The sequence below is a fragment of the Haemaphysalis longicornis genome, unplaced genomic scaffold (assembly GCF_048455015.1).
Source record: "Haemaphysalis longicornis isolate Haplotype H1 unplaced genomic scaffold, Haemaphysalis longicornis Haplotype H1 scaffold_10, whole genome shotgun sequence".
Classification (NCBI taxonomy): Eukaryota; Metazoa; Arthropoda; class Arachnida; order Ixodida; family Ixodidae; genus Haemaphysalis; species Haemaphysalis longicornis.
In genome coordinates this window covers 58,098,258-58,242,436 of record NW_027526204.1, presented here as the reverse complement: position 1 = coordinate 58,242,436, position 144,179 = coordinate 58,098,258, and the positions used below count along the sequence as shown (strand labels likewise).

Below are 144,179 nucleotides of genomic sequence, written 5' to 3'. Positions count from 1 at the left end.
ACCGATTTCAGCTTTTGTTCATCTTGCGTTTTCGGAATTAAAACTGTGTGTCCTAAATAAAAGGTTGGCGGAAAAATATTATGGTCGCATGCTGCTGTGAATATGTCTAACAGAACGGGAGCAAGGAGAGCAGAGAACTTTTGATAAAACTCTCTGCTCAAACCATCTGGCCCAGGGTCTTGTTTGTCTTAAGGTCAGAGACGGCAGCCTTAACTTCGAGTGTAATAGGCCCAGAAACCAGAGCGCACTCATCGTCAGTCAGCTTTGGCAGTAAATCAATGAGGGAACTAAATTCTTGCCCCCGAGCTAATAGAGTTGACCCCGCAAATAGCGTGCTGTAATGGTCATGGAAAGCACTAGCAATTTCAGCTGCTTCAGTGTACTTAATACCGTTATGTTGAATTTCGATTACTTCCTTTGCAAGTACTGACTTTCGCTCATTATTTAGTGAACGACGAGTGGGGTAGCTATCAAAGAATTTTTCAGTTCTCGACCGAATTAGAGCGCCATGGTATTTTTCGGTAACATATTGCTGAAGTTGTGCCTTAACAATGCCAATTTCCTCTACACCCGATTCCGGACTGACCGCTTCGAGTTCATGAAGCCCTACCAAATGTACGAGTTAGTTCCCGCAAATAAAAACGTTTTCAAAACGAAAGGCGTGCGGACTCCTCTATTGCGCAATTCCTTACTCCTGTTTGAATCAATCCCATTTCTGATATAAAGAAAGACTGTGTGTTTCAAGACTACTAGTTAAGCAATCGGATATACGTTTACAAAATATTCCATCGGCCAATAAAGAGGTATTAAGCTTCCACAGATCCCATTGAGGCAGCACGCTAGGCGGGCTTGATCTTCCTCAGCAAACAAATACCATGCAGTGGTCTGTGAAGAAGATCGGGCGTACAATATAGTCAGAAATGCTAGGCATCTCTTCTGCTGAAATGTATATACGGTCAAGACGGGCCTTCGAATTGCTCTGAAGGCCAGTAATCAACTACTGAAGATGACGTCTCTGCTCATGTCATGGATGTGACGGAGGTCGTTGACGCATCACGTGAAGTTGGCCAGTCGGTGCTATCGGAAAATCCGGAGGCTTGGCCTCAAGATTCTTCAGCAGCTGACTCTTTGGCCGGTGCTAGCCTAGTGTTAAATATTCGAATGTCGTCGGACGACACTCTAGCCATGCCTGCAACAATCAGCTAGAGTGCCGTCGGGCGGCACTCTAGATACCGCGTTTGTAAAATCTGGTTCCGTTGGATCGAATTTTGGCTGTAGAACCTAATTCGCCTTGCGATTTGCAAGCACAGCTGAATTTTTAAGAAGGCCAAAGTAAAGGCTCCTGAATAATGTATTGGTAAGAAGCAATTAAAGTGTTTCGTATTTGTGTGCTATGCGGCGGAATAGGAGCGGTCAATGTGCTTATCTGCGCACATCCGCAGATAAATAGATTGAGTTAACTGCAACACGTCAGTTGTAAACTGGTCGTTATTACACGCTGAAATACGAGGCACAATGCGTTTTTTTCTTATCCCGAGGCTCTGTGCTTCGTAGAGACTGGCAGTCGAACACCAGCTGCTGTCAGTTAGTGCAAACTCCGTCATCCTCGTGCGTCAGGCGGTATACGGCGAGTCGAGAACACAGGTAACAGTTCACAGACATCCGGAAGCGTCCGCGCACGACATAAATCTCCAGGTGAATCAGAATCGCTTTTAACATAAATATAACCTGCACAGGGGCCTGCAACCGCCACGGCTCATCACAATGACTCGTGCTCGAGCTGGAGAAGCAGTAAGTAAAGCAAAAATTCGCATTTTCAGTCTACAATCTTGCTTAGCCTCTGGATGCCTTTTATAATAGAAAGACAATGAGAAAAGATCGCAGTTCTTTGCCACACGCGTGGTTTCGCTGCGGCAGGGGCAGCTACTAAAGGCAGCGGTACTGCCACCTGCCGGTGTACACGCAAACTGGCGTGTCCCGGCACCGCCGCTCGGGACACTCCCCTGCTCTACAGGTTTTCGCGCTCAGTTTAATCCAATCGCCATAAAATTTATTCCTGACCTTAATACATCTTCTTAAGCGCCATCTAATTTAATCTAGATTCCAGTGAATTTAATTCAAGGGCTAACCAATTTAATCCAGTCGCCAACCAAACTGATACAGCGGTCATGAGGCTGTTCAGGAGTGTTTTGTGCGAAATAAGGTGCAGCTTAGCGGACTTTGCTGGGCGTGTTGTGGAAACGTGGTGTTTCTTGATCCACGATGTGCAAAATATGTTATCCGGACAGCGGAATGGACATTCGCTAACACGCGCAAGCCAAGAGAGCGGTCTTGTTGGATCCGTTGGAGCCGTGTGCCCATCGTCAGCGACATTGTCAGAAATATCGTCTGCTCGCGTATTGTTACGCCAGCAGGCTTGACAGCGTATTTTTACGCGAGCAGACGATACTTGTGACGCGTGCAGGTGATATAACTGACCAGAACAGACAATATTAAAATTTAGAAATAATACTTAACCCTACCAAAAAGCATTCGGAAAATAATAATGCAAAGGGCAATTGAATAATGTGTACAATTTTATAATTTCTGTCTAGGTTTTGTATTTCTGTTTTTAATATTCCGTTAGACCAATTATCTCTATTCGCGGTATCATAAAAAAGTAGGTCTGTTAGCAGCGGCACTTATGCATTTCTGTGCCAGTGCGCTGCGTTACAAGGTTCGTGGTTTTGCGCTTTTGTCAAACTTTTCTTTGCTTCTTTATTTTTGTCCTTGTTTCGTGGAGGAGCTGTAGAAAATGTTTATTTGTCAATTTGTTTCTATCACTTGTATAGTGGTTAGTTTGCTAGTTCCTGTATTTTTGCTTTTTCTAAATTACTTTGGACAAATTATATTTGCCTACGCTTTGTAGCGATAAATTACATTAACACCGGCAATTTTCATTTCTGTGGAAATGCCGGTATGCACATATGGTTCCGTACGTGGGCTAATCGGCGGTGGTGTACGTTCGCTCTAGAATTAGCCAACAACGATAGGCTGCTGTTTTTTTTTTCGAAATGCGATTGTAGGCCTCATGGCATAAAACGTATGTTACAGATATCTGTTAGCTTCCACTTCGCGGAAGAGCGCGAGGGAGTGGTGGTGAGGTCCCTTTATGCACCAGTGGAGATTGGGGACCTGCAAGTGACCTGGAAGGGCGGAGTGCTGTGCCTCGAACGTGGCGAGTTGTGACCTGTTCCAATGAAGCACGCGTCTATTAAAGGTGTTCTGTCTCGACATCTCCGGCAGGAGCTCAGCCGAAATGCGGCAAATAAACTGGCATATACAGTCGTGCCATGACCAGAAAAACTGCCGCGTTGATACGTCGCGAAATGCCGCGAAAACAGCGGCCCAGCGGGCTGAACGATTCATTCGATGCATAGGGGTACACTGCCGCCTGGCGGAGCGTAGGAAACCAGCAGTCTTACAAAATTTGGCTGCAGGGCGTGAAGCGATTGGGGCGATTGGGACTGCCTGACCAAAATTCGCGCGGGGTGATCTCGGAGTTTACGCGCAAACGGTCTGTTGGAAACGTGCAACACCTAAAGAGGACGCGCTGCGCCGTCTTGGCAGCGCCACCACCGGCAGCGCCGGCGTCGCGCGGTGGAAAAGCTCCGACCCAGCCGTCTGCTGGATGGGCATTTTTGCTCAGGTGAGCAGTGTAACCCAACCGGCTGGATTTCGTCATGTAGACTTTTCGGGATTTTTTATTGGCTACAGCGATGAGAAGAGCGTCCAACATTACGACAGCAAGAACGTTTTTGACGTGTTCGGGGAACGCGATGGCGGGCACTGCACCGCTGTCGAGGTTCGCAGCATACGCCGAGCAAGCGTAATCACGGAGGATTACACCGCCAGAATGTTTGTGTGTAACCATTATTATTTCACTTCAGCGCTGGTTTCTTGTAAATTAGCAAACCTTAACACGACCACTCGACGAACGTAACCCAGCCCTACTCGCCTAGCGAGTACGAACAGTTCCTAACTACGCCTTTGTACGTGGGAACCAGCAGGCGCTTTCTTCATAAACGAAGAGCGTGCTTTTGTTCTTTTAAAGCAAGCCTAACGACTTGATCGTTCAGCTTAATGATATGCTCAACGAGAAAGATGTTTACTGCGCGCGGACGTCACGTTGAAAAGCAGGACTATAGCGTGTTCTTTGGGCTTTCTCGCTCGCTGTCAATACAAAAATGCTAAAGCAGCCTTCTTAAGCAATTGCTGTCCTCACCTTTTGCGTTGCTTATTTTTTCGTCATGCTTCACCAACGTACCTAATCTTCCAAGTTAGCATAGACAGTAGGTAGAAGCCTGTACGCAAAGCGGCTGCCAGCCAATTACAGAGTAGAAACAAAGTAAAGGTGTCCGAATATTCGAAACATGGAATACTTCGCGAATAGTGCTTGCTATTCATATCGCAGCGAAGATATCACAGCGAAGAAAAACCGCCAGTGTTCTCACGCCAACGTCGAATACTAGAGAGGTGCTCAGTGTTTGAGGCGCGTAAGAGATAATCACACAATTGGAGAGTATACCACTCGACACGCTGGATGTTGGTATTGAATTTCTGAGTTAATTCCGAGAAAAACGGATTTTAAATATGGCATTTGTAGCTCTTAACTTACTGTTATCGCCCTGAAAACTTTCGAATAACGAGCATGAGGATTATTTTACGGTTCTTGTGATCCATATTCAAACGTAACCTCGCAAGCGGTCTAAATCAAATTATATATTCGTTGAATGAGCCATGAAGACAAAACGCAAGTTCGTGTTATTCCAAAGATTTCGTGTTTTGTATTGCCCATAGCTCTTGTCCGCAGGCAAACGATGCTTTATTCATTGAGAAGTAATTATTCTAAGTTAAAATTTTGATTTTCCCGCTAAATTGGGCGTTTTCGTGATCTTCAATGACATCACAGGGTCTTGTTTACCGTTAGTGAACCTAGATGGCTCCACCATACGCGGCAAACCGTTTTCTTCCTTTGGCTTGTTTGTGAACGTATTTGTACCTGCCTTGTTTTCTTCATTGAGACAAGAGAGAGAGAGAAGGAACACTATTTGAGCCCAAACTGGTAGAAGGAAGGGGGTGACAGGGAGGAAGTCACCTAGCCTTCCCCATTAGATGGCGGTCATGAGCCCGTGGGCCCTAGCGGCATCTTCCGCCAGCTGGACGAGTAGTTGTTGTACGTCGGGGTGAAAGCTTAGCAAGGCGGCCTCCCATTGCTCCTGAGTCCTGATGTTTAATGCTCTATTAGGTGAACGAGGTTTCTGTGGGCATGCCCATATGATGTGTTGTAGGGTGGCTTTGTCTGCACACCACTTGCATCTGTCGGAATACGTGCCTGGGTAATATCGGTTGTAGAGAACAGGGTTGGGGAAGGTGTTCGACTGTATACGTCTCCACGCAACCGACTCCCATCTGTTGAAGGAAGAGTGGGTACAGCGCGCACTATGCTTGGTTTAGCTGCACAGGACTTCGGAGCTATGGGGTTGGTTCAGAGGACACTAGCCTATTGAAGCAAGCGACCTTGTCTTACGTGACCGTATTTGTCGAGCGAGTACCATCTTTAACTAAAGGATTGTCTCAATGAAGATGAAGGGCGACAGTACACACTTCATTGAGACAATCCTTTAGTGAAACATGGTGCTCGCTCGACAAATACGGCCACGTAAGACATGGTCGCTGGCGTCAATAGGCTAGTGTCCTCTGAACCAACCACATAGCTCCGAAGTCCTGTGCAGCTAAGCCAAGCATAGTGCGCGCTGTACGAACAGCATACGCATCGTTACTTCTATGTTTACGTGTGCTTTCGTAACTTACGCTGTTTGTCGCACCATTCTTAGAGCTTTGAAAAGAATGTGCCGTACATTTAAGCGAAAATAGCTCGTTCGGCAAGCTTATAAGCTCTGCCTAATTTCCGTTTGCTTTTGCCGCCATCCGCCAATCGCAGAACTGTCGGGCATGACACCATTAGTTCTGTTGCGGGAAATGAGCTGGTGGGTGGTAATTATGTAATTATGGTAATTATGTTATGAGCTGGTAATTATGTAGCTTATTTGAGTGAAGTTTACGTTAAAAGTGGTGTCAGTATGATTATAACGAGGTAATTTTTTGAATGAACCAAACTTGTGTTTTCTCTTCATGGCTCAATTAAGGTGAAATAGCGCTTAAAATTTGTAACGTACACGCCCATTCTCGCTTTACATCGAATGAAACAGGACCCGTCGCAGCATTCACCCATTTAAACAGATCGCCTCATTTGTTGCAGCGAGACACAGCTGAGGATATTATGATCGCTAATTTGTCATTCCCTCTAGAGCATCTTCTTGTCCCTTAACTTTACACTGATCGTCTTCAGTTCCCTTCTGGCTGAGTCGTCAGGCCAGGGAACAAACGCGTGGTAATACTTATTAGCAGAAATCAAGCACAAAATTGTGGCTGATTCCTCTGTCATAGCTATCGGTAAAACACTAAATCGAAATGTGCAGCGACTTCTGTAGGTAAGCATGATTTGCGGGTCGGCGGCTGTCTTGTGGGCGGGTTTAGCGAGCGACGCCCTGCTGGGGGGTCACTTCTGCAAAGATGTACTGGTGTCATTTTCCTGACGGATATGACACCAGTGAAATCGTAATGTATCCCGGCATAAAACACTGTGGTGTTAAAATATAAAACCCGAAGGTGAAGAACCTTAAGTATTACGGGCTCGTTGGTTCTAACGGTTGCTTCCAGCAAGAAGACCATGTGTGCGGTGCTACACCCTTTACAGGCCGCGTGCTACGTTGTACTGGTGTGACGGGAACGACGTCGCCGAAATGTTTTTGCATCCCCGAATTATTATTATAATTCTTTTTCATAAGGGGGGACTCAAGTTCTAGTTAGGGATGAGAAAGGCGGTAAAGGTGACAGTGTTTATATTGTCTTGTGTATCCCCGTGGCACAAGCGAAAGTCTACAGGGACATAACAGTCTTTTTTGGGTGAGCCCGGCCCAGAGAAGGCAACGCCCACTCCTGGAGGGTCTTGATGTACGGCGGAAGATGGGCTCTTCTCTCCACCGCGAGCCCTGAGCACTCCCACAGCAAATGCTGCATTGTAGGCCTTGTTGGCGCGTGATACGAGGCATAGGTCACGATGGTAGTCTACCTGGTGTTATCAGGGTGTTCTCTCAGGTGTCTTGAGCGTCGCGGAACATGTGTCCGCGACTTTGCGAGCCCGTCTTCTTTAACAGCAGCCCCTGCTCTCATTTTGTGTTCTAGGACTTGGGCCCCCCGGAAAGTCCTCCAGGCAGTGGTCATGGGACATCGGGCGTAGCGGCACGGAGCTTCGCCATGCTCTCTTGCTTCCCTCAATAAAACACTTTCGTGTTAAAAATAGGCGTGGGCAGGACATGTAGTGCAAAGGCAGGATAACCGTTGGCCATTAAGGGTAACAGAGTGGACCCCCAGAGAAGGCAAGCGTGGCAGGGGCGCCAGAACATAAGCGGACAGATGAGATTAAGAAGTTCACGGGGATGAATTGGTCACGGTTAGCAAAGGACTGGGATAATTGGAGATCTATGGGAGAGGCCTTCGCCCTGCAGTGAGCGTAGACATGCTGATGATGATTATTGCGATGAAGACGACGGCGATGCAGAGGAAGAAGAAAAAGAAGAAGGAAAGGAGGAAAAGGAAGAAGAAGAAGAAGAAGAAGAAGATCGTGATGATGATGATGAAGATGAAACACATCTGTGATGGCCATTTCAAAATGTACTTACAGACTCCGCGAGCACGATGGAGAAGAGTGCCCAGAATCTGCTTATGGCCCAGTGGCATAAGGGTCATCGCGTTGTGCACTAGGACATCAGGAGGTCAAGTGGCAACCCAAGACGTCCTCAACACATGACAAATTGGCCCCTCTAAACACCTTTATTATGCCCAAAATAATTAGGGGCCCGCGAGCTGCCTAAGGCGGCTATTTACAATGTATTAAAGCACTCCGCTTCACACAGAGATGCAGCCATGGGTGTTCAAGTTAACTAAGGTCAACTAACTTGCACATTGTAGGAAGGATGGATGAACGGCAACAAGTTGTCGTTGCAGCAGCTTGACGCGGCAGCTTCCGCAATGCAGACAGCGACGGAGTGCATCCTCAAAAATGCGCATGTAATAGCGCTCAATATTGAAAGGTAGTCTTCAAAAACCACCCACACGGCGGAAAGTGATGTGGAACATCGGGAGGACAGGGGTCGGATTTTAAAGCATGCAATGACCGCCGCCTCTTCAGAACCGGCTCTGAAAATAAAAATAGGAATGGGGTGAGGAGCAGCGTACTCAGTGGCTCGCCCTCTCCCAGATTGCTTTACGCGTGATACTGTTAAAATGGTGATAAAAGAAATGGAACAATGAGAGAGGCTTTTATTATTCAGGAAGGAGTGTGTGGTTATTATGTAGTTGTTTTCAAGACTGATTAAAATTTTATAAGTTACTAGGTATCGTTGAATCTATGTGTTTAGGACCTCGTGTCCAACAAGCGTGTTTTACAAATCGTTCTTTCCTGTTTCAATAGCGGCCAAAAATAAATAATTTTTAAGGCTGTACAAACAAATCTGCGAAAAGGCAGTCGTATAATTCGGATTCCTAATTTTATATTTCGCGGAAAAGCATGGTGTCCTAATAGAGTCAACGTGTTCAAACCACATGTTCCATACTTTGGTAGCTCCTTTATCGCATAGTAAAAACTAGCTGCCAGCCTGGCATATTTTTGTCACGAGATGGCTACAGACCCTCTGAAAGGAACATAGACACAGAGGGATTGGCCCCAGCGCGAACAGTTGGTGTGGTGGACGGTTGAGTGACGAGGAGGAAGACGAAGAACGATCTCGCTCGCTGACTGTATCCACTTGAGACTGTGGGCTACTGCGTCCCCAATACGTCCCCACTACGTCCCCAACAATATCCTTGCGGACGCCCCTCTAGTGGAACTGTAAATGTTGTTATTAAGTGTTCGAGAAAAACCTGGAGGAGACAATATTTTCGTCCTTAATATAGACGTAGGGGTTCGCACGCTTCAACATATGACGTCATACGTAGACGTGGATGACCAATTTCCGATAGAGATGTTTCCAGTTACAAAATTTTGATAAACAGTGGAATAGTATAGCCGCGTCTACGGCCCTGTATTGGTGAAATGGAGTAGCCGGGAGCAGATCCGCTTCCAACCTCTCCACTCAATAAACCAGTTAAACCACCATCAGACGGCTTTGCATGGTGACGTTCGTGGTGACTGGCCGGCACTTTCACGGAAGGTTAAGTGCGATTCAGCAAAGTACACTTACTAACTCACGTGTTAATTTGTGCAATTCTCAATCCGAAACACCCAAACAACTTTTACGTTTGCAATATTTTAATCGTGATGCCCTCACGCACTGAAAATCCCGCATATACAAATGTAAAGAAAACATTACGGTATAAGAATGCCAGCCGTCTAATTTGATGCGTCTGGGCCAAGTATTTGGCGATTGTTGATGGCGTAGTTGGGGTATGAGTTTCCTAAAATATCAAGATGCCACCGCCAAGAATATGGCAGTTCTCAGTAACGTGGCCGAAGCAACCATGAACGCGTTTCAAGGAAGTGCTTGCTGCGCGATCTCTCATCCTTGACACTTTCGCCAGGCCAATGTGCCCCATAAACGCTGGCATGGCGCCTATTGTTAAGTAAAAGCCACCTATGAACAATGGCTACGTGTCTTGTTTCTACGATGTAGAGAAATTGAAGCGCTCATTGTTTTGACAACGTCCACCCCATTCCAATTAGAAATTGATGAACGCTTTGTTTTGACAGTGACCGCCCTATATACAAAAGCTAAGCCTTGTCATTAGTGCGCCCGCCAAAGTGATCACGCCTGACAGCGTTCCCGGTAAACGTGCTGTTTTGACAGTGCACCAGCAGGCTATGGCTTGAAACTATTCTTTTCATATGCTTCCTTATACACAGGCTGCACATAATTGGCGCGGAAAACCGGTGGGCAACACGTCTTCGAAGTAATACAAAAACAACAGCGCACAGTATCGGCATCCAATAGTCTCTTTAGGCGGACCCAAGGCAATACACATCTGGCAATACGTACGTCAGCGCAACGGTGCTCTTCAAAGTATTTACGCTTAGGATAGCGTATACTGAGAAAGAAGCTTTATGGCGGCTGCCCATGCTTACTTTGCATCCAGCTGCGGATAGCTTGCAAACATTGTTTCATTCCTCCAACACTACCTACCGCAAAAGCTTTCGTCGGAAACGTGTACTGATTGTGATATACCAGCTGGATCTGCACCTGTCGCCTACTTAGCACGTTGATCTTAAAACATTCCAGTTGTGCAAAGCAGCATCAGCTCTGTATTGAGTAGGCTCATAGGTTTTAACCTTGAGTCACGTTGCCTTCTTGCGCATTGATATCATATGAATTATATTACGAACTTATGAAGGCAAACGTAGTGGGTCGAGGAAGAATTTACATCGCTCAAGCGCCTGACACAGCCATGGCCGGAGCAATGGCTTAAGATCTAAAAATATCGTAGGAACCTCCACGATCGCGGTGGACATTATCATTGCACAGTTTAATTATGAGCAAAGCTCTACAAAGGTCCTGCTTACGATAAATAAATATTCCCGAAGAAACTTACCGAAATCTGCCTCATACCTTCTACCGCAAACACTTCGTCGTAAGCTTTCCACAAATAGGCCTATTAACTACTCCATTGTCACATTAATCATTATACCGAAATGAACAAAATCAAAGAAACTGCATGTTAGTTACGCCGCAACACTTCAGCTGCACGTGCCTCGTTTACCGTAATCATGGAGAAAAAAATGTCTCATATCTGCTCCTTTCATTGCAGATGTCAACAAGAGACGATAGTCTTCGTCGACATTTGTTAAGTAAATGCCTCCCTTTGCGTTCCCGCGGGCCCCTCATGCTGTCTCTGTTCCATACCGCTCCTCCCAAGGTAAACACTCTAAAGGTTTGCTTATGTCAATTGAAATTTCCCACGTTCCACTGCTCCAAGTGTCAGGTGCCTCGATGCCTTAGCTGCCTCACGGCGGAGACACGCGTGAATCGAACCACATTACTTCGTTTAGAGAGCCACGTTTCGCTATTTCACGCACGTTCCAAGGAGAACGCGGAACCTATCTAGTGTAACATTTCGTTGCTGCTGCCCTGTGAGTTCTGAAATGCCACCAGGAGCGCGGCCAACAGCAGGCGACGGTTTTTTGCAGTAGATGTTGTATATCATTTGCTATCGTAAAAACTAAGCATTCATGAATTTTTAATAAAGCAACGCTGCAAGTATGACTTATGTATTGATGGTCTGCCCTAGGTTTTCGTATTGTCTTGTTGTTGTTCAATAATGTTGGAAAGTATGAGCATTGGCACCGTAATTAAACGTTTAGACTTGCTGTGAATATATAGGACTATTGCGTAGATTTAGTTTCCCTTTAGCCGGGTGGATGAATAGAGCCACTTACATACAGACAGACAGACAGACATACAGACAGACCTAAATTTCTGTGTTTAAGTAGCCCAAGAAAGACCATCGTTTTTATCCTTTTAATTTCTTTGAAGTCCTGCCAGCCGCAACAGTACAGGGTAACGTCTGAGCGTTTTCTCGTGAGCAGAGCGATGTGACACATGACATCATCTAGGGGGCGATTGAACATGTATCCATGGGATTCTGATGCTCACGTGGACCAAAGTAGACCGTCTAGACTTGAAGTGTGGTGGTTTGGCTTCTGAATAGCGAGCTTGTGAAACTAAGTTCAAATTTCTTCGAGCAGTCTTTGTTTGGAAAGCTTTCTTATATCTGAAGTAAAACGTAATTACAACGTTTAAAATGAATGTATGACATATTTGAGGTTTTCATTTATATTTGTCGTCGTTTTCTAGTTGATAGGGCAGTTTCAGCCACGACGTTTTGTAACTTTTTGTGGTTTTCCGTGTTGTATGTCGGTTTTGCCTGCTATCGTTCAATATCTTTTACGCATGGTTGCTTGTGTGTAAGGTGGATAGCTCGTCAAAATATAGTCCAGTTTGCGCGTCAGATCCTTTTTAATTTGATATAAGTCAGCAAATGCTGGCTTATCTATCTGCATTAACAATATTTAGATGTTTTTATATACAACTGGGGTCACTTTCTCGGCTGTAGGTTTCTTCGTAAGGTTATTTATTTTAGTTCTGGTTGTCTTGTAAACTTCAGGTATGTTTCTCCTGTACTATAACACTAACAGCTAGTTCAGATGGCGTCTGACTTTGCGCACTGCTGACTAGGGAAAGCTTATGCGCTACAGGGAATACGTTGGCCTCACTGGCCACACACGACGCTTCGCGTCGTGTGTGGCCAGTGATGTCAGATACACTTCCGGTCTCCGTTGTCTTCGATCTCTCTCCGGAACCACATAACCACGCGTTCTTTGGCCCCCTCCTTTGCTCGCACCTCTGTTTAACCCTCATCCCAGCTCAATCCCTCTACATGGTCCGGCACCAGCTAGGAATCGAAAGGAATAAACATTTAAAACAAACCAACAAAAAATGGCAGCATCTCCACTCCGTGGATGATGGCGAGGGTGCGGTGTAGAGGTACACGAAATGACATCCAAGTTGCGCCCCCAGTGACATCTGATTTCCGCCCGACCGTTATTCGGTTTGAGCCGTTAGAGTTGAGTTCTTGCATGGGGGCATGATTCGTATTCGGGGAAGCTCGTTGTCTTCGTATACGTTGAGCAGCAGCGTGATGCTTCTTACGTTCGTTTCCGTTTATGGCGGGAAGAGGGTGTGTGATTTCCGGAACCCGCTTATATACGCGGTGCACCACGGCGCCATCTCGTGTTTACGCGTTGCGCCATCTAGTGTAGTGCGATGCAGTCACTGTGTATTACAACTTGATGCAACCTGACTACACCGGTGTTTTTGCGCGTTTTCTCGTTGCTAGGTTATGTATGTGCCTGTTTTCGAGTATTTTGGAGTGTTCTTGTACCCTTTTAAGTAGTCTCCTCACAGATTTTTGCTCAATGGTAGTGTGGGCACGGACGGACGCGGACGGACATTGGGAGGTCGTAGTGTACTCCTGACCGCTGCAAGCGAGGGAGTAAGCCGTTTGACTCTAGAGTACAAGCTTGCTGTCGTAGCCCAGTGGGTAAGACGACTTACACTAACTCTGTCTGGTCAAGCAGACACAGGTTCGAATCCTGCCGATGCCTGTGTGATTTCTTGCGCTTGTAAGTGCTATGCGCACGGACGCGGACGGACCTTGTGAGGTCCTAAGGTGCTCCGCACCTAAAAATTGTATTGGCATTAGGTATGATTTTATTCGTGGAACGCAATAGCGACATGTTACCCCGTTCGCATTGAACAAAACCCCTAGCGTTTATAAGTTTCTGCTCCCTCTCGCATGGCACATCTTTGAAGCCATGCCTAACTACCGCGTGGTTTCCACTGGGTGTCGCAAGGTGGCGCTGCAGCGTTTTCCGCACACGTACCGGTAGGTTTTTCGCGCGCAGTCAAGGTCACCCATTGAGCCAGCTTTTCTGTTGCACAGGGCTCCTATTCCTACGCGTAAAAATTAGACCTGCAGAGGTAAAGTCCCGACAGTATGTTCTGTATCTTGTGGCGTTACTAAAACTAAAATATACAGAGGTCCTCTTCTTTTTACGACATTACTATTAAAACATAGCTAATATTATGTAGTTTTTGCGAGAAAATAGTATGTTTACAGTCGCTTTTTGCTGCAGTATTTTAGCAGTACAAGGCATTTCACGCAAAACATTTACAAGACTTGTACAAGACATTTTAGTAAAAGACATTTCATACTATCATCTGAAGTAATACCGTTCAAACAGCTGCTCAAAACCTTGAGAATGGAGCAGCAAATACTCGCCCATGACTGCTCGTTTTTTTGTGTTAGCTTTCACAAAACCTACCACAACCGCCAGCGAAAAGAGAGCAGGCTTTGGGGAAATGGTGGACTCCTAATCAACGCACCTACGTTTTGCGGAGAAAATGTGACGGGGGTAGATACATTTCGAAACAGCAAAAAAAGATGCTCTCTTTTGGACATACAAAAGAGCAAAAAAAAAAACGAGCACTAAGAAAGACGGGCACAGACGAGCGCTGGCAAACAATTGAGCGTACTTTATTGCAGCTGGTTATAAATACGCTTGTCACACACGAAAATAATACACCAAGAACAGAAGATTTACCCAAACATTAGATAGACGTAATCACGGCGTGTCTTTTCTACACTCCCACGTTTACCCTTTCAAGTAACCTGTCTCTTTTAGTGTTAATGCCACCGACGGCTTACTGGCGCATTTTGCTTCCTTCATAGCTATTCCGAACGCTTCGCATATCTCACTCGTGTCTGTATCTCTGTATCTCTTCAGAATGGCGCAGTCATCTAGACGGGGACATAACCTCGTTTTTTGCGCTGTTTTTTTATGTTCAGAATGAAGCAACTGGCCCCAATGCTCTCTTTTCGTGCAGCTGTAGCAACCGTTATGGCGAAGTTTTTAAAAAATATCAGAAAGCACATCTGTAGGGCTCAATTGACAGGAAAGCAGAACCTTCGTTGAATTACAGCAGGAAACCAGTATCTATGAGGCCGCTCGCACCCACACGGGCGGGTTTATTACTAAAGAAGCTAAACATACACGTTGAAAGCGCTACGGGTCTTTGTGGTTGTATTTAGGTCAGTACATCACCGAACGAAGTCAACCGAGGCCACGTGAGCAAAATGTATAGCTGATATCAAAAGTGCTGCGCAGCACAGCATTTGGATTACCTTTCGGACCCTAAACGTAAGTGAAACAGCTGTACCGACAACCACCTTATCTGCTTGGGAGAGTGCGCAATTTGTGGAAGAGGCCACGAAAAATCATTTGATCATTTGAGGCGTTCCCAAGGTAAAACTATCATTCCGGAACTCCCAGAAAATGTGGGGTTCTGTGGTTATTTTGTTAGCAATTATAATACAAGAAATTAGTTTTGCGAACTTCGCCTTAACTCACACGATAACCACTTAGATTTTCGTAGTCGAATATATTTACCTGGTGTTTATTACAGGCCATTTTTATAGAAACGATCCTGAAAACTGTTCCCGCCTGACCCAACGCTGGCATATTTAAATGGGATATAGAAGCTCTGAACATCGGAAACTTTTTAAGCTGTAGCGACAAAAAAACCATGAGAGTTCTTCAAGAGCACCAACCGGAGAAGGCCCGGAATCTACGCAATCTTGGCGATTGTTGAGCACGTAATTGAGGAAGCGCACAAACTCTGAACTTTAGAATACTGACCTAACTAGTGCAGTGACTGTATTGTGATTCATTGAACAGTAATTGATCGGTTATGCAAGTTTTTCTTAGAAAACGTATTGTCACAAAGCCAAACACGACGAACTTGTCTTCAAGGAAAAGCAGTTTATTGGAGCAAACTTGTGCTCCCCTAACAACTCAAATATTACCCTTACGGCGAGGCCGCACTCAACAAAGTCACATGCGCAGGCCAGTGTCGGTGAACCGAAGGCCGCGGCGTCTGCTCTACAGGCTTTTATCTTTCGGCAAGAGTGTTTTGAACCGACGATTTATATCGAGAACATTGTAGATCAAAGAAGAATATTCTGGGCGAGTGAGGTTAGTACGAAACGCTCGCCCTATCAGAATGAGAGAAGCCGTTCGACATAAAAATAAATAGAACACGCTCTTCGCGTGGGACACAGACAACACAGCCGGTCGTGGCCGGGCAGTAGAAAGAAAATACAAACGAACAAACCCAGTGAATAACTCGCGGCAGTATTCGCCGTTTATCCTTATCCCTGTGTTTTCCTAGTCAAGCTTTCTAAATACCCCCTCCAGACGTGCGGTGAATAGTGTTGGCGGGATGGTATCTCTATTACTACCTTTCTAATTCGAATTCTTCGCTTCGCTTGTGAAGAATTACGCTGCCCGTGCTTTGCCTGTATGTCTTCTAGAACTCTTATAAGGGTTTCCTCTATTTCGCGGTCTTTTAGTACTTGTGGAACGACTGCGGTGAGTGCGGAATCGAACGCTTTCTTATAGGCTATAAATGTCATGTAAAGGGGTTTAGTGCACTCTGCGGGTTTTTTTATCACTTGATTGACGACATGAATGTGACCCGTGGGTGAGTACCCTCTCATAAAGCTAGCCTGCTCTCTGGGTTCTTGGGAATACGGGGTTTGTTGTACGCGGCCATCTAAACTGCGGTAAACACCTTGTACCCAACCCAGCTTAGGCTGAGGGGTCTGTAATTCTTGAGATTCGGAGGATTGCTCTTATGAATCAGAATAATGTTGGCGTCTTTAAACCTGCGGGTACTTTTTGAGTCTTCAAGAATTCGAGAAATAGTGGAGCAAGCTTTTCTACTACAATAAGCCCTCTCTTCAGGAGATCGATGGTTATGCTTTTGGGATCTCTTCCAACTTCACGTATAGTTAGTAATACGATATCAATAGTTGCGCTTGTACTTTCAGTAGTTTCCCCTGGTCTGACGTCGCTGACATACAACCCGATTTGGAATAGCTCTACTAGCTTTATTATCTCGTTCAAGTTGTGCGTAATGTTACAGCGCCCGTCTCCGAGTGCATAGATCCAGTTTTCGCCGATGGCTAGCTTTCTCTTAGTTCCTTTCAAGCTTCCACTATTTGCAGCGTCTCCTTCACCACTGTCATGTTACATGCGCGAAGGTCGTTTGTTTTACTTCTGTTAGTAAGTTTCGAAAGCTCAACTATTTCAATTAGTTCCTTCGTTTGCATAGTTAGTTTTCTAGTTTGTGACTTCCATGTTGCTTCTGAGGGCGGATGTTCGGCTGTCATTTAGTCTGTCTACAGTGCTCTTCAGAAGGGAAAAGGTTTGGGCGCGGTGGTTCATAGTCACACAGAAAACCAGCTCGGTAAAAAACAACAAACATAGGATGACGCGTAGACAGGACAAGCGCTAACTTAAAACAGGTGCGTTGCACGTTCCAATACAAACCCCCTGCTTTTGCAGGTAAATGTTACTGTTAAATGACGCAAAGGTTGATGCAAAATAGACCGATAAAAGCTCCAAGAATCCACTCGCGCTCACACCACACGCGTTCTGAAATTCGACCGCACCGAAATCATGAATGTCCTTGTCCTGTCTACGCCTTGTCCTGCCTACGCCTCATCTTATGTTTGTTGTTTTTTACCGCGCTTGTTATCTGTGTGTCTACAGTGACCTTGTTCTGCTTGTTCAGGAGCCCGAATTTGTTCTGAAGAGTTATTTTAAACTTCTGTAACCTTGATCTGACTGCCTTCATGTAAGGTTTCTTAGTTTGTTCCAGTTTTGCTTCATTCGTTTTTGAGATTTCAGCCTTTGCTTGCATCGAACCATCCTATGATCGCTGCTTCGAATATTACTTAGCACTTCTACGTCATGCACGATGCTTGGGTTGTCACTTAAAATGAAGTCAATTTCAATTTTTATGTACCATCTGCACTTTTGCATGTCCATTTCTATTTCTTTTTTGCAGAATAATGGGTTTATATTCCGCAGGTTATTTCTCTTTGCAAATCTTACCATGTATCTCGTCGACTGTTGCGATTGTCTATTCCGAACTTTCACGCTGACCTTTCTCCGATTCGCTTCTTACCGGCCTTAGCATTAAACTCTCCCATAGCAATCGTGTAATGCGTTGTTGCCTCCTTTTCTGCTGATTGGACGTCCTCGTAGAAATTGTCTACGGCATCGTCATAGCTGGTTGTTGGTGCAGAGACCTGTACTATCTTTAACCTGCATCGCTTGTTTCGATTGAACAAAACAGCCGTGACTCTCTCGCGAATACTGAAAAACTCCTAGAAGTTTCCTGCTGTTTCTCTGCGTATTAAAAAACACACCCCGTGTTCTGTGTTTTCTTAGGGTGCACTGTAGCTCAAAATATGCCCGCTAGATAGCTTCATGAAGCCTTTTCCTGTCCTTCTAACTCCGCTTAACCCTATAATATCCCCCTTAGTATGCGAAAGCTCCTTAGTCGTGTTTCAAGGTGAGACCGCAGAAAGCTTGCCAAGAATGCTTGAGGAAATACAATCGGAAAGCACGGCCATGGGGTTAAAAATAAATATGAATAGACCTAAAGTAATGAGGAATAAGCACGCTAAAAGTGTCCCCTTCAGTTTAGGAAAGGAAGCGCTAGAAGAAGTAAAAGAATACAACTACCTCGGACAGAGTGGAAATCCTGATTCCAACCACGAGAGAGACATCTGACCCACATTATGTATGGATTTGGGAGCACTTGGCAAGCACTCCCAAATACTGAATGGTGAGCTGCCTGTGTCACTCAAAGGAAACTTCTACGACCAGGGTATACTGCCGGTGATGACATACGCAGCTCAAACGCGGCACCTTACTAAACAGCTAGAAATCAATCTTAGGCCGTCTCAACGGGTCATGGAACGAATTATGTTAGTAAGACCACTCACGGACAGAAAATGGGCTACCTCGATCAGAAAATCAAATACACTGGAAGATATCATAGTTGAAATACATAACACAAAATGGAATTGGGCTGGCCATGTAGTGAGAGGAAGCGACACCGGTGGAGTGAATATTAGGGTAACAGAACGAATACCAGGAGATGGGTTTAGAAGACGGTAAAGGCCACAAATCAGATGGAGGGAACAAATGAAGAAATTCGGAGGCAAACTGTGGACTTGAGCAGCCAAGGACCAAAGCTGGTAGAGGCGAATCGGAGAGGCCTTCGTCCTGCAGTGCACCGGAATAGGCTGATGATGACGACGATGACGACAATGATGATGATGATGATGATTAAACATACAAAAAAAGCGTGTGACGACTTCTGACGTAGTGATGGTGTTCCAAGTTCTGCAGTAACGAAAGGTTCTATTAGATCAGAGTTACTTGATATAGGAGTTGCGAAACTCCCCATAGGCCCCCTGTATCAAAAAGTGGCCCTACGATTGGTTCACTGTTTGGATCTTGTTTTACAGCGGCAAAACAAACTATACAACTTGCTTCATCGCTCGACGACCTGTGCGAAAAATGGTATTTGAGGGCTTACGTAAATTTTTATGCCAAAGGAGCCCAATGTGTTGAACTATGCAAGTGCTTTATATACATACGGAGCGAAAGTAGTAAAAACAAAACTGTTTCTTACGCACTGCCGTCGGCTGCGCGTCCTCTTCGGTCTTCTGCCGGCAAAAAATAGATAAGTCGTTTAGACGGCTTTATGCCAGCTGAAACTGATTATTTATAGCAGCTTCATCGGCTACTAGATTAGTTTTGCATTCAATGAGCTTTAGGCCAAACGATAACTCCAAATATACTTCAGTTCAGACCTATGTAGTGCTGGAGCATGGATGTGCCGGAGTGCCCCCACATGCGCTAATTTGTCGAGGCAGATGCGCGGACGCATAAAAAAATCGCCTTTTAAAAACTGGAGTTAAGGTAGCAATTAATAACTTATAAAAGCACAAAAAAGAAGAATTATGCTCTTTAAAACAAAATTTACCGTAAATTGTTAGTTTGAATAATTCGTTTGTTTTTTGGATAGTGCATGCGGCGGCCGCAGTGGCGCCACGGTAGGCACGATCCAAAGCAGCGGGGGTCCAGATACGGGCCGTTTTTTGAGGCGGAGTTTCGCAACTGCCTACATCGACGAGCTCTGTATTAGATGGCGTCCGAGCAGTGGGACGCGCGAAAATCGAATTGGTTTTAGCAAACCACCTCCGGGTTTATCATTTGAGCTGCGAAACGAGAGCCAGTAGAGCGTAATACATGGACAGAGAAGCGAAGGGAGGCAATTACGTGGCAGGGGAGGCAGAAAACAATGCTCTTTCGACAGCATTTGCAGCGAAGTGACCAGATACGCGGCCAATTATTTTCTTCTGTCCCTACTAACCCGCAAGTGTTACGCAAAGATGATTCTTCAGTAATAAGTTTCACATCAGTGTCCGGAACATCCAGTTTCTGACTTTTCTTGTAATGAAGATACAGGAATAACTTGCGGATTGTAGTTATATATCACCCCTTTTGAAACGTACAATACAAATTGTTATACGCACTTGAAGGGGTAACAAAGGCGGCCTATAAGTTCGTTTTTCTCCAGAAATTTTGCGTATTATGGAGATTGTCCAGAAGACACTCAACAAATTCAATAATACCTGTCAAAAAAGACGAAGTTTATATTTTTCCTGCATCGCAACTTACATTTGTTCAGCAATGATGATTAAAGGAAGGTGCCTAAAATGGGCAATCCATATTACGACAGCATATGCAACACCCGAACGCTTAAGTAACCTTGAAACCCGAACGTAGGCTTTGTGGAGACTATGCACGGTTACTTATAATCAGTTTTCTTAGAAGCAACCGCTATGCTAATCGGCGACAATCTTCTACTTGGCTTTTGTTTGTTTGGAGGACAACCCTTCAGCGTCCTACTCTTTGAAACACCGTCGTTTTTCTTGTTGTCTACCAGAAAAAAATACCGCCGCTGGAGGGAGTGCGCAGAAAAGACCTTTGAGTTCGTATGAGATAATAACCCGTGAACAGAGAAAAAGAGCCGAGTACGTTATCATTTCCTATATTTGTACACTGCCATGTGTTGTTGGGTGAAACAGTGCTAGCTCAGCGAAATCCGGAGACCCAACGCTCCCCCTCCCCAAGGACGGACAGCGCTTCACAGCCCGCCAAAAAAAACGCTTTCAGCTTGAGTACTGCTGCTCCCTATGTTGAACGCACTTTTGGGCAGCTGTACAAAATCTCTGTCGAACGAAACAGCCATGAAGTGCCAATTGGCCCCATTGCTCGGGATGACTACTACAACGGGATGATCCAGAACCCGGCACCGACTGCGCTCCGAAACATATCATGGGGGCATCGATGCCTTGTGGAATGAACTTTGTTATGAAGCACTTCCGCCCCCGTACATTTAAATGAAGAGGGCCCTTTTACATTCACGTTTGTCAGGACACAATCAGGTGTGCACATACAAGAACACAGACGAACACTGCACCACCTGCCACCGGAGGAGCCACGGGGGGGGAACGTCTTGCTCAACCCCCCAGGTTAGACCAAAATGCGCGTTCAGCGCCTTTACCCTCACACAGGACATCCAAAAGTGAAACCCTGGCTGCGGCCTCTGTCGAGGCGTGCTCCCTACAGTTCCCTAACAATTTATCAAGCGTTTCCTGCCAACGGAGTATCTTGCCACCCCTACTGTTCTGGTTGCCCGTCCACTCGTGGATGTTACCGAAACACGACTCCAGACTACTACGCAGAACACGCACCCGTCCACTCCATACGGAAGGTGAATCAGCGAAGCTGTGACATGCAGCTGGTGTTTTTCGTGCGATGCGTCGCCTACCCATCTCGACGTAACGTGCTGCCAGTGTGTGCTGTTGCCACGTTGCCGTTACCGGTTGAGCTGTGACTCGCGCAGTTGCTTTCTGTCTCTCTACCCTCACTTCAAGTACCTCTTCAATCCGGTTTGTGAATGCATGGCCATTGTGTCAGACATGAATAGTTTATGCCTACACAGGACCCCTGGCTTTTCCTTTCGCGTAGCCTTATAAAGCTTTTCTGAAATCGGTCCCAATCCAGAGTCACAGCCCTCTTGTCTTTTGCAGTACGCACGGTACGCTCATAAATACGCACAGAAGCTGAAACGTGTGCCCTGCATAAAACGTTTCCTAAATGAATGAACGCTGGTGACATTGCTTCTTCCAAACACGGTCAAAAGTGAAATGGCAGGGAAGGAGAGCGACGACGAAGAAAAGTAAATAAACAAGGTAGAGAAGGCACCGTGTGTGTCTAACTTTTTTTCTTGTCTTGTCTTTAATACCAACACACTAGCCTAAATTTGTGCTTAACCTGTTTTTAAAAGTATAGGAATCGAGAAAACACACTGCGTAATGATTACAAGGTTGTCTATTAAAAACAAAGCACAACTTTGGTGCCGTCCTCAAAGTACGCCACACCCCTTTAGACAGTATTATAGGCGGCATGACTGAGGAATCAGGGCCCAAGCGCGAAGGGAGTAAAAATAATACCAGGAAAGTAGAAAAAAGTGGGTGATTTCACGATTTTCATTTGATACCGGGACACGTAATCAGAGTCTACCACGCGCTGTTTACACCATGGCCAATTCTTCAGTAGAGCTAAGTAAACACAGCCCTAGCCAATTGGACGTGGTTTTGTCATTACAAACGTGTACTGGAGAGCTGTGCTGAGGCTAGCAAAAGTTATTTTATAATGCTAATTATAGAAATCGCCGTATAGGTGTAGGACGTCGGTGGTTTAGCCTTCCCGCACGTAAGAAGCTACTGTAGTCTCTGTTTGTTTTTTGTTTCGTCCGCCGATGTGTAGTTTCTGAAAAAAAATATTGCCATTTCATAACACGTCTACAAAGGAAACTGCAAGGCAGCAGCAAGCAATCGCCCATTGCTCAAAGAAGGATGATTGATGCGCTTAGATTTCTTTGATTGAATGGTTAAGTCCAGAATCCAGCCAGGAAAAGTCCACATCTACGACAAGCGTAGGCTAACCGAATGGGTCAATTTGGTTTTTTATCTATTATTTTGTGATTGCGTCATCTGAATGTGGTGATCTGGTTCGCCCAGCGCTGTCGTTATTTTGGGTTTTGGCTCATTCGATTATAGACTTTGTATATCAATCAAAGAAAGCTTCGCATAGCACCGTCATCGTCAACATCATCACCATCATCATCATGTGTTCTTTTTGGAAAGCCATTTTGTAGAGAGTACTTTACTACGTGCATTTTTCGTACATGGTAGAAAGCGTCTCGTTTTATTTTCATCATAATATGCTCTTTGTGGGAACCAATTGCGTAAATTGGGCTTTCGTCCAGTTCGTTTCTTTTGACACCGCCACAGTTGAAACGTGGAAAGCTCCGCCTTATAAACAATATAATTTATAACAGTACGATTCCCGAAAAGCCGTTTGCTCTATAATAAGATAGCATGTTAAATGCACTGAAACTAGATTTACATCTCTGTTGTTGCCACAGCCAATGCAAAAATCTGCCTGTCCTTGTCAGTGAAGGCGTTACCCTGTACTTTTCCGACTACGCTGTAATATGAGTACTGCAGCTTAACTGCGTTCTCATGACATCACTCAACGTAAAAGACGCTTTTTCCCCTTGTTATACACGTAAATAAGATATTACTGTCGCAGTGGCATAAAAAAACAAATCATTTTCAAATGCTTATTTCGAAAATACGGCACAGCGGTCCAAATCAGCAGCAGATGGTTCGAAGCATTACATGTTTTTCGAACAGGGTCGCGTAAAAATACCAGATGCTTTATTGGCGCCCTGGGGGACAGCGAAATGGTGAAAACGTTCGCTGGTATTGAGCACGCAGCTGCTGTTGCGTTGTATTTGTGCCCTCGGTCGACCCATCGAAAGAAAGAAAAACATACGGTACTTCAGCCTGCAGCTGTATCTAAGGCGCTGATTCAGCATGAAAATCCAAAAAGCAAAACTGGAGCGGTCATTTCAAACCCCGGCAATAAATCTGCTCAATCAGAGCGGCATCCCAGATTCTGTGAGGTTTCTCCGCCACACGTGTGCTCATTCCTGAGAGACGAGATTTGATATAAACGAGCACCTGGAGTGATCACGCGAAAAAAGTGGTTAACTTTATATTTTAGTGAATACTGTACTCGAAACAGCTAGAGGACGACAAAGATGTACGATTTGCCTACCTTTTCCGATTGCGCCATCAATTTGTGAAGCCTAGTTTGTTAAACCTGTTCTGTGAGCTTTCGCGAATGTTTGAGTACTTAAGTCGATTGCCCGATGGGTGACTTCTAGCAAGGCCAGGAATGCCGGCATTGAGACGGCATGGCGTTAGCCCTTACTCAGGCCTTCGGATTTGCGTAGTAAACTGGTGCCCTCGGAATGGAGTACGACGTTATTCGTCACATCCAATGGCTCAACTTGTCCTTTACATTGCGCCCTGTGTTAACATAAAATGACGGGATTGTAACATTGTGGTTTCAGGTATAACGTTGTCAAGCGGTATGTTTGGCAAAGCATTTATGGTACTTTAAGTTAAAGGTACAAATTACGTCGCAAGACCTCAAATGCAAATGTTACGCTTAAATGCTGCCTACCCGGCAGTTCCTCTTTCTAGTGTTTGCAAAGTTATACATGACCGGCCGCGGTTACTTCGTGGCTAAGGAGCTGTTGTGCTTAGTATAAGGATGCGGGTTCGGTCCTTGCCGCGGTGGATGCTTTTCAGGTGGAGGCGAGAAGCGAAAACGCAAATGTGTCGAATCGAGATTTTGGCGCATGTAAAAGATCCCTAGGTGGTTGCTCTTAAGCCGGAGCAGTCTACCACGGCGCCCGCATAGCCCTTGCTTTAGACCCGACAATCAATCCATAAATCATAAAATAAAAAAAAGTTGTACATACTGATTGAAAAGCACGTACCCGTGGTGGTGTGTGACGCCAACGACCCTTGATATACCATTATTCCACATATTAAACATAAGTGCGCGCGCATGCGTGTGTGTGTGTGCATGTGTGCGTGTGTGTGCGTGCGTGTGCGCGCGCGTGTGTGTCCGCGCGTGTGTGTGCGTGCGGGCGTGTGTGTGTGTGCGAGTGTGTGTGTGTGTCTGTTTGTGTGTGTGAGTGCCCGCGCACGCGTGGGTGTGCGTGTTTTGGTGTGCGCGTGTGCACTCGTGTGTGCGTGTGCGCGCGCGTGTGTGCGTGCATGCGTTTGTGCACGTTTGCGTTGTGTGTGTGTGCATGCGTGCGTGCGTGTGCGTGTGTGCATACGTGCTTGCGTGTGTGGGTGCATGCGTGCGTGCGTTTGTGTGTGAACGCGTGTGTGTGCGTGCGTGTGCGCATGTGCATGCGTACGCGCGTGCGTGTGTGCATACGTGCGTGCGCGTGCGGGTGTACATACATGCGTTCGTGCGTGTGTAGGTGCATACGTGCGGGCGTGTGCGTGTGTGCATTCGCGCGTGTGTGCATGCGTGCGTGTGTGTGCATGCGTGTGTGCGCGCGCGCGCGTTTGTGTGTGTGTGTGTGTGTGTGTGTGTGTGTGTGTGTGTGTGTGTGTGTGTGTGTGTGTGTGTGTGTGTGTGTGTGTGTGTGTGTGTGTGTGTGTGATTGTGTGTGTGTGTGTGTGTGTGTGTGTGTGTGTGTGTGTGTGTGTGTTGCATCATGTTGTATATTGTATTGTAAGCAAGCCTGGCATACAATAAAGAGCGCCGTATTGATATGCCAGGGTAAAACCTTCGGCTCCGTCTTATGCTCAGCGGCATAGAGTGCACGTTAAGCTCTATTTTCTTACTTCCGCCATTCATGCTATAAAACCAAATTGTTTTAGATGTTGGGCTACCAATGAAAACTCCAAACATTTTTCCATGTATTGGTGGATGTACCAACTTATTGCTGTAGGTAACAGGAGTAGTCGCGAAGAATTGGGCATAATAAGTTTTAGAGAAAAATTAGACTCATGCATTTATATTGTTTCTTGGCTGTAGGACTCATAATACGAGCCATCATTGAGGGCGAAATAATCTATTTCTAAAGAAAACTGCACAAATGGACGTAAGAGATTGGGCGAGGCTGCCCATTCTCTGTTTTCATCGTTGCTGGGTCAACATGTTGCTAGACGGCACTTAGAACATCGTTTCCTGCTCGTGGCCTAGCCCACGGCTGGAGGCGACCATCCCGTTCGAGCCCTCAACAGAGAGCGATGGGGTGGGACAATGCGAGGATAACAAACCGCGAATTCGTGCTTGCTCCTGAGAGGAAGGTGATGCCGTTGCTTATGCCTGTTCAAACGAAAGTGGCGTTTTCAGGGAAGCGATGAAACGCCGAAGGTAGTCGTAATGACGTCGGAGAAAAGGGGCTGGGGGCACGACATCTACTGACAACGCTTCGTCTCGCTTGGTCATGGTTGGTCTCGATAGGCTGGTTACGGCTGCTCTTGATGGGCTGGTCACGGTTTGGTGACATGGGCGGGGACCGGCGTAGTGTTGTGGTTGCGATGAGGCTGGGTCTGCCAAACACGGCCTACGTAACCTATTGGATTGCGCCTGGGCTGAGATGTAGCATAAGAGAAAAAAGGACGGAGATGCACCCCGTAACCTCCGCCAAATATGTTACGTGGCGGCCAGACAGATGGCACGAACCAATCTTTACGGCAGAGTAACCTATATACAAAGAGATGCGAGCTGTGTATAAATGGCCCCATCATTTCCAGCCAGATGCACGATTCCCACTCCGTCGCCGTCGGTAGTTGATCAACAGGGGGATTTGTGACACTTGCATTGCATTTCGCCATCGTGAAAATATCAACAATGTTTCCACTGTTGTTTTCCGGAACTATATTTTTTGGATTAAGGGACCCTGCCACACTCTTTCAACTTTTTAATACACCTGTACACTTTGAGACGTGGTAAACCAACACATCAAGTGCATAATAGGTGGTCACAAAGTGCTGAAGCTAAACATTAACGTTAGATGCCCACCAGATAGCTTAAGAACTTACCCAATATGTTTTCCTCTCTTTCCGGGTCTTGCGTTCCTCCGCCGCTCGAATTACGCCGTTACACCATTACAGCTAAACACGACATTAGAATACACAGCTGCATAGCTGTTTGGATAGGTTGTTTACAGTCTCGGTCTCTTACGTTCAATCAGGCAAACTCATCGTCAGTTTTGGTCACTTGCGGCCACCACAGGACTCGATTTTTAGCCCGCTGTTCATAATTTACGTTAATGACGTAACACAGGTCAGTCAGGATGCACCAATTGCAAGCGCAGGCTGACGATTTTGCGCTGTATACCAGTGTAACTAACAGACCTGATCAAAGGGTACTGAACAATGCAGTTGCGTCATTTTGTGGTTGCAGACCACTTGGCAAATGAGTATTAATTACGAAGAAAATTAGTGCCTTCCACTTTGTAGAGGACGACCTGTGCACGTGGATGCCATCGACGGAACGCACGACGCAAATCACGTTTCTTTGTATTTGCGATTTAGCACAGTTCGCAGCCAATTAGCTGACTAGAACTTGGAAGTACTCCTGCTGTATTATAGGACACATACACCTGGACAATTCGGTTTCCCGCCTGCGTCGTAGGAATGCTACTGTCAGTGTAAAACACCAGCCCAATCGCTAGAGCACTACTGACACCGGGCAGGTCGCATTTGGCCGTATTACTTGCACGTTTAAACGTCAGGCCACCACAACTGACACGACGCCATTTAGGGCATGAAACATTGAGGGCACGTGCAAGGGCCTTCTTCCCTCCACTCGCAATCTGTGCACACATAAACCGGCAACTGGTAATGCGCGCGTAATAGGAAGTGAGATACACCGCGGAAAATGTCACTCTGAAAGCCATTCTAGCCTAAGAAGAAATATTGGCTTAACTAGGCGTTCCAAGCATGCAAGTTTGTGTTCATCCAGGGGAATTCGCAGCTACCCGACACGCTCAAATTTGCGGCGGTAACTTTGAGGTAGCGGCTTTGGGTTCTTTTTCTACCACCATGCACTTCTGTTCCGGGCAACGCTCCTCTCAAATCCCGCTGTTCTTCCTCCTTGCGAACGACATGCGTTCGCCTTATAATAAAATTATTTCTTGTATGGAATCCGGCTGTATTATAGCCAAGAAACATGTGGTTGTCCGTTTTGTTCCCACGTCGTAGGCGGCTGATTTTCTGTTTAACGCACTAAACCAAACCCAAAACACTCCACCACAGAGGACAGCTGGCAGGTCATATTAAACCGTGAGATTTACATGTTTCGGCACAACGGGCCTGTCAACGCTTTTGGCATCGAGCCTAGCTGCGCATGGTAGCACTCGCCCTTTCATCCCCTACATGTGCAGGCAAAAACCCGCACCAATAATAAGCGCGTGCTTAGAAATAAATACACGATTCCGCGCGAAAATACCTTAAAGCTGAACTAGAATATATGGCACATGACTTCTTTCCAAGCGGCCGCGTTGCTTTTCATCAGGGACCGATTTGCAGCAACTCTGTGAGGGAAATTTGAAGGGCAGCGGCTTTCGTCTTTTTTACGCCCATTGGCGCTTCTGTTAATTCTCCGCAAGCATTTGATAATTTGCTACCGCACTTGTCAGGCGATATCGCTACTTGTGAAATAGGCATTGGTGGTGGCGAGGGGTATAACAGTTTGAAAAGAAAGGTAGGAGGTGGCGAAGAGGAGCGATACTGTGGTGCCGAATAAGGCGGCGTCTCTGGAATAAAATGTGCGGGTTAAACACACACTGCTTCGCAGTAATTTTGTGGACCTACCTACATTCATAACCTAACGTGGCACCTTTACATCGAAACAATTTGCCCTATGAGACTAAAACTAATTCGAATACCAAAGCAAACCCTCACGCGCTCTACCGAGGACTGAAAATTAGGTGCTTTTAAATCCCTCTTCTTACAATTACTAGCATACTCCTCAGTGGTAGTGTGCCCTACACTGTACTTGATACATCTAAGCTCGAGGACATGCAGAGAAAATCAATCCGGTTCATTTGCCGCAGACATAAGCGCAATTTCTTCCTCCACTTGGGCATGCGTATTAAAGTTAAAGTCCCTGGCTCATTCAGGCACGTGTAATTGTATCCCTTTGCCACATAACGTTGTACACGGCCGTATTTGCATTCAAGCACCTATTTCCTTCAGTCATACCACTGGGCATGCCACGGCCATTATCGTATTTATTTACAAATACTGCAAGTCAAAACGTTGACCCAAACAGGAGGGGCTATACAAACCATCGAAATGAGACGAGTACGAAAGGGAACATATGCAATAAATATATCAGAAACAATTCATGGTACCCTGCATCTCATACACATGTATTACAAGAGCAACATGACAGAACACATTAAATTGAAAAAAAAAAGATGACGCTGTAACGCTTCTGCAAAGTCTTTTGCTTTTAAAACATCAGGAAGTAAAAATTCCAGCCTGCAACAGTCCTGGGGAAAAGATTATTTTTGAAGGCATCTGTTCGAGCGAAAATAGGTGTTAATACGAATTCATGAGTGCGTCTCGTAGCCCTAGTTACACGTGGTTTAACGCAGCCGGGGAGAGGTATTTTTATTTTTCCTGAGAAGCAATCATGCAAAAATATCAGCCGACTGACCCGTGTGCGATCATCTAACGTTTGAATATTATTTTCTTTCATCAGAAGAGATGGTCAGTCTTATCTATAGTATTTTTCTTAAATAAAGTGGACAGCTTTTTTCTTCACCTTCTCTAAGAAATGTCTTTTTTATTAAATGGACCCCAAACCACTGAAGCATATTCTAATTTCGCTCGAACACATGCAGTGTCCGCCATTAGCTTAGTGTTTGCTGGAGCATTTTCGAGCTTCCGCCTCAGATACCAGAGCTTACGAAGAGACGATATCCAGATATCGGATACATGATATGACCAATTCAGTTTAGAAGATATGGTAACCTCAAGGTACTTGTATTTTAGAACTTCTGCGATGACATTGTTTTGAAGAGTATAAGAAAATGTACATTAATTCATCTTTCCGGTTGCACGCAAGGGTACTGTTTTTTCATTGTTGAGCAACATGCCCCATTGATCACACCAATCATTAATTGCCAAAAGATTATTTTGTAGTACGTTGTGATCTTCCTTGGACGATATTTCCTTAAAGACTACACAATCGTCAGCAAATAATTTGATTGAAACATCACTCACAACTTCTGCTAAATTATTGACATAAAGCAGAAACAGGAGCAGACTCAACACACTACCTTGTGGCACCCCCGAGGATACTGGAAGCATATCAGAAGCACAATTGTTAATTTCGACGAAGTGTTTTCTGTTTTCGAGGTATGAATTCACTCAACGAACAATACTGAACGGCAAGCCTAGTTGTTTTAACTTATACGACAAATTCCCATGAGGTAATTGATCGAAAGCCTTGCATAGGTCCAGAAAGAACAAATCCACCTGCCCTGACCGATCCAGACTTTCGCAAACCTCATGCGCTGCTAAAACCAACTGGGTGGTGGTGGACATGCCTCTCCGAAACCAATGCTGGCAGTGTGACAACAAATTTCTTTCCAATAAAAATCTTTCAATATAATTCGCGACGACACGCTCTAACATTTTACAACATGTGCTTGTAATATAAACTGGCGGCAGTTGCTGTAATCTAGTCTGTCTTCTTTTTTGAATACCGGGACTACCCATGCCATACGCCAGTCATCAGGTATATTACCTGTCCGTATTGATAAATTAAACAAATGTGTCAAAAACGCTGCGATTTGTTTCGTATATCGTCGCAAACAGGCGCTTGGAATGGCATCCGGTCTTGCAGATTTTTTTACATCCAGTTGGAGCAACACTTCAGCAACTCCCTCATAAGTTACCAGTGGACCCTCAAATGAGCCAGAGCAGCACTCGCACAGATCCCTATTAGAGAAGACCGCATAAAATACGCATTGAATTGTGTAGCTATCTCCTTGGGATGGGTGATAATTTTTTTGTTTACCTTTATCTTTCTAATTCCATGCTTAGCCAGACTCAGATACCTCCAAAACGTTTGGTGGTCGGTTTTATTAAATTCTGCTAGTGTGGTATTGAAATACCTGTTTCTAGAAAGCTTGACTTTACTCAGTAAACTATTTCCTAATTCGCCATACTGTGGAGATCCTGTTTTCCTTTTCTTTCGGAGGCGGTTGATTTGGCGCCTTAAGTGTATTATTAATCTTCTAATCCAGGGATTCTGACGATGCTTTTGTCGCGTTTTAGAAGGCACAAATTTTTCAATACAGAATTTTGCAGCAGCATGAAATTGTCACCACAACAGCTCAGGGTCATCTTCGGTTTGTTCTAGATGCGTGTCTAAATAGTCTATTACAGCAATGTCGTTTGCCCTAAAAAAATCTTTAATTAAGGCCTGCGTCACAACTTTCGGTTTAAGACTGCTCTTTCTACAAGAAAAAGAAATTAATTTATGGTCAGATATACCTGAATCTACGTGAACAGCTCCCCTAGTAAACATTTCGGAAACTAGCAATAGGTCTAGGATTGAATTTTCCCGAGTGTTGTTTTTACAATTTGTTCAAGGTTAAGGGTAAACAATATGTCCAGTAATGAATCAGAAGAAGTAGATAAACCGTATTGCTTACGCTCCAAGTCAATAGCAGGCAGGCTGAAATCACCAGTAACTATGCAATTTTTACTCTTTAATTTAATTATTCGGTCATAAAATTTAAGCACAAAAGAATCGTCAGCGTGCAGTGGGCGATACACTGCACAGAGAAAAGACGTGTGCCCGGAAAATTAAACCATTAAAATTAAACTTTTGTGGTTATCGATTTCATCCCCTGCCGTTATATCAATTCCATTTTTTACTACAACCGCTACTCCGCCGCCTCGAGATACTTAATCTCGTCGGAATAATTGGTACCCAGGCGGCACGATTTCGTCATCATGATTCAAAGTATGTAACCAAGTTTCTGTTTTATGCCAACGCGGGGTCATATGGCAACAAGGTGTTCTCTAACTGCTCTATTTTATGAACAATGCTTCTGGCATTGAAGCTAAGTAGCCGAAGTTCGCGGTTCTTTAATCGCTAGCTGTGAAGCGGGGCGCTGGTAGGCTTCGAGGAGAGATCGTTTTTTTGCGTCAAGAACGAATTTGTTGAAGAGTCGATAGGGCTACTTTTTTGCTCATACAGGTTGCCTTGCGGCTGTTGGTAGCATCATCCCAAACAAAAAAGGTTGCCGTCAATACTGATCCAATCATGGACGGGCGTCACCTTTCTTCCCGCATCTTTATCCCTTTTTGAGCCTGTCATTAGTAGCTTTCTTCTCCGTAGCATGTCTTTGCAGTAGTCGTTCTGAAGGAAGATTTTCAACCCCTTTAACTTTTTAACGTTTTTGAAGAGCGCCTGGTTTTCATTGTAATCTTGAAAGTACAAAATTACTGGGCATTTGGGGGCTTTTGCGATGCTGTGAATCCTAGCGACAGAAGAACAGTTGACACCCATTTTTTCCTCGAAAATCTCTTTTATAAACTTGTCACGCAGTACCTCGTACGATTCATTGGGCACTTCATGAATGCCAAATACTACAAGGTTAGAACGCCTGCTACGATCCTCTAAATCAGCAAGTTTCCTTTGAGGATAACTCAGTGCCTTGTGCATGTTATTAATGGCTAAATTGAAACCCCCTCTGTCCACACCTCGGTTTTGCAGTTCTTCCACTTTTTCTTCTAACTGACCAAGACGCGAGTCAAAACTGTTTATAGCTTTTTCGGTTGCCTCGAGGTGATTTTTGATATCAGCGATATCGGTTTGTATTGCGCTTTGGCCTTTCAAGATTTCTTGAAACATTTCTTGTGCTGTGAGTCCTGGATTCGTTTTTATGCCCCCCAGACAAGAAGCTGGCATGCAGAGAAACAATCATAAGCAATGCAAAAACATGTACATTTCAAAAACATCTCGCAAGACAGTGTTCCCTTCCAGCAATTTATAAATTGCTTTAGGTATTCTTTCTTCCCAAGAATTGTTGACAATTGAGTAACCTAGATGGTTTACTTCGGGAAAGTCCAAATAAATGGTTGTGAAAGAATTGCCAAATCACATGTTGAAATGTGTTCCAACGCACTGTTTTTTTTATGGTTTGGTTTCTTTGCTGTTTGTGATCCGACGTACCCGTTATGGCTATCTCATGTACAGAAACAGCGGTGTCTGCGAATAAATAAATAAATAAATAAATAAATAAATAAATAAATAAATAAATAAATAAATAAATAAATAAAGGACCCCTGTTTTGCCAGTCACACAGGTACACCCAGTTTTCAAAAACTACCCCCTAGACTTGAGAGGACAACTCTAATTGTAGCGCAATCGCTCACAAAAGATTGATGCTAGTGGGATTCCCAATCATACTGTAAAACTAGACAGAACAGCAGAGACTTGGGTTGCCGAATAAAGAGAAAACGAAGCTAATGGCGATCGAAATAGAGTGATCGCTTCAAGGAATCTAAGTAGATAGTGTGCTAGTATATTGCACAAGAACTATTTTGGTGTCTGACTGAGTGAGTTCAACTGCAATAAAAGGAAAAATTCCGTGATTGGACCCCACAGTCCAAGGCCGCACTGCAGCAATCTAGCGACTTAACTCGTTCGATCAGCTGCAGCTGCCTTCTAGCGAAAGAGCTGGCGAGGTCTGGCACCCGCTTCTCCCTCGGTGGTTTGTTTAGGGACGATCTCTGCGTTTCTGGCAGAAGCCTACCGCAAATAGTATTAAGAAACATAGGCCAAGCAGATGCAGTCAGTGCGAACTTTTGCGGACGGCTCCGAAGGCAAGGCCTCAAAGTATGCTGTTGGGCCTCGCATCCAAGTGTTGGCTATTACTCCACTAGGGGAATGCACTGCTTAGTGGATATGTACCGCTGTACGATTTATCGGTCGCACATGAATGCCAATAAAATAACTTTATCATCCAGCAGGTAAGGGCTTCGCCGTAAATCGTGGACACTTGTCGGAAATGGGCGGCAAGCGAACATAGTAAAGAGAGCAGAGGGGCAGACGAATACCGCCTACGCTCGTCACACATTTGACGCAGAGCGACGCCACGTGTTACAGTGGGTAGGGATAAAACAAGATAAAAAATGAACAGCAGGATCTTCGCATACCTGACATCATTCCGGCTAGCTCAGTCAACAGGCGAGTGCAAATTGCGGACAGAAACACTGTTTATGTTTCTTTCCACCCCCGCTAGGGAGCAGCTGCACACGTCATTAGAGGCACAAGCTCCAAAAAGTTTTCGCCTCAATCTAGCGTCAAGCCCCAGGGCATTAAGCGTGGAGAAGCAATGGAGCGGGTAGGTAGCGTCATGCATAACTCTTTGCGATATGTGAATGTACTGGTCAGAGAAAAGTAAGTATAGCAAAGACACCGTATTCAAGTCCAGATATTATCCTTACAAATACGTCTGATTTGAATTCTCGATTGGTATTTAAACTTGTTACACCTGCTAAGCGTCTTCGTTACCCTACGGGAAAGCCTTTGCGATCTGTTATATGATATCATCTATAAAATGGTCTTCATACACGTGCCGTCTTATTTATTATGATATATTTTATACGTAATGTCCGCAAACGTAATGTAAAAAGCCATCCAATTTTAATTGCAGTTTGCAAATATATCAATAGTAGGTGTATTCAAAAGGACGTGTTTCAAAATATCGAGCCAGGTGAAATTAACGTTCATCAATTTTCACTGAACAGCTGCACGAAGAATGTGTGGGCTTTGACAAATGGTATACATTGAACTTCCGTTAAGGTTAACGCGAAAAGTCAAAGGAGAAACCGAAGATGATTGAAGGTACGTCGCAACGTATTTCAAAAGCTTTGAAAATTTTTGCCGCAGTTTTTATTTCACATTGACCTTATAGAGGACCGTTCTATATAATGTTCGGAGAAGGAGGAACAAACTTTATTTCAGAGGCGTTCGTTGCGAACTCCGCAATAGACGGAGGTGGTTCCCTCTTAATTCGCGGGAATCCATATGCTGCTCTCGCCACCTGGCATCTGGTGACCATCTGTAGCTGATCCTTCAGGGTGGGGCTGGTCAGCAAGATCCTCCGTCTCTCGTAAAAAAACGTAAAATAAATCATTGGAATTCCTTACTGACAAAAAACTTGCCCGAACTTGGCTGTCACGCTAGCGTTCATAACCAACGAAAGGAATGCCTGCATTGTAAACTTTTGGCACAGAGGTAGACAACTAATGACACTGTTCAACTAACTTGGATCTTTGCCATCCGAAGTTTTGGAATGAAGTTATACTAACAATACCAAAGAAAACGTGCTGTTTTGTCAGCTTTGCTTGAAATAAAACACGAGAACATCAAAAGGTACAATTGATGTTCAAAAGCGAAGCTTTAGTGCCGTCACTGATGCCGTTTCGAGCCAATACGCTCTACAGGAAAGCCACCTTTCTCTGAATATGAAGATAAATAATCGTTGGGGAGCAAAAAAAAAAAAACGCTTTCCATGCCCTGAATCGAACCTCGGTCCTTGGAAGCCAGCGTCTATCCGAATGCTTCATTTTCTCATTTATTTTACGACTGCTCCATTTTGACATGGTAGAAGCGGTTTGGAAAACTCAGACGACAACCAAAAAAGACCGTCACGAGGAGAATGGCGTTGTACTGCGGGCCGTATGGCTTTGAGCCACAAGACGTTTGGCCTAACTTCCTATGCTGACGTTTAGAACGTCAGGCCTAATTTCGCACCTGAAACCGGCACCAGGTAAAAAATTCCCCGCATTTCCCCGAGGGGAAGAATGTGAAAGTGCGAATGCACGAGTTGAATTTGCGTGGTTCGGTAATGTTCGCGAAAGAGAGATCACACACACACACACAACTACAAAGAAAGAAAGATGCATTTATTCACAGACACCTATTTGTGTTGTTGTTGTACTTCATTGCTAGAGCGGATCTCAGCTTTGAAATTTCGTGTCAGTAGTCCTTTAAGCAGGTGCATTAGCCCTTCTCACGCCCGATTCCTGGCCAATCCCCCACGTGGGTATGTGCCATGTCAGCGGCCAGGCAGCGCGCGCCCATCTCCCCCCGTTGCCAAGGAAGACGAGGAGATTCCTGGCCAATCCCCCACGTGGGTATGCTATGCGGACATCGCCGGTGGACGCAGGTTCAGGGTCGCTTAAGAAGTGCATTCGCAGTTAAAATGCTCCCTGAAAGCCAAGCAGCAGATACGCGCCGTACACCCCAAACGCAAACATTGGGCCTACAGAACGCACACCCCAGAGGTGCTGTGGATATTCCAGAAAAGTGGCGCATACCGCCAAAGTAGGACATGCTGGAAGTGTGGGATCGGCCATCCACAGAATCCATCCCTAGAAAACTAGTCTTTCTATTATCACCGTCGTTAGACGGAGGGGTGCGGGATTTTTTTTTAAGATTTCTACTTCATTGCATGGGGTAGCAAGAAATGAATGAGAGTCCAAAGTTTTACTGAAGACGGAATGTTCATTTTGAAGTTACAACTGTTTGCCAAATAATAAAGTGCAAAAAAATCACGTTTAAATAAACAGTACTATTTTTTAATCATTCTACAGAGAAGATAACCCCGCCCTGGGGCGATACCATCCCCCAGGTTCCTAGCGAGCGCCGTCGTTAGGTGCCACCAGGTCTCATTTGGCTTTTGCTGCTGCCCTCCGTTTCACGTGTGGAAGTTTCACCTGGGCTTTCTTCACATGGCACTGGTCCCTGGTAGAACATGCTGCGCGAGTGGATGGGCCAGGCTGGATGCCGGCTTCGATCAAAAATATTTGCTATAACTGTTGACGTTGATGAAGTGGCAAACCGCGTGATGTAAACCAGAGAATAGGATGTGCTGGCTCATCTAGATGTCTTTAGGAAGCCGGGTCACTTAGGCAATAACAGCTGATAGGAAATTCATATATGTCATCCTATTACATTGCAGTAAAGACTTGTGCACTGCCATTTCGCCGTTGTTCCTCGAGTTCCCAATATCTTGCAGCCCTCGCCGATGCCTTCACGTGCGCATGGTCTTTGGTAGGAGCATTAACCTTGTGGGAATTGCCACAAAGCGTTCGTTTCAATCGCCTTTTTACATATGACTCTGTCATGCAGTTTATAAAATCCTTCAGCCTATTTTCTTACTGCTACTACTCAAAAAACAATTCAGGGAAGCTTGCAGTCGCGCGCAAGACTTCAATGGCGAAGTTGTTGTGCGTGATTATTGAAAGACACAAACTTTAGTTTTCCTATCGTTCTGGTGTCGTGGTTGACGTGGGGGGCATGGCAATTCAATGGCCTTATTCTCAACAAGGACAGCGTGAGCTCGTAGTTTTGATCGGTGTCTTCGTACGCGACACTGCAAGCCCGAGCTATCGTGTCTAGCGGATGCTTTACACGCCGAGCCTCTCGAAGTGTGGGCTCTTCCTCAGCCGTGCGAAATCTCCGCGGTCGGGCCAATGTGGAGTCATGAACGAAATACACCACCTTCCACATTCAAGTCGCTGCTCTTCTACGATACAGAGCGCATGCGCATGACGACACACGGATGAACGATTTAGGGGCTTACGCAATGACGTGTATTTCTCGTTTCGAGCAAGTGTTGCCACGATACGGCAAACGCTGGAGTTTTTTTTTTTGCTGCCAATGTTGGCCAATCTTTCTAAATGGGTATGCGGGGCTTGACGAACGTGCGCTCAAGGCACGCCGGGAAAAGTGGAATTTTTCGGCCAATATTATCCACTCTTCCTAAGTCTGTATGCTTAGCTTGGCAGCTTGGCCACAATAATGCAGGATTCGCGAAAGTTTCTCCAATAGTCGTTATAATAGCGTAAATGGAGATAATTGCTCAAACAAAATTCTGAAAAAATAAAAAATAATAAAATATGTAGCATAATTACGAAAAAGGGCGAACCGTGTGACGCCCTGCATTTACACAATAATGCAGATAGAGAGAGAGAACAGACTTTATTGTCATCCCTTTTAAGACGAATGCAACTTGCAGATTTCGCGAAAGTTCCAATTGTAATCCCTATTATAACGTAAATATGCATAATCGCTTGGACGCAATTCTGAAAAAACTGAAAAATAACACAACTCTAAAAAAATACGGAACATGGCAAAATGTACATGGAATTTCCACAATAATGCATATTTCGCCAAAGTTGCACCTGTACTCGTTATAGTAGCGCAAATGAAGATAATTGGGCTAACAAATTTTTTTGAAACTGAAAAAAGTAGGAAAAATGTAAAACAATAACGGAAATGGCGAACCGTGTAGCGCCCTGCATTTCTACAATAATTCATATTTCGCGAAAGTTCCACTTCTAATTTTATATTAGCGTAAATGAAAATAATTGGTCGGAGAGGATTTAGAAAAACCAAGACATTTGGCTGGAAAAAGCTCACAGTTAAGACAAGTGGCGTAAGAATAATAAGCATTAGTAGAGAATTCTCTGAATTTTTGTTGAATTTTTTTTCATGACGCTCCTTATTATCACTGCTGAGCACCCTACGCACTGCTGATACCGCAAGTTTTTGCTTCGAGGATGCTGTACGTGGTTTACCGGTTGAAAGAAAAACTATAGGCATTCTTTCCATTCCATATTTTTCGTAAATTCTTCTTCGAGTTTGGTCAAACGTTCTACAATGGGCGATATTTCAATTTGCCTAACACATTTGTGCACTGGCATAAACTTTGCCCGAAAAGTGATCATCATGTTTCTACTGTGTGGTTTCTGACCCCGCTGCACCAGACTGTGTTTGTGTAGCTTTCATCGTAAAAGCAGAGTAATATGGGCCACTCCAAATACTTAGTTGACAACTTCATGTTTTTAAGTTTCCTGAACCATCGGAATGTTTGTTTGACTACGAATAATGTTGATTCCAGAGACCCAAAAATGGCCGCTTTTTCTTATCGGGTGGAGCTCTGCTTCTGCATCTTCTTTTGGGAAATAAAAAGGCACGAGCTAGTTGCTGAATATCCATCATTGAAAACTAAGCGCAAACCTAAACACGGACAAGAAACGGAGGCGACACCAGCCCTTTGCTCTCGTTCTCTTTCTTTTCCATGTATCAGTTTGCGTTTAGTTTTCAATGACAAATTAGGAAAAGACTCGACTTTAATAAGTAATGCGACGAAGCGGGCGGCGTGATTGTAGCATCATGGCCGTTATAGCATGTAATCAATGTTTCTAACCAAATGGTTTTGAAAATATTTTTAAAACTTTTAGGGGCGAATCTCCTTAAGTCATGGGTATGTCCATCCCTTGTGTCTCGTGGTACGTGACCGCCGCATGCTTTCGGAGATGTCGCAAAGTGGGCCGCGTTGCACGCGCAAGAACCGGCTGCAACCGGCAGCGCAAACCCGGCACCGGGAGCGCGAGCTTGTCTGTGTTCGCCAACGGAGGCGCGAGCGCACGTGCACTGCGAGGGGGAGATCACGCAAGAGACCACGCCACGAACGCAGGCAGTTGTTCTCGGAGATCGAACGAGACGCAAGGACCTTTGCTCGTTTCCTCTCGTCTTGTTCGGGCACAAGTTCGCCCTAAATAAAAGTTCTTTCTTTACCGTTGTGTCCCATCCTACGTGACAAATTGTGGTGAAGGTGCGGGGTAGTCCTCGATGGCGCGGGGTCTTTCACCAGGTCTGGGCCAGGGAGCATTGACTCCGAAAATAAAAGTTGGTTTGTACAATGTACGCACACAGTCTTACGTCTTTCTTAATGATGTAATGGGCGAACTTTCACGGGAGAGTTACGGTTACCGATGATCTCCCCCTTTCGAGCTTCGCCCCACATATCATCATTCATTCCATGGATATGGCGTGATTTTTTATTCCTTCTGATTAAGCACGAGCGCGAGCCCAAAAACCCCGCGCACTTCTTTCTCATCTTTTTCAAAGTAACCATGCACGCGCCCTTTCCCGCGATCGAGAATCAACGGAAACTGCGTTCAGAAATGTAAGTCCTGGCTACCCTGTGATTTACTTTACCGCTCGGAGAAACAAAACCTTTTGGCCTGAGCGGAAGGGCTACACCCCTCCCCCCCCCCCACCCACCACGAACACCATTTATCTAATCATGGAGTGCTATATACGTGCTAAAAACCCGTTTTGCACTGTATTTAACGGAGCGCTACGAAAACACTTCCAGCTTCACGAATCCCCAAAACAGCTTTCTTTATACCCATGGACGAAATCACAGTATGGTAAACATGTTTTCAGGAATGCCTAAAGTTTGAACTTCACAGCAGACACGCTATCGTTTGGACGAACACACGTGTGTAACAATCACGCTAGAGATATTCTGAGCGGTTCTCTGATGATAAATTCCAAGAAACGTATTCAATCTGTCGGAGAGTGAATTTGCGATCTTTTTGTCCAAGGACAAAGCGTGCCGCACCATCACCGGCATTTAAACTGCGTTATGATACGAGCGTACAGCTTTTTCTTATTGTTGGGCCAACTTTTCCAACTAAAATGTCTCAGTTTAGAGCTGTGAAAAATAATATTTTGAGAAGCAGAGGTACTTTCTTGAACGGTTATCGGAAAGGAGCATGATTGCGAAGACTTGGGTGTTTTGCTTCAAAACTTGTTTTATTGAGGAACACTGTGTCTATGATATCAAAATAGATTGCGGTATAATCCACCAGAACACCTGAACACTGCCTTCAATACCACAAATAACCTGCCAAGTATTGTGGTGTTGAAATTTTATTACTTTAACAATACGTACCTTGTTACATACGCGTTAGGAAATTTCTTATCATTGGATTGTGGCTGTGAATGAAGCTCAGGTAAATGAAACTCAGGTAAAGGAGGCAATGGAGGAATGCAATGGACCGGATGCTGTTATCGAAGATGGGATTTTAAAATCTGCGGTCATGGACCTGGAGATACCTGACGTCGACTTTGCCACGTTCTTCAGGGAGGCCTGTGAAAAGAACTCTGGAGACACGGCTCTTGTGAGTATTCCATGAGCAACAGCAATCCTATGGTGATGGGATTTTCACAGGTTTTTACGAAATACAGAAACTTGCGTTTTCAATGTAACCTTTCTCTCTCTGCACCTAAAATAACCTTCCAGAAACTTTTCGTTGTTACTTACGCTATACAACCTTTTATTTCCCATTTCCTGCAGATATGCCGCGAGCGACAAAAACTTATGTAAAAGCGCTTCGCTCAAAAGACCATCTTTTACAAATGTACCGCGTCCGCATTATGGCAAAAGTTGTTAGAGTTTTTGACGCGTTTTCTCCGTCGTTATAATCTTTGCGCACACTCGCAAGAATTTAGAAATCTATTTTGTAGGTATTTTACCATGTTCAAATTTCCATTTAGGCCTATTCGGTCTCAATCTACACCCCGCCAAGTGACCATGTGCGCTGGAAAGTGTACAGGACTTCTGAAAACCTGGCATTCTTTTATTCATTTGCTTAAATCTGTCATTGCGTGTATCAAGTGTTATGTAGCGAATGCCTGAATTTAAAATTACAGCCTCTAGCAATATGATCCTGTGAGTGGGTAGTATTTTGAGTCTATTTACATGCAATTGGTGGCAGTAATTTCTAAATGGCTACGTTTTTTGGCATGCTTACAATTGAAACGCGCCGGTCATTGATTTTGATTGATTATAGGGTTTAACGCGCCGACGCAACGCTGGCGATGAGGCGCGCCGTATTGGAGGGCTTCGAATTAATTTTACTACACGGGAATCTTTAAAGGGCGCCGGAATCTCGTACACACCACGTTCTTCCTTTTCGCATCAATCAACGCGCCCCTGAATCATGAACCCCTAAAGCATTCTGTGATTCAGGATTCCGAACTTTAGTAAGCCTGCAAATAAATTACTCATTTCACCATTTATTGTTAAATAAAGGCTTGCAAGTATTAGAAAACATTTCATTTAGTAGCTTAAAGCTTTTTGTATTGTGAAGCCATATTTTCATCGTGCACGATATTCTTACCTAAGCATTACACGTCTATTGTGAAGTGCGGAGGCCATGCAGTGGTGCTTATTTCTTTCCCATGTGGCTGTATTTGAAATTCGGTCGAGGAAAACATCGTATTAAGAATAATAAAGCTTGTAAAACGCCGGCTGGCACACCAGTTATCCCAGTGGGATACCGACTGCACTTGCAGGTACTGTATCTGATGATTAATATTCGGATTCTTATGGCACAAGGCCGACTGAGGGCAAAAAGCGCAAAACGATATTTATTTTTTCAAAGTTATATGCCTATACTTCAAACCCAACAGTAATAATAAACGTAAAGTGAAAGAAAAAGCGAAGAATATGACTAGCGTTTAGGGACAGCTAGTAAAGATGCATGATATGAAATGAGTTAAAATTTGTCGTCGGTGAGAAATTTAAAAACGCGTTTGATGGAAAACATTAGCTCATCTTACAAAAATTATATTGTGTGTTGGAGAATATGTTGTGTGTCTAGTTGTGTTGCGTGTGTCTAGTTGTGTTGAGAATATATTGTGTTACGCGTGGTGTCGAGTGCCTTGGATGTAATTAAGATGTGAACTACGGATAGGGCCTATTCGCACCAGCTACGCTGGGGTCTTGAAGATCGCGTGAGCCGATACGAGTGCATTGCATGTGTGCGCTCCCTTCGTAGCCTAGTAAAGGCGACTTAGGCGTATATGCTGCGTATAGCAGTGGTGTATGGCCCCAAGTGTATTTTTATTACGTTTAATTATTCGTCAGTCTGTTAACTCCATTTTGTTTGCCATGTTTTACGCAGGTGTTGTCCGATGTGTGGCTTGAGGTAAGGGAAGGGTAGCGTCATTATGTATACTGTGTTTCTGCGTGCAGCAGTAGCGGCCCTCTCTCAGGCCGATGGGTTGCCAGCAATCTAAGAGTGTCCCGGTACCCAGCATAGGACCAGATCATGTTGTTGTGCATACAAAGATATGATGGCGTTAAAAACTAGATGAACTACGTGGAATTTTGTGAGCTTGTGCGATGAAAGTGCACGAACCACACTTACAGAATCAATATAGATGATTGACTTGTTAATTTGGTATTGATGAACTTATTGTACAATGAGTAAAATGTCATATGCGTTTGCTGAGAAAATGGTGCTGTGTACGGTCATCGTTCCGCACGCGTTAGAGTTCCGGCCAAGGGCAACACAATTCACCATAGTGGAAGTTTTAGAAGCATCACTGTAAAATTCTGCACATGGGTATTCAAACTGCAGCAACAGAAAGTACAGCGATATTGCAGTTCTTGGTAGCCTAATTTTACCAAATTTTTTAAAAGATAGATCACAAGACACACAGCGAACTTGCAAAGGCGGTAAAATATCGGAGAAAGGTGATCTGTACACATCTAAAAAGGACAAATTGAAATCCGAAGCTTCTTCTCTCACTCTGCGAAAAAGGGCAGAGGAACGGACAGGGGACTTACAAATAGCGGGGATGTGGACATATAATTAAGCACAGGTTTAAAAGGATGGTCAATTATTGAACAAATTTTAAAAGCATAAAGCAAGTCCACGTACGTCTACTGGTCCTCAAGGCACCACCTGTTTCATTCAGCATATAGATTTTGGACTGGGCTAGTGTGGAAAGCACCATACGCTAGGCGAAGCCCTAAATGTAGCGCTGGATCGAGCATTCTTAATCCTGTTTTTCTCCCTTACCTATCCAAGGCACAACCGTAGATACAACCACAGGATCTAAGAATATTTATTGTTTCCAGACATGTCTGCTTAAGTTGCTTGATTTGAGGAATGAATGCGAGTTTGTCATCAAACGCAACACCTAGGAACTTGCGCTGCTATTTCACGGAAATTGAAACGCCTTTGAGAGTAATTTAAGGTACGAATGGATACCACGCTTCCTGGAGAACAGCAACGCAAGAGCTCTTTCGTATATTTAGTTCGAACCCATGCTTTTCTGCCGAACCGGTACCTTTTGACACCAAGCTGGACCTGTCATTCACATATTGACATATTACATGATTTACAAGATGTCTAAACATCGTCTACATACATTGAATAAGAAATTGTACGTGGCAATGCCTCTCTAGGAAAGTTTATCTTAACTTTGAAAAGAGTGCAGCTTAATGCTCCACCTTCTGGCGCGCCGTTTTCTTGCACCCTTAAGAGTGCAGTAATGACTCAAACGCGAAACCTTGTCTCGGACAAGTAAACTAGCATGGGTGTTTAACATCTTGCCAGAAACACTGATTGGCTTCAGGTCACTAAGTATGCCGTAACGCCAAGCGGTCTCGTAGGCTATCTCGACGTCGAAACACACCGTAAGGCAAAACTGGTTACGCACGAAGGCATCCTGTATACACGATTCCCGTGCTAGTTGGTTTTTCGTGGATTACCCCGCTCTGAATTCTTCCTGGCCGCTATGAAGAAGATTATTTTACCCAAGAAAGTACATGAGCCTTTGGTTTATAATCTTCTCGAGAAGCTTACACAGACAGCTGGTCAGGGCAATGAGTCGATAGGTGGCGGGAGAGGAAAGGGTCGTTTTCCTTTTTCAGGAACGCTACAGTGATAGCCTCCTCCCAAGACCTTGGAATGTACCCCGGAAGTCATATGTTATTGTATGACGTAGGAGTGTTTCAGGTGTATCTGCGTGTACGTGTTCTATCATAATATCTGTTATGTTGCCTGTACCTGGAGCTGAAGGCTTACAAGTGTTCAGACAAGACTTTAGCCCATGAAACGAAAACAGGGGGTCGGGAGAAGTGTTCGATTGTAAATTGCGATTGATCTCAAATTAGCATAAATTGCGATTATACGTTTAGAGAATGAACGATGTGCCCTCTGAATACAGGAGGTCACTTTGATATTGGTAGGAATGGTGCGGCAAATCACAGGAGTTCCAATGAAAATGCAGATGTTCACGTAGTTCCGCAGCATGCCAAAATACGGAATCACAACCACACGAGCTAGAAAACTGCGCCAACGTGCATACAAATTTCTGGCACTACACTAGCCTACTACTAAAGAGACCCTTCCTCTTGCGCCTGTTACGTCTGCTTATTGTTTTGTTCTTTTTCGCGCTATAAGAGGCCACAGATGAGACACACCAACTAGCGCTTATCCACACTGTTCTACTACTAACGGACGTATGTTCGTAGAGCCATAGCCCTTTTGACTCCTGCGTAAATGACTAAGAAACGAAGCAGAGTGCGACACTTGCACTCTAATGAGAAGTATATAGAGAAAAAAAGTTGTTGCCAAGAGGCACCCCTGTGCAACTTTGGAACGCCGATTGTCACCGACTTGCGTGTTATGGTGGATTTATATTGTCGCTCGCTCAGATGAGGGCAGCCCTCGTTGAGCTGGTGCGCCTGACTAGCCATAAAAGATTCCGAAGGGCAGCCAGCGGGAACATTGCTACACGCACATATCAGAACAGAGGAGACCAAGTCCACGCTGTTGACATCGACGAACCTGCAAGCGTGCTCAAACTTGACAGTCCGCGTTCGTTAGCACTGACAAGGCAGACGGGTCTCTGACAGCGGATGGGCGCTTCAGAAGTTTTGGGCTCGTTGTTTTCCGGTCCAGCCTTGTAGGCTGGTATTCCAACACGAGTCATTCGTGCTTGGAGCCTAATAAACGCTGTATCAGAATTACATTGTCCAATTGAAGCTCAAGAGATTTGACAAGGGTACCTTTTTAGGCGCCGTAAACCAATGACTATGCCCGCGCTAAAAATTACAACTGTTCAAATAACGAGAAAATTTGTTATGCTCTCTGCTGCAGTTAAATGCCTTCTTGAGTCAGCATATCAATTCACAATGTTAGGTAACTTCCGCTGTTGAATTAGTGCTTAGGCGAGGTCGTGAAACAGCATATCACAGTAGAAAATTTCAATTTTTTATTGGAAATCTTAAAGTTTATAACGCATCGTTGGCTTCAAAAGAAGCGTTAACGGTATTATAAACTTTCAATCATTTGACTAAAGCAAACTTTGATGTTGTGTTTGAGGCGTCTCCTCTTAGAAGGAGAAAAGACTGTGTATTTTTTAACCCCGAGGTTTGGCATGTATAGGCCTATATTGCTCCTTGTTCAACAGCTGAATTGTGGGTTAATACTTGATCACATTTTAATACACAAGAAGGCAAAAGAAAGGACTTGGGGACAGCGCTTCACCAAAAAGACACATAAATCAGAGCATTCTTCGTATATTCAGGCGCCAAACAAACACAGAAAAGAGAAAGTTGAAGGACGAGCACTTCCTCTTCTTTGTTGTATTTGTAGCCCAAAAAACAGAATGTTTCCACTTGTACCAACTCTTTGTGAGCAGTTGAGCCATCCGAACACACAGCGTTAACGATCAAAACAACAACCCGCACCCATTAACATCTGCGAGATGATGTCTTAGACTAGATATGACGCTCAACTAACCGGAGGTAATGCTCATTTCACAAAGGTGTGTAATCTAGTCGTTGGGACCGTGCTCTACCACCGCACCGCATGATTTATGCCTAAGAAGTTTATAGCGGCGACGCGCCCTAAGAGTGTTGCGACGGGAGCCAAACCATGCACTGGAATAGCTGCCATTCTCCTCACTTTTACCCAATATCCATCGTTGAAACAAATTGTTTCTAACGGCGTAAACTTTTGCAGCAATATTGCAAGTATAACGTTTCACAATGCCCAAGCAATAGCATTCTGTGTACGAGACCATTAAATGATAATAAACTAATTACTGAACAAAAAATACTGTTCATGCACCCAAAGCGTTTTTCTAGAGGTGTGGTCGAAACCGGCTGTGGCGACTCCTATCAGAACCATCGAAGCCTAAAAAGACGAGAGTCGGCCGTTATACTAGATGTTCGCCAGCTTGGGAAGACTAAAGTGCACTTGCAATACTTGATACGACGTCCACAACCAGAATCGTTCGCAACCACTTCGAGTTGTGTAAGGTGAAACCTTGACCCCACCCACACCATAGAGTTTCATACTAATATATACTAGAGGGAAATCTGGCGCCACTGTCTAGGGGAGCCGCGCTTCAGCGAGCGTGCCGTCGTGTACCGGGCAGGCACGTTCTACTTGTCCTTGGCATGGCTCACGAACAGTCTGAAAAGTTGGCTTTGGCTGCAAAAATGCAACAATATTACTGAAGAAAATAATCGAATTTGTTCTGTTATTATAAAATTAAAGCTTCAGAAAGATTTATTTGTAAGGGATTTAGAAAAACAGCGCTAAAACGGGACAAAAGAACGTGACAAGACTGGGTGCTCAGTGCCCAGTCTTGTGACAGAACGTGACAGACTGGGCACTCAGCGCCCAGTCTTGTCACGTTCTTTTGTCCCGTTTTAGCGCTGTTTTTCTATATTCAGTTATATACCAACAAGCCCGCACCAACACACTTTGTCAGGGATTATTTAGAAGCTTCATAGAAGTTGAACAAAAAAACAATGTTACCCCTTTTGGCTTCGAGACGAAAAACAAGCCATGTGGCTAACCAAGCAAAGAAGGCGAGGAACGTCGCTAGCTGCAATGGCGTCGCTTACGGCGGCCCGCGAATGCAGCGCCAGATTTCCCTCTAGTATATATTAGTAATAAACTCTATGACCCACACACTCGTCTGTTATTGTCCCCATCACGGTGGGCACAAACCGTAGCATTGCCCCTACCCGACGCGTAATCTGAATGTGCAGAAGTCATGATGGGCTGCACTATGCCGACGCAACGCTGTTTGAACCATGCTCAAGAACAGTGGTGACAAAAGGAGGGATGCCAACTGCCACGTTAGAGTCACCCACCTACAGAGCATGCACAAGAGAATGCATCAGTGTTTTCATAGTAATTGACCACGGGGGATTAATAGCTGCGAGACGTCTTTATTGCTGCATAAACAGTTCATGCCGGATATCAAGAGTACCATTGAGTTCCTGGATGTTTTTCTCGACACCCAAGATTTTTAGATTCACCGTGCGGTTGTCATTGTGCGATGGTTCTAGCGCGCCGGGGCAGTTTCCTACCAGACGATGAAGCAATTTTCGAACGGGTGCAGTCCCGTTCACTTTACTGAGTACTCTCATGTGCCCTCTTGAAACATCGCCGCCAAAAAATGGAGGCTTTATCATTGTAGCTTGAATACAAAGAGACAAGTAACACACATGCCCCAAACGATTTGGAATGAAAAAGATGTAAGAGGGTAAGATAGATAGTTTAGATAGTTTATTTATATTTTATATTTTTATTCATAATTTATAGATAGATACCTTAGTTTCGAGTACCCTCAAGGTCACCCGGGACGTTACACAGGGGAGTGGGAATGAAATGTACCCTGAAAAAACACAGCATGGCATGCGAACATCAGACAACGTCCAAAAAGAATCAGGAAAATTTATAAGGTATTACACAATATCAACACTTCCGGACGACTGGTGTACGAAAAATCAGACAAAGACGCAACTAAGGCGGCTTTGAATTACTTGGTATTTTATATTCTTACTAAAGGTTAGGGAAGGTGACAGCAGTCATTCACCATGCGCGATAAAAATGAGTGATAAAATGCGCTTGTTTGGCAAGGGAACGGAGCAACTGTGAGCCGATGATCAATCCGGCGTGATGTGTAAGATGGTGCCGGCAAAAGAAAATCGTAAAGATGCGTGTGAAAAACAAATGTGAACAAACAGAATTGGAGGATCTTGCGGCGAAACGACAGATTAGGAAGAAGCAATGTTTATCATAGTAGACACACTAGCTGTTCCTGATATGCAATTGAAATCTAATATGCAACCGAAAGTTGGATGTACATACCGCTGAATCATGCTGACTTGATACTTAAACAGAACAGAAACAACACACAGACAGGACGATGAATCGTCCTGCGGATCGGGCTGTTCTTGTATGTTCCTTTTCAGTTTAAGTCCACAATTAGCACTATTAAGCCGTAGGAAAAAGATAGAAACGAAAATTACAAGCGTTTCCGTATATCCAAATTAATTTTTTCTTCTTGGTTCTCTCAGAAAGTTACCGCCGCTGATGTGAGTCTTGGGGTTCCCTCCAGCGGCACTCGCTTCTACTTTTTGAAACATACAAGGCACATGTAATAGACCCTGTTTTCCCACGGCAAGAGTGCTTTAAACAAAGGGTTTCCTGTGATGAGTGGTGAAGCCCACATGTGCCAATAATTTGCGGTAGCTGCCCAAACACAACAAGTAGAGCTAATTTGTGTACGCTTGTATACAAGTTTCTGGGATTTGGCACGGCTAATTTGTGTAAAATGTACACGCTTGTAGGACGTACCGGATACACCTCTCACTAACTCCAACGCTGTCGCATAGCCCGTGCGCTGCTCAAGGCTTTTTATTTTGTCCCGAAATATACGTCCGGATGGTGGAGGCCCACATCAAAGCCACATTCAGAAGGAAGCTCGGGGAGAGGAGCACCATTGTATAGCAAGCTAGGTGACCAAGGTTTTGAACGTGCCGCATTGCGGAAATACTATCGTGCTCCGTCCAGTTTGGGGTGGCAGATTACAAGAAGAGGTAACCGTTTGGCTGTTTTCTTCAAAAAAATTTCTTATTATCTTTTCTGCCATATTTCCGGGTAAATAGCATACCAGAATTTAGTGCATATTTTTCACAGGAAGAGAGCGGCGTTTCACCTTGACATGGACGCTAAGGAAACGTCTGTTATTCATCATTCTTGCATCCCACAGAATACAGGCGGATCAGGTGTGCACATCACCAAAATATTTTAAACTAAAATGCGGCAGTCCTTGCCAAGAACGCGACTTTGTCGAAATGTACTGTAGCCCGTGGGCGTTAAATAGGCTGACTTGTTTGTGGAATGCCTTTGGAATAGTGACTCTTCTACTTTCCCAACGGTATTGTGTGTAAAGCCGTAACTCTTCTGTAAACGATGTTGGCGAGGAGTGTGCTCTTTTGAAATGTTGACGTCTCCAACATCAAAAGACACAGTGGTAGACGGCATGCAAAACGTTGCCTCCTGTTCAACAAAAACAGACATTTTTTCAGACGTTGCTTTTGCTTTGTCACTACATTGTAGTGTGGCAATATTTTATTAAAAGGCGTATTTTATAGTGAAGTAGATAAAAATACGGTAATATGACTACTAGTAGAAGGCTACGTCATCCTACTGGAAGTGACCATTGCTTAAAAACGGTTTAATTCAAGCAATGATGTTCCCTTTATTCCCTCGCTTCACCAATCAGGGAAAGTGTCACCCGCGAGACGCCGGGCCTGCTAGGCCAACCCGCTGTTGTTGCTTCCTTATATCATAGTGGGTGCTCGAGTGTCTGAATAGGGTCGTCACAATTGATGAGTTTCTTTTGTATCAGTCATAAACTTTCTACGTGGTTTGCCATGATGCAGCAAGAAATAACAACGTGGCATGGCGGTACCCATTGAGTAATTCCTTGTCCTTCACAACGGTTCTCGACATTTTCTACTGCCAATAGACGGACGGCGCTACAGGACAAAGCTACACTTATGCCCATCTATTGGACGTTTGGGAACGCGTGGCTGGAGGATTCCAAAAACTTGGGCTTCAAGCTGGGGACACGGTGGCATTTGCCGCGGTCAACAGCATCGATCTTGTGACTGCCATGGTCGGAGCTATGTTCGCCGGGGCGAAGATTGCTTGCGTTAAGGCCACGCTGAAACAAAGTAAGTGCTCGCCTCACTGGCGCAACACCAAGAATTGAAGTACGAATTGTTTTGTTTCAATAGGTCAAAAATTTCATCGAAACTATTTTGAATACACGAGTGAAATCGGAGAATTATAGTTAGAACCCAATCACGTGATCTACGTATGAAGCTATACAGACAGCTAATTACGCTTAGAAATAAAAGACTACATTCATATTAGTTTTAAACAAAAACACAAGATCAGTGACAGCTGGCGCGCAGCGTGATACGTGGGCCCCTGGGCGACAGATAAAACATTTTATTTGGTTCCTATCGACCCTTATGAATGACTGCTTAAAAGGAAAATTTTGAAAGCGGCCTACACTTTATTGTTGTTGGTTCATAGGACACGGTGTCTAGTCTAGAAAACGTCAATTTTATACGTGTGGCTTGTAATGCGGCCGCAAGTATGGACCAATGTAGGAGGGCCATATCTATTGCAAAATCGTTACTTTACTATGTGCGACGAAAATACTACGTCTATTGCACATAAATCGATCTATCGCTAAAAAAATAGTTGTATTATATGCTCGGAATCATGCCAATGTACTCATAGAAGCTCAGATAAGCAATGAACCCATTAGGGTACCTATGATGAGCAGGCTTGGCGGCGGGTGAGCTCGAACAAAGTTCATCCGCGTTGTGACGCCATCAGAAAATTCCTGGACATTCACAACTCGAGAAATTCAAAGGATAAGACTCAGCTACGTGACCAAGACAAACGATAATTGATATTTGTAAATAAAACGAAACACTTTATTTTTGCTTTGACTTTCAGTGACCTGTGCTTAGTCTTTCGTAATATGCTATGCCGTTTTTTGTCGCACTCATGAAGTTCAACTTCCCTGTAAACGTTTTCACGCGGTGTACGAACCTTATGAAGCATGCAGAAGTCGCTCACAAACTCCTGTTTGGGTGGATTGAAATGTTCGCCTGTTCTGGCTATCACATTCAGCTCCCCATACTGGGCTCAATTTCTAAGGTGCCGCCATTCTAGGACCAGGCTGTTTCCAGACGGAAAAGGCTGGTAGGCAGCTAGACGATGTCGTCGTCGAGTATCTGTTTCAAGGGCTGCCTTGTCCAGGACGTTTGTTTGCAGATTACAACGTAACGGTATTTTAGATCACATCGCGGCGTGGGTGGTTAAAATAATATAGATCATGGCTGATTTTGCCCTACTCGCTTATGTCATAAAATTCACAAAATTTCAAATCTTGCCATTGTTTTGTTGGCAGCGGTCGCCCTTTTCTCAATAACGACATCATCAGTGACTTTGGAGTCACGGCTAATAGTAGCGACGAGGTGAGGCGATTAGTGACGACAAAAGTTTTCAGGTGCGAGCGTCAGCTGTGGGTAATTTGCAATGCTGTATTGCGCATTGGGAAATTTGCAAAGCCTTGTGGCAGTTGAACACAGCTGATCGCGCAGTTTTCCATTCCTTTGATGAAGCCCCTGAACCGCTGGGGGAATCGCCTAAATGGCGCAAAAAGTACAAGTTGATTCTTCAGGTGATTTTTCTCCATGTCCTGCTACTCGGACTATTTCATGCTGCTCACGAGTCCGGCAGGCTAAGTAGGCTTTCAACATGCTGGCGGTAAACCATAGAGGGTTCTGTGCCGGTGGCAACTGAGATGTCTTTCACCTGCCCATCATGAAGTGTCTTTCAACTCTCCGTCAAAAGAACCTCAGAATTTACCTCTTGGGATACTGTGGATGCTTCCGTTAGCGAAGTTGTTTGCCAAAGTCCTTGTGGCAGAAGAAGGCGTTTAGTTTTCAGACTGTAAGCCTCATTGGCTCTCAAACTTGCCCCTCTAATTTACCCGCACTGATCTTGGAGACTGGCTGGCAGGTTTTTTTTAGAACAGCGCTAAATGGGCACTTTTACAAGGTTGGAAGGGGGTAACCACCAACGCCGATGTCAATATATCGAGTGTTGCTATAACTGGGTGTGGACAAAGCATGACAATAACTCCCACGGAAGGCGTCTCCTTCCAAGGTTTGTGTTGTATCACAAGAGATGGTACCGCCCGTTCGAATATATTGAAAAATAACGCATCCGTTAACTCAGCCTGTTTTCGTGGTTTGAACTGAGGTCTGCAGCTTGATGTCCGGGCGTGCTCAATGACTGTTGGTGCATGTATTACAATTAATTTTAAACCGAAATTGAGCAGTTAAAAACAATGCAGGAGCACAATCTTTGTTACCCATTAGAGAACATGTCGCAGCTTTTTGGCCCTCTTAATTTGAGGCTTAGCACACAAAAAGGCAAGCACCATGCTCCTTGCTGACATAACAAAATTTAATTTCGGAATGTTCGCTACGAGAAAACCTGGCATGAACTCAGCGGTTCGTAGTTGGGAAGCTTCTCTTGGAGTGTCCTACAAAAGCATCCGATGTGTGCGGGTTCCTTCGCGGTTCTCAAATGAGGTGCGTGAACGGCCCCGAGAGTAAAGTATATTAGAATCTCACAGAATGGGCTCGCGTTCTTCAACATCGCGGCATGTTACAAAAATGGATCTAGTTATCACAACCCTTGTTAGCATCTTGACACTAGTGCCAAAACCGCAGGCTTGTAAATGGCATAGGTGCGGACTACATCGCTGTCTGTACGCCAGAGTCAAAGGCTTGAAGTTACACTCAGCATGTGTAGTATGCGCCAGGAACCTTAATACCAGCTAGCTTAGAATGACTGCAGTAAAACAGGGGATTTCGGAGGGTTTTTACTGTGGTCGCATGCCCAAAACACAGGCACAACTACATGGTATGCAGGAGGCAGTGCACTTGACTAGCCTCGTCGAACATGAGGGTCCAGTCAGTGCCAACGCTTTGATAGGCATGGCCTACTGACACATGTGCGCATACACTTAGCCAAAAGTGTTGGCATCATCGCCTCTGCTGAACTGCGGGATTATTTTTCAAGGGGTGTGAATGTGAAATAACGAGTGATTTGGGGTCAGAACGAGATAAGGTTCTGATGATGAGCACGATCTTGCACAAGCAGTTTCGATAGGCGAGTCTCCTCCCCGCAGTCTGAAACCCTACCCATACGCCCGGTGCTCGGTGCGGGAGTCATTTCAACTAAACTGCGGGTGGCCGAGGTTACAGCGGGCCAAAACATACTACGCACATACCCAATGGGTTGGTTTATGCTATCAGAAGCGAAACTGCCACTCCGGTAGGCCTCTCTCTAAGAAAACCCACAACTACTCCTTCAATAAAAGTACTCTTCTTGTTGGCCTCTTCACTGAAAACCGTATCTGCGTGCCGCCATACATGGTGCGCAGACGTGCAGGTGGCAGCTCGATGCGGCCGTTTTCATTTCGCCTCACATTCTGCTTCTTAGGTGCGAAACAAGGCGAGAAGTTTCATTGTCCCCGAGTCATTTCTGGTGCCTCTCTTTTTTTCTTGAGGTGCTTTGATACCCATCGTACAGCATAGAACCATAAAATGTTTCGGAGATATGGAAAGAAAATGCAAAGTTTACGCTGTATTTTGAGCGACGGAGCAAACTGCATTTGCAGAGGAGTAATCCGAGCTAGCTCACCACGATGAGTGATATTTGAAGTTTGAGTATCGTGATTGTTTTTAGAGTAGCATTTTTTGGGGACTGTACGTGGTATTGCTTCAAACTCATTCAGCATTCCTGAGGCCGTGTTCAGACTGTTGTCGCAACTCTCGTAATACATTTAAAGAATAACGTCATTTCATGCCTCAGCCAACCGAACTGCGTAACACGCCGTTTTTTATGTCCATAGATCGTCCATAGATCAGGATATGGCTTTTCCATCGGTAGTCTGAACATAGCCTTAATTACCCTCTTAGCGCATTAGCTTGAATTACTGAATACCAAATTATTCAAAGCTTAAAAAGTAATTTCTTAAGAGCAGGAAATTACCTATCTACTTTCAGGAACCTATGTGAAAAGCTGCAGATAAATAGGTGCTCCATCATGCGGGGTTTAATAGCTTCAACCAGTGCGTAAATGAGTTCTTTGTGGTAATTTCGGAAACGTTTCATTCGCAGCGGAGATTGAACGGGTGTTGAATATGACAAAGCCTAAGATGCTCTTCTGTGACATGTACTGCGCGGAAAAAGCGATGCAAGCTTCGAAAGAATCCCATAACGTACAGGTAAACACATTTATTGATCAAACTGTTCCTTATCAGTAAGTTATCTTAATCAATGTTTGTGTGTCCGCGGGTAATTTTGCGTAGGGCACCTGTCTATGTAGGACTAATTGTGGTCCCACCTAAAGTTATCTTGACAATGGCACTCAGCCTATTATAAAAGTTCTAAGTACTGATTGTTTTATAAGCCTATTATAATGGCTGCATCTTTTCAAGTACCTCTGGTTGAATAGGTACTTGGTTAATAATTTTAATCTTCTTTGAACCAGCTCAAGCTCCTCTTTGAAGACGTTTTTTTCTAAATAGAGACATTACCATTGTAATACATGCACGCAAGGGCAGCATAAAGATCTCAACTACAAACTGTGCTAACTAAAATTTTTTCAGTGCGCTGCTACAACTTGCGCAACAGATAACGGATGGCCATACCACAATAAACAATTCATATTTTGTTAAAATTTTTCGGTGCAGACTCTTGTGGTTGCTGGATACTATGATGGCATGGTGAAGTTCTCTAAGCTGAAGGATTCCCCTCGAAGCGAATTCCAGCGGCCATCTGGTATTGACCCCAATGACGTGTTAATGATCGCACAGACCAGTGGTTCCACCGGGCTACCAAAAGCCGGCCTCATAACCCACCGTAACTTCATCGCCGCTGTAGTTACCTTGAGGTGAGAGTTTTCTTCACTTTTACAAACCTTTCTTGGCATGCATGCTCAAACGCGGCTATCAAGCACACGAATTTAGCACACTTCATGCATGAAACTATTTCTTCTACGGAGGTGTTTTATATTGTAGCCGGAGTTTATTCTACACCGCCATTCAAATCACACAGGCAGTGCTTCATGTGCGGGAAATGTTTCATGTTTTGGTGTGTGGTTATGAGTTAGGTATATCACTACAAAGTTATTTTTCGACAGAATGCACATACTGTTGATTTTGAAAGTTGTTTTGAAGCTTTCAGACACTTCGCACGGAAGGTACTGAGAGCACACTGATAGATTTTACCAGCTAAAGCTTCACTGACTTAAATTATCTCTGAACAAAACAGTCGCCACCTGCAGCTAGACAATTGTCAACTATGCTAGAAACCATCCAATAAATGCAATAAATATCGCCTTATTTACTAGTGATGATATGATGTGAAGTTGTGCCGCTGCCTCTCAATGACCTGTTTCCTACAATCAAACGTTTCACCCTGCGCGTAACTTAGGTTCCTCATCACCACGACTGTCTTTATAGGTAGCGACATGCTTATAAAAACCAGCGACATTCGGAGCCATAGTGCCTAAAAATTGCTTGTAGACTCGCCCACACCGTAACATGGTGCTAAATTTAATTACAAACCTCACCACTTTCGCTTCGCTCCCGTCAATGCAGCACGTATATTACCCGACAGCAGCCAGAATATTTCGTTCAGTTTAGTCCCGCTTCTCAGCTATACAAACTTGTACATGCGCAAGTAACCAACACTGCTACCATACCTGCGTGCTAAACTGGCGATCTTTATTTTCGAGCATTTCCGTTCTTGTAAACATTCCTAAACTATATTGTGTTTGCTTTACGTCGAGAAGCTTAAAGTGAAGCTCATCTGGGCACGCGCAAAAGAACCCAGGAAGGCTTAAACTTGTATAAGTCAGCTTCAACAGATTCACGTCTCTTAGAAACGCCGTCATTCATGCACAAAAACCGAATGTTATTTAGCGAAGGAAACACTAATCGATGGCAAGCTCTGCAAGGCTTTCCGGGTCATCACCATAACTGGCGCCACGTTTCTTGCAGAAGCTTCCTCGCGGTGGCTTACAGCTTGCTCAGGTCACTATGTATAAAACCGGTTGTGCTCACCAAAGTTGCCATAAATGCACTGAATTTGGTCAGAGAATACAACCTTGCAGGTATATCTTGGCCGAGCAAGATGGCGCCACGAAAGGACGAATGAACTCTGCAGTGCTCCGACATTCACGTTGTACCAAGGTTTCTTTCACTGATGTCAATGCAAACCCCGCGCTCACATTACGTGCATAACATGGCCTGATGAGGAGATGCTGCAGTTGAAGTCTAGGAGCCGTCGGTTCATCTGAAACAGGTGTGATTGCAGCTCCTCGATTGTCAAAGTTATGCCTACAAACGACTACAGTGAGCGTTCTTTGGCTGCACTATCACCTCCCTGGTCCTCTCCTGCGGACGCGACGGCTACCCAGCCGGTTGATCTTGAAGAGGAGCCATTTTTCCTGCGTAAGCTCCTTGGCAGCGCACTAGAGGAGATCTCTTTCCTCACCGACCCAGGAGTCCAGCTGCGGCCGGAGAACGAGCGTGTACGAAGGCAGGATGCCGCGGCCTCCGAAACACAAACGGGCGTTGTTAAGGCACTTCAGCGACAAATCTCGTCGCTACACAGTGCGCTGACTGGGATGCATGCTTTCCCGAATCACGTGGCAAGCCGCGGTCCAGCACCCACCAGCAAGGGGCGGACATCCCGGCCTTTGTCGTCCACTCGTCGAGCCAACAATACCTGCAGAGAGAGCGGGTAGACTGGACCCGAGGGTTCCCGCAATCGCTAGAGCTGCAAGATCCAGGCGTTGCTTCGGACACCGCTTCGGACACCGTTGCTTCGTAAACTCTGCAGCCCCACCTTTTTTCGTGTTGGTGCGACCAATAAATTGTCGTTGGTGGAACCATGACCCCGACATCGGACACTACGACGGGGCAACTGCAAGGGCGCCTTTGTAGGTTCGAGGTGGAAGCATTAGCCTGCAACCGACTGAATACGCGCTATTCCTCGTATTCTGCCTTCCATGTTGCCTTGGCCGACGAGGCTTTTCAACACCTTGAGGGCCCGAACCTGTGGCCCAAAAATTGTCTCTTAAATCGTGCATCTGGAACCAGGCCAGATAATCTGGACACTTGGCGTGCTGTCGTATTATAAAATGTCGTATTATGTCGTAAAAAAATGTCGTATTATCAAAATTTTGATATCGTCCTCAAGGCGTTCTAGCTATTAAGTTCCAGCACCTGATCGACGGTAATTTAGGCAATCGTATGCGATTAAGCGGTCTTTACAAACTATCCGCACCATCGTCATTGCTGAGAACACTTAGACTTGCGATTTCACCCCTGGCGTAGGCATAGCAGAGCAACGAGGTGGCAACTGGTATTGTTCACGTACTTTCCCGCCTTTTAATAAGCTTGAAAGTGTGCCCTTGCCCACTAGCAATACCCTTGAACAAATCATGAGTGCTGCTGAACAGTTGGCCATCCCAAGCTACGTATCCATTATGCGCGGTTTTAAGGTGTATTTTGTCACGCTCACCATGCAACTCCACGCAAAAAAAAAAACTGTTGGAAGGCAAAAGAAAGTAGTTCAATGGCATCGCCAGGCTATCAAATTTTCAATTGTAATTGATTTCTTCCTGCGATTCCTGAACATGCTCCCGCTCAGAATGCCACCGATATCTACTGTTTCTGGTATGTTGAGCCACATAAAATGCGTCACTAGAAATCGCAGAGGTGAATAGTTTATGTAAACCCTAGACATTGTGATGGCATCGGCAGACCCTTTGTATAACATTTGTCGCCAAACGAATTCCTAACAGTGTAGGTCAGCGGCATTTATCCGAGTTACCATCGCAGTGTTACAATTTTCCAGTGCATAGTTTCGCTCCTAGGCTGTCCAACACCGCAGGATCTTAACGCTCTCTCCACTACTCCGGACCTGCAAAACTAGCCTTCTGGATAGCAAGCTGGATTTTGACGTTAAATGTCAATACGCTAAACTATATAAACACTGGAAGTCGAGAAAGAAATACGATTACTCTTTCTGATAATTTACGGTTGACTACAATCCTCTCGCATGTGTGTATTAACCAAACACTCCTGTATAATCTACTCTGATCAATTGGTTACCTGTAAACACTCCCGCAGTTGACATGAGCAACTGAATAAAGGAGCCCGCGGTGTGCACTTTGAGACCCAGAGGTAGAGTCTTTAGCCCTGAACTTTACAACCTTAGCTTGAGCCACAGAGATTCAAAAGAATTCCTTTATTTAATTTGCTGAAAAATTTTTGTATCCAAGTTACCCATAGGTTTTGTAACTAAAAAAAGATTTTATACCTTTAAATTCTGGGAGGAGCTGCGCCATTCCTCTCTTTTTCTGTGCGTTTCCGTCGCGCCAGAGCTCGCGAACCATTACGTACGCGAGAATAGAATATTACTAATGATTCCCAGTGTCCCAGTTGCTTGACGACTGACCTCACCGCTCCTATGGCGAATTCTTGCTCTGGAATTACCGCTGTCTGCGGTCATAATTCTCTTGCGTGAAATTTTTCCAGCTACAAGAACAAGAGCTTCAGAAAGGATGACGTGTTGCTCTTGTACTTGCCGTTGCTTCATTACGCGCCAAACTACATATTCTTCGTAATGCTGACCCAACACGCTCGTGTTGTCTTGCTTGCCACGTTCGATTTGGCAACGGTGCTTGCACAGATACCCAAGTACAAGGTGAGGCAACAACCAGATTTTATTCCTTCGCTTTGCGATTATACGATCGCGATTATAGAAATATAAGCATTGTCGCTGTGCAGTTCCCAGCGCAGGGGCTGTTTGCTTGTATTTTGGTACCACCATAATTGCAGTTTAGAAAACCTCAAGAGTAGGTGTGAATTTCTAAAGCTGCCATTCTAAGCATTTTTGCAGAACTATTTATTGAAAGTCATAACTACCGGCTACGTCTTGATACAGTGAAAAATAATCAACCTGTGTTGTTCTAATGTGCCTAAAGTTAGAAACCGGATTAAATGATCACGCTCAATTAGAAATTTTTCACAACTCTACCGAGAACGGAAAAAGGAGTGTGCTTCCGATTTGAAGGGTTATTCACTCGACGGCGTAGATGAGACGGGGATGAAGATATTCGCTAGAAAGAATTGTGTAGTAAAGTTTCTCTCGATGTCGGGTGATCATTTTACACTGGGGAGCTTTCACGCTCTAACCTTGACGCCTTGTCTAGGAAACATAAGTTCTAAACACAAAATATGAATGCCTGTCGCGCATTTCAGGTGACCATAAATCTCTTTACCGCGCCTTGGGTGATAAAAAATTTCGAGTCAGCCCTATTTTCACACAAAGAATTATTGACAAATGCAATTTTCTTTGAACGACTGTATGCTACCTTTTTCAGGTAACTAGTGTTGGATTTTACCCCACACACATTCAGCAGCTTCTTCGCCAGAACATAGTGGCTTCACATGACGTCAGCAGCGTCCGTTCAATGCTCAGTGGAACGAGTTCAATTCCTGAGCCGGTGATGAAGGCCCTCGCTCGCATGTTCCCCAACTGTAACATCATGCACAGTAAGTGCATATTACGGATACGATTTGCGTACAAAGAGCCTGTGGGGTGTTTGTGCGAAAAATATTTCCAATGGAGTGGACGATTCTTTATATTCTGATATGTTGAAATTAGGCTGGTGATAATGATGACGATGCTGATGATTCTGAAATGTTTTGTTCGTTTATGTAACAAAACTACGTTGTAACAATAACTGCGTAAATTTTGCCGTGTATTGAAGAATCAATATAAAAATTATTGGCGTAATTCTGTCAGTAGCCGCTGAACAAGTATTAGCGGGAAATGAAACATTTTTCTAATTAACATTCTAACTGCTGCCATCACGTGGTGGCACTAACAAGAAAGCTTTTAAAATGGTAGGCTTTGCATTACACATTGATGAATTGTATCCCAAAGATCTCTTGAAGACACTCGCTCCACTAGAAAAGTGTCCAGTTTTCTTAGACAGCAGGGGAGCAGGGGAATGTTTGCAAGTGTTCTTTCTTCACAAACTGCAAAGCCCCAAACTATAAATGCTTTCACCCCCACAAAGCTTTGTTAATGGAGATGGCTAAACTGAAAAAAAGATCCCGAAGTTTTACAGCCCAGCAGTAAATAAGGTGAAGTTTTGTTTGCAGCGTGTGTATGGTTTGTAACCAGGCAGCATAAAATGTTATGTTAGTCTAGTCTACCACAGCCACCGTAGGGCCCTAATTCAACGCTCGCGGACTTCTACTTGGGTCGGCTAGTTAAAAAAATTACGTAAGTGACAGCCGACTACCTGGGATGCGTTCCCGAAACCCTTGAGAAAGTACACAGCCTTTCGTCCGGACTCAAATTTTTAGGATAAGGCTTTCACAAGTATTATCATGGTCGTCAGAAGTCCTTATAAATTCCGATAATGTCCTAAAACAGTGTGTTTAGGGAAACCTTTAAAGCGCATAAGCCATCACTATGTATTCTTGATTGATTGATCGTTTGATTGATTGATTGATTGATTGATTGATTGATTGATTGATTGATTGATTGATTGATTGATTGATTGATTGATTGATTGATTGATTGATTGATTGATTGATTGATTGATTGATTGATTGATTGATGAATTAACCTGTCAGGCGATGAGGCGCTCCATAGTGACTGGCTACCCATGAATTTTGACCACATGGGGATCCCTAACGTGCGCCGAAATCTCGTACGCACGGGAATTTTTTGCTTTTCACCCCCATGAAAAAAGCGGCAGCCGCGGCGGGAATCAAAACCTCGACCTCGCGCTCAGCGGCGCAACGTCTTGGCCACTGAGCAGCCATGGCGGGTACTATGTATTATCTAAAGCTTCTCATTTATTGATCACATCAGAAAGCATTTCATTCAGGGGCACAATAACTTAGATCGATGTCATCCGAATTGAACTCTTGATTAGAGTTTCATTAATCCATATTTATTAGAGTGTACAAGAAAAGAGCAGGATAAACACTTTATAGAGTATAAATACCACAGTCACTCAGAAAACTGCCAATCATTTCGATATCTGAAAACAATACAAAACTATATTTCTAATGAGAAGTGCGACCTCTACGTCACTTACAATCTCACTTCAAACTTCGCTATTTTTGTAGCGCACCTAAAAACCTTCTTGGACATTTATTGTGAAAAGTGTTTGTTTTTCAATGCATTGTATGGCATGCGCATTGTCGGGCGCATCGGAGGCTACATCCGGGTGTTCCTGCGTGCCCGGACACTGCGGGTAAAGGTCCACCGGGCGACCAGCAGTCCTCGAGACGTCCGCTCCGGAGTGCCCCCGGGGAGCGTGCTGAGACCGTTTCATTTCAACTTGGTGCTCAATCCTCTCCCGGACTGCAGCCCTCCAGGCTTGCGACACCCAGTGGAGGGGGCGGTGTACGCTTACGACGTGGCACACTTGACCCATGGCCCCACCAAAGACTGCCACACAGTCAAAGCGTGCCTTCAGGAGGCTCTGAGAGGGTAGTGGGCTCGACGGGCAACACCGCCCATCACACTCAACGGACGGCCTCTTCCCTGGCCGCTGACTGTGAAGTACCTCGGGCTGCTCATTGACTGCCGGCTCACATGCCTGCCAGCTGCCAAGGCCCTCCGGGAACGCAACGCATGGTTGCTCGAAGGGGCGCCGCAGGTTCTGGTTCGAGGCAATGGCTACTCACACCACGGAGCGCGTGTTCCATGGCATGGCCTCCGCATCTGTGCTGTAGGCACTTCCACTCGCCTACCTGGGAACTCAACGCTGGCAGGAGCTGGGGATCGACCAGCGCCGCGCCATCCACCTTTACCTGCGCTTCTTTCCCACGTCCCCCGTGGCTGGCATTTACACCGAGGCGGCTACCTCCCCATCGAGATGCGGGCATTGAAGATGGGGCTGCGGCACATCCAGCGCCTGCTGGCAGCACGCGACGGGGCTGCACTCCTGCAGAGGTTCCGTAGCCAGCCCAATTCGCCCTTGGGAGCACTGCTCACTATCTTCGAGGAGGGCATAGAGATGCCTAACCAACTCCGCCTGGAGCTGCCGCCACCAGACACCGGGGAAGCGCTGCAGATTGCCAGGACCCTCCGCCGGGTCCGCAACAAACGGGCCACACCGCCCCAGGACATCCACCACGAGGCGGCCACCCTGCTGCATGATGAGCTGAGCAGCTACCTGCATCTCTTCCCGTACGGCTCCATCAGGCACAGCACGTGCGAGGGAGTGGCTGCGTGCGTGGTGCCTTAGCTGGGAGCCAGCCAAAGCTGCCACTTGCCCTTCCCCACTTCCTCCACACGAGGGGAGCTGGAACGCTGCACGTGGCCGTCGACCTCCTCCTCGAGAGGGGGCCCCAGAACCCCCCCGGGGCGGTCATCTTCACGGACTCCAGGACTGCCCTGCTGCGTCTGCACGCGCCCGACCAGCCACCAACAGCAGCGGCTAACCGGGGCGCTCCCTTGCCGCCAAGCTGCGCACTGGCCTCCCGCGGCTGCGACCTGCGGCTCCACTGGCTGCTGGGCCACAGTGGCATGCGGGGCACAAAGACGCCGACGCCCGAGCCAGGGAGACCCACAGTGAGGGCACCCAAGTTTCCGAAGACGTGACCTCCTTCGATGACGCCCGCACCATCCTTTCCCGCATGGTGCAGACGATTCACCCCGGCCTTCCGGTGGTGAGTGGCCTGGCGCCACAGCCGCTGCCCGCATGCATCAGCAGGTGCGCCCGCTGCCTGCTTCTCGGCATGCGGCTCGACTGCTGCAATGTGGCGGAGTGCCTGCACAAACACGGGCTTAAAGACTCCCCTACATGGGTGGACTGTCCGGAACCAGAGACGCTCGAGCACCTACTCTGCTTCTGCCCTCCCCGCTGGGCCAAAGAGCAGAGCTCCACCGAGCGCTCCAGCGTCGAGGCCTTACCACCACCGGCATGGAGGGCCTTCTGTTCACGAAGGGGCCTGGGCATCCAAACGGGAAGTCTTCACTCATCTGCTCCATTACCTGGAGAGGACAGGCCTCACGCAGCGGCTGTAGCCAAGAATGCAGTGATTGACTGATGTACCCAGACTGACGGCTTTCTAGGACTGACCACTCTCTTTATACGTTTCTCTCTCTCTCTCTGTCTGTCTCTCTCCACTTTATCCTGTCACTCCCCATCTTGCTCCCTTTCCCTGCACTGGGTTGTATGCAGGTGAGCCCCTGCCGAGCTCAAAATATCTCCAATGTATTTCCTTCCCTTTTCCTGTAACGCTAACCAGAACCACGAAGAACAAGGCACGACACGCGAAAAAAAAACACACACACGTGAAACAGCACACGGACAGGTACACTTTGGTCGGGTCGACTTTTTCGACATGTGTCGCTTTTATTGTGGTATTCGTTATCTTTTCAGGCCGTAACCACGACGCCCATCAAGCCGTTCTCCTGGCAATACAGGTCAACCCTCAGAAATTAATTTGCTATGTATTGCTTATTTGGCTTGTAAGTAATTTGTGTGGAGTATCGTCTTCTTTTCGGGGTTATATGTTATGACAACAAGGGGCATGGTATTTCCTTTATCGACCCAACCCTTGAGTAGCCGTCAAGGGTTGGGTCGATAAAGGAAGGTCGATAAAGGAAAGGTCGGTAGCCGTCAATTTAGTCTACACAATGAATACCGGAATAGTAAAATCAATATACGTCCACCACGCCATGAGCCGCAATTATTTACTTCGATTACACCTTCTCAAGTAGGCACTTTCCACCCTATTCACAAACGTTCATGACCTTGCAGCTTACGGAACAACTGAAAGTGGCGGAGCTGTGGCCTACACACGAGGTACCCAGTGGGATATGCTGTCTTCTGGCAAGCCGGCGGCTTGCGTGGAAATGAAGGTAGGTGCTAACTGGAGTATGGTTTGCCTTGGTAACCAAATTACTGGTTACCATACTGGTAACCAGATTAACTATATTTTTACTGATAACCAAATAATGGTAGGATAGAATTCTCATCGAAGTACTGAAGTCGAACGAACAATCATGCACGAATATCATTGTAGGCCGTTTACGGTGAACCTAAAGAGTAAGTCTAGGGCGTCAGCCTTGAGAGCCTCATCCCGTAAAACTGCCATTCCTTCCTAAACTGGAGCAGCATTTAGCTTCTCCACCATCTCATTTAAACTGCCGACGACGTTAACTAAACCTCATGGGGTGAATTATAATAGGGAAATTACTGCAGTCCATACAGCTCATCATTACGTAAGGAGGGATTTATTCGTAATCGCCTCTTTTTACCGGGTCCGTTCAGTCAACAACATCGAATTATTATCAGTCCACTTCTACACTTCTCACGTCGCAGCTGTTGCTAGTGAGCCACTGTTCCGTCGAATTCGAAACGCGTCTGAGTAGCCATTACTTCTTCAACGCGTGAAGGCAACATGTCATACTTGTTTCTTAATCATTCTTGGGTCGTTTGTGTGTGTGTGTGTGTGTGTGTATGTGTGTGTGTGTGCATGCGTGTGTGCGTGTGCGTGCGTGCGCGAGTGTGTGCGTGTGTGTGCGTGCCTGCGCACGTGAGTACATGCGCGCGTGCGTGTGTATGTGTGTGTACGTGCGTGTGTGTGTGGGTCTGTGTGTGTGTGTGTGTGTGTGTTTCCATGCGTGCGTTTGCGTGTGTGTGTATGTGTGCATTTTGGAAGGGTAATTTGTTTGAACTGGGTGTGCAACGATATTAACCAAAAATTATCAGAACAGTGAAACTAACACCCTCGATGTACGATACTGTCACTATACCATTACGCAAGTTCTGGATATTGAAAAAACGCTCCTGTAAATCGGAATAATTCACAAGAAGTGTCACACCACTTTTCAGATCCCCAAACAAATCCAGGCTGAGTTGAAAGGTGCCCTCCCAGGGGGGTATCCGGGAAAATATGATTTAGGCCCGCATTGAAGAAAGCACAGACTAGAAAAATTGCATTCCAAAGAGGGACCCATATCATCGTACACATGTGCCATATGCAGGGGAAAGAAGGAACAACGCGGGCAAGACATCATACTAGTCCGTCACGTAGGTTGTCTAAACTTGATCATTAACCTCGCACGCCGATGTAGCACATGTGCCGGTTTTTTTTTTATTTCTTTTTAATTTTTCAATTGTTTTTAACAATCCGCTATATTATGGTAGCTGAAAAAATACCAAAATAGATTCCCGTTACGTCAACAGTTCCATCTGTAAATGGCCTGGGGTGAGCGCGCCTAATTTTTTACTAATTTAGTAGGGCCATACGTCTTTCTTTTGGTATCAAAGTGTGTATCTCCTTTGTTATCACAACTTTGCCTGGGCCGGGCTTTTCTTTGAATTCCCCGAACATCCACCAGCGCGCCTATCATGCCGGGAGACCGATAAAAGAACTATTGGCGGCGTGTTTTACTTCTATGTTGATGCACTCATTACAGCCTATTTCTGTCAAAAAACCTCTCAAGGCAAAACCTTTGAGTTTATCTTCATAGGCAATTTTGCATTGCTGCTGGACACTTGGTAAAGCAGTATTTTATATAAAATCCAAGCCATCTTGCACAACGGTGCAAGCCTGATTGCACAGCAGAGCTGTTTTCGTCTCACTAAGGGAAACTCGACGAGCACATTATAAGTCACTGCGGGAGCTCTTCCGGACAACTGCGGCCTTGCGGACAGGCCTGACTAGGATTCAGGATGTATTGTTTGAGGTGAACCTCGATGGCCGCGTCGTCGGGTACGCTGCGAGGAAGGCTCTACACGGTTCTGGACATCGATGGACATGTTGATCACTTGGCCGCGTATGCCGTCATAAACAGGATGTTTATCAACGGGATGTGGGTAGAGACCATCTACTCTTCGATCTCGCTTACGCGTGGCAGAGAAGCGGGCTTGGGAGGATACGCGAAGCCGCTTGTGGCACTGAACTAGGGCAGACTGCTTTCAGCAGTGAGTCCCGGCCGTCTCGCACACATTCATGTCTTCGTGATTTTCAACGTGTTGGAAAGATCCGCGTAAAACTTTGCAAGGCCACCTCCTACTTATTTCCGTTGCGCACGGAGCCCATGGCAGATAGGTTTACGTCAAACCAAAGGCGGTCGCAAACACGGGAGCTGTGCCCGAACTCGATGTCCAGGAATTCTTACTGAAAGCTGCCGTTCACGCCTCCCAGGTATCGAAGGACCTGGTGCCGAAAGTTGTGCATGACTCGGTAGGCGGGTTCGCTTTGTCGGAGACGCCCTTCGCTCAAACACACACTTGCATACACCCGTTCGGGGTCGTCGCCTTGTCGTCACAATTGCACTCTCGCCTTGCAGCGTGGCACGCTTCCTGACAAGCCGCCTCTTCTTCGGACGTTCGGATATTCTTTGGTCGCCCATTTCGCCTGTTTGCGCTGCACAGCATGGAAGAGAGTTCTGCCCTTACCAAAGGTCACAAGAAAGAGATGTTTTCTCGTGAAGAGGCTTCTTTAAAAGTGAACCTGCACGAAGAACCCGAAGGGAGGAGAAGAAGAACACACAACTAAGCATGCCAAGTCGCTGGCCATTCAAACAGAAAGATCCCTTTGGCGGTGGTGCCAAGTAGCGAAGTCTCCTAGTTATGAGTGTTGCATGTCACTTCAGGACCAGACAACAGATATTGCGCGGGATTCTGTCTATTGATGGCGCAACCAATAGTCTCTTGTCATTGTGCTCTTAGTAATTAAAATTCTTAGATTTCTATTTTACAGATTTGTGTAGATGCCACATTACCGCTTCCTACGCCAAATTCCTGGCTAACCACCACGTGCGTACGTAACATGTTACAAGAAACATCACAATACGCACGCTTACGTGCCCGCGGCATTTTCTTAACAATTTTTCTATTCATTGGGGGGAGGCAACCAAGAGCTTAAGTGACTCTGCTGGTAAAACGCTCTCCCTTTTTGGCAAGTACTGTACTTGTGTACATCTTTTGTTGCTTGCTGCAGTCATGCTGATGTGTCGTTATTATTAGGAAGGGCATGAAGATTTCGCAAGTCATCTTTTTGACAAATTTTTTGCACTGCCTCTTGCAAACTTAATGATGTATACTATAAGACGTAAGCCTAAATTAGGAATAAGGTTGGAACTAATGATTTTGACGCAGAACAACGGTCCTTAAATGCCAAGCCAAATCTACACCTTCTTAGCACGGAGCAAGCTTCTTCTTTTTTATTTTTTAAAAGGTGGTCGATATCAAAACGGGACGTAAGCTTGGTCCTGGAGAATGCGGAGAGATTCGCGTCAAAGGACCTATGTGCTTCAAGGGCTATCTCGACATGCCGGAGGAAACAGCGGCCATCTTCGATGAGGACGGATTCCTCAAGACTGGTGAGCATGGGTTTCCCAGGCGCCCTTTTCAGCAGTCTCTCTTCACATCAGTTCACATTTTACCAAATATAATAAATCTTCAGTTATTGCAGATATAGGTACAGTGCGAGATATTATGGATATGACTAAAATGTTGTCCAAAAATTAATAAAGAACCAAATCAAGTGACATCATTTCATCTAAAAAGAATCAGAAATAGAGTGCTGAAGATAATATAGGTGGTAGAAACCTGTTGGTAAGTATGTTTATATTGTAAATCGATGAAAGTGACATTGCTTACGGGACATATTAAGTGTTTTTATTACTTGAAAAGTATTTAAAAGAATGTTCCTGTTGTCAACAGAAGCTCAATCACGTATAACGTTGTAGGTGCAAGAGCATTGGAGTAATTTTAACTTCTTCTAAATATTTTTCTCAGAGGGTGCCTAAGAGGACACCGAGGTTAAAGGCAATAAACGCTTCATGGAGCCGCGGTGCTTTTACAACATTTAATACGTACATTCCGAACATAATGAATAGTTCAGATTTGAGGTTCTGTACATGAAAGCTAACATCACAAAAATAATGTCATAATAGGGAAATACAATCCAAATATAGTACAGATTGTACACGAATCCGGAAATAATACCGTATTCAGAGGCAAGATTTTATTCGTTAGAGAACATGACCCACTCATTAAATTGGCGCATGCAACATAAGTATAGAGAGAGAGAGAGAAGGCTCTTTATTGAAAAAGCAGAGAGTTTTGCCGGCGTTTGTGATCACCTACATGCTTCTCTGCTAGGGGTCGGGGATGTAGGGAGAACAGGCCCTAGAGAGAGGTGGGCAGAAAAGAGAAAAAAAAAAAAAAAAAGAGAGAGAAAAAAAAAACGAAGAAGCAAAAAAAAAAAAACACTGGCGTGGTTTGGCGGGCTTGGCGGACTATTTTTTAGATTGTGTTACAGAATTTACAATTTTGAAATGTGGCCTATGTCCTCCAAATATGAAAACAAACTCTTCAGGGCCTGACGCTGCTTCGATGGGCTAGTCCATGATCCTAAGATGGTCTTCAAAGTTACCGGCCCTTGATCTAGGCGTTCAATATCTTCAAAAAAACGGGATCTTGGTGCCAAGTAGGCCACACATTCTAATAAGATATGTTCGACGGTTTCTATGGAAGAACAGTTATCACAGTAAGGGTTGGTCGTCAGTCCGAGGCGAAAGAGGTAACTGTTGGTGTAGGCCGAGTTCAGTCGTAGGCGATGATATATATAATGTCTCCAGCCTACGAGGGAGCTCTCTAGGAAGTTTTGATGTCAAATCAGGGTCAATCGCGTGCAAAAATACTTCATTATTGGGTTCGTTGCTGCGCCATAGCCGGTTTCTTTCACTTACTGCAAAGCGATGGGCCATGGTGAAAGCGTCTGTTTTTGTAAAGTACACTTTGCGGTATTTGCGGTGGTTAAGGCCCATACGGGCCGCTTAATCGGCTTTTTGGTTTCCAATAATACCACTGTGGCCAGGTATCCATTGCCATTTTATAGCGTCGGAACCCTTGCGGAGGCACGTTGCTTGCCTTTTGACGTGATTAGAAAACAGGAGACTCTCCGTGTGCACCTGAGGCATCGGCTTCACTCAAGCAATCACTTTTTGGGTCGCGTATCCTCAAGCTGCTCGAGCTCTGGATTCGCCCAAGCAATTGGCAGAATACCCCTGTTAATTCCAAACCAGCCGAAACAAATAATGCCTCGAAATTTCCCTCCTTGGAACGTTACTCCTTTACAGATTCAATGTCGCATCCCTGGAATTGGCCCCAAGAAGACAATGTCCCATACTGAAATACTACATATTGTGCTAGAATACATGTATAAAATGCATTCGGCTAGAACACACATATTTACGGATGGATCGTCATCCCCGCAAAGCTCTTCATCTGGAATGTACGTGCCACTTACGGGTGAAATGTTTTCATTTCGTCTGGAGCGACCAACATCATCTACAGCGGCTGAGCTATATGCCCTTAAAGAAGCGATTGTTTACGTCTTACGCCACCAGCCGCGTCAGTGGAGTATATTTACAGACTCCAAGGCAGCTCTGCAAATTCTGTCAAGGAGGAGCAGGTCTTCCCCTCACCATACCGCAGCCGCCGATATCTCCTACCTTCACCACCTCGCTTGCATTGCTGGAAACATAAGTATAGAAAGTTGCAGATTTTGTAATTATTGCATAGTAGTTGGAGCGTGTGATCACATTATCTAGGAGGGGCCCTAATGGACAGAAATGTCCTAGGCAAAGATTGGTGAAAATTTACGTTCACGTCAAATGATTTAGCAGTTTATTGGTTTGATACTGTGTGGTTTGTCCAACGTAGGTTTTCCGTATTGGTGATATATTCCTTTTTGTATGATTATGTGCATATGTACTTGCATTTCCAGTTGGCATTTTGTGAGTCTTATTGTTGTGTATTCATTGCATAGGTCTAAAATATAGGCTGGGTTTACTTTCAACATGCTTGAATTGCGTAGGTCCCCCTTACAATTCTCAACTCTACGTAGCATTTTCATTTGCAGGATAATTTATAGTTAGAGACCGTACTAGCACCCCAAACCAACATTCCCTAACTTCATTTGGAATAAAAAAAAGAGTTATATAGTACCCGTTTCAGCCAGGTAGGTACCAGGTTCTGTATTTTATAAATACACGCAATTACGCCGGATGAATCAGTTTTAAGCTTGTTAACGTGAACAGTATAATATAGGTCTTCAGAAAACCCTACGGCTACAAATTCTAACTGCGTAGCCTGTTCAAGTGAAATACCTCCATATTTTGCGCAAATGTCCGTGCAATATCGTTTATTGTTTGGTTTAAAAACCATACAGTTGGTTTTGGTTGTATTAAGGATCGAGGTATTTTGCTGCAAGCGTTATCAGTGAACTCAGGCTCCGGAAAGGTGATGGTTCAGCACCCAAGACGTGCAGCTGGCGAAACTGTAACAAATAATAGAACATGGTCGGGGTCAAAAATACGAGGCGGTGTCGTTCAGCGAGTCTAGATGAATTGTGTACAGTCTCCTGTGAACACGCACACATGCTGTCGCTGCCATAAGGCAGGTGGTGGTCGTTTCGCGGGATGCCACCCAAGGACTGCAATTTAACCCGTGGAACATCTGGCCGGTTTGCGGAGCGTGAAGAAGGCAAAGAACCTTAGCTTGGAACTTGTGAATTTGTTTGACCCACAAAGAAAGTATTAAAGTGAGACGACCATCAATATCACGACCATCATCATCATCATCGTCAGCCTGCTCAGGTCCACTGCAGAAAAAAGGCCTCTCCTATTGACATCCAACCACTCCTGATCTCCGCTGCTCGAGTGCACAATTGAAGCCCAAATTCGAATATCATCCCTCCATCGGATTAGAGGCCGTCCCCTTCATATAGATCTATCAAATGGTATCGACTGTGTTAGTGTAATTGTTCACCCGTGGTCGGTTCGTCTGACTACTTGGCAAGCCCAAGTTCATTCCTTTGTGTTTATTTAAACAATGTTATCTCCTACTATAGCTTGTTTTCCTATCTAGGTAGCTAGTTTTGTATCCCTGAGTGCTACCCCTGTCATTCTTTATTCCATAAATCGTTGAGCAGGGCTAACTTTCCTTTTTAGTTTTAAAGTAAGGCGCCAACTTCTCACTCCTTGCGTGATCGCCGGCAGCACCCATTCACTGCCTACGATTCTTTTCAAAAACAGGTGGTACCCTACTTTTTCGTTATTCCGGAGTGATTTCCCAGTACACCTCAGCCCGTACCTGCCCTACAGGTACGGCAGGCACGTACCTGTAGGTACGTAAGTACCTGCAGGTACGTATTTGTAGGTACCTGTAGAAACCTGACGGTACGTATTTTTTTTTCCCGTGGCTACAATTACCACTGAAACAGTGCTGCTTCTGTCCAAGGTAGGCGTATTCTTGCACTTGTTCTAGCGTTATGTTTCCTAAGCTGAATGAGGGCGCTTGGCGAAGGCCTATTTATCATTACTTATGTTTAAGTATATTTTTTGCAACCCAACAGCCTATCTTTGTTGTTGTATTTCCTCGAGCGTTGTTTGCAAGTGTTCTGCAGTCTCGCCCAGGAAGACTATATCGTCCGCAAACCTCAAATTACTAAAAATATACCGCCTCCATCCTTCATCCTATGTTTTTGTCACTAAAGATTTTGAACCCCTTCCCGTTCGAGACAAGCTCTGAATAGTTTTGGCGAGATGGTACCTCCCTGTCATAATTCTTTTCGTATCGGGAATTTACCGCTTTGCTTGTGCAGGTTTATCCTTCCCACGAATTACTTATATATGTCTTCTAGAATCTTGTGTAGGTCTCCTCCATTCCCTAGTCATTAGTGCTTCTAGCACAGCTGTGGTCAGTACGAAATCAAACGGTTTGTCATAATCTATAAATGCCATGTAAAAGAGTCTAGTGCACTTGGCGCATTCTTCTATCACTTGCATGACAACATAGATATTATCCACGGTTGAGTACCCTTACCTAACGTCAGCCTGCTCTCTCGGTTATTGATAATCCAGGGTGTCACCTAAGCGGCGAACTATAGCATTGCTAAACAGCTTCTAAACAACTGGGAGTAGGTTGATGGGTCTGTAATTATTGAGGTTCTTGATATCTTCCTTCTTATGAACAAGAATAATGTTGGAATTTCTTCAGGCTGCGGCCACTTTTTGAATTTTTTAAGCATTCCGAAAATAGTGCAGTACGCGTTTTTAGCACCATATCTCCTCGCTCCTTTAAAATGTGAACGGTCATGCCTTCGTCACCTGCAGTATTTGATGTTTTCATGTCTTTGGGAGCCTTTCCTACTTCCTCTTTAGTTACTAGAAGGACATCGAAAATTGAGCTTGTACTGTCAGTACTTCCCCCTTTGTCCAACGCTGCTGGCAAAAAACTGGTATAGAATTTTTCTGCTACCTTTAGTAGCTCGTTCAAGTTGCACGTAATGTTACCCTGCTCATCTCTGAGTGCGGAAATCATGTTTGGCCGATGGCTACCCTTTTCTTAGTTGCTTTCAAGTTTCCCTCTATTTGCAGCATTTTTTCGATCACTGCCATGTTATAAGCACAAATGTCTGTTTCCTATTAGTTCGTTTGTAAAAGAATGTGCTCATCAACCTCATGTTACCTCTCTCTGCAAGTCCAACCAGTGACCCGCAGCAGTGGCTCAGTGGCTAAGGTGTTGGGCTGCTGAGCACGAAGACGAGGGTTCAATTCCCCGCCGCGGTGGCCGCTTTTCTGGTGAAGGCGAAAAGCAAAAACGTCCGTGTGTATGAAACTTCGGCACATTTTAAAGACCATCAGGTGGTCAAAATTAATCCGGAGCCCTCCACTACGGGACGCCACAACGCCTGCGTTGCGTTGGCGCGATAAACCCTATAATCAATCAATCAAGTCCAACCAGTGTATCTTCGACTGCTGCGATTGTCTATTCTAAATTTACCACTGACCTTTCTCCCATTTGCTTTTTACCGACCTTTGCCTTAAGGCTTGAAATCACAATGTGAACTGTGTTGTTGCTCTCTCCATTGCTCATCCCACGTCCTCGAAAAAGCTGTCTAGGGCTTCAGCTTCATAGTCGCTTGATGGCACATAGGTTTGCACTATCTTTAACCTGTATCGCTTATTTAGCTTGATCACAACAGCAGCGACACTCACTAAAGCTGAAAAACTCTTCCACGCTTTGTTGTATTTTTCTACGAAATAAAAATCCCACCCCGTGTTTTTTTCTACTCTTGGAGTCCACTGTGGCATAAAATATGCCCTCTAGTCAGCTCCATGAAGCCTTCTGTGCTTCTGACTTCGCTTAACCCTATAATATCCTACCTAATGTCCGAGAGCGTTCCTAGTACTACAGCTCAGCTTCTGTCAATAGAGAGGGTGCTTGCGCTCAACGTTGCCATGGTCCATTTCGGAAGGCGGCCTGTCTGGACCCAGAGATTATTGGCACCCTCTCCTGTATTGCTGTCCTGACCACCACAGTTTACAGGTTCTCGACAGCTAGTAGGCTCTGAGGGAAGAGAGTTGAGTTGGTCAGCTATGTGAAGTGGCAGATATCTACTACACCAAGCTCAACCGATTCTTCTGTAGTGAGAGTGTGAGGCTTTGTGCCAAAAAACCTTCCTAGCACGGCTGATCCTTTCTAGTAGAGCCTCGTAAGAATCCGGGATGATGGTTACTTCCGGAGCAGGGAGCACTCCATACCTTCATGGGTTTGGCACAGAGAACCAAGCGAAAAAGCGACAGCAAGCGAGAAAAGTTCCTGCGGATGACCTTGCCCCGCATTCCTGCAGTGAAATTGATACTGCGTTTGTCGGTGTTGTATTTTATACGCGGGATTCTCAAGGAATAAGTTGAATCGCTGGCAACCTTTTGAGAGATGCACTACGTCTGCCGTTGGAAAAATAAGCTACTGCTACGCTCAAGTGCACCCCTACGAAAAATGGTTTGTTTCAAGCTCAGCTGCTCAAAAAAGTCGCTCAAGGTGTATTAGCGTCCTTCCTAGACTTTTCAATACTATTCTAACGCGGGAAATCGTTTATCGTGCCCTCCTCCAACAACAGTGACCTTTCAGCAGGGCTGCGCAATAGTTAGGCAACCATGTTCTCTCTAAAGTTCGGATACATGGGGCCACTACAGTGGTGCAAAGAATCTGCGGCTGCATTTTCTACGCAAAACAGATTACATATCTAGGTAGTCCTTCCTCATGAAGTAACAGCTGGTGGTTGTACTTTTCAGTGAGCCCATGGGTTGTCGAGTTGTTGAAACGTAGCGCTGAACATATTTAGAGCTCTTCCCTTTCGTAACTTAGTGCCCGATGTTGTGGAAGGACTTGTTTAGCTTTTAGAACAATATTTGATCCTTTTTTGCGGTAAATTTGTTAAATATGATTCCGCCAGCTCGGGCGGTTATCCTTGCGGTTATTGCGGTTTCTTTATATTTCGTTTCAACGAGCGCTGTTATTATTCGGCCTTTCCTAGTTTCCAAGTGCCTGTTCGATGCAGCGGAAGTGTTTTTTGGCCTATTTAAACTGCTTAAGGCCACGCAGGGTATAGTATTAGCTTATTGCGGTTTTGCAAGGGCGCCTTCGCTGTTTAGGGCCGCAGCAACTGTTATTGGTTTTATTTTGTGCTTTTGGCTGTACATGTGCCAAACATGCGCCTAGCGACCTGTTTACCTAACCAAACAATCGGAACAGCCCCGCAATAACCCGAGTATGGCGTTTAAGAGCCCACCCTTTCGTAAAAGTTAGCTAGGTTTGTTTTACTTGACTTGACACCTAGCTCGACGCGGCCACGCCCACGGAAAAGGGACGGAACGTATATATCTATAAACTTTTTTGCTCTAGAAGATTCAAATTTAGTATAAAGGTGCTCTAGAACATTATAAAAGAGGAGTGCAAAAAAATTAGAACTAAAATGCGAGGTTTTCTCGCGAATATTGAAACTTCCCGCAGTTTTGTTTAAACACGTCCCCCTTGACAACTTTCACTTGTGCTGACTTGTCATTCGTTCGTATTCATTAAAGGGGGTGTCCCTGATAAGCTCAAGCCCAGTTTACGATACGGCGGAAAGTTTCTCGAAGCTTTTCGCTGCAGCTTCCTCGAAGGTTCTCGCGATAATAAGTGGTGAACGAAAATACTTCCGCCATGTTTTCTCTCACAGACACAATGATTTATTTCACGCCCAAGCACAAATCCTAATGGAACTCTTCCTACTGCCGACGCAAGTGTATACGCGTCATGGTCAGCGCAAATTTCTTTCCCGTTCGCCATTAGTTTTTGTTTCGTGTTGTCGAAAACAATTCGGGTAGATCACGGTGTGGGAATGTTTTTGTGGTCAATTTTCCGTACAACTGTGATTGTCAGCGGGACGATAGTCAGACCTGTCATGATTTATCACGTTTCTTACAGACATTTATTGCATTCCCGCACTACACTGCTGCGGGAATATGGTCCTTAAGAGTTCTTAAGGACCTTAAGATCCTTGGTCCTTAAGAGTTGCAGTATTCTGCAGTACAATGCCGCTGAATGCACGAATGACGGTGACGTGGCACGGGTGATGGCCGCGTGTAACACGACTAGTACATGACTCAGTACCCTCATGCAGGAATAAAGGGAAACATGTCAGAAGGAGGTAACTGGCATAGCTGATGAATATTAGTGCATAAAAATAGTTTAGGGAAAACACATTCCGATTTGATTGGTTGGTAACATCGGTGTGTCAATGGACGAGTACCACCGGGAGAGAATGGGGTGGTAACGTAATAAAACAAACGAAACTGCATTCAACCACCTTGAAAATGCAGGGCCTTCTTCCTTTGCGAGACCTCGCGAAGAAAAAACCGATGTATTCGCAATGGTGGTGATGAGACCTCCAAAAATTACTTTTAAAAAGGCCTACATACCGACGGTTGTGTCGCTTGACGCTCACGTCATCAAAGGCAGAAGAAAGCCACCAGGCTGATTTAAAGCGAAACAAAAGAAAGCCGCATATATAAGTATCAGCGTTGCCCTGCAATCAATAGGAAGTAAAAAGCTCCATACTTTTACTTTTGAATTTTTAGCAAGAATATAAAGTACCATGAGAACGTGTATTAGGAATTTTACGTGTTATTCAGGTTGTGTTCAATGTTGCCTCTTGTTTTTGCACGTTGTGTACTTTTTAAACTCAATTCTAGCGTTTGTTGAATATATTTTGTCTACATACTGAAAATTAAAAACCTGAACCTTGTTTCAAAATTTGCGTACTGATTATATTTGCGGCCATTCACTTATTGCATCACCATAATCACAAGGGAAGTGCTTCCGCTTCCTCAGCTCGTTGTCTCAATTTAAATGATGCCTGCGATGAGGCGACCCAACGGGCAGTGTATCACAGCCACGACACAGACTTAACAGACTTTGATATGTATCCCTGGATTTCTCATACGGCTCGAGAGGTGAAGAAGAATCGCTTATCAACGTATCACCAAGAAGCCGTCTGTGAACCAGCACAATGAGTGTATCTACTTTGGGCCTTTCTGCGCGAGCTTTGCTTCTGGGATGTTATGAAGTTTCGGGGACTGAAGGCGAGGCACTGAAACGCACCGGTCAATGAAGGCAAGAGGGGTATGAAATTATGCGTGGAAATATATTTATAGATACAATCCAGCTATTCAAGTAACAATAAACAAAGCGGCACAAGTGGGCGTAACAAAGGTTCAGGTAGCGGAAAATATTAGGAGAGATGTTTCAGGTGCAGGCAATCCAAGCGGGATCCAAAATGTAAGTAGAAGCGTACAGTGTTACGAAGTATATGTCCAGCTGGTGTTGAAAAAGCAGACAACAGGCCGTTCAAGACGCGATGGGGACATCAACGCAGCAGGTCAAGCAGCGCATTACAGAGTGGTGGCACGATGGTCATCCCTCGGGCCGTCGTATATGATGCGGATATGGTGCCTGGTTGTCCGGCCGGCATGCGCAGGACACTGTGGTTCTGGCCGTCCGGTCCACATGCCACATAACCTGACGACTTGCTCCCCAACAACGAGTGCGCTGGGCCGCCTTAATCCCTACTGTATTCCTCCTTTTCTGCCTTCGTCGTGGTCATGATGATAACGTTCAACCAGCATTGCCTTCGTTGCGCGGCATAGCTCTAGTGGATTAGCCGTAGTCTTTTGATTGTCCCCCTATCACACTACAGCTTCTTGTCTTTTGGCTCCAAATCTTGGAACTCATTCTCTCCTTTAGGTTCTGCTTCACCTTGTATGGTAACCTTCACTTTGTCACGAATCCATTGGACAAAGTGTCTCTAGGGTGTCAATCGTTTACCTGTATTTACCGGCCCAATCCAATTTCATAGGCCTAATTTGCAATGGAATGGTAGCCATTTGAGTAGGTGCTCTTTTTCGTAAAGCAACAAAAACACAAATACTTGAAGACCAATACTGGTCTTCAAGAAAATAGGACCGAAAAATGTTTGTCTGAAAAACGCAGAAACCGCTTCCAATTGAGCAAATAGTGTAGCTCACTGATATAGCAGTGCATGCAATTGTTGTGGCTAAACTCAAGTATTCACAAATAATTTTTGGTTGCTCTGCGAGAGAAACATTTGATCCCCTCGCCGAGAAGCTATAGGGCGAGTTGCTTTTATCGCCATTGGTTTTACTTTACAGAAATGTATCCTTTTCTGCTATCACCGTTTCAAGAAAGGTGGGGCGGCAAGCCATTTTGTACAACCCGCTTTGACTGCGACCCGTAAATATTTCCAACAAACAGTAATATATCCCTCCGCCCACTTCAATTCTTGGAGAACACATACAGGCTGTTGGAAAGACTGCAGCGTTTTTGCAGTGTTTTTACTTTTACGCATGCTTAAAGTAGCTAACAAGCTTTTTATGAGAGCAGACAGTTGACAAAAAGTTATGGGAGCCAGTTTTGCGCCCGTGATGGGCGTGGCTACGCTTTTAGAGAGACTAGATGTTGAAACGCCAGCAACGCACGTTTTTTCTAGGCGACCTGGGGTACTACAGCGCACGTGGTGAGCTCTATGTTCGGGAAAGAATAAAGGACCTCATCAAATGCATGGACAACCAAGTGGTGCCTGCGGAAGTCGAAGAGATTCTTCAGCAGCATCCAGACGTCCTGCAAGCCGCCGTCGTTGGAATCCCGCACGCTGAGTATGGCGAAGCAGGGAGATCATTCGTTGTCCTCAAAGAAGGAGTTCCGCTGACTACAGAAGCCCAGGTGGAGTCCAAGAAGAGACAACTGATGGAGTATATGGAAAGTAAGCAGTCGCCTTTATGCGGGTCGCATTATTTCCACCGTGAGTTTGGGCCTTAATCTTCACCGTGAGATCAGCATAGCAATCCGTGAATACTAATATGCTCAATCAACAATAAAATATTAATGAAGTTTGCCACGGTATGTTGGCTTTGCATTGCGAATACCGTAGACGGGATCAAGTCATCACCTACATTTGATTCTGTAGAACGTTTAACAAAGCCTTCAGTTTGTTTTGTTCAGTGTCGACGAAATCTCTGGGTTTAAATAGCCAACGCACGAAGAATTTAGCGCCCAAAGTATCTCTCATTTATCTCAAAGGAATAAGGGGATGTCTCTATGTGATGCGCAACAAAAGCATGATAAAATACACCCGCAAATGTCCGTATTTACTTCAAAAACATTTGTCCGGTGATGAAAAGCCATGCACGGTTAAGCTGTTAGATCAACGGAGTTGAAAGAATGGAAGGAAAGTTGTTTCGAATGCCTGTTTTAAAATCAAGTCATTAAAAAAATATCCTTTATTCCTGCCTAGTGCCCCCGTGAAAGCGCAATTGCGGTGTAATTAGGATGACACGTTCAAAGGGCACTGAGATGCTCATGCATGCTCCAGAAAATTTATTTCCAAAAAAAGAGATTTTTACGTAGGCGGTCAGTTGCACAGTTGTGAGTTTCACAAACGTTTCTTGACGCTGCGAGATCGGTGACGGGAAAACAGCTTAAGCTCTAAATTAGCCACTCGCTTGCTTGCCGTCTAAATTGCTTTGCCTCCTTCGAACGCTCTAAATTTTTAGCCCTTTCTGTCTCTGCCAATCTTCCTCTTAAATTACCGTTTGCGCAACTGATGTTATCAAACCCTTTTCATACCGTGCAAATATAAAAAGCATGATGTGCTCAAGCACACTGTACCTGTTTGCATTCGGCGATTCCACGTTGTTCAGTGAGTGACATTAGGCACCATGAAACTTCGGCTCGTTTCCTTGTCTTTCCAAAAGTAATACGTTGTGCAGGTGTTTGCTTATCTTTGTAATAGCCTTTACGTGACCAACACCAAAATACCGGGAATGCAATGTTAACACAAAACATGCAAATTTGGTGCTTTAATACTATTTGAGTTTTTAGGGGATCCACTTCATTATTTAGGGTTGCTATAAGTGCTCTAGGCCTCAGGGTCTTGCATTTCTGTGTACTCTTATCGTTATTGTTGCTTCAGATGAATAATTACCTGTCCTTGTACGAATTTTTATGTTCTCAGAAATACTAAAACTGGAATGTCATTCCCGCAGCAAAGACCAAAACACGGGTTTACCTCTATAAAATCGGTAACAAGAACGTATAACATGGTTTAGAAATAAGTCCGGAAGAACGCTTGCTGATTCAAAACTAAATATGAAGAAGCGGTTAATACTGCACATGTCAATAAGTGGTTTGGAAATAATTGATTATTGTCCATCTGCAGATGAGTGCACCTTTTGGGGATGAAGAACTTTGTGGTAAGGACATTTGCCAAAAGACATTTATGCAAATGTAAGCTTTAACCAACCTCCTTTAAGTGACAATTGCGGTATTGATTGTGGGTCTGCCGAGACGTATTTTGAAGAAGAGCCGAAGTATACTGCGAGGTTTCTTCTAGTTCACATTTCGTGCGTTTCTGCCTCGCAGGCCTTGTGTCCACTCCCAAGCAGCTCCACGGCGGTGTTGAGTTTGTAGCTGCCATCCCGCAAACTGATACCGGGAAGCACAACCGGAGGCAGCTCAGAGAGGCCTACCTGCAGAAGACTGATCCGGAGAGCGTCCTCAAAGAGACCGAATAGTCGCACGAAGACGTCGCACGCCAACACGAGCGTTCATATGTTGCATAGAGCTTCTTGTTGGCGTTTGGACAGGTATAGTATTAGTAGGGGTCAAGTTACACCGATTTATCTTTATCTGCTGAATTAACAAAAAATATACAAGAAAAAATACCGCAATAAAGCCCCTGTTGGCTGTTACGTTCAGTTTAGTTATCTTGTTAGCTTCCGCTCTTGGAGGTGGCCTACATACCCTATCTGCCTATTGTTGCGTCTGCAGGGTGTCCAACATAGCACTGCTGGAATTTGCAGTACGTGCTGGTACTACACAGCAAACTGGCGGCGAGTGCAGAAAAAGTGACCAATTTTTCGCTGCTCTGGCGGTTTGAAATAAAATGCTGAACTTGCCTCAATAAATAATTTTTAAACGGTCTGCACTCCTTTTTTCCACGTCTTGGTAATGCAAGAACGTAAAATTGCGCGTCTGGGATAATTTTATGAGATAACATCACACAGCTACTCTCACCGCCCTGTAGTTGATCCAACAAATTTGACAACCGTGCTTAAAGGGACACTGAAGTGATATGTAAACATTGCGGGATTACTTGCGCAAATTGTAGTCCGGAGTCCCCAGGCCATGTTACGACCACTCTGGGCGCGTTTACGCGATTTTATTTAGTAGAAAAATTAATTCGAAAATGCTGTCCTCCTCTCTTTACGCTAGCCCATTTTCTGCGGCGTTTTCGTGTGACGTCAAGAGGAGCGAGCTCGCAATTGGCTGCGCTACTGCACGGCTCCCCGGCCTTCAGACAGAGTCAGTCGGCCCAGCGTTTCGTCCGCCGGCCGCCGACGGGTCGTCACAGTTCATTCGCTCAATTGAAACGAAGTCAGGACACGTTTGTGAATGGAAGAATGTGCCTTGCTTAGTTTGTACACTGTATCTAGCTCCAAGTCAAGGTCGCTTCACACAAGCGCACATGCGGCGCTTCGGTGACTGGTACGCCAGTAGGAAAATATAAGGCCTTTTGAAGGTGGGAGAAGAGTCAGCGAAGTCAATATAGGTACTAAGGAAATAAAATCAACTGATATTTGTACCGTACAACGTAAAACTAGGGTGCGGGAAGCACTTTTTTGCGCTCGGCGAACAAGCACAGCGGTCAGCAGCACGACTACGCATCTGCGAACGCTTTTCCGTCTACGAAATGCAATTGCTAGACCTGAGCTATTGTGAAAACTCGGGGGACGCTTACTGCACCAGCGCAATACAACAAATAGTCACCTAAGCTGCTTGAAATGCCTAAACTAAATAAAAGTGTAAACTTGTTGTACAATATATACTTTATATTACCAAGGTCAGAACAGCCCGTTCCGTGGCCGAGTGCTCTGAGGCGCTAGGTATGTTGCCGCAAGTGTTTTGCAAGTCACGAGTTGCAGTCCCCACGGGTACGTGCTTTTTTTTTCTTGTAAGTTAACTTTTTCGTTTTCTGCCGATGTTTTCTACATTGAGTTCACCTTTTTTTGGGCCGCAACGTTCATGGCTCCACGAACTAGTTCACAGAACGCGCGCATGCTGGCACTGGCGCGCTAGCGAATTCTCGTTGGCGTGCTGTTGCCATAAGCACCGACTGCTTGCGGGCAGTGGGCACAGGCCAGAATGAACAGACCCTTGGCCTGGTGCGAACACGCTTTTTACGGTACAGGCATGAGTGAGGCAAGCTCCAAATATGGGGGAAAAGAGCATGACATTTGGGCGTCTGCGGGTACGCGGAGGGCGCCCATGCACTGCGTAGGCCTCGGCTAGTGAATGCTACGATTCCAAGCCGTCCTGGGAGGCTTATCTTTATGCATTTTTACAGGTGACAACATGGCAGAAGCGCGGTACGATGATTACTGAGTTATTGAGAATGCCCATCCAACAACGCCACCGGTTGTGTTTTACAGAACCGAAACCGAAACCGAAACTTGTTTGATTGCTAACCTTGGGCATCGTCCAATCACGGTGCGGCTCCTCCTAACGTCACAGCTTTAGTTGGTGCGGCCGCCGCAAACCGCGCATGGTAGTTTTTCTTCTTTCGCGCTTTGTAAAATATTACCGATTTGTCAACCGGATAAACGATGAAAAGTGTGCTAATTTGAGCCAGTCTACGAAGTGCAAGCCAAAACGGGAGCTTGACAATTTCACTTCAGTGTCCCTTTAAAAGTGGGCGTTTTTTATAGACACGACCGCATTTTTAACTTTTTTCGTCGCATAATTCTAATGTGGAAAACATTCCGGTTTCTGATATCCCGGTGATTTGCTCTCCGAATGTATTTAATGCAGCTTTGTGTGAAAGGAACGTTTAGGTGCATTAATTGCATATTGTAACACAGCCTTCTGAAGGTGGCATCGCAGGTGACGAGGACAAGGAAGCTTAAAGGAGTACTGACACGAAAATTTTATGTTCCACTTTTATTGCTTTTATAGATACCCGGGTCAGGCAAACCCGCAACAGCACTTCAGCGCTCGCTAACTAATTACATTTAATGGCGTGAAAATCGTTTGTTTCAAATTCCCGCGCTTTCATCTCGAAAGGCGCATATCCCGCCGTGACCTCACAGCTTTGTGCGGACGTCAAAACATTGCGGAGTCCGGTGGGGGCACTGTTTCGACCGCGCCGCCGCCGGAGCTGAACAACTGAGCTGCCTGAAGGTGATAGGCCTACCATTGCGGCGGAAATCGCTTTCAATAAAAGTTCTGATGGTGACTACTATTGCGATTCCGGGCTATATTAGATGCAAAGTATCTCTTAGTCGACCCTCCGTCGTCCGGCGTCCGCACCTCTCCTCCTCTCCACAACAGCTGTGATAACGCCACTTTCTCTCCACTCCTCTCCATACTACCTGTGCCCTAGCGCCCGCTGCTCCTCCTCTCCCCGCTGCATACCAGCTGTAATCACGCGCCTGCGCGCTGCTCCTCCTATTCACTCCCTCTGCTCTGCAAATAAACCCGTCCGCGCTACGCTCAGTTGCTTCTTCGGTACTGCGCCTTCCGATGACTTCAAATGGACGCCAACGATTCCGTCCGCGAACTGGCTGGCACACCTTCAACTAGCACCGGCCAGCACACTGTCAGAACCGCGAGCACCTCCGAAGACAAGGCTGCACAGAGGAGAGCTCGCGAAGCCGAACGTAAACGGCAGCGTCGAGCAGCGGATTCCTCGTTTCGAGAACGAGAAGCCGCAAAACGTTCCCCACTACTCGATAAATAAAGAAGACATTTAATACGCTACTACACATGTCTTTACTCCAGCAACCAATTGACACGGTACTACTCCACGGCTTTGCATCCCCTCAGGGTTCCAATGTGGAAAGATGGTGTTTTTTTTTATTGTTTCCTTTCCCGTGTGTGGAACTTTATTTTTGTCAACAGTGCCTTTCTGGGCAGCAGTTATGCCTGTAGCTCGGGGTACGTGCACCCGTTTGTGAGCGCCGGTGTTCGCTCACCGCTCGCGGGCCGCGCGCGTGAAGTGACATCACGAGTTTTTGACGAGCGCTCTCGTGTCACTTGTTTTGGCTTTCACGGGATGATGTCACGCTGATGTGCATTTGCTGAATTCCGCTCCGCGCGCTGCTCCGGCGGCGCGATAAATGAGATCAAATTGAAGTATGTTGTTCGCGTCGCAGGCTGATCATATTCCAGCCAGGGTATTCTGTTGAGTAAAGGAAGCGAACTGTGCAATAATACTAACGCCGAAAATTGGTGTCAGTACTCCTTTAAAGCACGATGGGTGGTTGCTCGTGAACGATGAGGAAGAAAACGCTTGGTGCTCGGTTCGGCAAGGCGTTTGCTCCGATACAATGCCTCTGATCGGTTTCCCATCTGGTAAATACATCTACCTCGTTGCCCACCTCGGCAAGACGACCTCTTCGTGGACAACTCTCCTTCAGCACCTGCTCACCATCAGGGGGCAGGTCGTCTGATCTCCACCTCCTCAGCGTGGACCCGGACATGGGTCGTATTAATAAACGTTCACTCTCTATCTCTATCTCTCTCTCTCTCTCTCTCTCGCTAGACGAGGTGTCGGCGTCGCCTTGTAACATTCTTGGTGGAGGTTGTGGAGTTGGTATCTGTTGCCGCAGTTCGGTAGTCCGAGGTGAGAATGCAGGACTCGTGGACGTGCTGATAGAACACCAAAGGAAGGTACTTTATTAAGAATTTGCCGGAAGATGACCGGCGCCGTCCATTCTTGGGCGCGCACTGCCACACCATGCCCGCGCAATCTAAGTCACGGGAGTCACCATTAAAGTGGACCCCACCAGGAGGCGGTACTTGTCCGCTTGTGGCTTGACGGAGCGTAGTACATGACACCTCTTCCCCCTTAGTGAGGGTAGCGGCGAGGCTTCCGTATTGCTCGCTGAGACTTCCGGGGCTTCACCGTGTCAGACTCTCGACTGTTCCTTGCAGCAGTCGCGATGGGTTCAGCTGGACGTTGTTCCACGACTGTTTTTGGTAGGTTACCCCGGTGTATCCAGGTCCCACGCCAGCGTCATTGATGGGCCATCTGTAACTCTCCTGATATCCCGTTTTCTTATTTGATTCAGGTGTCGGCGAACGACTCCTCCTCCCCCACATCGGACGTTCCAAGATCGGGGGCCGATCTGTTTCTCGAGGACTCCTGAAATCCACTTGGGCTCCTTCAGAAAGTGCCCTTCCATGACTTGTTCGCCCGCTTCTAACTGTCGGTTCTTGGGCAGCGTCTCTTGTTTTTCAGTTGGTTCTGGTGCCGTCTTGATCTGATACAAGTGTATTGGAAGCTCCTGTCCGAACATTGCCATGGCTGGGGTGATTCCTGTGCTCTGGTGGATGCGGCTGTGCTGCCGAAACAAGAATTGCGCGAGCCGGCAACTCATCGACCCAGACTCGTTCCATGCCAGTGCTGTTTTCAACTCGCCAACATAGCGCTCTGCCTGGCCGTTCGTAGCAAGGTGGTACGGTGCCGAGGTTATGTGGCTTACTTCGTTGTCTGTGCAGAACCTGTGCATTTCAACAGACACGCAAGCTGCGCCATTGTCGCACACAATTTTTTGCGGTACGCCAAAAGTAGCGAAAAGGCTGCGCAGTACCGCAATCACTGCTGCCGACGTAGGCTGGTTCACTTCTTGCGCTTCCAGCCACTTGGTAAAAGCATCTGCGGCCAACAAAAATGCATGTCCGCCCACAGGTCCAGCGAAATCCCGTGCACTGTGTGCCACGGCGTTGCCTCCAGTGTCCATGACGGCATAGGGGCCTTTGATGGTTGCGCTGCGTGCTCTGGCATTGCTCACACGAGCGAACTGTTGCCTCTGTGTCCCCAACTAAGCCAGGCCACCACAAGTAGCTGCGCGCGCATTCTTTCATAGCCACGACTCTACGATGTCCTGTATGCAACAAGAACATCGGTTGTTTGCGCGCTACCACAGGAATAACTACCCTGCACCCCCAAGTGATACAACCCCGGTGGATTGCCAGCTCATAGCTTCTTCTGCGGCACGGTGTGTATTTGGCTACCTTGAGCTGCTGCATTGTACCTTCTTGTACAGCTGTGAACAGCTTTGAGGGTGTCTCATCTTCCTGTGTTAAGGCTGCTATGACACCTGCTGTCAGTGGCGGCCGTGACAAGGCGTCAAACGTGAGTACGTCACCTGGAACATGTGGCTCTTCAATGCACTGCGGTAGTGGCAACCTGCTCAGCGCATCCGCATTTTGGTTCAACTTTCCCGCCAGGTATTTGTGGTCATAGTCGTAGGCTGCAGTTTCAAGCACCATCGTGTCATGCGGGGCGAAAGCATCTGCGGCACTGCCTTTTCTGGACACAGGATACCAAGCAGAGGCTGGTGATCAGTTATGAACGTGACTTTGCGTTCCAGCGTGTACCAGTCGAAATGGTCAGCCGCGAACACTACCGCAAGACCTTCCCGGTCTAGCTGCTCATGGTTACGCTCGGCCGCCCCCAGTGTGCGGGACACAAAAGCTATCGGGGCCTCTCTTCCCAGACTGTCTTGCTGTGCCAGTTCTGCCTTAACGCCGTAAGGTGATGCATCACATGAGATTATGACAGGCTTGGCCTCGTCATAATGTACTAAGACGGTTCTTCTCACAATGAGCCGTTAAAGCTCATCAAAAGCGTTCTGATGTTTCTGATGCCATTTCCACGGAACATCTTTTTGCAGGCGCTCGTACAGCACCGGAGCGATCGTTGATCGGTTTTCTAGAAACCGGTCCTAAAATGCCAACATCCCTAGGATTGACTGCAAGGTTTGCTTGCTTGTCGGTGCAGGTGCTCCGACGATAGCCCTGACCCTGTCATCCGTTATGTGAATCCCTTTGGCATCGATTCTGTGGGGTAGAAAATGTACTTCAGGTAATACAAAACTACACTTGACCTTGTTTAGTCAAAGGTTTACCTTGGCCAGTCTTTGTAGAACTGCTTCCAGTCGGTCGTTGTGCTATGCCTCGGTGGTGCCACTGACGATAATGTCATCGAGGTAAACACAAACACCAGCAAGTCCACAGAATGTCATCTCCGTGAAACTATGAAAAAAGGCTGGGACTGCTGATACTCCAAAAGGTAGCCGTTTCACCTTGTACAATCCCTTTATCGTGTTGAGGGTGAGGATCTCTGCCGTCGCTGGAGTCACCCCAACCTGTTGATATGGTTGAGCTAGGTCAAGCGTGCTGAAGATCGTTCTACCTCGCAGGCTACTCAACACTTCCTCCGTTGTGGGAAGGGGGTATGCAGTCTTCTTTGTTGCCTCGTTGAGAGTGCGGCGATAGTCGCCGCCAGGGCGCATATTGCCGTTTTTCGTGCGTACCGACACAAAAGGTGTAGCCCATTTGGCGTGCTGCGTTGGCTCTAGCACCCCTTGCTCTTCCATGCGGTCAATCTCAGCTTCATATGCCGAGCGGATTGCAAATGGCACAGGACGCGCTCTCATGAACTTGGGTTTCGCTTCTTCTGTCAACTCCAGATGTACTGGTACACCAGCATGGCCAGGTATGTCTTCCCCAAATACTCCCTGGTACTTCCCTAGAATCTCGGCAATGCGTGGGTGCTCAGTTGACTGATGAATGCCACCGATGTGAATGCCTAGCCTGGTGAACCAGTTGCACCCCAACAAGTTGGAAGTTCGGCACCGTGTTGTGTGTCACGTGTTTCTTCTTCGTCCCTGTTTTAGCACCGATTAATTTTTTTAGCAGTATGTACCAACTCGCCCACATCAAGCTTTTGTTACCACCACAAACTACAGCTCCAACGGTTTACCACTATCAGTGGCAGTTGGCACATTTTGTCACTGTGCTTGACATCGACCGTTGCCAAGACCCTCAAACGATTTCCCAGACCAAGTGCGTAGGTAAATGTCGTTAGGTTGTAGCTTTGGTGCGTTAGTAGGCCAAAGGTACAAAATGTCTTGTGACTGACCATTGTGCAGGCGGCCCCCGAGTCTACCTCGAACGTTACCGGCTTACCCTGCACCTTCACTGTCAGCGTTATCTTCGGCGGGGTGCCCTTACTTGCAACCGCGTGAAGGTCATAGAGCTTTGAAGCCAGCGGATCCGCCTGTTGAGGCGACTGATGCTCAGGCGCGGCCCCAAGTAGTTGTTGCGCTGACACTTCTTCCCTCCTTCCTTCTTCGCGATGCAGGCTCGCTCTATATGCCCGCGCCTGTGGCAGAAGTTGCAGGTTGCCGTAGCGAACTTGCACGTTCTCGGGAAGCGCTTTTTGTCGCACCGCCAGCAGCGTTGTCCTTCCTTGACTTGGCCTTTCTTGTACACCGTTCCGGACGCTACACTGCTGCTTGCCTTGTTTACTTCCGTCTCTTCTCATTTGATGCTCTGCTGCTGACGAACCGCACCCTCTGTGCGGACCACCAGGTCATAGGTTCGCGAGAAGGTCGTCTTTTTCGGCGAAGAGCCGCTGTTGGAGCTGCTCGTCGCGGAGGCCGCAAACGAATCTATTGCGTAACATTACTTCCAGCGCGAGCAGCGTCAGGTTCCTAACCGGAGCCCCCCCCGTTAAACGGCGATGGTGCCCCTGTAATGGCGACGGCTTCCTCAGGCTCCGCTGCAGCCGGAGTCAAGGTCACCGAAGGGAAAGTTCCGAAGTTGCAGCTCCCGGAGAGCTTGCGTATAACTGCCGCGAAGTCACTCACTGATTCTCCGCGCATTTGGTCCCGCCGCTGCAACATCGCCCGCGAGTACAGTTCCGACGGCCGCGGATCGAATTGCAGCTGACGCGCGGCCACAATGTCGGCGTAGTCGACTTGGTCCGGCGTGAGAGGTTTCAGTAGCGCACAGAAAGACTCGTACGTTTGCGCGCCGCACAGCGCGAGACGGTGTGCGCGTTTCTTCACTACGTCGCTGACGTCGTTAGCTTCAAAATAGAACTTTAGACGCCCGTACCATGAAGTCCATGACGCAACGTTGCTGCCGAATTTTTCAATGCGGCCGGTGTAGTCCGTCGTACGCGCTGCCATTCCCACTTCTTCAGTAGTTCCTGCCGCTTTGGGTGCTGGGCCTCGTCGCCAATGTTAGTTGCCGGAGTTCGGTAGTCCGAGGTGAGAATGCCGGACTCGTTGACGCACTGATAGAACGCAAGGGAAGGTACTTTATTAAGAACTATCCGCAAGGTGACCTGCGTCGTCCATAGTTGGGCGCGCACTTCCACACCAGGGCCGCGCAATCTAAGTCACGTGAGTCACAATTGAAGTGGGCCCCACCAGTTCCGGTACTTGTACGCTTGGGGCTTGACGTAGCGCAGTACATGACAGTGTCAACACCTGATTCCGTACAGCTCGCCCGGGTGTGCACCAACCACCACGGAGTTCGGAGTGGACGCTCCGTTCCTTGCGGAACAATTCCTGCTGATGGAGCGAACGCGCCGACGACACCCCTCGTGATTGTGTCTCATCCCCGCGAGCCTGGCATGTTCACCGGGGCTGACTACAATGATGTGGACGGCTGGCTCAGTCTCCTTGAGTGGGTTAGCGCTCACAACTGATGGGTTCCCACCATCATGGTCGTAAATGTGATCTTTTACCTGAAATAGGAATGTCTTGCACGCAAGTGGTTCCAGACGCACGAGACCGACTTATTAGCTGGGAAGTAGTCAACACGAAGCTACGAGACTTGTTGGGATAGCCGCTTGGTCGCTAGCTTGCTGCCCGCAAGGAGCTGGCATCGCTCGCCCACACGTCGACCTATTCGTATGTCGCATATATCCAGGACGTCTTCGCTGTTTGCTCGAATGCCCACAGTACCATCCCGCAGTCCCGCAAAGTGGGCCACATACTAAACGGAATTGCGGACAAGGCATTGCACCTTCTTATATGCAAAGACTATGTCACTGTGACTTCTATCATTGAGGAATATCGGCAATTCTCTGAGGCAAAAGGATACTGTATAGCCCACAACTTCACAAGACTTCCGCACAAAGATCCCGTTCCGTGGTCAGCGGATATAACCAAAATCGTGCTTCGAGAATTCGAGGCTATGGCCCCTACTACTGCGGTGCCATACACGCCTGATAGGATAGAGCCACACCGTTTCCGTCATCCAAGCCGTTGTCTGCGACGAAATAGCCAACATGGGCCTTCACTCTGAGTGCGAGATTAGCTCTCCGTTCCCACAAGGACTCAGGTCTCCCGTTCCCCGCAACAAACATTCTCCTCCACGCTACCCACGTCGTAACGCAGCTCAATGGCGTACCCCGGACGATTGCCAATTTGTTTTAATTGCTCCGGAGTTGATCACATTTCCCGGTACTGTCGCAGACGCAAGGTCTCGTCGTTCCGCAACAGCTACGCTAACTATAGTCTTCAACCACCCTTTCGCTACTTCGATGACCCGTCCTAAGCGGAACAGGACAAACTCTAATAGTCCAACCACCAGATTTAACAGTTCGCCGTCACCCCAACGCCGTCAGTCCCGATCACCACAGCCTCGGCGCCTTTTCCCGACGTCGGACTACTCTTGACCTCCTGCGGGAAACTGAGTAATGCAGCTCCCGGAGGTGACGATGCATTCCCGACACGGCCCGAAAACCATTTGCTTACTCTTCCGGCGAGAAAAAACTTGCTTACTACAGCGTGTTGTTGGGCTAGTTGGTACTGCATTTCAAAGGTAGAAAAACTGCGCGTAAAAGACAAGACAATAAGGAAGGAAGAGTACAGGAGGAGACTCACAACAGGCTTTATTGAAAAAAACGAACACGACTATATACCATCTATTCGACATGCACACAAAGCAACCAGTTTTTCTCGTTTCTTTGTTTATTAGCAATGCACCATCCGGTTCAAATATTCAAACTCACCTCCGTACAGCCAGTACAACGTAACAGCAGGTTCGCTCACACAATTTTCATGGTTTTTACGGATTAACAAAGGCTTGTATCAACTCGCGGCCGACACGTTCCGGGCTTCTGCTCAGCACTTTTGTTTCGTTCAGCACCGGCTGACATAAATTGTCTTCAAAGGCGAAAGAATGGTGTGAAAGATGAGGCCTTGTTTGGTTTTTCATTGATAGCTGGTGTTCCGTCAAACAGTCATTGACACAAAGGCCCGTCTGGCCGACATATACCTTCGCGCACTTGAGCGGTATAGAGTATACAACCCCAATAGCACATTGCACCAACTGTGTAGCATACTTTTTTAGGCAGGCTTTGGCTTTGTTTGAATATTTGAGAATGTTAGGGCACAACCTAGCCAAGTTGCGAGGGGGAGAAAACACTACCGGCACTCCGCGTCTGTTGGCTGCGTTCTCCTTGTTGTGCGCCATTCTGTGGAAATATGGTAATACCACTGGGTTTTTGCGCTTAGGGGCGTCACACTCACGGGTTCCGCTGTGAGGCTCAGCCTCACAACGTCTTAGCGGCGAGCCACCGAGGCGAATCACGTTTGTTCTGCACTGAAGTAGTATATAATAAATTACCGTGTTCAATTCAGCATCGACCGAAAACAGTGAGCCAACACGACCAGTGACATTAAACACTAAAAGGAGCATTGAAAAAATTGGCTAGAACAGGGAGAAAATAAATTGTTATGAGTTGCTAAAGCCTGACACGCAGCCGAGCATCAAAAGAAGGGAGAGTGCGATATACAATGCTCCCGCTATCCTGGAAATATGCCTGCATGTTTTATTATTTCTATTTATCGGTTTTTATTTTCCGGTTATTCCCACTTTGTAGTGCATGATGTCGCTACTTCATTACTGGCTCTAAGACCTCCTTCTATGCTAAAAGTGGTTTAAATAAAAATTTCTTGACTCAAGCTGAATCAAATTTTCGGGCCAAAATCAGAGAAAACGTACCTTTGGTTGTCGTAGTTTTGTGTCTTTTGGCGATGGCTGACCCTACGTTTTAAACCTCCTTCATACGGACAGGATCTTCCCCTGGCTATAATGCCAGCATCGAAGCGTAAACGCGAAGGTTAGGTGGTAGTACGTTTATTGCCACGCCTGGAGGATCGCTGCGCGCTTCTCCTACGGCCTGGTGGTTTTCTAAAAGCTCTTAAAAATAGCTGATGCAGTTGCACGCAGCTCGTCGCGTGGTGATTACCTCAAGTCACTGCCTTACTTAGAGGCTGTTCCTTGAAGACTATGTAATTCAGCGTAATGATGCTGCGGTACTTTTGCTTGTATAACGTGAGTGTATATCTTTCTTGCCTATTTTCGTCCTTGTAGAAACTCCTGACTCGAAATTTGTGCATACCCCCGCGTTGTGCCAAAAACAAACGATTTTATCTGAAGCTGAAACAAGTTTCCCAACAAAATCATACTAGACAATGCAGAATATTCTTTTTGTTCGTCGAGTTTATGGAGGCCACTGGCGGCACATCGACACCAAAAGTTAAGAAATCAAGTCCACGCACATACACCACTACTTAAAGGTACTCGGTAGGAACGTTTATTCAACTAAAAATATTGCTCATAAATTAACTTTCGCGAACTAACCACAATTTCAGCAAGTGATTGTCCCTGCGACCAAACATTTATTATGCATGTTGACAAGTTTTTTTCTACTTCTTATACTCTCTAGGGTGTCTCGGAGAGGTTTCACATGTTTTTCTCTTCGTTGCACAAGTCTACGCTGTAGGCCGAAATCTTTTCGTCGCAGTTGTCTTCGAACATGTCTATGCACTTTTGCGGGACACGATTTTTTACTTCAGCAGGCACCCACAACATGCATTCTGGAAAAGAAAATTCCACGCATTTACACCGGTCACATAACATATGTGAGAGTTTCCTGTATAACCAAGAACTATTTACAATATGAGATAGTTAAATTGCATCTTTCTGAACAGCAAGTTCCAAAATTACCAGAGGTTACCTTTCTAAAAAACACAAAGCAGCGTTTTAATTGGCCGAATCGGCCAAGAATGCTGAATGCTACCTGGTTTGTACATGATTCATTGATCTAAGAAGGAGAGCCATTGCCGAGCGCAGGACTACGAGACGAAGTGATAAAACACGGCGTTTTATCCCTGTCACTGAAATATAAAGCAATGGCACGGCAGGAAAAACGAATACAGACAGGAATAATTTCAGAGTGTCTAGGCGCGTAACACGCGTCAATATTTGGTTTATTTCAGTACTGATGCCAGACACCAAGGCATCATTATACACACGCGCTCGCTTTCATGTTGTGCCCAGGCTGGATTTTGTCATTGCATTGGTCGTTATAATTTTTCATTACTCTTCGTGCCAAAATTAACGCCGTGTATCTCAATTGTGTAATGTTTTGAAGAAGGTTATTATTGTGCACTTTAGAGATTGTGCGCACGTTCGTAAACGTGGTTAATAAGGTGTTTTTTTTTGTTTTCTGTATATTAGATTGCTCAATACGAAAAAAAATTTACACTCTGCTGACGGGAGGAAGGGCTGTCAAATCAGGTAAAAGAACGAATTCTAGCCCTTTTTTCAATAACAAGCAAAACTCTTGCTAAGCGACGTTTTCTGAGATCTCTAGAAATCAGGTCTTACGGTATTGGCCATACGCTGAAATAGAAACGTCTTGACTAAGCGACTGGGGTGACCGAAGCAACATGTCTGCCTCACGTTCTGTAAGTATTGTTTAATAAGTGCTGTTCTCAAAACAACTGAAGGAGCCCGAACCCGACTAATAAGATTTCCGTAAACGGTAATCCGTTCGTCGTAGCGCGATCTGTCCACCAACTATAGCATTGCGGAAAAAACAGTGGAAGAGCGGATATTCAAAGATTTTTTGTTTTAGCGCAATAACCGGTAGGACAAAAATCTTCGCCTTTAGCACACAGATGGCACAAAAATGACCGAAGGCTCGAGGGACTTCAAAACTTGTGAAAAGTTCGTGAACACCATGGATGCATAAACAATACAGTTCCAACTAGTAAACTGCTGGGATGACCCGCACTTTCAGAAATTGTTTACCGAAATGTAAACTGTGTAAGCCTATTTGAACGAACCTCTAACTCCACTGGCGAGAAACCAAGTTGTTTTAATTTCGAATACACATCGTATTCGGAAAGGATGTTGTCTCTATCTCTTGAAGACGCAAAAGGCAAACGATAAAACAAAGCTTGCACTGTAATCAGATCGCGCGCGTACTGCTGGAGCACGGAAAATTTGAATTGAATTGATGAGACCTGACTGCGAAAAAATGGCCTATGCCCAAATTCAGGAAACTAGAAGTGTTATAAGAGGATCCCAACATTTTAAGGAATAAAACAGGCACAAGGAGAACAGTATCATGCCCACAATGAGAGGACACGTTCTGAAAAACTGCATTAATCCTTTTGCAATCACTTCACCATCGGGAGGGTTCAGGCGCCTTAACAATTTGCTGTCGGCGGGAAATAAACTTTTCCTCCTTTTAAACAGCTAACGGATTAAGGAAATATGAAGCCTCCTGTGGCCAATAATCCTTCCTGTAGGTCGCTAGACAACTCCAGGGGATCACTGTTTTATGCTTACTTTATTTTTGAGCGTTCCACCTAGAACAAAACATTACAGAACACATTGATTGGTCCCGCAAACAGGGACACCTTACGAAATGGTTCGAAACAGTCTGTCACTGCCAAAACATTCGCGGGTACCTTGTTTAAAATGCATAATACAGGCAACTAGGAGGCGGCAACGACCTGGCATAATGTTTCATGCTTACAATCTCCCTTAAAGCTTTGAACTATCAATTAGCGCTCCATCCTTGGCTCCATCCCGCTCCATCCCGGATAATGAAAATGTGTGCTTGTCTAGATATTTGCGTTTGTGTATTTTGGCATACAAACACAAATATTTACAAAATTACGCATTAAGCTTACCAGATATCTGCTGGCGGAAAGTAAAGCCTATTTCGCTTCCTCTCCTCATCACCCTGTTGTCCATCATTCATTCCCTCCAAGCCTGTCTTGGAGGATTTGTAAATGTATCTGCATATGAGTTTCTTTTAATCTTTCAAACTTAGTTCTAACAACAGTGGTTTCTCCTGTTGTGGCACTAAAATACTACCAGCCCATAGGATGACTGCCCATTTCTTTTTTGTGAGTGTAGTGCTTCTTCACAAGCATTCTCAAATAGCAAACAAAATGATTACTGTTACAAATAAACCGATTTAGCAAGAGATTTCATGGTCTATTTATCGCGCAGTGCAACTCAAAACAAACGAGCGCGCACAATAAGATTAGCAAACGAGAGCACAAATTTTTGATGGCTTTTGTCTGAACCGTTCTGCGTTTTGAAAACTTATTGCTACCACTCTCCAAATCCGAACAATAAACGCACATACCATCCGGAAGATATGTTGGCATGTATTTCTGCAGGGATTGATGGATAACCCTAACAGCACTTCCTTCTCTGTGTACTGGTGTGTCTTTTTTTTCTGGAAGATTTTTTCAGCAAAGGAGAAGTCAGAATGAAAAACCAGCCGTACCGGTATGTCTGGTTTTGTATGCAACAAATAGCGCTCAATACGAGCGAAGATCAGCGTGTTTGCTGCGCTGCTTATTGAAGCCTGTATTTATTAGGCCTATGTCAAATATTCTCATGTGGTTCCTCGCTCGCCGAAAAAAGGAACTAACGTTCACACACACTGTTCCACTCGTGAAGAATAAGAAAAACGCGTCAGAAGCTCCTCACTTTGTTTCATCTCCTTACCTACAGTGAATGTAGCCCGAAAGCTGAACAGGACTACTGCTCAGAAAGGAAAACTGCCAGGCACTTTGTGTGGCTCCCACACTAATGCAGCCGCAAAGAGAAACATATATTGAAAAGCCCATTGATTTCCCCTTGCACCGACAAACCGCGCATATTCACAAATACAGTTGCACTTCTCAACGCCGAAAGTTTTTGTATGCTTTATCCCTAATGTAGTGATAAACAAATGTTTAGAATACACACTCTTTGTAGCTAATTTACTGCTTGAAGCATTGCGCCGAGCATTGTAGGAAAATGCACAGACGAAATATGATCTTTAGCCATTGTTGCGCAGATTCATAAGACATATGTAAGGACGATGCAGTAAAACGTTTCTTTGTGCACCAGAAGAATTGTAGACGCACCGAGATTTCCGTTGAAGGGTATTTCTCCGACGACACAATTTTTATAGTCGGTGTAAATAAATCTGGCAACATTCTCCGTCGTTTCATCTGTAAGACAGGACGCATGAACAGTCAAATTTTTTGACAGTGCGAGACGAGGGTCATCCCACGAGAAATGCGCAAGCGTGTGCCAACGCTCCAGCTTTAGGACAACAGTAGAAAAAACCGGCTTTAAGTGGAACGGCTCACGGAGGTGGTATTTCTATTATCATGCTGGGTATTCTGAAAAAAAAAACAAATTGTTTGTATAACTAGCGTGGCTACCGCTCTGTCGGGTGGAGTTAACCAAATAAGTTCAGGGATTTTGAATTTTAGTGGAATGGGCACGGCCGGAGTCGTACCTTTTTCAAGCAGTGCTATTCTTAAAAGACAAATTAAATCAGATTACTAGGTGCATTTTCGATAAAATTACAGCCAAATCCCGAAATGTAAACATACAGTCATCGTACATTCGAGAAGCTTCCCCCCATAGCAGACGTGTTTAGACGAAGCAGTGGATATTTTAGACATTTTCGTCAAGAAACCTGCAATGTAATTGGTAATATTTTACCCCTCCTTTTTCTTGATGTTGTAGAGCACCTTTTTACCAAATTTGAACCTACTAGCTCCAATAAGTTTACATGTAAACTCTTCCTTTTTTCGTCGCGGGGGCGGCTGCATGCGTTCAGTCACACGCAAGTAAGACAAACCTAGCTAACTTCCGCGGCAAGGTGGCCGCTTAAAAATCATAGTCGCGTTATCGCATTGCTGTTCTGATGGTTTGACGAGTTAAATCAACTGGCTAGGCGCATTTTTGTAACGCTGCAGCCAAAAGCCCAAATATAAACAGAACAAGCACCGTAGCCCTATTTGGCGAAGCCGCCGGCACATAATAGCAGAATAAGCAAGTTTTTGACCAAGCGAGGTCTTTAAACAGTTCAAATAGGTTTGTAGCGGCAGAAACCCACGTACCGAAAAGCGCCCGTAGATTGCGATTGAGCTGCGTAGAAGCCTAGGTGTCTATCGCGCGTGGCTAATCCTGCGTGTCGAGGCCACGTGATGCTCACGATGAAGGCAGCGCCTTTGATGATGATGGTGGTTTCTTGCGGTCGATGAAGAAGTGGCCGCTACAGGGCTTGTTGTTTTGCGGAGCGCAGTGAGATGAAAAAAAAACATGAGGAGCTAGAGAGGAAACCTATGTACAGGGTACGCAGTCACCTTAAAAGCAGGCCGAGTCAAAAAGGAAATAACACATCTAAGCGGTCCTGGTAAGTCCCGTAAAAGCTTCGGCTCACAGTCCCAGTCGTTGTCATGCCGCTTCCGGAGCTCATTAGAGCTTCCGGTGGCCTAGGCTGCGAGTGGAGAATCGGGTGATTTTGAGAAGGAATCTGTCTGATGTCAGGCTGCCGCGGCTTTCCGCATCAACGAAGAAGACGTGACGGGTGTGAAAAGGCGGGCGCATGGAGTGTTCCGTGACACAAAATGCGTGTGCCGTGTATTAGCAGCGGCTTTTGTTCCTCTATTTCTCTTTACGTCATTTCTAATACACCCCTAATCTCCTCCCTAGTCTTTCATCCCCTCTTCCTCCTCACCCGCACTGGTTTGTATGCAGGTGAGCTCTCTGCTGAGCTCGATAATATCACCAGTGCACTTTCCGTTCCTCTCTTCCAACAAATCACTTCTCTCTCTCTCTCTCTCTCTCTCTCTCTATTAGCATAACGCCTGAGCTGTCGAAGTGGAAGTTCAGGGGAGAGAGCGGGGAGAAGGATCAATGCGCCTGCTTGACGCGGAATCTGGAGGTGGCGCCGAGGACTTCCGCTATGTGTGCGTTGTGGGGAAGTCACTGAAAGCGGGCGGCGATCTGGGCGGAACCGACGACGCGTCCAGCGCAGATACCATGGGCATCGGCGTAGTCGGAGCAAACCGTGAAGCTGGGATTTTGCCCTCGCAGAACATGGTCTTCGTGATAGGTGCTAGCGACGTCGGCCGCGACGCTTAAGCTTGACGGTGCACACGACGGCTGGTTGAGGACTCTTAACATGCGAAGAGGGTACGTTTTTGTCAGATTGACGTTGTGGTTGATCATGTTGCATTCTTGTATTACAGCACACTACAAAAAGGACACAGGGAAGGACGCAGACACAGCGCTGACTAACTGAAGGGTTTATTGGGAAAGTGAACATATATATACGATGCAAACACACACAAAACCATTATCAAGTGTGAACAAAGTATGCACTCTCATCTCACTGACGGTTGGCCAGAAATTTTAGTTCTTTTTCTGATAGGGCTACAGAAGGCATGCTGATGCACTTGTCACTCTGCCGATGAATTTCGAAGGCCTCGATGATTTCTCGGGTGATCTTATGATTTCCTTTCCCTATCAGCCTGCACTTATCGTACTGTGGTTTGCACCCGCACTGCTTACAGGGGGCGGCTAGGTACGCCTCCGCGACAAGCTTTTCTACTTTGTTGTGATGCTCCCGAAGCCGGTCGTTGATACATCTTCCCGTTTGTCCTATGTAGCTCCTGTTGCAGTCCAAGGGCAATGAGTATACTACTTCCTCCTTGCATGCCACAAACTGATTGTGGTGCCTCGTGCCACATTCCCGACGCTTCCTCTCCCTTGTGTTTACTTTTGAGCACAAGCGGATCAGTTTTTCCGGTGCCGAGAACACTACATTCACGCTTGCGCGCTTGCCCGTCTTTTTTAGGATGTGCGCAACTGCGTGGATGTACGGCACTACAACTACATTTTTTCTTTTATCTTTTATCTTTTTCTTGATTTGCAGCTTGAGTATCATCTGAAACCTGCCTGCGAACTGCTTTGAACATGGCCTTTGCAACCGTCAGTAAAAGATGCGAGGGGTACCCTGCTGCGCGAAGGCGGGTGCCCTGTTGTTGAAACGCCACTTCCGTGCGATGAGCACAAGTCTTCCGCAAAGCACTTTCGAAAGATGACTTAACAATGCCTCTCTTGACAAGCTTTGAATGCGCAGATGAAAAGGGGAGGATCGGTTTTATGCTTCGTGGCTCATAGCACCAGCAAGTATGTGACTCAGAAAAATGTAACCCGAGGTCACGAAACCTTATCGAATCCCCTTCCGGCATCTCGTACGTCACCTCAAGGGGTGCAAGGCTCTGTCTGAAAGCATTAAGAACTTGATCAACACCGGAAAGAAACTTGTCTCCGTCACAATCTACAATCACCAAGTAGTCGTCAACATATCTAAATATTTTTACAACGCTAGACCCTTGCAAGCGCATGCTCAAAATCCTATCGTGATACGCGAGAAAAATATTGCTTAAAACTGGGGCACACGCTGAACCAATACAAACGCCATTCTTTTGGATAAACACATCGTCGTCCCAAGTTACGTAAGTTGATTTCAGATAAAAGCTGATTAGGTTGATGAGGTCAGATGCTGTTACTCCAGCTGAATTCTGAAATGCAATCGCACCATGTTGATCTATGGCTTCTTCAATACATGTAAGTAATTTATCGTGCGGCAGTGAGTAATATAAATCTTTTATGTCCACAGAAAATGCGTTGTAGCGCTTGTCAGGGTTAAGGTTCAAAAATTGAATAACATGTTCACTGCTGTCCATCAGGAAGGGATCGTCAATACTAAGAATGTTCAGTTTTTTCTGCAGAAAAGTAGCGAGCGAGCGAGCGAGCGACCATTGTTAAGTCATCTTTCGAAAGTGCTTTGCGGAAGACTTGTGCTCATCGCACGGAAGTGGCGTTTCAACAACAGGGCACCCGCCTTCGCTCAGCAGGGTACCCCTCGCATCTTTTACTGACGGTTGCAAAGGCCATGCTCAAAGCAGCTCGCAGGCAGGTTTCAGATGATACTCAAGCTGCAAATCAAGAAAAAGATAAAAGAAAAATGTAGTTGTAGTGCCGTACATCCACGCAGTTGCGCACAACCTAAAAAAGACGGGCAAGCGCGCACGCGTGAATGTAGTGTTCTCGGCACCGGAAAAACTTATTCGGTTGTGCTCAAAAGTAAACACAAGGGAGAGGAAGCATCGGGAATGTGGCACGAGGCACCACAATCAGTTTGTGGCATGCAAGGAGGAAGTAGTATACTCATTGTCCTTGGACTGCAAGAGGAGCTACATAGGACAAACGGGAAGATGTATCAACGACCGGCTTCGGGAGCATCACAACAAAGTAGAAAAGCTTGTCGCGGAGGGGCACCTAGCCGCCCACTGTAAGCAGTGCGGGTGCAAACCACAGTACAATAAGTGCATGCTGATAGGAAAAGGAAATCATAAGATCGCCCGAGAAATCATCGAGGCCTTCGAAATTCATCGGCAGAGTGACAAGTGCATCAGCATGCCCTATCAGAAAAAGAACTAAAATTTCTTGCCAACCGTCAATGAGATGAGAGTGCACACTTTGTTCACACTTGATAATGGTTTTGTGTGTGTTTGAATCGTATATATATGCTCACTTTCCCAATAAACCCTTCAGTTGTTAGTCAGCGCTTTGTCTGCGTCCTTCCCTGTGTCCTCTTTGTAGTGCGCTGTAATACAAGAATGTCGAAATACCAACTCGCCCATCAGTCCACACTGATCCTGTGAATGTGCGTCCACACAGCCATGCGGTCAGGTGGAAGCCAGGCACTAGAGACGTCTGCCTGAGGTATGTCAATTGGGTTAGAGGGTTGTCAGTGACAACGTCCGTCCAGTCGGTGTTCTGGTATCTGAAGGTAGCACGGGGCCGTGAGAGCTCGTCGGAGGATGCGCTTTCGTCGTAGTTGGTTGCTAGTAATACAGTGGGAATATCGAGCGTGCTTCTGGGCGACTGCAGGAGAGGTGTAGTGGGCGCGGCAACCACATCACAGATGGTTGAGATGCGTCGTGAAGCAGCGTCTTCGACTGACTTCTCACGCTGTGTTGACGAAAATGACGTAGTAGATGACGAAATTGCGCTTGTGTCCATGGTAGCCGCTTGCAAGAAAGGTGGTAAAAGTGGTTTCTTCAGGGGCCAGCCCGGTACTCGAATGCAGCGGGAAGACATCGTAGGTACAGTGGCCAAGATACTACTGGGGCGTGAGGCGCACTCGTTCGCCGTTGCCGCTGAGTTGCGTTCCGTGGGGCATAACGTGGCCGCAGTAGTCTCGGTGTAGTCACGGGGTGGTGCTTCCGATGCCAGCATGCTGATGCGAGGGAGGCGGACCTCGACAGGGGTATCCCTGTTTGGAGGTTCAGCGGCCGGTGCTGGCGGTTTTCGATAGCGACCATAGCGCGCGAGGAGGAAGGCCCTGAACTCGTCGTAGGGCTGGGCTCTAGGCTCCCGCAATGTGGAGCTACGCCAAGCTGGATGGTGGGAGCTCGTACTGTGACGTGGTACAGGTCGTAAAAATCCCGCCATCTCCACGAGGTTACTGATGATGAGAGGGGCGAAGCTAAAATGCTTATCGGTAAAACCGTAAAACATTCGTCCGCACATCATATTGTAACGTTACGAACAAGTGGACAATTCCCGATGTCCCACCATCGGCGACGACAAGGGAGTGGCTGACGCGCAGCCGGTGTGCGCTCAGTGATAGCCGCCATGTAAATAGTGTAAAATACATCATCCGCATCTCACGGTTCATGTCCTGCGCCACGTTACATGTTTGGTGGAGTGTGCGGGTTTCTCCCCGTCCTGGCCCTAGCATCGCTCCGTCTCGGCACCGGCGCAAACATCGAGGGTACGTGGGCCGTGTCGGTCAGCCCCAGCCCCGCAGCGATCAGCACATGACGATGCCCCCGCCCCGTGTCCCCAGCCCATGAAAAGCCGATAAAGAACCGAGACCTGACGAGACGTGACCAGCCAAGACGTGTCGTCCATGCCGTGTCCCCAGCCCTTTCGTCCGGCGTGGTTCCAAGTACCCTCATTGGTTTGTCGGGGCCTTGAGGGCGTCGATGTTCGGGGACCAGTCGACATCGGAGCCGGCCATCGTCATTCACCGTGGAAAGAACTTCACTGTTTGTAGGCATCGCATGTCATTCTGACCGCACCCATCCATTCACGGTGACCGAGCGCGACTGGGACGGTCGTCTTTGGGCGGGGGATGATGTTGCGAACAGGTGTACAATTCCCGATGTCCTACCATCGACGATGACGAGAGAGTGGCTGGCGCGCAGCCAGTGCGAGCTCAGTGATAGCCGCCATGTAAATAGTGTAAAATGCATCATCCGCATCTCATGGTTCATGTCCTGCGCCACGTTACAATATAAAGACTCGACACGTCAAGCTTACCACCGCTCCGTTGACAAGCCCGTCGACGACGCCGATTTTTGTGGTGATTATGTAGGGCTTGTTTGGGACGGTGGGAATCTCCATGGGTAAGTTGGCGAATTCGGTGTGTGACATTTTAGCCACCTTGGCCGTCGCCTTCTGCAGACCATTTTGTGTCGCGTACCCCCGGTGCGTGTCTTGAGCTCACAGGCGACGAACGACAACCTCATCTTCTTCCCCTCCTTCTTGTTGGGTAGCAACGAACGCGTTGAACGTTTTGACCTCTTCGGCCAATCTTGGGTGGGCCAATCCCTAGGGGGATCCTGCCACAATCATCATTAATGTGCCGGATACAGCAGCAACGAGGGACGGAACAGGGCCCGAGCAAGAGGAGCTTCGCCCCTAAAAGCACTCCATCTACATTAGCCACACCTCGGAGTTCTTAGGGTAGAACGGTGGGCGAGGTGGCAAGGCCGTAGTTTCTAGTGGCGTGGTGGAATCATCACGAGTTGGGTGCGTAGGCGCAGCCAGATTGGAGTGGCTGAACGTGGGCGAATAAAATTCACCGAAGCCGGGTGGTGGTACAACTTTGCTTCCCTCTCACGTCAGAATTTCGTTAGGGCACGAAGGATGGTGCAAGCCGGACAGTGTGGTGCCCATTCCGTCCTGCGCTACCACGTGCGAGTAATCAGTGGCAGGGGGCTGTGTGCTGTCATTGTGGCGGGAAGGACTCGGGCCGGGGCGCGCCAGCACGTAGGCCGGCAGCGTGTCGTAGGGCCGCTCACTGTGTTTTAGGAGCTCACAGCGTAGGTCGGCCGGAAGCAGGGCTGTGGTGATGTCGTAGCGCTTGTTCTGTAAGTCAACGCCGCATATGACAAAGTGCGCTTTCATTCTGATGAACCAGGCTCGTGAATAGCGTCACTCGCTGCGCACAGCTGCCCAATGGACTGTGTCCAACGAATGCATCTCACATTCCTTTGAATCCAGTGCGCGTACAAAGTGGACCTCTCATGAACGTCTGCTCAGCTCGTCTATAGGACATCTCTGAATTTGCCTGCGGACTTGTTCGATGACTCTTCCCACCGGGTCCTTGCCAGTGACTACGTCGATTAGCTAGGGGAGGTTTTTTTACACCTTCGGCTCAACCCACGTGCCTTGCAAAGTACCAGACGGTTTACACTCACCCAGACCTCAAAACTGTCACGCATGTTTTCGTGCGTTACGGACATGTCTGAGGACAACTGCAGCCTCATTATCTTAGTCCGTACCCTATCATACACCACCTCACGTCGACATTCGTGCTGAACCTCAACGGCTCCCAAGACACCGTTGCAATTAAACGCTTGAAATTCGCGTACTTTAGCCGCCCGACGTCACTTCGTGGGAACCTGTTATGCCCGCTTGAACAAGACTACCTCGACATGTCCACTGGAAACCCGAATGAGCTTTTCGCCAGTCACTCCCGCTGTTTTCTTGGCGGGGGAATCCTTAAGCTGCAGCTCCAGTGACATCGCTGGATCGAGCACCGCACCTCGCGCGGAGCCCGAGCGGCATGTCGTGATATGCTGCGCGGCCGCGCGAGCGCATAAGAACTCGAGGTCTCGCTGTGTGCTCACAAACTAAACGCTCCTACGAAACAAAATATGAACAACCCGAAGTAAGCGCAAGCCCAATTGGCCAAGCCAGCGAAATAAAATTTGGAAAAAAAAGAAAATTATTTGCTAGACAGGGGTCGAAGATAGGCATAGCTAAAGAAGACCTTCGGCAGCATTCGAGACTAGGTTGCGAAAAGGAAACACTCTAAAATTATGCAGCGCTACCGACACAGAATCAAAGGCTACGAACGCGCCTTATATCCTTGACTCATTCAAACTACGTCAAGAAGCGGCTGATACAACGCATTCACTACCACCAACTCCCCAAATACTCAACGTTAACGCAATACACCCACCTCCTATGCGACGCATTTACTCGAGTCCCCCTCGCGGGGAGATGGGCCCGATTTTTTTTATACACGCCGTTCTGAAGGAAGAACTGACACACTGGCTTACTGATGAAATTCACTGACGCCTGGCCGTTAGAAAGGTAAGCCCCTGCCAGGCTCTAGCTGCCAAAAAATGGCTAGTTGGAACGTCAGCTGCTCACAAAGTCACTGAAGCTCTGTGGGAGTTCTTCCTGTCCTTCTTAAAGCTGTTCTAAGCTGAAAAACTGTGTATCGTGCGCTCCGTAAACAACGGTGACTCTTTGGCAGGGATTCGCATTTTTGAGGCAAGCCTGTGCTCTAATGAATGGAAATATTTGGACCACGACAGGAGTGGAAAGACTCTATTCCCGTGTTTTCTACATAACAACCGGTTACAAAGCTAGGTAGCCATAGTTCGGGCGGTCGTGGCAAGCGGTTGTAACTTTCTGTGTGCCTAAGGGTTGTCCAGTTATCCAATTTTCAGCGATGCTACCTGTATCACACTGTCCCGTTGTACTATTCCAAGCCTGTTATGGTAAAAAAATGAAGGAACCAATTAACAACCGTCAGAACATGAAAGTGTCAAATATGGCGTATCGGCTTGAATTAACCCTGCTGTCTAAACTGATTAACCGAAGTAACACAAACGACATTCGTGCACAGAACAGACGCCCAGCATTACCCACAAATTTGATGAGATATTAAAGGTACCAGAACGATTCTACACCAGGCTGTGTGCCAGCGACGTTAAACAAGATGAAACTACTCAGAGTGCAAGCTCACATTGCGATGTCTTACTATTAACTTAAGACGAATTTGGAAAGATTCTAACAGGCATAAAAAATGTGCAGGTGACGCGACATAACCGAAGATCTTTTGAATGGGGGGGGGGGAGATATTGTACTGAAAAACCTTGCTGTACTATTTTCAGAATGCCCGAAGAATCAAAGAGTGCCCATAGCCTGGATAAACGCAAACAATATTATGAGAAACCAGAAGGGAGTTCCCAAAGACCTCAAGAATTACAGACCCATCACCGAACTATCAGTTGTTTACAAGCTCTTTACCGAAGTTACAGTTAGCCTTATAGATGGCAGCCTGGATTTCAAACAACCGAGAGAGCAGGCTGGGTTTATTAAAGGGTACTCAACCTTGGATCACGTCCACCTCATCAATCGAGTGTTAGAAAAATCCGCAGGTTAAACTAAACCGCTTCAAATATCATTTATAGGTTGAGAGAAAGCGTTCGATTCCGTACTCACTACAGCCGCTTTAGAAACACTAAAACAAGAGAATAGAGGAAACCTACATTAGAATTCTAGAAGATATATATAATGATTGTACGGGCCGGATAACCAACAACAAGAAAATATTTTATTGCCGACCAGAAAGGGAGTAAGACAGAGAGACACCATATATCCAAACCTATTCACAGCATGTCTGGAGGCGGTATTTAGAAACATTGAATCGGAAAACATGGATTCAAACATAAACGGGCGTACGTGAGCATTTTAGGTTTTCGGACGACACAGTCTTCCAGGGTGAGACTCCAGAAGACATGCAAACAATGATTGAGGATCTAAAATCAGAAAGCACGCTTGTGAAGTTAAAAATAAATATAAATAAATCAAAAGATATTTGGGCACATTATGCGAAAAACTTCCCCTACAACTGAGAAATCGAAACGCTAGAAGGTATAAAAGAATGTAAATACCTCGGGCAGATGGTTAGTGCTGACCCCAACCACGAGAGAGAAATCCGGCGTATAATAGGTATGGGTTGTGGAGCACTTTGCAAACACTCCCAAATAAAGAAAAGTAAGCTACATCTGTCACTCAAAAGAAAAATCTACAACCGTTGATACTGCCGCTGATGAAATACGGAGCTGAAACTTGGAAACTTGGCATCTTACTAAAGGACTGGAAAGGAAACTTAAGTCTGCTCAACAGGCCGTGCAACGACTAAAGTTAGGCTTAGCACTTAGGGACAGAAAACATGCTACCTGGATAGGAGAACAAACTAGAGTTGAGGATATATTTGTTCAAATAAAAAAATAATGTGTTTGGGCTGGCCCTGTAGGGAGACGAACCGACAATTGGTGGAAAATTAGAGCAATATAATGGATACCGAGAGATGGGTATTGAAAAAGGACAAGGCCAGTAATGATAGAGAAATTCGAGGGTGAACTGTGGACTCGAGCAGCTCAGGACAGAAGTGGTTGGAGGTCAGTGGAAGACGCCTTCGTCCTGCAGTGGACCTAGTGCGCTGTTGATGATGATATTCTTCAAAGAGTTATTTAAGATTATAAAAGTTGGTTATTTTTTGGCTTCAATTTAATGCAGTTTGTACGTCGTGTGTTTTCAACCCCATCTTGTACATGGTTATTTTTCCACTCGTACAAGTTTCTTGTGACAAAAATATTTCACACGCTTTCCCAGTTCTATCTGAAACATTTGCACTTTTCGCACTTCGCAACGGAGTTAATTTTTTTCGACAGGATGTACGTACGGTTTTGGGATTGAAGACAGACTAAAATTCTTACCGTCGTCAGTGGTAAAGATTGCTGTATCAGGGGTAGGTCCGGGCTTCATGTGGAAAGTAATGTTTCTCCTAAATTGGAGAATACGTCGCGTTAGTTTTTCTAGAGTGGTTAGTATTTATTCGGCTGTTCAAAAAATTTTGAAAGGACGGGAAGGTTTACCAGCAGCACTCTTCCTTTTCTGTCAGGGACCAGCAAGACGAAATGTTAACGCGTAGTACGTTTGTTCTCCCTTAAATTTTGAGTTTATTATTGCCATTACATTTTAGTTGGCGGGGATTTGAACGTCAAAAAAAGAGCTTTTCTGGAAAAAAAACAATAGCCTAAATGCACAAGTCCTTTGATATAAATTTTAATAAAGCGTTTCAAACTGTTTGCGAAACCTTTGCCTGTAATGAAATTGTTTTAATGAACATATGTTGTGGCAGAAACATTCTAGCACTTCAAAAAACGGAAGTGGTATATTTAGATGGTGACAGAGCACGCTTTACGAGGCAAGGCTTCTTACGCAATTTTTCTTGCCTTGTGGAAAGTCAGCTCATGACAATTTTCAACAATGTTCTTGCTAGATTATTCTTCATAAAATAGATCTACTAACGATGCAAGCGGCTTTAATGAGATTTTTATTACTTTTGAAGTGGTAATGTTTATCGCATGAAAGCTAGTTGAGTTGAGAAGTCGTCTATACTCAAAGTCTACAGCGCGAGCGATCTTACAGCAGAAGCCTCATAACGTGTACCGCACGTTTGGCTGTGCTCTCAGTACTGACAACATTGTATAGGCACCTCCAAATAAGTACAACGCCCTTGGGAGAAATCAAACCCACAAATTACAAGTACCATACGCCCGTGCATAGGTTAAAGTGTTAAAAGTACGCATCGTGCCTTTTAAATAACGTTGTATCGTACACGCGTAAACACCTAAAGTGCTCTGCAGCAATACCAAACTACTGGGTGCTACATTTGACAGTCGGACCCTCCGTCCCAAATCTTCTTTGCTCTACCACAGCTAATACTGTTGCCAACATTCCCAAAAAGATTTCCTGTTTGCCCTAGACTTAAGAATAGTGCTTTAGTCTTAGGGGACGCGTCAGTTGTATTAGCATGGCTATGGTGAACATGCAGGTTATGGGTGGGATTTTGCGAACAACGTTCCATGTTAGGTTATTTAAAGCTGTATTACTTTTGAGCCACAAAGTCTCTAGGTTAAGTGAAAATGTGTAGAGACTGTATTGACTGTCGAAATGTTGAATAGTCTGATGTGGACGTCAAACATAACGCGCACTTACAGTTTCTCTGTTTGATTATACTCTTTAGTGAACCTGTAATACTCTTTATTAAACACCTATCTATGTATATTCAGCTAACCTGGTATATTTCCTGCATTCCAACATTGCTACTGTGTCATTATACAGCACATTCGCTCTTCAACTGTTTGTTTATGTACGTGGTAATGTTGTAAGCGTGGTCACAGTAATCTACATAGTAAACGTAGTAGACCTACTAACTTGTATAAACTGAACGCACATGTGCCGTGTTACACAGAGTCAAATGGCAGTGAAGCCAACTTTTCACATACTCTTGTGTGGTTGTAGCACGCGCCCGCCGTGGGCCATCATCCCATTACGAAATCACTGTGCCGAAATCACTTGATAAGCGGGGAACTTCCCCCGCTCCCTTCGCTTTGTGCTACTGTACCCGTACCAGAAGCACCGTTAAAACTGCTGGCCCCTCTCTCCGCGGGGCCTCCTGCATAGGCGCGGCATTTGTCTTGACTGTTTTCCTCGTGGGCCTTACAGTGCCGAGTGATGTGTGCAAAAGGATTAATCTTGAGTGAAGCATGGCGCTCCATCAGCCGTACATTGACGCACCTGCCTGATTGGCCAATGTACACATCACCACATGAAAACGACAAGGAGCACACGATGCCCGTGGAACAGAGAACAAAAGGTCATAAATGTTTCACACTGCACTCGTGTGAAACAATAAAGAAAACAAGAAAACCCGTGTGAAAACAGTCAAGGAAAATGCTACCCATTGTATAAGGATACGTGTATTCTTCAGTATTTCTGGACACATTTGGAAGCGGAGGAAGCTTTCCGTCAAAGGGAAGGAGGGCTACCGCGACGTTCGTTCTTTAGTTTGTGAGGTTTAGCTTGTGAGTTAAGTTTGGTCGGAATAGTCTGGTTGGAATAGCCAAATAAGTGAAGTAATCTGATTGTTTTGAAGTTTCGCTTTCCTTCTTGTCGCCAATAATGTACAGCTGCAGTAATATTGCGATTAATGGCCTCAACTTCGCCAATTATGCATATTGGCACCGATTCAAGGCGCGGTGCATGGCTGGTGCTTTTCACAATTGTTTATTCCTGTCTCCGTCATCCTGTAAATAATTGCTTTATTTTTGTATTTGGTTTTTAGGACAGTTTAAAAGATACACATCTTATTTATTTTTGTGTTTGGTTTTTAGGACAGTTTATAAGATACACATTTTATATTTGTTAAGTTGTTTTCGTCTATGCTTTAAGTTATTTCTTTTTTTGTATGTATCTTATGTTTACATTCCCCGTGAACAATTACCGCTATCTGCGCTAATACTAATAAAATGCGTTGCCTGTGCCTATTCCGCATTTCGTGCACATGCTGACCCTTACGCCGTGATTTCTGAACATATTTATTCCGGTTGCCTGTCGTTGTTCTGGGGGATTCTTTAATGTCTTGTTTCTGCGGGGGATACATGTGGTTCAGTTTGCAAGTTTACAATTATAACCTCGTATTTTTTTCCGTTTTCGTTCTTTTTCTCTTTTTTTAATTTTGTTCAAACAAATATTTTCACTTACGTCACATATAACGATGTAATGTGACAACTCAGCCAATTACACGATTTTTGTGATTTTTTCTTTTCGTGTACCAGTTGCTCTTTTCTTGCCTTCTTTATTTTTCGGATACAATTCGCTTCACATTGGTGCAAGCGTAAAGCTTTTATAATTTTTGGAGCTTCCATAAACTAAATACACTCCACAAACTTACACAATACAGCTATATTCTTAGGGAACGAATAAATTTGGGTTTTAGTTTGGGCTTCGAAACTCATTTCTGAAGAACTGTAGGCAACCCAGTCTGCCGCCTTGTACTGTCCGCGGTCCGATCGGCAAGCCACGCAGTAGCGCACTCGAGCAAATTCATGAAACTTTTGTGTTGTACCACAAACGTCACCGCAATGGCGTTGGAAATAAAGAGAAACAGCACTTTTTAATTACGTATTCTACTAAACACGCTGGCGTTAAGACAATCAATGCCACGGAAATTTACCCTAGCGAATGCAGACTTCAATTTGCACAAGTAGTCACAAAAAATTTTAAATTCACTTCGCCAAAACAAGCATTACGACTATACCTCGAAAGTTCCGATGTGTCTACGTGCTACAAAATGCTTTTTCTTTTACTATAAGAACTTCGTCCTCCAAGTAATGCGGGTTAAACTTTATTTGTTTACATCGAACAGCGGCCACCTCAATTATATAATTCGTGAAGACTGCTGCCCTAAATCTTTTCCTACGCATTCCTAAATGCCAACCAATAAACCGTGACGTTTAGAAAAGGTTTCAATGACAGCAATTTTTTAACACAACTGCATCTTGCAAAATACATTTGTGTTGGCAATTAGTTTTTCTTGGAGCCTTTTCTCGGACTAACTTGCGATTGTAATTTTCGGTCAATGAAATAAGTCATTCACACTTTTAAATAGCTGTTGTAGGAGTAGTAGCGTCGAACGCACTTACGATTCACCGCTATTTCCCCCTCTGAGATACCAAACGTATGTTGCTGTGTTGGTCGTGACGTCGTAGTCGATACGTTTATTCAGTGCGCAGTCGAGGTCTCCATCTTGGTCTTGATCAAATATTACTTCCACGGCCGGAAAGTTTTCATACACCTTCCGAGAGAGAGGGCATCGTTACAGAACCTCTTTGTACTGTTTCAGCAGCTTAGTCGTGTACATCGTTCACAAAATTTTCTGGTAATTTTTTCCTTCGCTTCTGTTCATCTGAATGAAGCGCTATGTGAATATAGAGTGTAAGCAAAAATACCAAAGAGACAGGCAGAACTGGAATGGCCTCTCAGCATAGAGCCGATCCTACACTGTGGATTATCAAAATGTCTTGAAGCCCGAAGACGACGACAAGGACGAAGAATGAGTCCATCAAGTGACGTGTCCGCAAGAGCTCTGTTGGCCCTCGCAATCCCCACATTGCCTTCGCTCAGTCTCTATATCTAATTATCACATAACTTTAATTGCAGTATTCTGGAGGTCGTAGGATCCGATCCCACCCTGCGGGACTTTGTTCTCCTATTTCTTTCTTTCGAAATTCTTCATCTATTTCAATGACCTACCGCATTCTCCCCTTTGCTTTCCGAGGCATTCTTGGCTGCCAACATTATTTCTGTCTTAATTCAACGAGCCCCTCATTTCCCATTCTCATTCGCTACATGCATAGTGACGGTCTCTGTACTGGCAGTCTCAGTGCCATAGGTAGCCTAAGAGGGTTCAACGCTGGTCGACCACTCTCGACATGACGTAGACACTCGACTCACGGCCCGCGGGTTAAAAAGAAGGTCCCCTTCACCCCGAGTAGTCCGAGTTGCGCTGGCTACCACCCCCAAGCGCAGGAAACAAAAATACTCTAACATAAATACCCGAGAAAGCGGAGGGGAAACAGCACCGCCGGTAGCAAAGCGGTCATCCTACCTCATGCGTATTCTGGAGGTCGTGGGTTCTGATCCCACCGGGAGGGCGTTTTTTCTTCATTTTCTTTCTTTCCAAATTCTTCATATGTTGCAATGACCTGCCACAACCCCCCCCCCCCCTCCTTTGCTTTGCGAGGTTTTCTTGACTGCCAACCCTTATTTCTGTCTTAGTTCAACGAGCCCCTCATTATCTATTTTGATTCGCTACATATATATATATATATATATATATATATATATATATATATATATATATATATATATATATATATATATATATATATATATATATACAGAAAGATAGGGCAGCAGTCTACAACGCCAAAGGAGGCATAGGGGTGTAGTTAGGCTCTTTTCTTTTTTCACTACGGTTAATGAAGTAAACATTTTTTTAATATACAGAAGAAAGAAAGGCATTCGACATGTAATCGAAAGGCGTGGGTTCGGTCCCCACTCTGGGCGCGTGTTTTTCTTTCTTTCTTTCTTCTGTATATTAAAAAAAATGTTTACTTCATTAACCGTAGTGAAAAAAGAAAAGAGCCTAACCACACCCCTATGCCTCCTTTGGCGTTGTAGACTGCTGCCCTATCTTTCTGTACTTTCCTCAACGAGCCCCTCATTTCCTTACTATATATATATATATATATATATATAAATATATATAACTATATATATTCATATATATACTTATATATATATATATATATATATATATATATATATATATATATATATATATATATATATATATATATATATATATATATATATATATATATATATATATATATATATATATATATATATATATATATATATAGGAAATGAGGGGCTCGTTGAAAATAACACAGAAATAAGGGTTGGCAGTCGAGAAAACCTCGGAAAGCAAAGGGGAGGATGTGGTAGATCATTGAAACAGATTAAGAATTTGGAAAGAAAGAAAGAAAGTGAAGAAAAAATGCCCGCCAGGTGGGATCCGAACCCACGACCTCCAGAATACCGGTCTGTTCCAGAATACCGGTCCAGAATACCGGTCTGGTGGTCGACTGCCAACCCTTATTTCTGTGTTATATATATATATATATATATATATATATATATATATATATATATATATATTTATAACGATGGGTGTGATGGTTAATCAGATCTCGCGGGAAGAATTTGTTTGCTCTCGCTTAAGTTTGCACTTGTACTACCAGGAAGTTTACCCTCTGATCTATGAATCTTTGACTTTGACTTTCAGGAGGTTTTCACAGCGATCGTTAACGCTCTGGCTTTCATTGCAGCGGCTTGGACTTTGGCACTTGATTATAATTTCCGCAGGCAAGAAAGCTTCGCGTTTCAACCCTCGTCGAATTTAGGCGGAGGAGGTGTGATTTCAATGACAATTTTTCAGTACAGAGTACAAATGATTTTTAATGCTCTCCGGGAAGGTAACTAAGCAGCCTAGGCAGAACCGCTCGAAGGTTTCGGACGTTAGGCTGTAATGAGCGGGAGAAAATTTGAAGTGGTTGTATTTGTAGTTGACGTTTGCATTGTATGCAAAGGCCTCCGTTTCAGAGCGTCCTGGGTCTTGTCTTCTCTGTCCGAACTTCCTAGTTGAGAATGTGTTATAGTGCGTAGCATTATTCTGACACTATTATTTTGCTTTATAGATTTTTTGCACTTTTTGAGGCAGCGCAGTTATATTTACTAGATAAGGAGCACCTACCCTTTCAAGGAATGTGCTCATAATAAAGAATACGTAAGAAATGTTTCGCAGGCAATATCTGAGCTTTCCAGTTTTGCCATTCCCAAAACATTTCTTAGTCTCATACAGGAGCTTCATTGCTAAACAGTGTATATCGTTTTTTCGTTTTTCACATCTTCAAAAGCTCTCATCCATGACAACTGGGTTGGATTCGTGAATTCGATTTGCGGAGTCCTCGGTATAATTCTGAACAGACCCATGTTTTTCTCTGAAACGCTAGTTGTCATTTGAGCATTCCATTATTCAGGAATATATGGGTTCGTAGATGCCCAGTCAAAGAACAGGTTACTAGGTGAAAAATGCCGTCCTTTAGCTACTAAACCTAAGTAAAACTGGGAGTACTCACTTTTGTGGGGTTTACCACTTCATGGGCAAGTCTGTGCTCCTCTTTTCCTTCTGAAGAACTTGCAGTGAGGCATAAGAACAAATAATGCGCAAAAACTGCCCATGGGAGTGAAGGCATCGCTCCTTCCGTAAGCAATGCCCCGTACAGCGTTATGTGTGGGGCTCATTTTATAGCACGGCAGAAGAACTTTGTGAACCGGCAATCATAGTTCAACAGAATGCCCGTTAGTTACACACAATTTATTTGGTCCTATGAAGTCATTCCCTTAATTTTCTTTGTTTCGCTTTATGACTTTTAATTCACATGCGACACGGGTTCATTGACGTTGTTTCGATTAGCGCAGCTATGTAGCCTGTTTCAAGATAAGGCTGCCTTTGAGAAGATTAAAACGTCCGCCACACAAGCCGCCTAGCATATTTTGCGGACTGAACGAAACAAGACAAAATTGTACTTACCCTGGGTGCTTACAATTGTGAAGCCTGGAAGGTTCGCTCGACTCCAATAACAGCCCAGTAGGAAATTGAATCGCGTCATGTCTAGATCTCAATTAGGCTCCGAGCTAGGGTTGATGCCTCACGCCCAGAGCAACTTTAACTTTTAGGTGTACAGCCTGTAGAAAATAAAGGCGGAATGGCCGGTTGAGACAAGCGAAGGCAGGGGGCGTGGAACGATCAGAAAAAGAAGATCGGCCGCGCTCGCGTGCTCGAGCTTGAGTGTTCCGTGACCACCACGAGAACCGGACGTCTGGGTCCTGCTTTTCTTACTTGATCCACCACACGCTGGTGCCGAAAACCTCCCCGGCTCCCGGTTTCTTCCTTCATGCAGCACGAACGCCGAGTTCGGGGGTCCTTGCGCGCCGCCATTACGAAGGTGATCGCCACGCTTGACGCTCTCCTCGAGGATCCCTCTGCCCCCGACACCCGAATTCAGAGCTGCGTCACCCTACTTAGTGAGAAGCAGACAGCTGCGCGCCCTAGACGCCAAGATCGAGGCTCAACTCTCGGACGAGACCTTTCAGGCGGACTACGCCACAGTATGAAACTACGAGCACAGCATTTCCGAAATTCGGGCCTGCGTGCACACCACCCAATCATCGCCTTCTGCCGCCTCCGGTCCCTCGAGCTCCGCTGCTGGTGGACGTATGCAAGATCGAAGGGCGAGCGAATCCACGGCTCCTCCCGCCGTGCCAGTTCCCCGCGTCGCCCTCCCCAAGCTGCAGATTGCACCGTTCTCTGGGAACCGTCGCGATTGGCAGGGATTCTGAGAACAATTTGACGCCACCATCCACGCAAACCGACACTTGACGAAAATCGATAAGTTTAAGACCTCCGCTCGTACATGACCGGCCCCAATAAGACCGCGATTGAGGGCATCAGGCTTGCGGAATATGAATACGACGCTGCGATCAAGATCCTTAAACCCCGTTTTGGCCACAGAGACCAATTGATGGCGGATCATGTCGATGCCCTCCTCGCCATAACTCCGATGAAGACGTCTGCGGACTTCGCGGGGCTGCGGCGCCTGCATGACGACATCGGCTTTCGCGTAAACGCTTTGGAGGCACTAGGCATCGCGCCCGACCGGTACACTGTCATAATCGACCGGATCCTGCTGAAGGCATTGCCGCAAGACATCGCTCTTTACCGCAACGGATGAAGGAATCAGCCGCGAATGAGGAGACCGATGATGCCAAGCAAGTTCAGGAGATCTTGGATTTTCTCCGCATTCAGGTGGAAATTCGGGAAGAAGGGAACATGGACAGCACCGGTGCTCAGGTTCGACGCCTTCCAGCCGGCCGACACCGCATGAGGATTTTTCTCCAACGTCAGCCGCAGCGCTATATGCGGAGTCATCGCCGCCTCCTCGTCGTGACTGTTGCCTCCTTTGTGACGAGCGAGGCCATTGGATCGCGCGATCCACCGAGAATGTGCCACCAGAGGAGAAGCGACGGCGACTGCAAGCAGGAAGACATTGCTTCTGGTGCGGCAAGCAGAATAACGTTGCACGTGCTTGCCAGACTGCTAGAACGTTGTCCTGCAGCCGCTGTTCACGCCAGCATCTAACCTCACTGTGCGACGTGGCTCAGCCAGGTTCCGCGCACGCTTCCAGGTCTGCCCACTCGACTGGTTAAGGGGGCCCGCCCACAGAGCCCAAACCCTCCCACGCGGCATCGTCGGTGGTTACAGCGTCAACTAAAACCACACGCCCCACTCCAGTCTACCTGCTGACGGGTCCCAACGGTCAGCTTCTGGTGAGGGTTCTGCTAGACACGGGCAGCCAGCTTCGCGCCCGTGTCTTCGCGACCGTGTCAAAACGTCCAGCTTCTCGGACGTTTCGCGCGACTGTGGCTGCTCCGTTGAAGGCGTTGAGAACCTCAAGCTGGTCACATTCGGCAATAGCCACCATGCAGCAGCTGAAACGTATCCTCGCGTGTCAGTCACGGGGGCCAGCCAGAACAACGGCAAGCAGGTGGCCATCGACACCCTGTAGGTCCCAAGTATCTGCGTCGTGACGAGTCCGCCAATGACCGATGACACGCTTAGACCAATGCACGACCATGGTCTTTTCGCCGCTGACACTTCGCCCGCGTCGGCTTACATGTACGACCACATCAGCATCCTAATTGGGTCAGATTTCTACTGGCAAGTTACCTCGGGGAACATTTCACGGCTGACTCCGCACCTGACCGCTGTCGAAACAATGTTCGGCTGGACTCTCCAGGGTGCACACTCCGACGAAACTGGCTGTACTTTGGGATTATCTAGTGCTTTATTCCTGGCCCTCATGGAGCCCTCGCTGGATGATGCAGCGGCAGATAACGAGTTATCACCACTGTGGCCACTGGATGCTATCGGGATCAAAGAAAGACCTGATGCGTCAGTGCTGGACCGCGCGCCCGTAGAGCAATTCGAGAGTAACGTGAGGAAGAATGGCTCGCGGTACGAGGTTCCACTCATGATCCAGGAGCCAGGGCTGCACGCCAGCGCTGACAACTATAGACTCCCAGAACAGCGGTTGCGTGTACAGATGCGGCGCTTTCGTGGTCAGCCTGAGCTGCTGTCCCAGTACGACAACTCAATCCGGACGTCTTTCAATGACGGCCATGCCGAACGAGTTCCCGAGCACGATGGCGACCAACGCTTGACAACCAGGTGCTACATGCCGCATTACGGTGTGGTTCATCGGGACGCCGTCACAACCAAGCTTAGGATGGTTTTCGATGCCTCGTCACATGTTTCGGGGCAACCTTCGCTGAACAGCATCCTCTGTAAGGGGCCCAAGTTGGATGGGGACCTGCTAAGGCTTATTCTTAACTTCAGGTGCTATCCCGTGGTCATGGTCTCAGATATAAAGGCGGCCTACTTCCAGATGATTGTTTGCGAACAGGGCAGGGACGCGCTACGTTTTTTGTGGGGCGAGCGTCTTCCTACACCGAAGAAGCCCTTTCCTCCAGTAGTGAAGTGGCGAATGACACGGGTTCATTTTGGTGCCAGGTTGAGTCCCTTTTGCTCGCGGAAAATTTGCACCATCATCTGCGGGTCTCACAAAAGTTTTCGGACACCGCCGCCATCGTGCGAGAGTCTTTCTATGTCGACGACCTCATCATTGCCATAGACAACGTCGACCGAGCTCATCAGATATATTCGGAAGCAAGGGCTGTAATGGCCGAAGCCGGAATGGAGCTCCGAAAATGGCCTTCTGACATCTCTTTCCTGCGGGACTTGTTCATTAGAGATAAGCTCGCATTAGAGGATGAAGGTGGCAACGCCACCACAATTAAAGTTCCCGGGGTGTGCTGGAACCGCATTGACAACACGCTACTCATCAGCACAGGAAACGTGGCCGCGTTTATCAACACCAAGCCCACAACCAAGCGAACCCTGCTACAAACATTTGCAAGAATCTACCATCCGCTAGGCTTCTTGGCACCATTCACGGTCCGGGCAAAGGTTATATTTCAAGATTTATGGAAGCTGCGGCATTCATGGGACAGTCCTCTACGACGTGAGCAACGCACCGCCTGGAACGCATGGTGCTCCGAACTAACCGAGCTGCAACACCTTTGTTTGCCACGAAAGGTATCAGACGACCAAGGTTATCCGGCGCAGTCCATCGAAATCTACTTCTTCGCGGACGCTAGCCCGCGAGCATATGGCACAGCTCCGCCGACGCTCCGCGCAAGGTGACCCGTTTGAGCCACATCTGCTCATCAGCAAAGGTCTTGTGGCCCCTATCAAGGCGACGACATTGCGTCGCCTCGAGCTCCTTGCCTGCCTCAACACAGCGCGCCTTTACGACTACCTAATGCGAGTTCCTGGCCTATCAGCCACAAGTGCGTTCTTCTGGTGAGACGCGCAGATTGCTCTTCACTGGATATGCGGGGAACCTAGCCGGTGGCCACCCTTCGTCCGGAATCTCGTCGAAGAAATCCAGCGCCTGACCAAGGGATGCAGATGGGGGCATTGCAGCAGCAAGGACAATCCTGCCGACCTCATCACACCCGGAATAAGTGCAACAGTCCTCAGAACCTCACAGCTTTGGTGGCATGGACCATCATGGATCGCTCACCCAGAAAACCTGTGGCCATTGGACCAGCCCCAGGAAGTGGCTGACTTCGTCGACCCGTCACCAGCCTTGGCGTCGTCTTGCCCTGTGGGGTCTTCGCCACCGGAAGCGCTATGCCAAATTTCAGATTACAGCCACTACTCACGCCTACTCAGAGTGACGGCCTGGGTTCCACGCTTCGTAAATAGCGCTTTAGCGCAATGGCCGTCGATGACCGGGCCACTGGTTGCTAACGAAGTCCAAGAAGCTGAACTGCACTGGATTATCCAGGTACAGCAGGAAGCATTCCCCCCAGACCGGGAAGCTCTATCGAACAGCCAGCTTGGTGTGGAGACTTCCGGACTGCTTCGTCTACAGCCCTTTTTGGACTCCGCTGGCGTTATCCGCGTGGGGGGACGACTACACTGCTTACAATCTCCTTTCAAAGTGCGACATCCGATCATTCTGCCCGGAAAGAACGATTTAACCCGGCTGCTTATTCTGGCAACCCACGAGCGCCTGTTGCACGCTGGAACAGAAGCCACGCTCACGGAGATCCACCAGCGCTATTGGATCATTCGAGGACGCCAGACTGAGAAGAAAGTCCTCCACCAGTGCTTGCGGTGCCGACGGCGCAGGCTGACACTTGAGACAGCACCAACGGCACCTTTACCACGTGACCGCATAACGGAAACAAGCCCGTTCCCTATTGTGGGCGTCGACTTCTGCAGTCATCTGTACTTCCGTACCAACGACCCTTCAAACGTCAAAGCATACGTCGCCGTATTATCGTGCGGCGTCACGCGGGCTCTACACCTGGAATTGACGACGGGGATGAAAGCGTCAAGTTTCTTGTTCGCCTTCAGGCGCTTCGTTGCTCGCCGCGGAATACCTGCCACGGTATACTCCGCTAACGCCCTCGCTTTTAAACACTGTGCGAAGTCCTTCTGCTCCCTCACCGACGCCACACTCCAAGATTTCTGCAGCGGACAGCGCATTGTTAGGAAATTCAACGTAGACAAGGCGCAGTTGGTGGGAACGACTGATTCGGATAACAAAAGAAATGCTGAGACGCACCCTTAGACGCAACTCCCTGACAGCTCAGGAACTGGCCACCACATTGTGTGAAGTGGAGGCGGTTGTCAACAGCCGGCCATTGACGTACCTGACCACGGATGCCGACGGACCTCATCCCATAACACCGGCTCACCTCTAACTCGGCAAGCCGAGCACGTGCCTCCCCCAGAACCTCGGGCCATTCGAGCCATCGTCCACAAGCTCCCAGTTGACACACCGCTGGAGGCACCGACAGAACGTCACAAAGCGCCTATCGCAAAGATGGCGAAATGAATACCTGCTGCTTCTAAGGGTCCGCTCACGAAGCGCCCTCACATCCGTTAGACCAACTCGCAGCCGGAGACGCGGTTGTACTGCACGATGAAGGATACGCCCCAACGTCTTGGAGACTCGGCCGTGTGGCCAAGTTGCTACCCGGACGCGACGGAATCGCCCGCACCTGTGTACTCCGCCTATCAACTGGTCAAGAAATCAGCTGGCCCATTCAACGGCTCTACTTCCTCGAATCCAACCCTTAGACTTCTTGGCGGGCCGGGTAGTGTGTCGAAAATAAAGGTGGAATGGGCGGTTGAGACAAGCAAAGGCAGAGGGCGTGGCACGATCAGAAGAAGAAGATCGGCCGCGCTCGCGTGCTCGAGCTTGAGTGTTCCGTGACCACCACGAGAACCGGAGGTCTTGGTCCTGCTTTCCTTGCTTCATCCGCCACACAGCCTTTATTAGAACGTCTCTTTTTTGTGCAAAACACACATGTTGGATATACCGTTCCCTTCAGAAAATCGTATGGTTTGACAAGTTCGTAACTCATCACTCTGATATTTTCATTCCAAAGTTTAATTAGAACTCAGGAAAGTTTTACCGCCTCCTTTTTGTTTTTATGTGGATAAGCTCAGGCGCCTCGATGCCGACATCATTAAAAATTAACTTATACTTCGACACAGTTCCTGGATAGTACATTCACCGAGATTTCGGCTAATGACCAGTGTTTTTCTTTACAGATCCAAGAAACTCATGAGGTGAAAAGAGAAATGCTATACTTTATATTGTCACGAAGACAAGGACGATGCAATTGTCTTGAATGAGAAACACGTTTATTGGAGCGAACTTGTGCTCCCCTAACAACTCAAAATAATACAGAGGCGGCGAAGCAGCGGTCAACAAAGTGACTTGCACAGGCGAGTGTCGTCGAATCGAATGCCCCGGCGTCCGCACTGCAGGCTTTTTATCTTTCGGCGCGCGTGGTTCTCGAAACGTCGATTCGCATCGAGAACATAGTAGATCCAAGAAGATTATTCTGGGCTGTTCACGTTAGATCGGAATGCTCTCCCTATCACAACAGATAACACATGCGGCACAGAAAGAAAGAATGGAACACGCGCTTCCCTTGGCGCAGAGATAACGCAGACCGGCGCAGCCGGGCGGTAAAAGCAAAACACAAATAAACAAACCCAATGTATGGTTCGCGGCATTACCCCCCCTCTAAGAGTGCATCGACCCGATGCTAACATAAGCGACAGTCCGAACAAATGAAAATAAAAGTTCGTCATCGTCCGTAGAAAGGTTTTAGGCGAACCACGTGGACGACTTCAGGCCGCCTGCGTTGTCGTGATGTGCCGGAGTCACCATCAGGGATCACTTCGTAGGTAAGTTGGCCAACACGTCGTAGAATCTGGTAGGGTCCGAAATAGCGTCGCAGGAGCTTCTCACTGAGTCCGCGTCGTCGGATGGGAGTCCAAACCCACACACGATCCCCTGGTTGGTACTCGGCGTCTCGGCGTCGGAGGTTGTAGCGGCCCGCATCCACCAGCTGCTGGTCCGTTATACGAACTCGAGCGAGCTGGCGGCCTCCTCCGCACGTTGAAGATATCCGTGGACGTCGGCGTTGGCGTCGGCGGAAGCATGGCGTCGAGCATCGTAGTCGGCCTTCTACCGTAGACAAGCTCGAACGGCGTCAGCTGCGTCGTCTCCTGGATAGCCGTGTTGTACACAAACGTGACATACGGGAGCAATTCGTCCCAAGTCTTATGTTCAACGTCAACGTACATTGACTGCATATCTGCGATTGTCTTGTTCAGACGTTCTGTTAGTCCGTTAGTTTGGGGGTGGTACGCCGTCGTTCTTCGGTGATCCGTGTTGCTGTAGCGTAATACTCCTTGCATCAGCTCCGCAGTAAATGCCGTTCCGCGGTCTGTGATTAGGACTTCCGGGGCTCCATGTCGCAGCACAACTTGGCTTATAAAGAACTTTGCCACTTCTTGTGCAGTCCCCCTCGGAAGAGCGGCGGTCTCTGCGTAGCGCGTCATGTAGTCTGTCGCTACGACAATCCACTTGTTCTGTGATCGTGACGTAGGGAACGGGCCTAAAAGGTCCATTCCAATCTGTTGAAATGGTCTCGATGGGACGGCGATCGGTTGTAGAAGTCCGGCGGGTCTTGTCGGCGGCGTTTTTCGTCGCTGGCAGTCACGGCAGCTCCGGACGTAGTGGGTGACGTCAGAGGTAAGGCCGGGCCAGTAGTACCTCACCTTGATTTTTCCAATAGTGCGGGCTGTGCCCAGATGTCCGGAAGACGGGTCGTCGTGGCACGCTTCCAAAATTTCGTCCCGAAGGTCCGCGGGGATGACGAGAAGGTAATTCGCCCTTGTTCCGGGGCTGAAATTCTTCTTCACGAGGACGGAGTTTCTCAGGCTGAATGCTGGTAAGCTGCGTTTGAAGGTCCTAGGAACGGCAACGTTGCATCCCTCGAGGTACTCGATTATGACGCGTAAGTCGGGGTCGGCACGCTGCTGGGCGGCTAGGTCGCTCTCCGTCACGATCCCGAAGAACGCGCTGTCTTCATCAGAGTCTTGTGGTGGTGGGTCGACGGGGGCGCGGGACAGGCAGTCGGCGTCGGAGTGTTTCCTGCCGGATTTATAAACGACTGTAACGTCGAACTCCTGCAGGCGCAAGCTCCACCGCCCAAGACGGCCAGAGGGGTCCTTCAAATTGGCGAGCCAACACAGCGCATGGTGGTCTGTTACAACCTTGAATGGCCTTCCATACACGTTCCATACACGTATGGGCGAAATTTTGAAATCGCCCATATAATAGCCAGGCACTCTTTCTCAGAGGCAGAATAGTTTTTCTCCTCCTTCGACAGACCACGGCTGGCATAGGCGATTACCCTTTCGCAGCCGCTTTGCTTTTGGACAAGGACGGCACCCAAGCCTATATCACTGGCGTCCGTGTGCATTTCCGTTTCGGCATTTTCGTCGAAATGAGCGAGCACGGGCGGGCTTTGCAGGCGTTTTTGCAGCTCGCAGAATGCTTTTTCTTGGTCGTTTTCCCAGCTGAAAGGGGTGCTGTCTTTCGTCAAGCGCGTGAGTGGCTCTGCAATGCGTGCGAAGTTTGCGACGAAGCGCCGGTAGTATGTGCACAGCCCGAGAAATCTTCGCACGCCCTTCTTGTCTTTCGGCCTAGGGAAGTTCGCGATAGCTGAAGTTTTTGCCGGGTCAGGTAGGACTCCCACGGCATTGACGACGTGGCCCAAGAACTTGAGTTCCCCGTATGCAAAACGGCACTTTTCAGGCTTCAGCGTCAACCCCGACGTACGAATGGCCTCGAGTACAGACTCCAACCTTGCAAGGTGTTCGTCGAAAGTCCGGGCGAATACCACTACGTCGTCGAGGTATACGAGGCAGGTGTGCCACTTAAGGCCAGCTAGCACAGTGTCCATGACTCTTTGAAACGTCGCTGGTGCTGTGCACAGCCCAAACGGCATCACCTTGAACTCGTATAGGCCGTCTGGGGTTATAAATGCAGTCTTCTCTCGGTCTCTCTCGTCCACTTCAATTTGCCAGTAGCCGGTCTTCAGGTCCATCGATGAGAAGTACTTCGCGTGGCAGAGGTGGTCGAGGGCGTCGTCGATTCGGGGGAGGGGGTACACGTCCTTTTTCGTGATTTTGTTCAGTCGCCGGTAGTCAACGCAAAACCTTAATGTGCCGTCTTTTTTCTTTACGAGTACGACGGGCGCAGCCCAGGGGCTTTTCGATGCCTGTATAATGTCGTCGCTCAGCATGTCGTCGACTTGAGTCCGGATGGCTTCCCGTTCGTGTGAAGAGGCGCGGTACGGTGACTGTCGGGTATGTCGGGCTCCATCTTCGGTTATTATTCGGTGCTTCGCTAGAGGGGTCTGACCTAGTTTTGCGCTCGACGAAAAACATTCGCTATAGCGACGCAGCAAAGCCAATAATTTTTTCCGTTGTTCTTGCGGTAGCGCCGGATTCACGTCGAATTGCTGCGGGAGCTTGAATGTTTCTACGGGTGTGCGTTCAAAGTCGGCGACTGCGATCACATCACTTGCTTCTTGCGTTTCTTCGAGGAACGCAACTGCAGCTCCCTTGTTTATATGCTGGTACTCTTCGGTGAAATTAGTGACCAAAACGTGAGATTGGCGTTGCTTAAAGTGCGCAATGCCTCTTGCGACGGAGACACCGCGGTCGAGAAGCAACCTTCGATCACTCTCTACGATAGCGTCGATGTCAGAAGCAGCATCCTCACAGTAGACGGCGATCATCAAGCTTGCGCGGGGTGGCAGGGTGATGTGATCGTCGGCGATCCTGACAGCAGCACGGTGATCGGGGTTCGGCTGCGGCGTCGTGGAGTGATTGGAGGAAAATGTTATCGACTTGGTCTGCAGATCAATTATTGCGCCGTTGTCCGTCAAAAAGTCCATTCCGAGAATCACGTCGCGGGAGCAGTTAGGCAGAACGACGAACGCCGCAGGGTACGTTGTGCCGTCTATGGTGACGCGCGATGTGCACGTTCCACTTGGCGTCACGAGGTGGCCTCCTGCTGTGCGTATGTGCGGACCGTCCCATCTGGTCATAACTTTCTTCAGTTTAGACGCAAATTGTCCGCTCATTACCGAATAGTCAGCTCCCGTGTCTACGAGGGCGACAACGTCAAAGCCGTCGATGGACACCTTGACGTCAGATGCAGTCTTCCTCGAGTTCCGGGTTCGTCGTGGCGTCGTATCTCTGTTTGTACGTGTTGATGGTCGGGCACTGTGCGTCGTCGTTGTCGTCGTCTTCTCAACGGACGTCTCGGTCAGGTCGGGTACGCGTCGCGCCGTGTAGCTGTCGTCGTGTTCGGGAGTCTCGTCAGGGTTAGGTCGGGTCGTCGGGATGAGGGCATGTCGTGAATCACTGTCTTTAGCGCGTCCTTGCGTCGTTAGAGGGTTTCCAGTTTTTCGCCGTAGAGCAACTTCACCTCCAAAAGTTGCCGCCTTTAGTTTCCCCCGCGTGGGCTGGGGGACCTTCCACGGGCGAAGTCAGCGTTGCTACGGCGGTTCGGCGATTGGTAGGGGTAGGGTGACGGCGAACGGTTGAAACGCGCTGGGCCACGGCTGGTTTCAGATAGATACTCGTCGATCTCACGTGGTCGTTGGCCAGGGAGAGGGCGAGGTGCGTCGACGGAGAAACCACGCAGTCCGAGTCTCTTGTATGGGCAGCGACGGTAAATGTGGTCGGCCTCTCCGCAGTGGTAGCACAGAGGACGGTTATCGGGAGTTCGCCATACGTCCGTCTTCCTCGGCGTCTGGTTTCGGGCTACCGGGGGTCGGGCGGGTGACAGTGGGCGGCGGTACGGCGGGGCCTCTTGACGGCGTGTTGGAGCAGGGCGGGGTCGACGAACAGCCGCGGAGTATGTCATAGCTTGTGGCTCTAGGGGTACCTCGGATGGCGTAGAAGTTCCCAACGCTTGTTGCACTTCTTCTCTAATCACGTCGGTGAGGGAAGCGACTTGGGGCTGCGGCGGCGTTGGGAGAAGTTTCCGCAGCTCCTCTTTCAGTATTGCGCGGATAGTCTCGCGTAGGCTGTCGGCCGGGATCCGCGTGCTGCCAAAGTCGTTCGCATTGGCCGCGCCAACAAAGTTGCGGTCATACTGCTTAGCACGCATTTCGAGGGCTTTCTCAATGGTGCTGGCTTCGGTCACGAATTCGGCGACGGTTTTGGGCGGATTTCGCACAAGTCCAGCAAACAGTTCCTCCTTCACTCCGCGCATTAAGAAGCGCAACTTCTTTTCTTCCATCATTTCGGGGTCCGCGCGGCGAAATAGCTGCTTCATCTCCTCAACGAAGATCACGACACCTTCGTTGGGGTGTTGCGTGCGCGTTTCCAACAAAAGGGCGGCTCTTTCTTTCCGCACGACGGTAGTGAAGGTCTTGGTAAACTCGCTTTTGAACTGAGCCCAGTTTGTCAAGGAGCTCTCGTGGTTCTCGAACCAAGTGCGAGCCGAATCTTCCAAGTAAAAGAAAACGTGCCGGAACGTTTCTGCGTCGTCCTACCTGTTGAATTTCCGGACGCGCTCCAGTTTCTCCAACCATTCTTCTGGGTCTTCTGCGGGGGCTCCTCGGAACGATGGCGGTTCCCGGGGCTGCTGCAGGACGATTGGCGACGTTGTTTCTTGCACCATGGTGTTGGTTGCAGCGTTCCTTTTCTTGGGCCCTTCTGGCATCAAACCGAACTCGGGCGGTAAATCTTGCAGGCGGGGGCTGGCTCTTATTGGACTGGCTTGGCGTCTTTTCGAGGTTGTAGTGGGCATGAAGGGTGCGTACCCCGCACCTCCACCAGATGTCACGAAGACAAGGACGATGCAATTGTCTTGAATGAGAAACACGTTTATTGGAGCGAACTTGTGCTCCCCTAACAACTCAAAATAATACAGAGGCGGCGAAGCAGCGGTCAACAAAGTTACTTGCACAGGCGAGTGTCGTCGAATCGAATGCCCCGGCGTCCGCACTGCAGGCTTTTTATCTTTCGGCGCGCGTGGTTCTCGAAACGTCGATTCGCATCGAGAACATAGTAGATCCAAGAAGATTATTCTGGGCTGTTCACGTTAGATCGGAATGCTCTCCCTATCACAACAGATAACACATGCGGCACAGAAAGAAAGAATGGAACACGCGCTTCCCTTGGCGCAGAGATAACGCAGACCGGCGCAGCTGGGCGGTAAAAGCAAAACACAAATAAACAAACCTAATGTATGGTTCGCGGCAATATGTAACTAGAAAACCTTAACTGATGCATCATAAGCTATACAGCCTCCTGAAAGTCGGCAGGAGGCAGGTGGTACGCGCAGGTAGGTTTAATTGAATTCTATACGTCTTTTCTTTCCAACAAAACACCATTTTTGCGGGAGACAAACCTACGGTGTGTATTTATGGCTTCTGCTCAGGCACTCTCTCGTGGAGTCACTCACAGGACGCTAGTTTTGACAGAAATCAACAGAAAGCAGTGCAGAAAAGGCTGAAAATGTAGATTGGCCAACAAATGCGCAAATTTCGTTACCGTGGCTTGACGTTGGCCTAGTTTGGCAAACATTATTTATACTAAAAACAGCGCAGAGACGAGGACAGAAAAAGTGACAAACTAGAGCGTTGTCGCTCTAGTTTGTCTCAGCGTTGATTTTTTAGTGTGAATAATTGGTTATGCTGAAACGACATTTTTTTTTTCTGTACTGATAATGTTGTCTTTATTGCCGGAAAATTAGCGGCGTTTAAACATGTTGCTGCTGCAGAACTAGTTGTTTGGGTGGAACACAAAAAGGACTTGCTTATTTCAAAGATTCAAAGACTATGTAAAACTATAGCACAGCGTAAGTTCCCGGCAGTCAGCAAGTACAGCTGCCCGCTGGTCACCTACTCGAGAGCAGTGGCACAGGAATATAGGCGCAAGAATGTTAAGCACATTTCTTTGTTTGAATTATTGGATGTCGTCAACACACTGTATGCCAGAAGATTCGCAGCTATTTTTATTGGGAGAAAGACCCATGGTTGGCAAACGGCTGAAAGTAACTCCATAACAAAGGACAGCAGTAAGAAAAATTCGTAGAAAATACGCGTTTATCATCTGTTTCCGTTGGTTTACCTAGTTCGCATATAACGCCACATTTGAAGCAATAAATGAAAAACAGCGCTCGTCCTGTTTGATTCCTTTTTCTAATGCATTTGTTACCGGTGCTTTTTCGCCTGCATATTTGGTACAAGGTTGCAAGTAAAAATATTACTGCTATATATGCAGCTACGCCATCATTTCGCATCATATGCAACTGGGGACCACAAAGACGGTAAGAAATATTTGTGCGTCATCGTTGTGCTGGTTGAAAACTCACGTTCGCATGCACAATACTAAGAAAGAAATCCATATAAACGTCTTTGGAATACTAATTCGCGTTCTTGAAAAAAAAAATTTCCATGCGCACCTTAGCAGACCTATTACTTTTAGACTGCAACAACGGGATGGTGTCACTGGTAACAAACTATTTTTATAGTTTGATGACAAACTATGAAAAATGAATTATTAATTGATGGTCTATGACAGTTCATCCGTGACACCCAGAGAGCTCGCGATTCTTCGGAATTACCTTGTTTTTCTTAATCCTGTTAATTTGTAGGTTCGGAATGAGAGAGCGTTGTTATCGTACTCAAGGGATTTTACTAGCGCTTACAGCACATCTGACTGTGATGTGTGCGTATCAGGCATCCGCAAAAACTAATCAGCCGCATTCCGAGACAGGTAAAATCCAGGTATTTTCAGTGCCAAGCACAAAGTTAATAAACGAGTTGATGTGCGCACCATGCCCTTGAGCCCATCTACGAGTCGCAGAAGCAATTTTATTTACAAAATCAATGCTCCACGTTGACCCGAAGTCATAATATACAGTAAAAGTGTTACGGGTCAGCCAAATATTCTGAAACGCAGGGATTGGAACCCACCTCAATTAATCCAAAACCATGGAGTCTGTCCCGAGACCCCTGAGGCCTATCAGTGGGCCGTTTTTAGCAGTCGCTCAAAACAATAGAGTTTTCGAAGCAATCCAGTATATGCTGTTGTGTGAGTACGGGAAGGTGAGGGGTTGTACCCGTAAGGGAGCTAAATCCCGCTACCGGTGGTCACGACGAACGGGAAACGCGACGTCGGCGCTCAGAGTCGTGTGGCCTTCACTCTAAAAGTGATGCGCCTTTCTGCCCTGCGGTAGTACTTATAAAACAAGCCGGCAGCGCATGTGTTTGTGTCGTATTTGAGATAGTCACGTTGACTTCTTCCGTCCTCAAATGTGGAGAGGAGTCCTTATTTACAGTGGAATAAATGCGCAACTGTGTGTTGTTCATTTTTTTCTCACATTGAGATTTTGTTTGCTCGTCCATGCCACGTTAACAGCTGTGTTGCATTTCCGCCTTCGATTCCATTTTCTTCTCCACAAGGAGTATATACAAAAACCCTTGATGTGTCCGAAATCAATAACTACTGCGCAAAATGTCTGCTCATTCTGCTGAAGGCCTATGCCAATCTATTCATGTTGCAAGTCTGAAGGCCGGATAATGAAAAATCGTTACTCCAAATATTTTTTTTGGGTTTCCTTCACTAGCCAAACGACCACATGCTCACGATATACATTCTGACGCTTCTAGTGTTGATTCCTAATATGGCGACAAATCCCCCCACATGGCATTTCCGTGGGACCCAAGAAGCAACAAAGCACCGGAGTTTGTCAACTTTTTCTTTAAACGTAATCACTGTCGCTGAAGTATCGCATCATTTTAGTCGGAAAGCATTGCAATATTATAACTGAAAATCTTAGCGGTTTTAGCATGTTGGTACAGCATCTTCGCATACAGTTTAGCATGGTGGCATAAAATTGTTTGTGTTTTAATTGAAAGCATTTAGTGTCAAAGCATGTGGAATTTCTAACAAACATCTCGCGTTGGCATTCTCGTTGTAATCTACAACAGCGAAACCGGCCTACAATACGTGTCCTTAAAGCGTTTCATACCTTGATAGGTGCCATAGCATTCGCCCTTAACCATCATTAGGGTAACTTGACCGTCCGCGCTACTAAGGAGCAAAGAAAGTAAGGGAGCCAATGAACATAGGCAAGCATGCGGACAGGAAGCGGAATACATCATCGTCCCCAACTGTCCCGATACGTGGCGGCAGGAATTAGTTGCAGCACAACACATACAATACAGAACGAACTATTGGAAAGCGTATGGTGGAAGCGGATTGCGAAAAAAATTGTTTTAGGCGGCAGGATGACGAAGCCCTTCAAAAACGCGGGGCGGACGCAGGTCCTCTGAAGCGTACAAATGTTTATACTTTCTGTAGAATTTGGAACAGTCAAGAATTGTGGGAGTTTGATCGAGCATTTTTTGTACGTGAATCACCTGAAGAAAGAAACAACCGCTCCATAGGTACACACATATTTACTAAACCTGGGGAAATGAGCATAGCTAAACAATAGCAAAAGCGGTATTGTTGTGAAAGCGGCATTGTGGTATAGTGGCAAATCACGTTTATTCTGCGTCACATTTTTTGGGAAAGTCTTAGCTTCCCAATTACGCAAAAAAGTCGGCGTCGAGCATCAGGGTAAATTGAAGATGGCCGGAAAATTTGCCGTGTATGCAATGAGAAATAAACTAAGCGAAAGACAATTTTTTGATGTCAGCATCTCTCGCGAACACAAGGAGAGCTAGCAAAAGCTCCATACGAAGGCATTTCACGCATGGTACATTACCAACACACATGCATCCCAATTGATACACATGCAATTGTAAATTAACCCTAAAGCCATGGACTCTCAACCAGAATGTGTGGGAATACCGCCACACGCCACCCTTGCGCCAAATACCCAACCCCTCGGCTGAGCAGTGGGAGGTTCCGATGACCAGCTCCAACCTGGGTCTCCAACATCTCCTGGTAGACCAGGCGAGACAGACCGCCAAGACCCAGACTTTCCTGGACTAAGGAGGTCACACACCTGGCGGTAAAGCAATGTTTGTTGCTCTAATAAACATGTACCTTCTTTCTCTGGGAATCAAACGCACTCGTAGATTTCGAATTGTAATTATCACGCTCATCCTCTGCGTACGGCTGGTATCTTAACAAAGAAAATAAGCGGTTACCTAGGTAACGCATAGTAGCTTTCAATTCAATCATTTCTGAGAGACCCGCTACGAGGCTAACAAAAACTTATAGTAAATGTGTTGTCGTTTACACGGGTGCGAAGCTTTGTCAACTTTTCTGTGGTTTTACGGTATTAAAAACACGCGATTTAATCACTTTTTGTGATTCAATTAATCACACCATGCCAGAAACCTGTTTTTTAAATTTCTTTTAGACATAAAGATGAGGTTTAGTTATAACAGTTTTCAAGATTTACGGGGCACCAGTAGCACCACGATGAGTGGAATATTTATTTATTTATTTATTTATTTATTTATTTATTTATTTATTTATTTATTTATTTATTTATTTATTTATTTATTTATTTATTTATTTATTTATTTATTTATTTATTTATTTGAAACACTGCTTATCCAATGGAGGCTTTGGCAAGAAAGGGTATTGATATTTAGAAGCCGAACAAATAAGTGATCATCTACACAAGGTGCAACTCGTAATGCAAAATGCTCCTCCCTCGGTTTAAAAGCAAAGAATGAGCCGCACCTATGGAGTATCTTCACGGACTCCAAGGCAGCTCTGCAAATTCTATGTAGGAGAAGTAGATTTTCCCCCCACCAAATCGCAGCCTGTCATATATCATACCTTCACCATCTTGCCTGGTCTGCTGGACACAACATTAAAATGCAGTGGATACCTGGACACAGCGGCATCAAAGGTAACCAAAAAGCCGACGAAGCGGCCCGTAAGGGCCTTCTTTACCGAAAATACCGCAAGGTGTATTTCACGAAAACAGAAGCTTCTGCCATGGCTCACCACTTTTCAGTGACTGAAAGAAACCGTCTATGGAGCAACTTACAAAATACTCGATGCTTTTTGCACACTATTGACCCAGAATTGAAGTCAAGACTCCCGACACAGCTTCCTCGTAACCTGGAAACGTTGTACCATCGTCTACGCCTGAACTGTGCCTAGACAAATAGCTACCTATTTCGCCTTGGAGCGACGCCAAATCCGCACTGCGACAATTGTGGTTGCGTCGAAACAATTGAACACATGTTATTAGAATGTGCGGCCTACATGGAACCGAGATCCCACTTCTTTGAAAGCATGGAACGTCTAGAACAGGGACCAATTACTCTCAGAAATATTTTAGGACCGTGGATTCATCCGTCAAAGCAGCGCCGAGCTCTACGGAGTTTATTCTCTTATTTGGATGAAATTCGCCTAATTTCAAAATTTTAAATTATGTGGCCCAAGCTCAGAACAAAAGTCCGCTACCGCGCCAAGTACACGACAGCTTTTTTTTTCTTTTTCTTTCCTGCCCAGCTCTTCCTTGGGCCTTTTCTTCTCCCATCCTTAACCCACAGCAGAGAAGCATGTAGGCGTCTGTAAATGCCGGCAAACCTCTCTGCTTTTCCAATAAAGAGCCTTCTCCCTCTCTATGTCAAATGCAACTTCCTCGCAATACCACAGCTAAAAAATAAATAAATAACACATTATCAAGTATTAACAAGGCTTTTAATAAACAACATAGACGTAAAAGAGCGAAGCAATGTGCAATCAGCCACACCTGATATGTCATTCGCTTTTGGCTTCTGGAAAATAAGAGATACCTTGAGGGGTCACAGGGAAATCAGTATTTGAATAATTGTTGTGCTTTCTTCAAGAATTCCTAGTATAAGAGTGTATCAAAAACCTGTGTTTTTCTGTTTTAGGGATATTCCCTCGAGAAGAAAAATACATTTTACATTTTTGCACGATCGCATGTTTCAAAACATTAAAAAGAGCGCAAAGTACGAGGACACAGAAACACCGTAGACTGGACGAGCGCTCATTTCATTTCATTTTCATTTCATTTAGTGCATTCTTTAAGGCTCGAGGGCATTACATAAAGGAGGGGGTAGACAACAAATACTCTGAGAGGATGTAGAATTCAATGTGAACAAATGTTACACATTACAGTTCTAAATACGCATATGGTAGTTTGGTCAAGAATGACCACAAAAACAAACAAATAAACAAACAAAAAACACTTGAACGGGCAATTAGAGCTTGAAGACCACAACCAACTTGGCACAAAAAGTAAACATACAATACGCTGGTAGAATATATCTACAGCCACGGGTTATTGGATGGAATCAAAGTGGGATTCCAGTTTTACGCGCAATCATGTGCGGTCAGGTGTGGCAACAGTTGTGTCGGGGAGGTGATTCAAAAGTGTAATTGCATGAGGAAAAGGAGTCGTTCATTGCGGATGTACAGCCGTTGATTCATGCAATGGGGTTACAATGGGAAATGCGGGAAAAAGTTCTGTTTGAAGGCTTTAAAGTCCGTGTCTTGATTGCGGGCGGAAGAAGACACTTTGCAGGAGGCATAGCCGTGGCATGAGGCTCCGTGAACGACAGGTGGCAATTGGATTGAGTGTTTCAGGGCGGTGACGCTGATTTCTCCGGATAACTATGAGGTTATAAAGCGAGCAGCGCGGTTTTGGACTGACTCTAGTTCGTTAGCGAGTTATGCGTGGTGTGGATTCCAAATGAACGATGCGTATTCGAGCTTTGGGCGTACATATGTTAAGTATGCTACATTTGTAATGCCACGAGATGCAGATTTTACATTACGGCCCAGGAAATCAAGCGTGCGCAGATACTCTGAGCAGAAGGACGGCACGTGGTGCGCAAAAGAAAGAGCTGGGTACATGTGCAAACGAGATACTTGTACGACGAAGCCGAATCGAGAGGAAGCGAATTGATTAAGTAGGTATGATGAACACTGATGCGCTTACCGGAAAATGACATCGCTTTGCATTGGGTTAAGTTTAACGGCACTCCTGAGTCTTGGCACCATGGCGCAACTGTGTTGAGGTCTTGCTGTAGTTTAGTAGCGTTTTGCGTTTTCAATGGCTTGAATGGGAGAGTATATGATACAGTCGTCTGCAAATAGTCGATATTTTGTTTGTATGTTTGTTGGCAGGTCGTATATCAATATTAAAAATACAAGAGTTGATAAACCCGCGCCCTGATGGTCGTCTGATGATTTGTTAGTTAGAGAGGAGTTATGATTATTAGCAGAAGTGAATTGAGAGTCGACGACAATGACGGTTGTATTTTATTTACGCACGGCTGAGTATGAGTGTAAAGTCACCAAAAGAGCTTATTTCTTAAAAGCGGTGGGAAAGTAAACGCTAAGCCTTACAGTAAAAATATGCGTGAAATGAAAGAAAAGGCAACGAGGATGGCTGGTGTAAAAACTCAGGTTGTGATTACGTGGGGTATGAAATGAGGTGTAAACTTGATTTGTGCTACATAATTGAAAACTCGCGCCGTAGAAAACATGGGGCAACAAAAAACATACAAAGGTGGGTATAGTGGATAGTGTTTTGTCTAAACTCCCTGGTAGGGTTTGCGTTTGGTTGAGTCGAGTGCCTTGCATTGAAGGAAAGTGTGTATTAAGGATAGGCTTTCGCCACACCCGCTAAACGGGGGTCTAGGAGATCCAGTGAGCAGGTGGGAGTGTGTACATAAGTCCGTGCCATATCAGTAGCATTTGCAACACCACTTCAGTGTAGCTGTTGTTTGAATGGGTTCTGTATCCTCTCAAGCGTCGTTTGATTACTTTTAGTTCGTTGTTTGTCGCTTCCCTCCGGTCTGGCTCCCATGTTTTACGAAGCTATTGTTGGCAAAACATGCTTCCTGGCCGTCTTATAAAACGCAAAAAAAAACAATTCTGATTGGTTACTTGTGTAACTGAAGACCTGTCTGTAACACAAATTTATGTTGGTTAAATCAGGGGTCTTCTCTAATCAAATTTTTTTGAGACTTTGAAATGTAATTGACTTCCGGAATATCTACCTTCAGTTTTTGTACATGTGTGGTACGTGTTTCAATATGTGACATTAACAACACGCGCTACTCTAATTATTGTCCTGTGTGAAGCGAGATAAATAGCCTGCCTTTGGTTGATTGATTGTGAATATACGCTCTCGGAGGGAACTTTGACCCCTTTCCTCCAATGACAAATTGTAATAGTGTTCCGGTGTGTCACGTAAATTTTGCAGGGTGGCAGATTCGAAGTCGTGGTAACTGTAAAGACGATAGTGTTTGCAGACATTTGCAAAGAAAATGCCTCACTTTGCTTTCCCGCTCACCTCTCATGTTGTTCCTGTTCCGTCGCGCCCATCCCAAGGTAAACACACTAAAGGTTTGCTCAACGAGATTTGAATTTCCCGCATTCCACTGCTACAGACCGGGTGCCTCGATGACAGCGCAGCAGTACGGCGGAGGCGTGCATGAATCAAGGCGGCCAACTTGAAGGTTTATAGAACCACGTTGCCATGTTCCACGTGCGTTCCAAGCAGAACGTGGAACCTAGCTAGTGTAACTCTTCGTTTCTGTTGCCACGTCATTTCTCGTATGCCGCCAGGAGGTGGCGGCTTTCTGCAGTAGATGTAGAATATCATTTGCGATCGAAAAACCAAGCATCTACGAATTTTTTTAATAAAGGTATACTGTAACTGTCCCTTGTGTACTAATGCTTTGTCTTATATTTGCGTAAATGTCTTGTTCTTGTTCAACAAAGTTGGCAGGTATAAACATAAAAACCGGGATTAGACGTTTACATTTGGCTGTGAGTATATAAGACTATATCGCAGAATCAATTTTACTTTGGCCGGGTGGCTGAATCAAATCACAGACGGAAAGACGGAGAGACATACAGACATACAGACAGACCAAAATTTCTGGGTGTAAGTAGCCCAAGACAGAATATCGTCTTTAAATTTCTCAGCGGTTACTTGTCTAACTGAAGGCCTGTCTGTAACACAACTTTACTTTACTACCATCAAGGCGTCTCTCCAATCAGATTTTTTGGACTTTGGAATGTAATGGACTTCAGGGTCATCTACCTTCAATTTCTGTACATGTCTGGCACGTGCTTCAATATCTGACATCGAAAACACGCGCTACTCTAATTATTCGCCTGTAGGAAGCAAGATAAATAGCCAGCTTTTGGTTGATTGATTGCGACTATACGTTCTCGGAGGGAACTTCGACCCCTTTCCTCCTATGATAAATTGTAATAGCGTTCCGGTGTATCACATTAATTTTGCAGAGTGGCAGATTTCAAGTCATGGTAACTGTAAAGATGATCCAGGAAATCACTTCTCATGTGTGGTAATCCTCTCTGGCGTTTATATGTATTATTTTTCTCCTAACCATATGCCTGGTTAACCAGCTTCCCTTAAATTGTCCTGATGCATAATAGAAATATTTCATATCTATGACACTGCTGATACAACCAATACAAAGCACGCGTAAAATTGTTTAACGTAAATCTGTATTTGTATTCGTCTTCCATTCCACGCGAGATCAAGACTTGAGTGTAAGGCAAACTTCATATTGTTGCAAGGGTTAAACTTACCTATATTAACTCGCACATCCTGACAACTCGCTGTGTGTTCAGGAAGGATGGACAGCACCGCAATATTCACACCCTTCTAGAATAGCGTACGGCCGTCTAGTTGTTCGAACAACCAATCCGCTAAAACGATAGCAGCGCTAAATGCATAACTGTTAAAAACTTCTTCAAAAGGTAATAATACTTTATTCGCATCCTTGGCTATGAGCCGAAACACACCTAAAATTGCTTTTGTGGGGACCAGTTCAAAGCATGGTTCAAGGGGTTCAAAGCAGAATCTGGTTTCAACCACAATCCTGTTTATCACCACTCTTTGTTCACTGTCGTATCGCGACCCTTCCCCCTTTCAGAAAATTTTTCATTCTTCGCTCAACGTAGCCCCTTATATTCCTCCACCTACATACATTTCACTACGCACAGGCCATTCCCTTCAAGTGCCCCGTTTTCGCAGCAAAACTGTTATCCCAGCAGTACCATTACCGCAGCAGTACTTCGCACAGATGACAGGTGACACACTGCACAGGATTGCACCTTGCGAAACCTGACGTGTTTTCATGTGTCACTGCACACGTGTCTCTCACATCTCTGTACAAAACAAGTGAAGGGCAGAAACTTACACCTTAAGAAACTGTATCACACAAAATGAGTTCTCGTATTTTTGGTCGAGTAATAGCCATCCCATGCTCCTATTGAATATGCTGCTGTTGTTCACTAGCCCAAACGCCGAAATATTTCCAATATTCGAAGAGGGCGACCACACTTCGATGAATACCTGAAATTCCAGCAGGCCTTTCAAAATACCTATTACGTTTTTGTGGCAGCTTAGTCACGGGCACTATGTTAGCTTATAATGAAGTTTTTCAGCGCTTAAAATACGTTAATATTGCTTCGCACGAGTTTGAAAATGAAAAAAAAAATGATCCGTCTCTTTCCTCCACCCAAAGGCGAAACACGCGAAGCATGAAATTAAACACGCAATGCCCAGAACAACTTAGGTCTTCGACCATTTGTAGGTTCCACTTCCGCCTGATGAACTTCGTGGTTCGCACGACGCTTACGAGCGCGTGTGTGAAAATCCGCCTGCTGTTCGCCTGATCGAATCACCGTGTTTCACCCATAGGCATGCAAACGTAAGCTGAGGTCATAATCACCATCAGATTTCCTTAAGGTGGGCTTCGTTGTATGGCATTTAGCATACTGATTCTTCGGCCACACAAATCAACTGTGGCCTATGGGGCATTTTATCACCTCCGAACGTGAATTTAGTAACCAGAATCATAAAACCTCCTTAAGGTTTGCTTTATTGTACAGCGTCGAGCATACAGCGCTTTGGCTGAACGGATCAACTGTGGCCTACCCTTACAGCAGCGAACATCAATTCAGGTCATCATCATAATTTTTTTCATATCATACAAAACGGCCAAAAGCAGTAGCTGTTTCCAATTACGTTCTTGGTAGCCAGGAACCAATTTGGAGTGAATGCTAAATTAGTTCATGGCTTTTGGCATACAGGTCTCCGGTCCAAGGAATGACCTGCGCCATACCCATAGACCAGAGTCATTAGGGTGATTACAACGAGAATTATGGTGTTTACCATCCGAACTCCTAAGGTTGGGTTTTACTGTGTCGAGTTTAGTACACACATATCGCATGGTTAAGTCCCTTATTTGATGCTTATCTAACACCAGTGTACAACACGGGTGTATTACGGGACAGCATTTGATGACTTGAACATTCGAAAATTTGAGGTCGTCATAACCAAGAAAGGGACTGAAATTGTGCGACGGCACAAAAAAGTCTACAGGGATGTCGGAAATTCGACAAAATTTTCACAGTAACTCTAGTAGACCAAGTAAGCAATGAATTTGCAGATAAAATTTGTAAACTTGTGTTACCGTGGGACTCAACCTCCAGCCTTTTGAATACTTTGCAAGACGGCATCACCAATGACACCACGGCTTAATGCTCACATTGGGGAAGAGGGGTTCTGCTGAATTCTTTGTGGAATCCTCCTTCAAACTTGTGTAATGTCGTCTACTGAGGCGTATATTAGTGATTTGAGCAGGCTAATACAAATGTACAAGTGAGCAAGTAGCATTACGTGTTCCGTGAATGTTTGATTGATTGTTGGGTTTAACGCGCCGACGCAACGAAGGCGATGAGGTGCGCCGTAGTGGAGGGCTCCGGATTAATTTTGACCACCTGGGGATCTTTAACGTGCGCCGAAATCTCGTACACACGGGCGTTTTTGCTTTTCGCCTCCATCAGAAAAGCGGCCGCCGCGGCCGGGAATCGAACCCGCGACCTCGTGCTCAGTGTTCAGTGAATGTACGGCTTGCTTGGCACGCGCATTGAGCGGCACTACGGTGGTACTGTGAAACTTCGGATTACAGAGCACCGAACAAATAGATGACAAGCGAACAGTGTAAAGAGAAGAGTGAGGCAAAGTTTATTAAATGCTGAGGTAAGTCTACGCTGATCAATTATTATTCATATATGAGGCAGCACTAGTAACTCCAGTAAAGAAGGCACCCAAAATATTTGCCAAAAAAATTCATTTTTTTTTCATATCATACGAAATGGCCAGAACCAGTAGCTGTTTCCAATAACGTGCTTGGTAGCCCTGAACCAATTTGAAGTGAATGCTAAATTGGTTTAATTTTATCACTGGTCCTGTGGGACTATTTAATAACATGTTATAAACTTTTAATGCCAACTGGTCTGCAGTTATTCATAGATGTATGTCGCCGAATTTGCACATTACAAAGATTTCAGTGTTAAAGCTTCGGATTAAGAACACCAGTTGTAAAAAAGAAATAGGTAAAAGAGGGTTACAAGACAGCAGAAATACTTGTTGGATAGGATTGTCATAAGGTGTAGAAAACCTTACGTATGCTGCACTGAACTTGTTTGACAAAGAGAACTAACCAGTACAGTTGTTTGTCTTTATAAAAACGTGCCTGCAGATGCCGTAGTTTTTAAAATGGAGCGCTGTATTTCCTCCGATGTGGAATACTTTGAACGTGCATAATTTAAGGGGTGTAGGAACGGTGTAGTCCTCACCGGCGCTAGTAATTTTTGTGTTGCCAACATCGCGATTGACATAATGGTTGAAAGAAGCGACAAGAAGGAAGGCTTGTTTGAAAGGCGTTCGTTCTCATCAACATTGCTGGCGAGCTCGTCCCCATTTCGACGTCCGTCTATTGACCGAGAAGGTTGCGAATAAAGTATTCATCGTTTCTGAAATTGTTTTTTGCACGTGATGTGTAAAGAACAGCCACCCAAAATTGTTAGAGTAACTCCACACGCCAAGCTTGCTACTACCATCTACGAATATTCCGTCCCAACGTATAACCCCGACTAAGAGGGCTGGTTGGCAGGGAAGTATTAGATGAAGTGAAGTCAAGCCAATCCAAGTTATAACGCACTCTCGCTGACATTCACGTTCGACTGGCCACGATTGAAACTCGGGTAAATGTACTCTTCCAACACAAAGGAGACCAGGTATGCTAAGAAGTCACAGACTGTATTGTAGTAGAAACCACCAAGCTGCGTTCTCGGCTAGGTAATTTCGAAGACAGATCTCGAAATGACAACTTAACACTTAATGATTTTGACGATACTGCCGAGAAACCTTTGGTTCAATCTGAAGAAAATTGTGCACTCTAATATCAGCGTCTCTTGAAACTTTGATAGCCCAAGAATTCAATTCGCAAGCGCGCAGGCGCTTGCGATGGAGGTTTAGATGCCCAAACAATGGAGGCCTAGATGCCCAAAAACTTCTATGTTGAGATTACCGACGCAAAACCCGTATCGTGATTTACGCACGTAAAAAAATGCCATGTCACGCAGTTTGGTTGACTGGGACGTGAAATAACGTCATTGTTTAGGTCATTACGACGGTTGCGGCAACAGTCTGAACCCGGCCTTACACAAACAGTAAGGTGCTTATGACGCTGAAGGGACGCAGGCAGTTCCATGTTTATCTGCAAGAACAAAGCTTAGATCTGTCAGAGGTCAATGCAGCTAATTGGTTAGTCAATATGCTCCATCGCCAATAATGGTAAACGTGTTTTTTTTTTTTTGTGCACTCCGTGGACATCGTCCAGCTTTGCAGGTCATCCTTCTTCACAGAGTGGAAGGGCACTAATTTTTTACTTGAATGCTCACACCAATCTGATCCACTGGTGAGTACCCACCCCTAAACCGAGCTTGGTCTCTTCGTTGTTGGGATTTTCAAGTGTTACATAAGTGGGTAACTATTACTTTGGTAAATAGCTTGTATACAACTCAAAGTAGGCCGATGGGTTTGCACTCCTTGAGGTCTTTGGTATCTCCCCTCTACGAATGATAAATATGTTGGCGTTTTTTTTCGGCTTGGGTACTTTTGGAGTGCACACATTCAGAAATAGCGCGAAAAACTTTTCCACTACAATGCCTCAATGTTCCTTTAAAAATCTATAGATATGCCTTTGTCACATTAAGGGTTTTCTCATCTTTTTCCCTTGAGAAGCTTTTCAACTTCCCCTTTAGTTGCGATTGGATTATCATAAGCTTAAATGGCACAGTGGGTAGTTTCCCCTGGTCTGACTTCGCCAGCATATATTCTGTTTTAACACTGTTGTGGTACTTCGGATAATCTCCTCTATTTTGTGCGTAAAGCTAGCCGTTAGTCTGTGAGTACGTACATTCCGTCTGTGCCGATAGCCAGCTTTCTCTTTGTTGATCTTAAAGGGGTCGTGCAGAGAAAAAAACCGGTTTTATTCGGAATATTTATTGCTTTATAGTGCCCCCCATCCTTTTGGGCAGCAAAATGATGACGTATTCACTGAGAAATTATGCACTTTAGGTTAAAATTTTAATACTCCCACCAAATCGTTTTATCGTTGCGTCTGCCATGAAGTAATGAAGGCGGGTATTCAAACAAACTTTCAGTGCTCCATTAGTCTCTACAGGTTTGCTTACCGTCAATCTTCTCAGATGGCGCTGGAGTAGTCAGCCGCGGACTGGTGTCCACCGTTGCTTTCTTTTTGACCGTATTTGCACCTGGCTTGTTTTTCCTACAATAGAAAGTAATCATATCCTGAATCATGCGGTATGCTCGTCAAACACGGTCACGTCAGACAACATCGCTTACGCCAGTGTCGTGTCATACAACTCCAAGGCGGCGGGCTGCTGTGCAGAAAAAACAAACATCGTGCTCCCAGGACCAACAACAGTGCGCATCGCTACATAATGTTTACGTGTGTTTTCGGTACATTCATTGTTTACCCAACCATTCTTACTACTTTAAAACGAATATGCACTAAATGTAAGCACAAACAGTTCGTTCCACATGCTTATTAGCCTTGCCTAATTTGCGTTTGCTTTTGCCGGCATCAGCCAATCGCACAGCTGGGCAAATGACCTAGGTTCTGTTGGAGAAATGAGCTCGTGGATCACATGGCCATTTCGTTTTTTCCTAACTATATAGCTTATTTGAGCGAAGTGTGCGTCAAGAGTGGTGTCAGTGTAATTTTCACGAGGTGATCTTTCGAGTGAACCAAACTTGTGTTTTGTCTGCAAGGCCCCTTTAAGCTACCTCGTATTCTAAGCGCTCCCTCGTTCACTGCCACGTTGCACACACAGGTGGCATTCATTTTACCTCTGCTCATTAGCTTCGGAGGCCCTGCTAATTCAATTTGGTGCGCCGTACTTGGCAATTTCATGTTCGCACATTTTTCCTTGATTTTATGAGTTAGTTGTTCAGCTTGTTTTCTACATGCGACGTCAAGAAGAGCTTCTGCTCATTCTGTGATTGCCATTGGTAGGTTGTCATTCAGCAAGTCTACAATATTCTCTTTCTCTCCGCTTAGAAGCGGGAATTTGGTTTGAAGAATATTTTAAATTCCTGCGTCCTGGCTTTGACTGACTCCATGATGGGTTTCGTACGCTTCGTCAGTTCCTTTTATTCTCTTTTGACATAGCCATCTTATGATCAGTGACGCAAATCTTGCGTATTACCTCTACCTACAGCACAATACTTGGGTTTTTACTTCAAATTGAGTAAATTTTATTTTAAGTGTGAATGCACTTAAGCGAGCCTGAAGCGTCCGCCGCCGTCCGCATAGCAACAGCTGCGGGTGCGCGCGCTCCTCGTCTTCCTTGGCAACGGGGGGAGATGGGCGCGCGCTGCCTGGCCGCTGACATGGCACATACAAACGTGGGGGATTGGCCAGGAATCTCCTCGTCTTCCTTGGCAACGGGGGGAGATGGGCGCGCGCTGCCTGGCCGCTGACATGGCACATACGCACGTGGGGGATTGGCCAGGAATCGGGCGTGAGAAGGGCTAATGCACCTGCTTAAAGGAGTACTGACACGAAATTTCAAAGCGGAGATCCGCTCTAGCAATCCAGTACAACGACAACCCAAATAGGTGTCTGTGAATAAATGCATCTTTCTTTCTTTGTAGTTGTGTGTGTGTGTGTGATCTCTCTTTCGCGAACATTACCGAACCGCGCAAATTCAACTCGTGCATACGCACTTTCACATTCTTCCCCTCGGGGAAATGCGGGGGATTTTTGTTTTGCCGTCGTGACTTTTGCCTGTCCATTTTCTATTCTGTCGTTTGTAGAAGGGTGTCTTCATTCACCTCAGCTTAATCTAACCAGTGTATCTCCTGTCCTGTTGCGAGTACATGAGCCAAACTTTGCAACTGACCTTTCTCCTATCTTTTTGCACTTAAATTTGTCCTAAAGTCTTCATCACAATCGTTAATTTTGTTTTTCACTTATTCGTAGCTGACTGGACGTCTTCGTAGAAATCACGCAGGGTGTCCCACAAGGTGGTGTTCTGAGCCCGACACTGTTCAGTATATGCCTCATCTGCATGACAAAGGTACTACCTCAAGGAATTCACATCTCGGTGTATGCTGACGACATCTGCATCTGGGTTTCGGGCAGGAACCGCAGACACATACGAGCAAAAGTGCAGAAGGCTCTCTTTGCCATTGAAAAATCCCTCAGCAGCTGCAGGCTGCTTCTGTCTCCTGAGAAGTGCGCTGCCATGACATTCACCAAGCGCGATGTATCTCGCTACCCAATGGAGATAAATGGCGTGCAGATACCCTATGTTTGCAATCACAAATTTCTAGGCATTACAATTGACGGTTCGTTGTCCTCGGCTCCCTATATCAGGCGGCTAAAGAAGCGACTCCTTTCGTTCGTTCACGTTTCGCGGATGACGACCGGGAGCAACTGAGGCTGCTCAGTGTCAGCACTCTTGCGACTATACAAAGCACTTTTCGTAGGCCCCTTGCGATATAGCCTTCCAGCTTTACAGGCTGTGTCCTGGACGAACTTGAAGGTTCTGGAAGGCTTGCAATCTCGAGCACTGCGAACATGCCTTGGCCTTTCAAAATGCACCTCCACGTTAGGAACCTTAAGTGAGGCAAGGTGCTTTTCTGCGACCACTCCCCGTTGACAACAATTGCTCCGTATTGGCCTTCGACATGTTTCTCGATGCTTTGCTAATCCACTGGCGGCCGCTTTTGCATCTCGCGTGGTGAACGTCCTGCCATCTAATTACCTCCGACCCAAGCTGCCTGCTACTCCACCGTGGTTGTACGCGGCATGGCCTGTGTGCCTAAATGTACCTGGAATAGGCAAAAAGTCGTCTATGCCCGCATCTGCCTTGACATATTTTGTCTTGGAGCATATCCAAACCCGATCTCCAGACCACATTCAAGTGTACACGGATGGATCCGTGACTTCGGCGTCTTCGGCAATCGGAGTATGGATTCCTTCAGCGCGACGGTCCAATAAAGAAAAGCTAAGCCACAGAACATCCTCCACGGCAACTGAGCTAGCAGCTGTCAGAGCAGCACTTCTTTACATAAGCGGAAGACCCGCTTGGCGGTTGTTAATTCTTTCCGATTCCCGTCCAGCATTCCAACTACAAACAAGCCGCCTGATTGTCGCAATCAACTTGTCTGCGATATGAACGCAATATTTTCAAGTGCAGTGCTCGAAGGGCATAAACTTTTGCTTCAGTGGATGCTAGGTCATTCTGGTATAACGGGCAACAAGATCTCCGATGCGGTCACCAGAGAAGCCCACGACCTCAACTTCACCGTTGGAATCCAATTTTCCAACGAGGATAGCAAACCAGCTGCAATCGACCTAGGATGGCACCTCCAGCTACCGGCTTGGCAGGATCCTCTGAGCAGTTATGCGCCTCTACATGCAATAGACCCTCAGTGCGATTTCCCGTATCCGCGGGGTCTGCCAAAGCGCACTGAAGGCGTGTTACACCGGCAGCGACCTAATGTTGCATACACCCGAAGCTTCTTGTTTTGAGCTGGGCTGGGTAGAGTTGCCATTGTATCAATTTTAAGTCACTGCTCGCGATATGCCAGTCACCGAGAAACAGCATCGGAGGCACTTGTGCGACTACGACGCGGATGTCCTCTGAAACTGTCCCACTTCCTTGGACCCTGGCGAAATCATGAGGAAGCAGTGCTGGGTACAAAAACACTGCTTACTTCTCTTGCGGAAACAGGGCTAGAAGAGGTTCTGTGAACTCTCTGAGCATGTACAATTTGTATATGTGTGCATTTCCCCTCTTACTCCCCTTTCTTTCTTTCCTTTTCTTTTTCTCTCTATTTTTCGCTGTCACCTCACTCTATTCACCCCATCTGGAGTAGCAAGCCCTACCGTTAGTGGGGCTGACATCTTCAACTTTCATTAAAGGCGTTCTCTCTCTCTCTCTCTCTCTCTCTCTCTCTCTCTCTCTACGGCCTCACTATTGTAACTAGATCTTGGTGCGTAGGCTTGTACTATATTTAACGTGTATTGCTTGTTTCACTTGATCACAGCTACTCGTACCCTTTCGTTAACACTGAATAATTCCTCCACGTTTCCTACTTTCTCCCTGTGGATGAAAAGCCCCACCACGTGCT

The 144,179-nt window shown here is 46.1% G+C and overlaps 3 protein-coding genes across 3 annotated transcripts; 2 read left to right on the top strand and 1 right to left on the bottom strand.

Annotated features, from left to right (window-relative positions):
- Nucleotides 1-33,765: 33,765 nt before the first annotated feature.
- Nucleotides 33,766-80,551, top strand: LOC144157746 (uncharacterized). Its single transcript, XM_077688518.1, has 11 exons — nucleotides 33,766-33,917; nucleotides 40,408-40,560; nucleotides 50,021-50,228; nucleotides 54,273-54,379; nucleotides 54,848-55,047; nucleotides 58,706-58,874; nucleotides 59,554-59,725; nucleotides 63,970-64,070; nucleotides 67,400-67,544; nucleotides 78,068-78,340; nucleotides 79,999-80,551. Exons 1-11 carry the CDS (start codon nucleotides 33,909-33,911, stop codon nucleotides 80,148-80,150), a joined length of 1,689 nt encoding a protein of 562 aa, XP_077544644.1. The 5' UTR covers nucleotides 33,766-33,908; the 3' UTR covers nucleotides 80,151-80,551.
- An 11,538-nt stretch (nucleotides 80,552-92,089) lies between these two features.
- LOC144157745 (uncharacterized) lies at nucleotides 92,090-113,423 on the bottom strand. Its single transcript, XM_077688517.1, has 5 exons — nucleotides 113,268-113,423; nucleotides 110,205-110,356; nucleotides 106,431-106,498; nucleotides 95,673-95,759; nucleotides 92,090-92,327 (listed from the first exon to the last, which is right to left on the bottom strand). Exons 1-5 carry the CDS (start codon nucleotides 113,382-113,384, stop codon nucleotides 92,194-92,196), a joined length of 558 nt encoding a protein of 185 aa, XP_077544643.1. The 5' UTR covers nucleotides 113,385-113,423; the 3' UTR covers nucleotides 92,090-92,193.
- Nucleotides 113,424-115,814: 2,391 nt separating this feature from the next.
- On the top strand, nucleotides 115,815-119,028 carry LOC144159855 (uncharacterized). Its single transcript, XM_077691519.1, has 3 exons — nucleotides 115,815-116,642; nucleotides 116,762-117,272; nucleotides 118,913-119,028. Exons 1-3 carry the CDS (start codon nucleotides 115,815-115,817, stop codon nucleotides 119,026-119,028), a joined length of 1,455 nt encoding a protein of 484 aa, XP_077547645.1.
- The last annotated feature ends 25,151 nt before the right edge of the window (nucleotides 119,029-144,179 follow it).

Coding starts and splice junctions, on each gene's coding strand:
- LOC144157746 (XM_077688518.1), top strand. Junction 54,380..54,847: donor AAGAATCCCATAACGTACAG/GTAAACACATTT, acceptor TTTTCGGTGCAG/ACTCTTGTGGTTGCTGGATA. Junction 59,726..63,969: donor CAACTGTAACATCATGCACA/GTAAGTGCATAT, acceptor ATGACCTTGCAG/CTTACGGAACAACTGAAAGT.
- LOC144157745 (XM_077688517.1), bottom strand. CDS start 113,384: ATGCCTTCACTCCCATGGGCAGTTTTTGCGCATTATTTGTTCTTATGC. Junction 95,760..106,430: donor AATCTTTACCACTGACGACG/GTAAGAATTTTA, acceptor CCTGTCTTACAG/ATGAAACGACGGAGAATGTT. Junction 92,328..95,672: donor ACCCTTCAACGGAAATCTCG/GTGCGTCTACAA, acceptor TTTCTTTTCCAG/AATGCATGTTGTGGGTGCCT.
- LOC144159855 (XM_077691519.1), top strand. CDS start 115,815: ATGCACGACCATGGTCTTTTCGCCGCTGACACTTCGCCCGCGTCGGCT. Junction 116,643..116,761: donor CGGCCTACTTCCAGATGATT/GTTTGCGAACAG, acceptor TTTTGGTGCCAG/GTTGAGTCCCTTTTGCTCGC. Junction 117,273..118,912: donor ATGGGACAGTCCTCTACGAC/GTGAGCAACGCA, acceptor ACTCCCTGACAG/CTCAGGAACTGGCCACCACA.